The sequence below is a fragment of the Hyla sarda genome, chromosome 2, assembly GCF_029499605.1.
Source record: "Hyla sarda isolate aHylSar1 chromosome 2, aHylSar1.hap1, whole genome shotgun sequence".
NCBI classification, from domain to species: domain Eukaryota; kingdom Metazoa; phylum Chordata; class Amphibia; order Anura; family Hylidae; genus Hyla; species Hyla sarda.
The window spans coordinates 337,669,412-337,805,034 of record NC_079190.1 but is presented as its reverse complement, the minus strand read 5'-3'; the positions used below and the strand labels follow the sequence as shown (position 1 = coordinate 337,805,034).

General features: G+C 43.2%; 1 protein-coding gene and 1 non-coding gene across 6 annotated transcripts; both read right to left on the bottom strand.

Moving 5' to 3' along the window:
- Nucleotides 1-25,066: 25,066 nt before the first annotated feature.
- LEMD1 (LEM domain containing 1) lies at nucleotides 25,067-133,466 on the bottom strand. Of its 5 annotated transcripts, none has more exons than XM_056558063.1 (9): nucleotides 133,423-133,466; nucleotides 105,988-106,108; nucleotides 105,095-105,205; nucleotides 75,699-75,793; nucleotides 72,023-72,112; nucleotides 71,513-71,596; nucleotides 49,799-49,879; nucleotides 38,728-38,786; nucleotides 25,067-26,155 (listed from the first exon to the last, which is right to left on the bottom strand). In XM_056558063.1, exons 1-9 carry the CDS (start codon nucleotides 133,447-133,449, stop codon nucleotides 25,897-25,899), a joined length of 927 nt encoding a protein of 308 aa, XP_056414038.1. In that variant the 5' UTR covers nucleotides 133,450-133,466; the 3' UTR covers nucleotides 25,067-25,896. The 5 variants fall into 5 exon arrangements, with proteins under 5 accessions (XP_056414038.1, XP_056414039.1, XP_056414040.1 ...); XM_056558064.1 differs by lacking the exon at nucleotides 133,423-133,466 and adding an exon at nucleotides 133,117-133,274; XM_056558065.1 differs by lacking the exon at nucleotides 133,423-133,466 and adding an exon at nucleotides 132,727-133,095.
- TRNAW-CCA (transfer RNA tryptophan (anticodon CCA)) lies at nucleotides 132,723-132,794 on the bottom strand. Its single transcript has one exon. It is a non-coding gene; the product is annotated as a tRNA-Trp (tRNA).
- Nucleotides 133,467-135,623: the final 2,157 nt, after the last annotated feature.

The following is a 135,623-nucleotide window of genomic DNA, read 5'->3' as shown; positions in this document are numbered from 1 at the left end:
GTGGCTGGTTTATTGCATAGGTTGGTATGAGATGGTTTTCATACCACAATAGGCAGTGCCTATTTAACATAAATGCCAGGATAGGTCCCATGTGCTTCATTAAAAGGACTTCTCAATACCCCATTGCCCTACAGAGGCCAAAAGTGTGCCACTGCACGGCTGTGTGTGTCAATCGCAGGATGCGTAATTTGCGACATGTCATCAAAATTCCTTCTAAGTACCTGGAAATGGTCTGAGGAGAGACAGGGTGTGTAATAAAGGTACTATCTGTGTCTGGATGATAGACAAGGAAACTGTAGGGAAGGCTCATACTTGTTCACGGATCTAATGATCCTCTCTACTGCTGGTTTGTCTGCACATCTGCAGCCTGTACACTATGTGTGCGTGCCATCAATTAGCTACTGCTCCCAACACCTCAAACAGCTTGGTCTGAATGGTCTAAATCGGAAAGCAATTTCTCTAAATGACCAACCTTCCTCTCAATGTCTGCCAACTGACCCAAATATCTTTGATGCATGTCTGGCAGTCAAAAATCGCTCGCCAAGTGGTACATTACCCAAAAGTAGCCTCTGAGAACCCTTTCATAGGGCAGCAGGCAAAACATTTTTATGCCCTCTTGTGGCAGAACATAATTTACATGCAGTGTTTTGCAGTAATAAGACATTTCTGGTGTTTTGTTTTTGTTGTCATTGAGTGTACATACAACTTATAATAATGTTTTAAGGTGTTATATATTACAGAAATTATGCAAATATACTTATTGAATGGGAATAAACTGTATAGCTTCAAATCAGCATGCACTTAAAAAACAAACAAGAAAACAGAAATGTGTTTGGTCATAAAGGGTGGTAGTGGGCCTGGTGTAGAAGTGGTTTTCTACGTGAACCTGACTGGTATTTTTTGGTTATAGAGGTGACAACCAAAGTTTGTACAGGGAGAGACCTTAAAGGGGTAGTCCGGCACTTAGACATCTTATCCCCTATCCAAAGAATAGAGTATAAGATGCCTGATCGCGGGGGTCCCTGTCGCTGTCACGACCCCTCCCAAACAGCCCATAAGGAGAGAACAAGAATAGGCTTAAAGGTGTTATCCAGGAATCGAAAAACAGCCAGTTTCTTTCAAAACCGCTCCCCGTCTGCCTCCAGGTTGGGTGTGGTTATGCAGCTCAGTTCCATTGAAGTGATTGGTGCCAAGTTGTAATACCACACACATCCTGGGGACAGGGTGCAGTTTAAAAAAAAAGAAAAAAAAATCTGTTTTTTGATTCCTAGATAACCCCTTTAATCCATAGCTGTCTATGAAATATAATACTAAAGCCTATGAATAGTGTATAAAGAATAAATTAAGGGTGCAACATGAATTCTGCACAAATTGATTCTCCTCTGTAATTAAAGTTGCCTACTAAATTACTTCTAAAAATTGTCTCTTACATTCAATTTAAATCCTTTCTTAGGAGGACTTTAATAGAAAATTAAATGGTATTTGCTAGTGGAACAGCTGCATCTACGAGTGCTTTACTGATTTCTATAGCCCCTATAGTGTATGTCGCATACACAGACTTCACATGTATAAAAAGAATATTCCTGATGACAAGAACAAGAATCAGAATATGTTTCTAAGAGAGCAAATGTGAACCATACAAAAGAAAAGTCTAAGGAAATGGCTATGCAATATAAATTATATCTTAAAGGAGACAGTACATTTTGAGACGTACACCTAAAATATGTAATGGAGCTTCAATAAGAGGGCCCTAAGTGCACGTGTTGAACTGCACTATGGGGTTATATAGTAAGCTGTGCTATGGTAGCTCTTCTATGGGATCGGCCAAGCAGTGGTGACTTCAGCTTTCATATTTTTAGGGGGGGGGGGGGCACACTGTGGGCCAATACGGAAATAGGCTGGCAATTATAAAACACTAGATATACATAGGGGCAAGTGCTGCAGTGTCTTTATTGTACCTATACCATTGTAAAATATACCAAATATACCAAAGAACAAATATAACCTCCATACAGTGATGGAATATTACCTCCGTACAGTGATGAGATATTACTTTCATACTGTTACTGAACTAATCTCCCTATACACAGAAAGATATAACAAAATATAACACTACATAATGCCTGAATAATACATACCATGCCCACTAGGACTACCACTATATACCATATAAGTGATTACAGTGGAGTTATATTCAATGACGAGAGAAATAATTAAAAAATTACAGTTTTGAATGTCGAGGGGATAAGACCTCTTAGGGCTGGAGTACCCCTTTAAGGAGTGCCGACTGCTGTATCTTTTGGACTTGTTAAAACTGAACTTCATGATGAACCTTTAAATCTTTAAAGGTTTTTTTTTTTCACAATTGGCATTTAACACCTATTCATAGGACGTCGGATCACTGGAGGCCACACTGTTCGGACAACCACTAGAATGGCGTCCTAAGTCCCCCATTCCTTCTTTCTGTAGGAGTTTAAATGGAGCTGTGTTTAACCCCTTAATGACCACGGACATAAATGTACGTCCTGGCTTGGCAGGACTTTGCACACCAGGACGTAAATTTGCCTCCTGTGTATGACCGCGTGCATCGGAGCAGTGCTCGTGTCATACACGGCATGTCCGCCATTAACCCCTTAGATGCCGTGATCAGTACAGATCATGGCAACTGTGGCAATGCGCATGTTAAAATAGATGATCGGCTGCAGCGCTGCCGTGGTGATCCGATCCCCTCAACTGCCTCTGCCCGTCTCCCGCTCTTGTCTGAGATCGAGCAGACCAGAGCAGAAGATCGCCGATAATACTGATTAGTGCTATGTCTAATGCATAACACTGAACAGTATTAGCAATCAAATTATTGCTATAGATAGTCCCCTATTTTTCCCCCAAAAAGCTAAAAAAAAATTTATAAACATATTTGGTATTGGTGCGTGCATAAATGTCCAAACTATCAAAATATGAACAGAATAAACGTAAAAAAAAATAAATAAATAAAAGTCCACAAATGCTGCTTTTTTGTCTCATTTTATTACAGTTTTATACATGCAAATGTGGTATCAATAAAAAGTACAGATGACGGTACAAAAAATGAGCCCTCATACCGCCCGATATATGGAAAAATGAAAAAGTTATAGGTGGTCAAAATAGGGCGATTTTAGATTACTGATTTTGTACAAAAAGTTTTAGATTTTTTTAAAAGCGGTACATAGATATAAAAGTATCTAGCCACGGGTATCATTTTCATCGTATTGACCCACAGAATAAAGAATACTTGTCATTTTTATCGTTAAGTGTATAGTGTGAAAAGAAACCCTCCAAAATGTGCAAAATTTGGGTTTTCATTTAAATTTCCTCCCTAAAAAAAATTATTTTTGGGATTCGCCGTACATTTTATGGTAAAATGAGAGGATTCATTACAAAGAACAATTGGTCAAGAAAAAAACAAGCCCTTATATGGGTCTGTAGATGGAAACATAAGAGAGTTATGGATTTTAGGAGGTGAGGAGGAAAAAATGAAAACGCAAAAATAAAATTGGCCTGGTCCTTACGGTTAAAATGCACTTGGTCCTTAAGGGGTTAAGTATATGCTCTGCCTCCTTATTCTGTGTCTATAAGGCTGATGAGAACAGGTAAGTGCTGTCCTCCTGTTCTGTCTCCATCAGTCCCATAAACTCTGAATGGGTAGCCTAACACATGCTCGACCACTACCCCACTGAAAGTTCTCCTGTGGTTGTGCAGTGAGAAGGATTAGTGGGGGTTCAATCAGTAGGGCAACCAGTGATCAGACATTACCTATCCTATGCAGGGGAATATATTCATATAGAATTCATCTACATTATCTCCCAGAAGCGAGTACACCCCTCACATGATTGTAAATATTTTATTATATCTTTCCAAGTGACAACACTAAAGAAATGACACCCTGCTACAATTTAGTAGTGAGTGCACAACCAGTATAACAGCGTTGTTGTTGTTGCTGGAACCTTTAGGTGCTTCACAGGAATAGCAGCAAAGTGAAGGAGAAAATTCTAAATCTTCATTTTTTACACTCGCATGTTCTTGTAGACCCAGTTTTTGAATTTTACAAGGGGTAAAAGGAGAGAAATCCCCCTAAAATGTGTAACCCAATTTCTCTCGAGTAAGGAAACAACTCATATGTGTATGTAAAGTGCTCTGAGTGTGCACTACAAGGCTCAGAAGTGAAGGGACGACAATGGGATTTTGGAGAATTCGTTTTTCTGAAATGGTTTTTGGGGGTCATGTCACATTTAGGAAGCCCCTATGGTGCCAGAACAGCATAAAATACCATGGCATCCTATTTTGAAAACTATACACCTCAAGGAACATAAAAAGGGTACAGTGAGCCTTAACACCCCACAGGTGTATGGCCACTTTTCGTTAAAGTCGGATGTGTAAATCAGTTTTTTACTAAAATGCTGTCTTTTCCCCCCAAATTTTACATTTTTACAATGGGTAATAGAAGAGATTGGATTACAAATTTTGGGGGCATTTTCTCCTGAGTATGGAAATACCCCAAATGTGGATGTCAAGTGCACTGCAAGTGCACTACCAATTCTCAGAAGAGAAAGAGTCACATATGACTTTTGGAAAGTGTTTGACAAATTTCCACAAAATTTGGATGTGAAAATTAAAATTTTTAATTTTTTTCACTAAAATGCTGGTGTTACCCCAAATGTTTACATTTTCACAAGAGATAATAGAGGAAATGGGGTTAAAAATTTGGGGAGGCTTTTTCTCCTGAGTATGGAAACACCCCATCAGTGGATGTAAAGTGCTCTGCAGTCTAACTACAATGCTCAGAAGAGAAGGAGTGCCATTGGGCTTTTGGAGAGAGAATTTGTTTGGAATGGAAGTCGGAGGCCATGTGCGTTTACAAAGCCCCCCCCCACGTGGTGCCAGAACAGTGGACCCCCCAAATTTAATAAGGGATGCAGTGAGCATTTACACCCCACTGGCGTTTGACAGATCTTTGGAACAGTGGGCTGTGCAAATGAAAAATGAAATTTTTATTTTTCATGGACCACTGTTCAAAAAATCTGTCAGACACCAGTGGGGTGTAAATGCCCACTGCACCCCTTGTTACATTCCTTGAGGGGTGTAGTTTACAAAATGGGGTCACATGTTGGGGGGTCCACTGTTCTGGCACCATGGGGGTTTTGTAAACACACATGGCCTTCAATTCCAGACACATTCTCTCTCCAAAAGCCCAGTCATCACCCTTTTTTCCCCTGGGTCACCTGGGACCCGATTGACCCGGAATCGCTGCAAATTGCCAAGCTGAACTGATCGCCGACATGGGGGTGGGGGGGTCTCAGGATCCCCCAGGGGTTTTCACAGGGTGCCTGCTGAATTATTTCAGCAGGCATCCCGGTCCGGTCCCCACCTGGCCGGGACTGGAATTCCCACGGGCGTACAGGTCCTTAAGGCCCAGGACATCGGAGCATACCTGTACGCCGTGGGTCCTTAAAGGGCTAATGTCTAAACCTTGGCAACAAAAGTAAGTGCACCCCTGAGGGGAAATATCCAAATTGGGCCTAATTAGCCATTTTTCCTCTCTGGTGTCATGTGGCTTAGTAATGTTACACAGTCTCAGGAGTGAATGAGGAGCAGGTATCTTGAATTTGGTGTTATCGCTCTCACACTCTCTAATACTGGTCACTGGAAGTTTAACATGGCACCTCATGGCAAAGAACTCTCCTAGATCTGAATAAAAGAATTGTTGCTCTAGATAAAGATGACCTAGGCTATAAAAAGATTGCCAAGACCCTGAAAAAGAGCTGCAGCATGGTGCAAAGCCTATACAGCTGTTTCACAGGACAGTTTCCACTCCGAACAGCCCTTGCCATGGTCGATAAAAGAAGTCAAGTGCATAGCATCATATCCAAAGGTTGTCTTTGGGATATAGATGGATAAGTGCTGCCAGCATTGTTGCAGAGGTTGAAAGGGGGGGGGGACGGGGACAGCCAGACAGTACTTAGACCATATGCCACACACTACATCAAATTGGTCTGCATTCTTGTCGTCCCAGAAGGAAGCCTATTCTAAAGATGAAGCACAAGAAAGCCTGCAGTTTGCTAAAGACAAGCAGATTATGAACATGGATTACTGGAACCACGTCCTGTGGTCCGATGAAACCAAAATAAACTTATTTGATTCAGATGGTGTCAAGCGCATGTACGGCAACCAGGTGAGGAGTACAAAGACAAGTGTGTCTTTCCTACAGTCAAGCATGGTGGTTGGAGTGTCACGGTCTAGAGCTGCATGAGTGCTGCTGGCACTGGGGAGCTACAATTCATTGAGGGAACCATGAATGCCAACATGTACTGTAACATTCTAAAGCAGAGCATGATCCTCTGCATATAGAGGCTGCACCGCAGGGCAGTATTCCAACATAATGACCCCAAACACACCTCCAAGATGACGAATGCCTTGTTAAAGAAGCGGAGGGTAAAGGTAATGGATTGGCCAAGCATGTCCCAAGACCTAAACCCTATTGAGAATGTCTGGCATCCTCAAACAGAAGGTGGGGGAGCGCAAGGTCTCTAACATCCACCAGCTCTGTGATGTTGTCACAGAAGGGTGGAAGAGGACTCCAGTGGCAACCTGTGAAGCTCTGGTGAACCACATAGGCTTAAGGCAAAGCTGGAAAATAATGGCACTATGGGCCCAATTTGGAAGTTTACACTCACTTTTGTTGTCATGGTTTAAACATTAATGGCTGTGTGTTGAGTTATTGTGAGGGCATACAACATTAAACACTGTTATACAGACTGTGTACTCACTACTTTACATTGTAGCACAGTGCCATTTCTTCAGTGTGGTCACATATAAAGCTATAATAAAATATTTACAAAATAGTGGCGGGTGGACTCACTTATTTGAGAACATTGAATAACTTTATAAATGCTGGAGGTTACTTACCCAGTACAAATTCTGTATTACTGCCCAAAGCATAACAGACGTTGGCTAAGTTGGGCTACAATACAGGCTGTATAAAGTCAGACAACAAATATGTTAAGATCTGTTTGTAAAGGGTAAAATGAAAGACAGACATTTAAAATCTAGAACTTATAATTGTACAAATAACTACTACTAATATACTGTTTATTACTATTGAAATGTCAAACATGCCCAGAAGTTGTTACTACAGTGGATGCCTTCCCCTATTAGCTCCATAAATAATGCACACAACTTAAAAAAAAATTAAAGAAAAAAAAATTACAAATGGGAAAAAAGTACCAGTATGAAAGTAAAAGAAATAACTTTAAAACAATAGACCATAAATTGGTTAATATAATTGACGGTTCTAGAAATCCAGACATCTTATCTGTGTCCTTGAATAGAACAGATTTCCTCTCTGTATGTTCCAGTTTTAAACAGTGATGTAGAAGGCAAGCGATATTTTTATGTGTTGAATCTGGTACATGTTCTAAAACTGCTAAAAGCTTAGTGATAAATGTCATTGAAAGTGGGAATGTTTATATAGAAAAAAAACATCCAGAGACGTGAAGGAGCCAGGAGGAAAGTAATTTCAGTCTAATAATTTCACTTTATCACATTAACTCGTTCAAATGAAGCAAAAAGTTACAATAAATTATATTAGTAAATTACAGTATTAGGTGAAAATACCAACAAAGATGTGCAAAAAGATACAATTTATTGTACTGTTGTATGCTACTTCAGCTGGTATACATCCGTGGATAACCCTTTACACTCTGGTCATGCAACTCTCATGACCAAGAAAAACATCTGATGTCCTGCCCACCGCAAGTGTCCAATAGGTGGGCTCTTCTGGTTAAGTGTCCTGAACTCTCTGTATTGAGAACTTTCTTGACCCTTCCTCTCAGCTGTCTCCTGATTGGATGCTAGAGCTTTCAATCACAGTTGACAGGAAGGGCTGGGCAAATGCTCTGTGCACCTGATCAGAAAAATCCCCCTCCTGGACCCCTGCCATGGTGGCAACCAGGAAATAAAGCAACATTTTTCTTTGTCATCCCCATTGCAGTACTAAGACAGCAGGCATTGTTACATTCCTCTCCCTGACCTTGGTTTAATGCAAATGAAACAGGCAGGAAAACACAAACACATCTAGCAATAATATTGCAGAATCCTGGAGCTGTCTAAGCTACAATTTAGTACAGTCTTTGAAGAAGAAAAAATGCACTGAGCTCAGCAACACCAAAAGGCCTGGAAGGACACATAAGACATTAAAAAATTCTCTCAGAAAAACAAAAAAACTCCTTAACAACATAGCCAATGTCAAGAACACTGATGGATTAAGACACATCATTCTTATAACCATAATGTCATCTGGTGATAGGTTTTAAGTTTAACCCCCTAAGGACCAAGCCCATTTTAACCTTAAGGACCAGGCCAATTTTATTTTTGCATTTTCGTTTTTTCCTCCTCGCCTTCTAAAATCCATAACTCTTTTATATTTCCATATACAGACCCATATAAGGGCTTGTTTTTTGTGTGACCAATTGTACTTTGTAATGAAACCTCTCATTTGACACAAATGTACGGCAAACCCCAAAATATTTTTTTTAGGAAGGAAATTTTAATGAAAACTACAATTTTGCAAATTTTGGAGGGTTTCGTTTTCATACTGTACACTTTACGGTAAAAATGACATGTGTTTATTCTGTGGGTCAATACGATTCAAATGATACCCATGGCTAGATACTTTTATATTATGGTACCGCTTAGAAAAAAATCTAAAACTTTTTGTACAAAATCAGTAATCTAAAATCGCCATATTTTGACCACCTATAACTTTTTCATTTTTCCATATATAGGGCGGTATGAGGGCTAATTTTTTGCGCCGTCATCTGTACTTTTTATCGATACGACATTTGCATATATAAAACTTTTTAAATCATTTATTAATTTTTTTTTATAAAATGTGACAAAAAAGCATTTTTGGACTTTATTTTTTTACATTTACGCCATTTACCATACGGGATCATTAACATTATATTTTGATAGTTCGGACATTTACGAACGCGGCGATACCAAATATGTTTATAATAAAAAGTGTTTACGCATTTTGGGGGTAAAATGGGAAAAACAGACAATTTTCATTTTTATTGGGGGAGGGGATTTTTCACTTTTTTTACTTATTTTTAAATTTTTCAACTTTTATTTTACACTTTTTATGTCCCCATAGGGGACTATCTATAGCAATCATTTGATTGCTAATACTGTTCAGTGCTATGCATAGGACATAGCACTGATCAGTATTATCGGTGATCTTCTGCTCTGCTCGATCTCAGACCAGATCAGAAGACCCCGGGAGACGGCCGGAGCCAGGTGAGGGGACCTCCGGCCACCATGCTGGATGAACGGATCACCGTGGCAGCGCTGGGGGCGATCCGATCATCCATTTAAAGTAACGCACTGCCGCAGATCTGAGGGGTTAATGGTGGACATCAGCGCGATCGCGCATGTCGGCCATTACAGGCAGGTCCCCGACTGCTGCTAGCAGCCGGAACCTGCCGGGTATGACGTGAGCACCGTTCCGATGCTTGCGGTCATACACAGGACATAAGGTACGTATTGGTGCGCGAAGTAACACCAAACCAGGACGTACATTTACGTCCGTGGTCGTTAAGGGGTTAAGAATGTAACCTAAGATACTAACCACTGGTTGTAAGGTATGCATGCATTTTCGGAAAGACATGAAAAGCAAACAGAAGCAATTGCAAACATGTTCAACATATAACTATACCATAGTCTATATAATACTATAGACTATGGTATAGATCCTTTAAACTGTAATGGTCTGGCACTGACCAGGCTGGGCTGTGGAGTCTAAGGGACAATATCGTCAGGTTGCAGTCCACAGACTAGCCACCAGTAGGCAGTCAGGCAAAGCAGGGATGACAGGACAGTCTGGAGAACCGACACCAGAAACAATGAAAATGGAGGAGTAACCAAGAACATGGATAATGGAGCATGGAGTGGAGAATAGGGTCATAGTGGCAGGCCTAGAATGCGTCACAGGCTTGGACTATGCACAATAGCATAATTAACATCACAGGATATAGATATATACAGTGGAGCAAAAAAGTAGTCAGCCACCAAATGTGCAAGTTCTCCCACTTAAAAAGATGTGCAATTTTTATCATAGGTATACCTCAACTATGAGAGACATTTAAAAGAATTTATTTGCAAATTATGGTGGAAAATAAGTATTTGGTAAATAACAAAAGTTCATCTCAATACTTTGTTATATACCCTTTGTTGGCAATGACAGAGGTCAAACATTTTCTGTAAGTCTTCTCAAGGTTTTCACACACTGTTGCTGGTATTTTGGCCCATTCCTCCATGCAGATCTCCTCTAGAGCAGTGATGTTTTCGGGCTGTCCCTGGCCAACACGGACTTTCAACTCCTCCAAAGGTTTTCTATGGGGTTGAGATCTAGAAACTGGCTTGGAAACTCCAGGACCTTGAAATGCTTCTTACAAAGCCACTCCGGGCGGTGTGTTTGGGATCATTGTAATGCTGAAAGACCCAGACACGTTTAGTCTTCAATGCCCTTGCTGATGGAAGGAAGTTTTCACTCAAAATCTCACAATACATGGCCCCATTCATTCTTTCCACGGATCAGTCATCCAGGTCCCTTTGCTGAAAATCAGCCCCAAAGCATGATGTTTCCACCCCCATGCTTCGCAGTAGGTATGGTGTTCTTTGGATGCAACTCTGCATTCTTTCTCCTCCAAACATGACGAGTTGAGTTTTAACAACAAGTTCTACTTTGGTTTCATCTGACCATATGACATTCTCCCAATCGCCTTCTGGATCATCCAAATGCTCTCTAGCAAACTTTAGCAGGGCCTGTACTTGCTTAAGCAGAGGGACAAGTCTGGTACTGAATGGTTTGAGTCCCTGGCAGCGTAGTGTGTTACTGACGGTAGCCTGTTACTTTGGTCCCAGCTCTCTGCAGATCATTCACTAGGTCCCACTGTGTGGTTCTGGGATTTTTGCTCACCATTCTTGTGATCATTTTGACACCACAGGGTGAGATCTTGCGTGGAACCCCAGAGCGAGGGAGATTATCAGTGGTCTTGTATGTCTTCCATTTTCTAATAATTGCTCCCACATTTGATTTCTTCACACCAAGCTGCTTGCTTATTACAGAATCGGTCTTCCCAGCCTGGTGCAGGTCTACAATTTTGTTTCTGATGTCCTTCGATAGCTCTTTCTTCTTGGCCATAGTGGAGTTTGGAGTGTGACTGTTTGAACTGGTTATCAGTATAAAAGACACCTGACCACAACCTCAAACAGGTACCATAAATACAGGTAACAAGTGGAGGACAGAGGAGACCCTTAAAGAAGAAGTTAAAGGTCTGTGAGAGCCAGAAATCTTGCTTGTTTGTAGGTGACCAAATACTTATTTTACCAAGGAATTTACCAATTAATTCATTAGAAATTCTACAATGTGATTTCCTGTATTCTTCCCCCCCCCCCCCCCCCATTCTGTCTCTCATAGTTGAAGTGTACCTAGGAAGAAAATTACAGGCCTCTCTCATCTTTTAAAGTGGGAGAACTTGTGCCTCAACGTTCCTGTCCCAATTTTCATGTGAGGAGTTCCGAGCAAATTCATTTTCTGCAATTCTAACTTCTTTTATACATTCTTTTTCTCTATCTACATTTCTTAAATATTAAACAAATATTTCTTATCAATAAGCCAAGCAAAAATGCGTTTAACGAATCCCACACCATGTGTATACCCGTAGATCCTTTATTCATTGCCCAGAAATTTATAATTTCTTCACTAACACCCTTAGTGATTTCACTAATCTTTAACCAGTATGTGTCAAAAGACATGTTACGAAGACCTGCCCGTGGTACTTTTTTCTTTATAAAACAAATCATAAAAGCGTGATCTGAAATGCATCCTGGTTCATAACTCATCTTGTTTATATTAATCAAAGCAGACTCATTGCAGAGCATCAAGTCAATCCTGAATGCCGTCCCATGGGTCCTGTTAAAACAAGAAAACACCTCCTTACTTGAATATAAACTAAGCCATATATCCCTCCACCTCATTTATTGGCACCATTTATACAGTTTGGTTATCCCTCCACCTAAATTCTTACCCCGCCGATCTTTCTCTTTATCAAGAACAGAGTTGAAATCACCTGGGAAAAAAAAATTTCTTATAGCTTTTCCCCTCTGTGAATTGAACAAATTTTTGTAGAACCTCCACTAAAAAGGGAGGAGGAATGTATACAAACAGTATCTACTCCATCCCACCTTGTGAAAAGAAATACAAATCTACTTCTGGGGTCAGTCATGTGTTCATAGATTTGGATATCTTCTGTTTGGTGTATCAAAACTGAAACCCAAGAGGATAATTCCGAAAATGTTGAGTGAAAGGCTACTTTCACCCATCTCGTCTTAAAGGGGTACTCCGCCCCTAGACATCTTATCCCTTATCCAAAGGATAGGGGATAAGATGTCAGATCGCCGCGGTGCCTCTGCTGGGGATCCCCGGGATCCCCGCTGCGGCACTGCGCTATCATTACAGCACAGAGAGTTTGCTCTGCACGTAATGACGGGCAATACAGGGGCCGGAGCATCGTTACGTCACGGCCCGCACCTTTCAATACAAGTCTATGGGAGGGGGTGCGGCGGTCGTCACGCCCCCTGCCATAGACTTGCATTAAGGGGACGGGCCATGATGTCACGAGGGGCGGAGCCATGACGTCACGCAGCTCCGTCCCCTGTATCGCCCGTCATTACGCACAGAGCGAACTCGCAGGCTCCCCAGCAGTGGCACCGCGGCGATCTGACATCTTTTCCCCTATCCTTTGGATAGGGCATAAGATGTCTAGGGGCGGAGTACCCTTTTAACTAATGACAGGGTGTTTTGTTAAATGGGTTTCAATTAAACACACAATTGCAGGAAAACACTTTGTTAACTTATCAAGAACTGCTACTCTTTTTCTTCAATCCTTTAATCCCCTAATGCTCCAAGTGATAATCTTCTTATCCATATTCAACTAAGTCAGACACTTACCTATAACAGCCCATCTACCTCTTATCTCATACCAGACTGGTGCCCCCCCCCCCTTCCTACCTCCACCCTGCCCCTATGATCCGTGAATTACCTCACGAATCACTCTACTTCATTAACCCCTCCCTCTGTGACCCTTCCCACCTGAAAATTGGGACAGGGTCGTTGGGGCACAAGCGAGGTATAATAATCTGAAAAAAAAAGTGTTGAGCTTTCTCTATTAACAAAGGTCAGCAGAAACATGTGGAAGGGGTAAGCCGGATACATTTTCCTCTGGTATCATTAAAAATCGAAGGGAAAATAACTATATATATGCACTCAGGAATGCCTCCAGAAATTTGGTTACTAATAAAGGGGAGATAGAACAGGTGATCCTGGAATTTTACCAAGGGTGAAAACTGAGGCAGAAATTAAGGAATATCTGAATAACTTAAATCTTCCTTAAATCCCAAAAGAATACCTAGCAGATATTAATAGGAAGATCCATTTAGGGGAATTAACCCCTTAAGGACTCAGGGCATACCTGTACGTCCTGAGTCCACTCCCGTTCTATAACGCAGGGCCACAGCGTGCCTCTAAAAAGGGCCGGGCGTGGCTAATAGTGCACGGCATTGATCACGGAGCCGCCCACTATTAACTTTTAGACGCGGCGTTCACAGTTTATTGCCGCGTCTAAAGTGAAACTAAACTAATGCCGGTTAGCTCAGGGGGCTGTTCGGGACCCCCCCCGGTGAAATTGTCGTGTCCCGGACAGCTGTAGGTCACGAGGAGGGTCCGCTTACCTGCCTCCTGGTGTCCAATCGCCGAATGACTGCTCAGTGCCTGAGATCCAGGCATAAGCAGTCAAACGGCAGAATCATAGATCAATGGTTTCCTATGAGAAACCATTGACCAATGTAAAAGATCAGCCCCCTATAGGAGTCACAACATTGCAAAAAAAGTGGAAAAAGTTAATAAAGATCATTTAACCCCTTCCCTAATAAAAGTTTGAATCACCCCCTATTCCCGTTTAAAAAAAATAAAAGTGTAAATAAAAACATATGTGGTATCGCCACGTGCAAAAATGTCCGAATTATAAAAATATATCATTAATTAAACTGCACGGTCAATGGCGTACGCGCCAAAGAATTCCAAAGTCCAAAATAGCGTATTTTTGGTCATATTTTATATCATGAAAAAATTAATAAAAAGCGATCAATAAGTCCGATCAATACAAAAATGGTACCGCTAAAAACTTCAGATTACATTGCAAAAAAATAAGCCCTCATACCACCCCATACATGGAAAAATAAAAAAAGTTATAGGGGTCAGAAAATGACAATTTTAAACGTATACATTTTTCTGCATGTGGGTATGATTTTTTCTAGAAGTATGACAAAATCAAACCTATATAAATAGGGTATCATTTTAATCGTATGGACCTACAGAATAAAGAGAGGGTGTCATTTTTACTGAAAAATGTACTGCGTAGAAACGAAAGCCCCCAAAAGTTACACAATGATTTTTTTTTCCCCGTTTTGCCGTAGATTTTTGGGTAAAATTACTTATGTCACTACAAAGTAGAATTGATGGCGCAAAAAATAAGCCATCATATGGATTTTGTTTTAGGTGCAAAATTGAAAGAATTATGATTTTTTAAAGGTAAGGAGGAAAAAACAAAAAAGAACAAAAACCCAGGATACTCAGCTCCAGGGTTGGATGGCTTAGTATTTGAAATTTACCGAATTTTTGGAGAAGCAATTCTTCCTTGTCTTTTGGAAGTCATAAATGAATCCTTAGTTAGGGACATTGTCCCCATCAATGGCAGAAGCCAACATTATTTTGATTTAAAAAAAAGGGGAAGGACAGGACTAAGATGGACGCTTATCGCCAGACACTTAGCTTGTAGCTTCTGGGCCCTGATGCAAAATCTGAAACAGGGCCCCAAAATGCCAATAATAATACTGGTCTGTTATGTGGCAGATGTGCTTTAGGGCCCCCTTAGATTCCTGGGCCCTGGTGTGACTGCTACCTCTATAGATACACCCCTGCTTATCGCCCTATTTCATTCTTGAATATGGACTAAGATTTTTTCAAAGATGTTTGCAAAACGTATTCAAAAAGTAATTGCCCTAGTAATAGGAGAACAGAAGGGATTTATCCCCGAAATAAATCTATATGGAAATTTACAAAGAACATTTCAGAATATTCAGCTAAAAGAAGAGAACCCCACTCCATCCTGTTGCTAGACACAAATGAAGCGTTTGACAGGGTGGAGTGGGGTTTCCTTATTGAGGTGACTGGGGCCATGAACTTTGGGGAATTTATAATGAGAGGTATTAAAACTTTGTATAGATCGCCTCGGGAAAGAATTAGTGTAAATGGGTTAACTTCCTTAAATAGAGGGACACATCAGGGTGCCCATTGTCCCCAGTTCTGTTTTCATTAGCAATAGAACCGCTGGCACATATTAGGAATTCCAATAGTTTGAGGGACTTGGGGTGAACAGGAAGAAGGAAAAAATACTGCTTTACGCAGATGGTGTTATTTGTTAAGAACCCGGTAGAAAAGATTCCTGGCATAATGTAAGTTCTCAGGCTACAAAATTAATTGGTCGAAATCTGCCCATTTGTCGTTGGATGGAGGCATTTCTGAGATGATCCTAAATTCTAATCAAAATTTGGAGTATTTGGGGATAAAAATATCTATGAATATAGGAGGGTTTACTAAACTAAATTTTACGCCACTAACAAATAAAATTAAAAGTAAGGTAGAAGTGTGGAATAAATTGCCACTGAATATGACAGATAGGATTCTACTTCGTAAAATGGCAATTCTCCCTATGGTTTTGCTGGATTAAAGATACATTTTTTAAAGGAATAGAAAGAATTATTAATGATCTGATATGGGGAAGGAAGTGGGTGAGGATAAAGCAACTCTTTTTGATCCCCCCAGTTAGTGAAGGGGGGCTAGGTATTCCTAATTTTCAACTTTACTATATTGCTGCACAATTAAGTTTAATTTTAGAAGAAGAAACAATGATTAAAAAAACTTTTTTGGGCATATGGGGGTAAAAAAAGAATATTCGGTGATAGAAGAAATTGAGATTGGATGAATGGATCAAATGGATTGCCGTTCATCATGTTTATATGTTTATGTAAAAAATTTAAAAATTTTTGGGGGTTTATTAGGAGACTCACAGGGGTGATGGGTAGCCTAAATTCCACTATGGTTTGGAACAATGAAGCTTTCCCTGAATTTTTGAAAATTGGGGAATATGTGAATTGGGAAGATTTTGGGATACAAAAAGTGGGACAGTTAGTGGTGGGTAGGCAATTGTTGCCTTGGGAAGTTTTGAAATTGAACTATGGGTTAAAAGAAGAAAGTAAATTTACATATGTACAAATTTGTAGTGCATTTAAGGGAAATGTGAGATGGGAGGTGTCATATCACATTCGGTTTGAATTTTTACTAAATTCAGGTGGTTTAAAAAAAGTATTTGGGAAGATATACAAGTTGTTGGTAGGGTAGTCATAGTAGAGTGAAATGGGAAGATGATATAGGCGAAATAGAGGAGGGCAAATTTTCAGGAATATTGCAGCCTCATCCATAAATGCAAACCATAAAGTTTCTCAGGTTAAACTAATTCACAGAGCCTATTATACCCCTATATCCTTATTTAAAATGGGGACTCAAAATGCCCTAGATGCCAGTTGGAGGACACAAATCTGTGCCATATGATTTGAGAATGTAGGGAGATTCAATTTCTCTGGAAAGGTATAATATAATTGAGAACAGATCTGATGCCAGAATCCCCTTTGATATTCAAACTGCTGTCTTTGGAATTGGCATCAGGGTTAAGGAATATAGGGAATGATATTAAAAACTCTTGGTTTGGCCCATATTTTAATTCTTAAGAAGTGGTTTTCCCCTTTTACACCCCATGTTAAGGAATGTAACATGGGGTGTTAAAAGGGGTAAAGGTTGGTTAATAAAGTCAGATGTTATGGTTGGTTAATAAAGTCAGATGTTATGAACTAATTTACTATAGAGACAAGAAGCTCTTTGATTAATGGGATAGGTGGAAGTAAAATAAAGCAAACCCGTACCAGACTGGTGTGGGAGGGGGTGGAAGGAGGGGGTGGGAATGGGAATATTGGTTGTTGTGTGTACCTTTGCATGTGCAATTTTATTGTTGTATGTGATATATATTGGCAAAATAAAAAATTATAAAAAAAAAAAAGTGGGAGAACTTGGTCACTGCAGTAGTAATATGTAGTAGCAAGCAATAGCCAGTTCCATGACTGAATTTAGCTGCATTCCAAATGGCGTGAAAAATGTTTCACACTGGAGTGCTGCTGGATTTGGTCTTGGAGCTATCTAACATGTGGCAATTGGCATCAGTCTCACAGGAGATCAACACATTTTTTAGGTTTTAGGTTGAACTCGACGGATTATTTATTTTTTCTTTAACTTTGAAAACTATGTTACTATGTAAGCTGTCCTGGTGTGAATTTATCATATAAAACTCATCCCTTGAGAATGTTCTGAGTTTGAGCCCTGTCAGCAATGATTCTTACACTGTATGCATCATGTTTGGGGGGGGGGGGGCAGCAGCTGTGTAAAAGTGCAAAACCTTACCTAGTCTTGCCTAGGATGTAGGCTGCCCACACTACATAGCTTCCTCCATTGATCACAAGAGCAGAGGTCATCAGTGAATGGAGCAGTAGTGCATATGCCTGTCCACCGTTTCATTTATTCTCTATGGCACTGCTGAACATTACAAAGTTCTGAACTTGTTATTGTGGCTAAACAGTGACTGATGCAGTGGCCAAGCATACCCACTGCTGCTTTAGTCACTAGGGGGACAGTTGACCTTTCATCTTGTGATCTGTAGGGGTCCAAAATCTAACACTCTCTATCAAAAGTAGATTGCTTTAAAAGTGTAATATATATTTTTTATTATTACTACAGTGCAGCACTGTGCTCTAGTTATTTTTCTAAATTACTCATATTTAAATCGATAGAGAAAGGAAGTACAGAAAAAAAAAACGGGGGTTCTATCTTCCGAGCACTACTGTGTTAGTGAAATAATGTGAGGGTGCCAAGGATGACACAGGAACTTGTTTTATTGATAAAGGTAACAACTGGACAACGCGTTCCAGCGTGTTCTCACACCTTCCTCAGGTCCCCAAAGATAATTTTATTGTGTCCCGTTCATGTTTCTCCTGTGTGTTGGCAACCTTTATCAATAAAAAAGTTCCTGTGTCACCCTTGGCACCCTCACATTATTTCACTAATACAGTAGCGCTCGTTAGATAGAACCTCCATTTTTTTCTGTACTTCCTTTATCATCTCTTCCGTAACCCATTTGGGGCGACGGACAAGAGGGAACCAAGCAGCAAGCTGGTACATCCCACCAAAGACAGACACTCTCTCCCCCCCCCCCGTAGTGGTGCTACACTCTATGCATATCCCGCAGAGGTCAGTACCACTACTCAGGTGTGGTGGCGGGCATCTTCTACTTCTTTCTTCTTCTTACCAAAGTATCCACCTACTACGCTAGAGCACACCCCACATTTTCCCTTCTTTCTCCTCCATTTCATATATAAATCGGCACCTAAATCAGAAGACCATTTTCCCCCTCTCCTGACACAAGTAACTCTGCATTAGGAGCCAAGCCTCCTTCAAAGTCTCCTAAGCAACCGTTCCAAGTGCAATAGAACCATCTCCAGAGTTATAAGTGGAGAAAAAGGTCATTCTGTATAGGTGTTTAGGTGCCAACTTGAATTCTAATTAATTCTATGAAATCATCAGAAAAATGCAGAGGGTGCTTTTTTTGTTACAGTGTCTCCAAAAAAGGGCTATGAGTTTTCATCCATTGGACCCTACTGGAATAGCATTCTTACTGTTAGAAAATAATATTTCCCTCCATGCAGACCCCGAAATGGCAGCCTTCATTAAAAGATTGACTTTTTATTGGCCCTGTAGCCTAGACAATTTCATTTTTTCCACTTGAAAACCATTCCCCCTATTGTACATGAATGTATAGCTAAAATAATTGGGCTAGTCAAGTGACAAAAGAGGTTACTGTGACATCAGTCCAAATAAGAGAATATATGGGGGCCATAGATATATACACCTTAGTTTCAAACCAGTGTTTTTTGTTCAAATAAATGCTTATTGAAAAAATAGATTTGTTTAAAAACTTTTACAAATAAATAATACGGTTGTACCATTAAACAACTAATAGAGCAATACTGTATGGCTAATAAGAAAAATATTTGGATTACTGCAGACAGCTATATTGTACTCCTCCAGGCAAAGCTTCAAGTCATGACATAAACAAGTAGTTATGTGTACCAATATACAACCCAGAGGGTTGCAGACAAAATATAGTACATCAGCTTTTGTTTTGGGTACATTTCTAAACAGTGCGATTAACATGAGAACAGTGAACTGGCAACATATAACAAGGACTGCCTAGCCAAGGCAGAGGGGATCATGAATGAAAATGTGGGACTATTGATCCAGACTCCCCAGGACCTTTAAAATGTCAACAAGCTCTGAGAATGTTGGGCTAGCATGTTCTTCACAGAACAGAAATTAACATGCTTAATGATCTGTTCATTGCGAGGAACTGTAGACTGTTTCCAATACCTTCTGCCACTGCAGGAACCAACAATATGGAGACATGTTTGGGATTGTGAGTAGCCGCTCTGCGACAGGATCAGCTATGCCAGCTTTGTTACTCATTGACAACACAAGTCATATGTATGGCAAGTTGGCTCTATGTGACCATTGTTACTGGACTTGTGGCACACTGTACATATTATTGATGTGATGTACTGCTGTATGAGATCATTGTTATGTATATTAGGCAAAATTGACATATACCAATTACACACAGTGTGGGATTGTGTCTGTAATTGCAAAAGCCTATCCACTTGCTTCCGAACAGGTGCACTTTGCTTTGGCCATCCCTGGTTGTACAACAATTGAGTTCCACAAGGCAACCTTTTATGGCTCAGGGGAAAAAATATTTCATGGGGCACCCATACCGAACTTGACAAGCAAATAAAAAAAATAAATAAAAAAAAAGCAATGAACAATACCTATTTATCTGTTGGCTATGTAGATTACTTTATACAGCAACTCGCATATGACGTCTTCTCTGATCAGCGTCATTCCCTTTTCTTCTCCATCTGGTCCGGGCCATCATGATGATTTTTTCCAGCCACAACTCTTCACCGTAAAACCTGCAAAACAAACATATTAGGCCCTGCCCTTTTCTAGCATCAGCTTCCCCTTTTACAAGTGAAGAGGAATACAGGAGCATATAGGTGTAAAGGGGTAACAGAGGTGTGTAGAAAGGTGTACATGGGTGACAGGAGGGTACATGGGTGGCAGAGGGGTGTAGAGGAATGTACATGGGTGGCAGAGGACCTTTTTATTTTGTTAGTGGTAGACTAAAGCTGTGTTAAAAATTTGATTATTGCTGAATTTTCTTATCAAATACAGTGATCCCTCAACATACGATGGTAACTCGTTCCAAATGAACCATCGTATGTTGAGGGGTCCGTGAAATAGTAAGATAGAAAGTTATACTCACGTGTTCCCCGGCGCTCCGAACCATCACCGCTGCCCTGGATCATTGCTCTCCATCGCAGTCATCACGTTGCTGCACACACCACTCCTATTGGATGACGGGACGGCGTGGTCAGCGACGTGATGACGACGATCACACTCCCTACACCAGTGATTCCCAACCGGGGTGCCCCGACACTCCGGTGGGAAAGTTGGCGCTGGAAATAAAATTTGTAAATAAAATTTCCCACCCCGGCCTGTGTGCCTGTGACTCATCACGACACCGCATGGGGGAAGGGAAGCCTGCGTGCGCACACAACGTCTACACAGGCGTGCATACTGGTGTAGTGAAGGAGATGAACTCACCGGGGATGCTGCGCCGGATTCCCGGTCCCCCCGCAGACTGCATTGAGCCGGCTTGCTTATGGTACAGTATCACCCCCCCCCCCGGTCTACCCCCCTGTCCACCCTCCTGTCATCCATGTCCACCTTTGCCACCACCCCTCTGATATCTTTGTCACTCATATCCACCCCCTATTCATCCCACTGTCCCTTTGTCACTCCAGTCCACCCCTCTGTCACCCTGGTCCATGCACCTGTCACCCATGTTCAGCCCCCCACCCCCCATGTCTACCCACTGTCACCCCCCTATCCACCCATGCCTACCACCTGTCCTCCCCTTTGTTACCTATTTACACTATGCTACACCCCCTCTGTCACTCAGGTACACTCTTCTGAACCCCTTTGTCACCCTCTAAACCACTCTGTCACCCGTACACAACCTTGTCACCCATGTACACCCTTCAGGGTGACAGAGGGGTTGACCGGAGTGACAGCGGGACAAACGGACAGAGGTGTGAATAGGGGGTGGATATAAGTGACAGATGTGGTCAGAGGGGTGGACAATGGGGCGTGAACATGGGTGACAGGGAGATGGACAAAGGTGACAGAGGTGAACAGGGGGGGGAGGCCAAGGTGGACGGGGGTGACAAGCAGGTAAAAGAAGAGTGGACAGGAGTAACAGAGGGTTGGACAGGGATGGCAAGAGGGGTGGACAGGGGTGAACATGAGTGACAGAGGGGTCGACTGGGGGGTGGTGAACATGGATGACAGGGAGATGGACAGGGGTGGCCACGAAGGATATGGATGACAGGAGGGTGGACAAGGGAGATGGGGGGTGGACATGGGGGTAATAGAGGGGTGACAAATGGCCAGAGGGGTGAATGGAGGTGAACAATGGTGTCAAAGGGTAGACAGTGGGGGGGGGGGGGGGTTAACATGGGTGTGGACATGGATGACAGGAGGGTGGACATGGATGACAGGAGGGTGGACATGGGTGAGAAGGGGGAACAGAGGGGAAGAGAGTACAGTACCCTTAAAGGGGTATTCCAGGAAAAAACTTTTATATATCAACTGGCTCCAGAACGTTAAACAGATTTGTAAATGACTTCTATTAAAAAATCTTAATCCTTTCAGTATTTATTAGCTTCTGAAGTTAAGGTTGTTCTTTTCTGTCTAAGTGCTCTCTGATGACACGTGTCTCGGGAACTGCCCAGTTTAGAAGCAAATCCCCATAGTAAACCTCTTCTAAACTGGGTGGTTCCCGAGACATGTGTCATCAGAGGCCACTTAGACAGAAAAGAACAACCTTAACTTCAGAAGCTCATAAGTACTGAAAGGATTAAGATTTTTTTAATAGACGTTATTTACAAATCTGTTTATCTTTCTGGAGCTAGTTGATATATAAAACATTTTTTTTTCTGGATAACCCCTTTAAGCAAGCTTGATCCGGCTCAATGCCTTCTGCGGGGGAACGGGAATCCGGCACAGCATCCCCTTCACTACACCGGTCTGCACGCCTGTGTAGACGTGTGCACGCAATGCGCACACAGGCTTGTCTATATTATATCTATATGGGGTATTTCCATATGTCAGGCCCAAGACCTGATTATGGAATCCTACATGTGTATTATAATTATTTCAAATAAAAGTATATACACCGTGGCGCTATAGATCCTGGGTATGATGCCCCACAGCAGCTGTATGTGCCAAAAACTATGGGACCCTGTGCACAATAAAATGGATCACCTAACTGAAAATATATAGCTTGCAGCAGCGCTAATAGGGACTTGCTAATTATGCCTTATATCAGAATTAAAAACGTGAATATATGTTGACCGGATTTGCCTTGATTATATGCACAACCTGTACATCAGCGTACTATGAGAACGTATATATAGCAGTTGTGGAACTAACAAAAGGTTAAGACACTGTGCACATAGCAGTTGTACAACTAACGGAGGTTAGGAAGTGTGCGCACGTTACCTTCTGTGTATACATGCTGTGGATATGGTCCCGATTCTCCTGTGTGCAGTACGATCCTCCGATATCCTAGGAGGTGAGCGAAGATTCGGGGACTATGTGATCTTGGTTCAGGGGTAAGCCGAATTGCATACCAGAATAAATATGTGTGGAGATCTTTGTGCAGCCACAGGGAGATCTGCCCCGGCAGGTGGAGTCTCCACCTTCGTAATGCAAAAGGAAAGGAGTCAAAAGTCCCGTACCTGTAAGTGATGTCACTATGGTAAGACTGTTGGGCCAAAAAAGGAAAAAATTCCAACGGCATTTCGGAGAATGACATTCTTCCTCAGGGAGACCACCTCACTCCTGGTAGGTAAAGGTGATCAGTGCCGTATGAAACCTGCACCCCTCCCCCTCTCTTCCCCCCCCCCCCCCCCCCCCCCCCCCCCCCCCCCGTATTCAAAATTACATTCAGAAAGTTTGATAACCCTTTAGGTGTTGTGACGGACTGACTCCGCCAAGAGTGACTTCTCCTTCCTGATGACAAGCCCCAGCATATCCCAGGCAATATCTTCAGGCAGAACCAGAGATTATTGCATCCTTGTACCCAAAGAACCAGGCAACACCAGTCTTCAGGTATAAAATCAGAACTCTTTATTGAGGAACAAGTGTCTTCTTTTATAGGAAGGACATCACAGGGGGAAGGGTCAGTAAAGACAATAAAAGGCGACGGTGGGTCTGGGAGATAATCCAATAAAGTTGATTAGCTCTCCCTATACAGTGCCTTGAGTGCAAAAGGTGGAGGTGTGCAGAAGTCGGACTGTGTGCAAAAAGGAGAAGCATGTGTAGAATTAGTGTATTGTACAAAAGGTGGATTGTGTAAAGGAGGTGGACAGTGTTGCGAAAGGTAGACCATGTGCAAAAGGTTGTATTGTGCACAGAAAGTGTATGAAAACAGTAAATACAAGTATTTTAACTCTGAGCTTTATGTCACTGGACACATCAACTGAGGGGTACAAATAGTGATGTCCTAAAGTCCATTCAAGTAGGTAGGGTGACTCTAGGATCCGTCACAGGTGTTTCACAGGAATAGCAGCAAAATGGAGGAGAAAATTCTAAATCTATTTTTTGCACTAAGGCCTCCCAAAATTTGTAACCCCATTTATCTTGAGTAAGGAAATTCCTCATATGTGGATGTAAGGTGCTCTGTGGGTACACTAGTGGGCTCAGAAGGGAAGGAAAGACATTGGACTTTTGGAGAGCGAATTTTGCTGAAGTGGTTTTTGGAGGGCATGTCGCATTTGGGGGGGGCAACACCACATGGCACACTATTTGGGAAACTACACCCCCCCCCCCCCCAAGGAACATAACAAGGAGTACAATGAGTCTTAACACCCCACAAGTGAATGACCATTCAATTCTTTTTTCCCATAACCCACAGGGTGTACAGATACACCCTGAGTCCTTGAGGAACGGGGGACATACCTATACACCCTGCATCCTCAAGTGGTTAAAATTTGCTTTCTTTTATGAATGGAGGAAAAAAATTATATTTTCTGCATTAGTCTTTGTGTACATTTTGTCAAGATAGATATTTAATGTTCTGCTGTACAATTTAGAAAGTCTATCTTCTGAAAGGGAAACTTTGCCCTTGGTGCTATTCTGACATGCAATATCTTAGAACTGCAGCATCATCAGCTTCCTAAAAATACAGTGCAGCTATTCCTTAAATTATTCTCCTTATCAGCAGGTGCAATGCAGGTAACAGGAAAAGTAGCCACAGGGGTAATCAGTTTTCCGTAGAGGACGCATTAGCCCATTAAGACACCCCTTCCCTTCAGAATACAAAATATAAAGAATATGTAATAAAAGAAATGTATTTAAATAAATATGTACACAGTGCAGCTGGTACTCTATTACCCAAATGTTGCAATGTAAGGAATGTTTTTGTAAGACGACAACATCTCCTCCTTGACATTTAAGCTCTGAACGTGACCTAGAGCTGACAGATATGTACAGGATCTGCTGCATATTTGATGCAGTGTTCAATCATTTAGTTTACATTGAAATCTGCAGCATCAAATATGCATCAGATCCTGTACGTATGAATACACCCTTAATAGTCACATTCATTATTTGTTACAAAATAAAAACATAGCAGGCAAAATAAACAGACTTTATTTAAACAAGGACAAATAACTTAACATTGATATGAAAAGTCAAAACGTGTGGAGGAAATACACAAACCAGTGCCTAAAAACAGTGAACGATCATTCACATTAGCAGCAATAAACAGATCCCCAAAAATAACTTGAAAATCTCTATCCGTCTTTATCTCTGTGGCTTTGTTGTGTTGCATAACATTGCCATAAGTGCTAAATGGGTCAAGGATTCAAGCAATGTTCACTTTAGATTGAAACTCAATTGAGTCAAATTATGATTTATCACACGTGCCTTGATTCTGCAGTGAAGAGAATGTGGAGGACAGTATTAAAAGAAACAGAATCAGATCTCATGCTTTTTAAAATACATCCTTTTTCTTATACCTACAAATATTACTGGGTATAAGTGTTTTCAATTTGATTTTGTTTTGTTTTTTTAACATTGACTGTAGATTGCAAATGTTACAATCTTGAGAACGATATTGCACTTGTGAGCAACCATTTTGCAGGAGAAAACAAAAGCAAAACTAAACACTATGCATAACCTGACTGTAGTTCTTTTCTGTATCGAGAATTGGGAGGGCTCTTAAACTGCCTCGGCACTAGAATAATTCTATCTAGTGATCTACATATTAGAACAGTCTCAGTATAGAGGGTTGGTATTAATCAGGCTATTCAACACTATTAAAAATATGCCAACAACTGACATGAAAACAGACAAACTGAACAGAAACTGCACAATTACTGCACAATTAAGTACCACTCCAAAATCCTCACCAAAATCCTCCTCTGGAAGAACATATCCCATTAAGACAACATTTTACATTATGGTTGCTGCCCCTCTTCTGGGACAGGAGTAAAAGGATTTTCTGGGCTGCTTTCCATTGTGATATAGACGAGAGCAATAAAGGCTACTATAATAAAGATAACAATCTGAAGACGCACAGATACCAGCCGTTGTGGTTTTCCTTCAGTGGTTGTCTCTTTAGTCTGCTCCTGCATTCTGGCTCTGGTTGCAATATCATCATATCGAAACTGAATGGGGCGACCAGCCGCCCCCTTTATAGGCTTCCTTCGTGTAGCACTGCAGATAGAGTTGTAAGAAAATGTTAATTCATGTTAACCACAGTTTACAAAAGTTGCGTGCATTTTAACCCCTTCATGACCCAGCAACTTTTTTGGCTTACTTTTTTTGCTCCTCACATCCTAAGACCCATAACTTTCATTTTTCCACTGACATAGTTGTATTAGGGCTTTTTTGTGTGGGACAAGTTGTACTTTTCATTGGTGCACTTTATTATTAGTGCCCCTCCGGAGACTAGACACTGGATTTGCGGCTGGCTGATGACAGCAGCGGAGATCTGCCAGCCCATGTCATATTCCCCTCACTCGACCCATGATGTTCCGGCATGTCATAGGTTGGGAAGGGGTTAATCTTGTTTTCAGTAACATAAGAAAAACATTGACTGATCGTTATATAAACTCTCAAATCATGAAAACATGGCTTACAAATGCAAGAAAGTGGCCTGCCTCATTTATTTTATCTTCACATTTCTCTTCTGTTGGACTATAGTTGGCCACATCTTGGGCAGAAAGTTGAATCTGTACATCTCATTAAGGTGCTCAAGTACAGGACTGGCTCTTGACGCTGCACTCGCTTGCACAGAAGCAGGGAGAGTGAAAAAGGTCTCACGGGAAGAAGCTGCTCTGGTGGCATGGGTTAGTGAGCCACTTCCTGAGGACCCATTCCCACCTAAGCAGTGAGCAGGAGAAGGATGCCATCAGTGAAAGTAAAGTGATCTTTACTGTGGCAACCACTAGGAAGGCAAAACTGCAACTCCCAGCATGCCCAGACAGCCAAAGCCTGTCTGGGCATGCTGGGAGTTGCAGTTTTGCCTTCCTAGTGGTTGCCACAGTAAAGATCACTTTACTTTCACTGCTCTTCTAAATGCTGGGAGTTTTAGTTTTGCCACATCTGGAGGGTCACAGTTTGGAGACCACTGTTACAGTGGTGCCCAAACGGTAGCCCTCCAGATGTTGCCAAACTACAACTCTCAGCATGCCTAGACTGCCCAGGCATGCTGAGAGTTGTAGTTCTGTAACATCTGTCCCTTCAGATTTTGCAATATTCATGAAATATTTGAAAATTGCTGCTCTACATTGAAGCCCTCTAATTTTTTTTAAAAAGCAAAAAAGGTGTCCATTTTATGATGCCAACATAAAGTGGACATATTGAATTTGTTAAAAAAAAATTAAATTTATTGGGAATATCCATTTTCCTTACAAGTAGAGATGAGCGAACTTACAGTAAATTTGATTTGTCACGAACTTCTCAGCTCGGCAGTTGATGACTGAGCATAAAGGAGTTCAGCTTTCAGGTGCTCCCGTGGGCTGGAAAAGGTGGATACAGTCCTAGGAGACTCTTTCCTAGGACTGTATCCACCTTTTCCAGCCCACCGGAGCACCGGAAAGATGAACTAATTTATGCAGGAAAAGTCAGCAACTGCCGAGCTGAGAAGTTCGTGACGAATCGAATTTACTGTAAGTTCGCTCATCTCTAGTAGAGAGCTTCAAAGTTAGAAAAACCCAAATTTCATGAAAATTTTTAAAATTTTGCAGATTTTTCACCAAAAAAAGGATGCAAGTAATGCCGAAAATTTACCACCAAAATAAAGTAGAATGTGTCACGAAAAAACAATCGGAATCAGAATATTCGGTAAAAGCGTTTGAGTTATTAGTAAAGAGACGGTGCTCAGAATTGCGAAAAACGGCTGCGTCCTTATGGGGTTAATGGAAAACGGTTACCCGTTTACCTGCACGATAACCCGATACACCGGGTTATAGTGTGGGTGAACAGGAGACTGATGTGGCGTCTAGGACTGCTATACGAAAGTCCCCATCTTCCAGCGCCGACTTGCGTTTTGAGGCGGGCCCGCCAGCTAGATTGAAATATTCATAAGCGCCGGTCACATGAGTGCTAAGTAGTCACGAGTGCTCACGTGACCAGCACTCATGAATAATTAAATCTACAGGGGGGGGGTCTGCCTCAAAGCACGAGTCAGCGCTGGAAGAGGGGGACCTTCGGGTGATTGGGGCTCCAGACTGCAGGTAGGTATAGCATTCAGAGACCCCGCATCGGTCTCCTGTTCACCTGCACTATAACCTGGTGTATTGGGTTATAGTGCGGGTAAATGGGTGACCGTTTTCCTTTAAGTGGTAGAGATCTGTTGAATTCCAGAACATTGCTGGGAGCACCATTTGGATGCGTGGCCGTATGATGTCCCAAAACCACCGCACAGAAGGGACTTCAGCTTGTTCAAGCAGCATGTATTTTATATATCTTTATATAAGTGGGTAACTATGGAGCCATTTATTTTTTTGCACAAAGAGTGTAGGTCAGCTCCCCCGGGACAGAACAACCGCGACACGAACAGGTGAGGACCTCACCACAGCAAGATGGAGAATAAATGGAAGTCCAGCACGGCATATTCAAAAGCCAATAACATGCACGCAATACACAAAAGCATGATGGTGATGCGTTTCGGCCGGTGGAACCCGGCCGAAACGCATCACTATCATGCTTCTTTTGTGTATTGCGGCATGTTATAATAAACAGCACTATTTGCTTTTGAATATACCGCGCTGGACTTCTATTTATTCTCTATTTTTTGTCTATGGGGCTGTATTCGTGCATACTTTCTGAACCAAGATCTTTAGTTTTTATTGTTGGTACTATTTAACAGGAATTTCTGAATTTTAATATTTTTTTTCTAATGTGTCCAATAATCAGCAATTTTTGTTTACACCATTCACCGTGTGGTATTACATTTTTTTTTCTGCACTTCGCATATTACCTTGTAGGGGGATTGCATATTAAAGTATAAATCTTTGCAGATTAAACTAAAATCTGTAAAGCAGTTAACACAATAAAGGACAGTGCACATGGGGAGGAAAAATGTAGGCTGGAATTATATATCCAAATTAACTGTAGTGACCAGTGTCTGGCAGCGGCTGCCAAGGTGAATAAGATCATGGGGTCCGTCAAAAGGGGCAAAAGATGCCCAAGAAAAAAAAAATTGTACCACTGTACAAAAAAATAGACCACACATGGGTATGCTGTGTACAGTATCGGGCACCAGTACAAGGAGGATTAATACATGGTAATACATTGAATGGGAGGACTACAGTCCCCAGAAAGATTATCAAAATTTGGGTTAGTTTAAAAAAAAAACTGCTTAGGGGAGACCTAATAACTAGGTATAGATACACTGCTCAAAAAACATAAAAGGGCACACCAAGATAACACATCCTAGATCTCAATGAAATAATCGTATGAAATACTTTCGTCTTTACATAGTTGAATGTGCTTACAACATAATTACACAAAAATTATCAATGGAAATCAAAAATGTATCAACCCATGGAGGTCTGGATATGGAGTCACACTCAAAATCAAAGTGGAAAACTACACTACAGGCTGATCAAACTTTGATGTAATGTCCTTAAAAAGTCAAAATGAGGCTCAGTAGTGTGTATGTGGCCTCCATGTGCCCGTATGACCTCCGTACAACACCTGGGCATGCTCCTGATGAGGTGGCGGATGGTCTCCTGAGGGATGTCCTCCCAGACTTGGACTAAAGCATTCGCCAATTCCTGGACAGTCTGTAGTGCAATGTGGTGATGGTGGATGGAGCGAGACACGATGTCCCAGATGTGCTCAATCGGATTCAGGTCTGGGGAACGGGAATGCCAGGCGATAGCATCAATGCCTTCCTCTAGCAGGAACTGCTGACACTCCAGCCAAATGAGGTCTAGCATTGTCTTGCATTAGGAGGAACCCAGGGCCAATCACACCAGCATATTGTCTCACAAGGGATCTGAGGATCTCATCTCGGTACCTAATGGCAGTCAGGCTACCTGACAAGCAAATTGGAGGGCTGAGTGGCCCCCCAAAGAAATGCCACCCCACACCATTACTGACCCACCACCAAACTGGTAATGCTGGAGGATGTTACAGGCAGCAGAACGTTCTCCACAGCATCTCCAGACTGTCACGTCTGTCACATGTGCTCAGTGTGAACCTGCATTCATCTGTGAAGAGCACAGGGCACCAGTGGCGAATTTGCCAATCTTGGTGATCTCTGGCAAATGCCAAACATCCTGCACGGTGTTGGGCTGTAAACACAACCCCCATCTGTGGGCATCGGGACCTCATACCACCCTCATGGAGTCTGTTCCTGACCTTTTGAGTGGACACATGCACATTTGTGGCCTCTTAGAGGTCATTGATGTGCCATCCTGGATGAGCTGTGCTACCTGAGCCACTTGTGTGGGTTGTAGACTGTCTCATGCTACCACTGGAGTGAAAGCACCGCTAGCATTCAAAAGTGACCAACCCATCAGCCAGGCAACATAGGAACTGAGAAGTGGTCTGTCGTCACTGCCTGCCAACCCACTCCTTTATTGGGGGATCACTTTTCAGCAGCTTCTGCTGCCTCAGCTTAGTTTATTTTCCATTACAGGTTATGTCCAAGCTGATCCATGCAAAATGTTATAGTCTCCATGTGCCCTTTGGAAAAGAAGCCCATAAAGGATCCTGGTTGATTCAGTAGACATATATTCATATCAAGTGTACACTACAGTTGTCCCTATTCCAGCAGGGTTTTGCAAGTTGAGTGGTCATTTGACTGTGTAAAAAAAAAAAAAAAAAAAAAAAAAAAGGGTTCTAAGAGGCATCCCACGTTATCTTCTGCTTCAGAACATCCCAATTAATGGGAGGTGCACAAATGGTGTAGACCAGGGACTACACTATTTACATACATAAAGGGGTACTCCAGTGAATTAACCCTTAACCCAACCAGTGGCTGAGGCGGAACATCTCTGCAGTTGCTGATTGAATGAGTGGCCATGTAATGTCAATCAAAACACAAAAGCGCCGGAAATCGGGAACAGAGTTTTTTGTGATTCCGGCAGCAGCGTGGGAGGTAAGAGGGTTGTTTTGTTTTTGTACTGTCAACCTCCTTTTTTTTTTTTTTTTTTTTTTACAAAGGGCTTAGTCACTGGAGTATCCCTTTATCCAACCCCACTCTGACCAAAAACATTCTACATTTTGCTAAGGGAGAAGGATACTGGTTGCAATTTATCATTATCAAAATGGCATGATGGAACGTTGTAGGCATATAGCCCACCACGTTCCACCATGTCTTCATGTTAAACATTCTACAGTTTACCCAATGTTTTAGGGGATGTGGGTCGAACAAAGTCATGTACCACATTTGGTGGTCCTGTTCAATCGTGGATTGCTTACCTGTATAATAAGAGATGAAGGGCTATACCTGCCCCCATTGCTCCAGCTGACTGCCTGCTCTAGCATGGAAGAGCCTTTCAGTAGAAGTGGTAGCTGCAATACAGTGCAGGCGTTTGAGCATGCATGGGATAGGAATAAGGCTATCCCTCATAAAAGATAAGGCCAAGGACTAGAATATGTGGCAGACTAGATGAGTCGAACAGTTCCAATCTGCCAATACATTCAATTGAGGGACAGAACCTCATGTTTGCCAAATGTGATTTTTACGTTGAGCCAATTTATTTTACTGGCAGCGTGTGTATATAAAGCTTCCAAGTGAAAATTGGATGATCTACATTTCCAGGCAGTGCATATTAGAGGAGATACAATTTTGCTAAATAAAAAGAGAACAGCAATAAAAGACAGTCCTTCATTTTGATAAGCTATGGCAACAGTGGCGCTCCCCCTCCTATGTTTATTTCATAGGAGTTCTTTGTGTATATTTTCTTTCTAACAAGCTCTGTTTACTCTATAGCTTGTAATATGCTATTTCAGTCACAGTCCTCTCACAAACGTGGTTGTTTTTATATTTAGGTTATTACACTAATCCATTTACAGATTTTGGTACCTGTATTGTGTTTCATTTTTCTGTTGGATTTCCTAAAATGTATGTTTAAAGCTAAAGTTCAAGAGGGGCCTGGATGCCTTCTTTAAAAACTACAATACAAGCAATGGTTACTAGATTTCTGGAGGTGGGACATAGATCCAGGGAGTTTTTTATGACTTGAAAAAGGACTAATTAAAAATAAACCCCACACATATAGCCTAGAGAACAACCGATGGGAGCCTGTAACCGCAGTTGGGTTATGTACCCTGCCAACACTACACTACAGTGAGCAAGGTCTCTGTATAAAAAAACTGAATTGTGAACTAACCAAATGGTGAATCAAACGAGTCACCCAACTCTAGGTGTTCTAGTAGATTTATAAAGAGAATACAACACCCACTGTTCTGGATTTTCCATAACAAGTTATGTCCAAGTTGATCCATGCAAAGTGTTATATAATCTCCATGTGCCCTTTGGAAAAGGAGCCTATTAAGGATCCTGGTTGGTGCAGCAGTAGTAGAAGACTGATCTGTTCATATTAAGTATACAGTAGAGTTATCCCTATTCTAGTAGGGCTCTGTAGGTGGAGTGGCATTTGGATGTGTAAAAAACATATGGTTCACAGAAGGTCTTGCACTAGGAGGCCCCCACATCATGTTCTGTTTCAGAACATTTAAATTAATGGGAGGTGTGCAAATAGTGTAGAACAAGGAGCTACTCTGTTCACGTAACTCTGGAAGCTATTGTTTGTACAAATCCCATTAAGCCCTTAAGGACTCTGCCCATTCTGACCTTAAGGACACTTCATTTTTTGCGTGTCACTTTATGCATTAAAAAATACTGGGATGATTTTACTTATGGATTTCATTCGGAGACTTTTTTCGTCACACATTCTACTTTAGGATATTCGTAAATTTTTGTTGATATTTGCATAATTTCTAATGTCATGAACATTTTTTAAATTTAGCATTTTTCTAACTTTGAAACTCTCTGCTTGTAAAGAAAATGGACATGCCAAATTATATATATATTGATTCACATTTACAAATAGGTTTGCATCATAAAGTTGACATGTTTTTACTTTTTGAAGCCCCCCATTTGTGTGTGTGTGTGTGTGTGTGTGTGTGTGTGTGTGTGTGTGTGGGGGGGGGGGGGGGGGGCTTTGGGCTTTTGGAGAGACACATTGGACTTTTGGAGAGAGAATTTTGCTGAAATAGTTTTAAGGGGCCTTGTTACATTTAGGAAGCCCCCATGATACCAGAACAGTAAAAACCCACATTGCACACTATTTGGAAAACTACATCCCTCAAGGGACATAAGGGGTACAGCGAGCCTTAACACCCCACAGGTGTTTGACAAATTTTTGTTAAAGTTTGGCGTAAAAATGAAAAATTTGATGACAAAAATTTGAGTGTTATCCCAACTTTTTTATTTTCACAAGGGGTAATAGGACAAAAAGCCCCCAAAATGTGTAACCCCATTGCTTATGAGTATGAAAATGCCTCATATGTGGATGTAAAGGGCTCTGAAAACGCACTACAGGGCTCAGAAGAGAAGGAGCAAAATTTGGCTTTTGGGGAGAGAATTTTACTAGAATTGAAGTCGGGGGCCATGTGCGTTTACAATGCCCTCATGGTGTGAGAACAGTGGACCCCCCCACGTGTGACCCCATTTTAGAAACTACACCCTTCAAGAAATGTAAAAAGGGGTGCAGTGAGCTTTTAAACCCCACTGTTTTACTGATGTTTGGAACAGTGTGCTGTGCAAATGAAAAATTAAAGTTTGCATTTTCACGGACCCCTTTTCTAAAAATCTGTCAGACACCAGTGGGGTGTAAATGCTCACTGCGCCTTGTTACATTCCTTGAGGGGTGCAGTTTCCAAAATGGGGGTCACATATGGGCATTTTTTTTCCCCCGCATTTAGGTCAGAAACACTACAGCCTCTGCACAGCCACCCCCTGTGCAAGTCACCAGTTTAAGCTTTAAATGTACACAGTGCGCTCTCACTCCTAAGCCCTGTTGTGCGCCCGCAGATAGTTTTGCCTCCACATATGGGGTATTTCCGTACTCAGGAGAAATTGTGTTACAAATTTTGGAGGGTCTTTATTTTAGCTCTTGTGAAAATGAAAAATATGGGACACTACCAGCATGTTAGTGCAAAATTTTTTTTTTTACACTAACATTTACACTAACATGCTGGTGTAGCCCCCAACTTTTCCTTTTCAGAAGGGATAAAAGGAGAAAAAGCCCCCCAAAATTTGTAATAACTTCCACCCCGAGTAAGGAAATATCCCGTATGGGGAAATAAACTTTTGCCTTGAAATACGACTGGGCTCTAAAGTGAGAAAGCACCATGCACATTTGAGGCCTAAATTAGGGATTTGCATAGGGACGGACTGATGCAAGTATGGCGCTTGCCTCCTAGACCAAAAATACCCTATGGCAGTGTTTCCAAAACAGGGTGCCTCCCACTGTTGTAAAACTGCTACTCCCAGCATGCCTGTACAGTCATTGGCTGTCCGGGCATGCTGGGAGTTGTTGTTTTGCAACAGCTGGAGTCTCAGGTTAGGAAACCGTGCCGTACAAGTACTTACATTTTTATGGGGCATGGGGTTACTGTGTAAGGGTGTGTGTATATGTATTTTACTCTATTTTTGTGTAAGTGAAGTGCGGTGTAGTGTGTTTTTACATTACGTACACACTGTCAGGTTTATGGGTTTTCCGCTGCAAGTTTGAGCAACAGCGGATTTTCCGCAACTCAAACTCAGAGCGGAAAACTGTCAACCCGGCCCATGTGTGCTAGCTGTTGCATAACTACAACTCCCAGCATGCCCTGACAGCTGAAAGGCATGCTGGGAATGTTATGCAACAGCTGGAGTCACACTTTCATAGAAAAAAAAAAAAAAAAAAAAAGTGCCACTAGCTTTTGCATAACTACAACTTCCAGAATCAGTTTTGTCCATGCCATTTTTATTATTTTGTTTATCAAAATGATTTTGTTGAAGCACAATTTAATAACAATGTCTGATTTTCATCAGGTAATTTTCAGTAATTTTTTTTATTATTACTTTTGTCAGTTTAAAGTTATTTCAGGGAAAATAGATTTTTTTTCTGTCTAACAAAAGGGTGACAACAATTTTGTCAACATCCTAGTGTTCCTTGTATGTCCTCCACTACCCATTTGTGCAACATCATTACCATGTAAGAGAGTTATAAAACAGTTTGAAAGCAGGAGTTTGAGATTGCTGTGAGCTACTTTCCTGACACTGTAGACACAGTCTACTTAGAATTAAATTCTAATAGTTACTGTCTGTTTTTGGCTGTTAATCTGTGAAATCCCCATAACTAGATGGCCTCCATGTTGGAAAACGCAGTCTGATGTACATCTTGCACAATGTATGCAATCCTTGAATAGCAGTTTGAGGGTGCATATTGTTGTGAGACATGTGTGCGAGTTGTTCATTGGGAAGCCCAGATCCTGGATCTAGAGGAGCAACTGGCAACACAGATGCATTGACAACTTTGAGGGGAGTCTCCTGCTCACTGAGCAAGTACTCTCTGGTGTAAGGGAGGATAGAAGGACGGAGGTGCAGGACCGGCAGTTAGCTGGGTTACAATCAGAAACCTGGGTAGAGGGAAAAGGGTCAGGGAGGCTAGTCCTGAACTGGCACACCCCAACAAGTTTGCCCAGTTGAGGGATGAGGGGGATGCCATTTCAGAGGTAGCATTACTGCAGCAGGAATCTGCCTCTGACCACCAGGGAGGGTGGGGTGGGGTTGTCTGCTCCAGTAAGGAACAGTGTGTTGTCTTCCTGGCGCTCGAGTTCGGCACATCGTGGATCGGGTTGACAGGTTGCTGGGTGGGGCTGGAGAGGACACAGCAGTCAAATGACAAAATAAGATGTAGGTAGAGTGTCCTTAAAAATGATTTCAGGGACTTAGGCTGCAAGCTTAAGGCAAGGACCTCCAAGGTAATATTTTCTGAAATATTACCTGTACCACGAGCCACAACAGAAAGGCAGCGGGAGATTAGGGAGGTAAACAAGTGGCTCAGAAGCTGGTGAAGGAAGGAAGGGTTTGGGTTCATGGAGAACTGGGTCGACTTCGCTGTCTGATACCGGGTCTACCGTAGGGACAGGCTGCACCTCAATGGGGAGGGTGCAGCTGTGCTTGGGGAGAGGATGGCTAGAAGGGTGGAGGAGTGTTTAAATTAGGGACTGGGGGGGAGGGTACTTACAACATAGAGGGGGAAGATAGTGTATATAGAGGGGGGGGGGGAACTTATTAATGTACCTGGGGGTGGAGCGGAGGGAGGGGTTAGAATAGTTAATAGGGATAGGCTTCATAGGGGGGGGGGGGGGGGGGACATACACCACTGAATTGCATGTTGACTAATGCCAGAAGTCTGTTCAAAAAAACTGACGAACTGGAGTGGTTGATGTCTGAGGAGGATTATTACATAGTGGGTATAACAGAGACTTGGTTGGACGATAGCTATGACTGGGCGGTCAACATACAGGATTATAGCCTATTCAGGAAGGATCGGACAAAACGGAAATTATCTGTCCCAAATGGTGCAGGGCCTGACCAGAGGGGGCACCCTACAAGACTTAATATTAACCAACAGACCTGACAGAGTAACTAATGTGCAAGTAGAAGGATACCTGGGAAATAGTGATCATAATACATTATTACTTGTTCTTCAATAAGGGAATTTCTCGAGGGGCCACAAAAACAATGAACTTTAGGAAGGCAAACTTTGATAAACTCAGAAGCCTTTAACAATATAAATTGGGATAATGGGGGAGATTTATCAAAACCTGTCCAGAGGAAAAGTTGCTGAGCTGCCCATAGCAACCAGATTGCTTCTTTCATTTTTAACAAGGCCTCTGCAAAATGAAAGAAGTGATCCGATTGGTTGCTATGGGCAACTCAGCAACTTTTCCTCTGGACAGGTTTTGATAAGTCTCCCCGAATGTCTTTAAAAACAAGAATACTGACACTAAATGGGAGACTTAAAAAATATCTTAAATTCTCACTGCAAGATGTATATACCTCATGGGTATGAGTGTCAGAAATAAAAAGAAAACCAATATGGAGGAATAAAAATGTTAAAGGGAGCAATAAATGACAAAAATAAAGCATTTAAACTACTAAAAACGTATGGCAGTGAAACAGCTTTAAAAAGCTATAGAGAAAAAAAGTGAAGTAAGTAACAAAACAGATAAAAGCCACAAAAATAGAGACAGAAAGACTCCTTGCCAAAGAGTAAATAAATAGCAAAAAGGTTAAAAATGAGAGTGTTGGCCCTTTAAAAAAACGATAAAGATGAAATTATAAACGGGGATCAGGAAAAAGCAAATATAATTAAACAAATTCTTCTCCACTGTATTAACTGAGGAAAATTAAATGCCAGGTGAAATACAGCGAGATAAGGTAAACTCCCCAGTACAGGTCACTGGTCTAACCAAGGAAGAAGTACAGTTCACCTGTCTAACCCAGGAAGAAATACAGTGGCGCATACAAAAAAAATAAATCACAATTGACAAATCACCAGGTCAAGATGGCATTCACCCCTGTGTTCTAAAAGAATTAAGTAATGTAAGACAGACCCCTATTTTTAATATTCAGGTACTCTATAGTAACATAGTATAGTAACAGGGACTGTTCCCCAGGACTGGCGCATGGCAAATGTGGTGCCAATATTTAAAAAGGGGTCAAAAGATGACTCCGGGAATTATAGGCCTGTTAGTTTAACCTCGGTTGTATGTAAATTGTTTGAGGGTTACCTAAAAGGATGCTATTTTGGAGTATCTTTATAAAATTAAATGTATGACCCCATATCAGCATGGCTTTATAAGGGATCGGTCCTGTCAAAATAACATGATCAGGTTTTATGAGGTGGTGAGCTCCTGACTGGACCAGGGGGAAATCGCTGGATGTCGTATATCTGGATTTTTCCAATGCATTTGATACAGTGCCACAAAAGGTTGGTGCATAAAATGAGAATGCTTGGACTGGGGGAAAATGTCTAAAAGTGGATTAGTAACTGGCTCAGTGATAGGAAACAGAGGGTAGTTATTAATAGTACTTATTCTGATTGGGTGACGGTTACTAGTGGGGTACCAAAGGTGTCAGTCTTGGTTCCTGTTCTATTTAATATATTCATTAATGACCTTGTAGAGGGGTTGAATAGTAAAGTAGAAATCTTTGCAGATGATCCTAAACTCTGTTAAGTGTTAAACACTATAGAGGACTATGCACTATTACAAATGGATCTGGATAGGTTGGAGGTTTGGACTGGGAAGTGGCAGATTAGGTTCAAAAAATCCGGGCTGGGATCATGTAATAAATGGGAGCACACTTGGGACAACTGACTTGGAAAAGGACTTGTGAGTCTTAGTTAATAGTAAATATAGCTGTAGTGACCAGTGTCTGGCAGCTGCTGCCAAAGCAAATAAAATCATGGGGTGCATCAATAGGGGTATAGATGCCCATGATATGGAAATAATTTTACCTCTGTACAAATCACTATTCAGACCACACATAGAATACTATGTATAGTACTGGGCACCAGTGTACATGAAAAATATAGTTGAGCTGGAGAGGGTTCAAAGATGGGCAACCAGGGTAATACCTCTAGTATAAGGTTTTTTTGCCTTCCTCTGGATCAACTCAGTAGGGACTCATTCGGGATATAGGTTGAATTTGGTCTTTTTTTTTTAACCTTATGAACTATGTTACTATTACTCTCCTGAGTTACCTCAATACTAGGGCAGACTGGGGCAGCAGATCCGAATAATCAGCAGAGGTCTCATCCTCCTGTTGATACAAACAAAAATAAGAATACATTTTATTGCTGAACAATACAACGACCATCCAATTTCAGATACAAAAGATAAAAGTAGTGAATAACTGTCCAAAACCATTAAGCATAAAAGATGTGTAACAGTGGTAAAAATAGGTCTCATAGGGTGGCAGAAAGAAACCCAAGTAGTTGGGAAACCAAAGTAGCTAAGTAAATCCGCACCAGATATATGTCACTTTGCATATGTTTTTGTAGAAATCAAACTGTGCATTATTTGCAATTCCACTGAGACGCACAAATCACCCACGTGACAAGATCTAAATCATACTATCACTGAGAATGAACTCCCAACATGATACTGTAGTCTATCGGTCATTACGGCCAGTTTAGAGGGGCCAATTATCGAGAAAACACTGATTTGTAGGCTGATCAGATGTTTTGTGCAGGCCTTAAAAGCTGCACATCACACTGTATGCATGACAACGAGGGGCATTTATCAAAACTGAACTTGCTTTTAGTTCAGTTTAGATTAAGAAAGTTGCAGGGAAAGTGGCAGCCATGCACCAAGTTTTTCAATTGGCGTACGGACTTGGACATTTAACCAGAGCAGTTTAGCAAGCAATCAAAGAGCAGTGGCTATGATTTCTTCTAAATTTGGTCAGTGCGACTTTTCGAAGAGTCACACATGATAAATTAGTGACCACTGCACAAAGATCTAAATCAGATCACTTCATCAGGGGTGTGGAAATAAAAAATAAAAAAAACTTGTCCAAGGAACTAAAGCGGAACACAATCTACTTGTCCCTCAAGAAAATCCCCTTGTCCTGGTAGATCCTCCTTGTCCTATAATAGCCATAACTCTTATTTTTCCATCTACAGACCCATATAAGGCTTGTTTTTTGCGGGGCCAAATATACTTTCATTTTTCTATAACTTATGCTCTGAAATTGAAAAAAGCTAATTTTGGGATTTCCTTTTTCTTGCTATTCCATACCTTGTGGTCAAACTTACTTTAGGTCAGCCTGATTACACCAATACCAAATTTGTTTAGTTTCGTCATGTTTTAATAATTTTTTTTTTTACTTTAATAAAAAATTTATAAATAATTGTATTTTTCTGTAAACTGGGCTGTATAAGGGCTAATTTTTGGGCCATAATATGCTGTTTGTATCGGTACCATTTTGGCATTGATCAGACTTTTTGAACACTTTTTTACTTAATTTTTTCTGGGATATGATGTAATAAACGAACGCAATTCTGAGATTTTTTTTTACGTAAACGCCATTTACCTACAGGATATAAAGTTTTATTTTTTAATAGTTCAGTCAATTATGCATGCGCCAATACCAAATATGTTTATTTTTATTATGTTTACATATTTTTATATGGAAAAGGGGGGGGGGGGGATATGAACTTTTAGGGTACGTTCACACGGGCGGATTTGCTGGTTTCCTGCTGCGTATTTGAAAGGGGGCGGGCTTTTCTCGGCTGTCCGCAGCAGATTTTTTGAGGTCGAATTTACGCTGCAGAAAATCTGCCGCAGACCCTTCTGACTTCAATGGGGCTTACGGCAGATTTTCCACCACGGACAGCCCAGAAGATCCCGCCCCCTTTCAAATACGCAGCAGGAAACCCGCAAATAAATCCACCTGTGTGACCGTACCTCTAATATGGAAGGGGTTTAATGGGTGTTTTTAAACTTTTTTTTTTTTTTTTTTTTTTTTTTTTTTTTTTTTTTTTTACACACTGAGGAATCATTTAGATTCCTCATACAGATAAATGCAGTTCTATTGAACTCAATTGATCTGTGTTCATTTGGTTGAGCCTGCTCAAGGCAGGCTCAATCAAATGCAGATCTATGGGGGCAGCAACGGACACAGGGGGTTGCCCTCCCCCCCCCCCCCCCGCTAGACCACCAGGGATGGTTAAAAGATCCCTTTAGACACCGCTGTCAACATTGACAGCCGTGATCTAAAGGGTTAATAGCCTGCCACGACGATCGCAGCATGCCGAGCTGTTAGCGGCAGCCCCCGGTTACTGAAATCAGCCGGGGACCACAGAGTATGGAGCGGGCACGAGTCAGGAGTCACTCCATGCACCCTTAGCTCTGGTGTGAGGTGCAGACTTGCGTCCCAGGCAAGTCTGCATCCGCTCCCGCACCTCACACTGGCATTATTGGGGAAAAAAAGGGGGGGGGGGGGGGGAGGGGGTTAGTCGGTCTGGCCCTGCTTGCCCGATAGAGCGCTAAATCTATTAAAAATTCACCTGCCCGGCACCCGAAACTACATGTCCCGGGCAATAGGATTTCCACATCCCTGCTTCATGGTCAGAAAAATTCAGTCTAAATGAAAAGGTCGCAGGACTTTTCCAGAAACAAACAAAACTAAAGCTGTCTAAACAGCTTGATAAAATCCCCTCAATGACATGATAAAATAAAACTGTCACGCAAACAATCCAGCGATTGTTCAGGAGGCCTGGCCTGCAAGATAAAGCCATGTGAAGGCTTATTAAAGGAAGGTGATCAATGAAATTGATCATATGCCTTTCGAAAAGGGTTCTTAGTAAGTTACACTTTAGACAGTACAGTCCCTGGGAAAATTAAGAAAGATTTAATATATTTCACCCTCGACCAGCCAAATACAATTTGCAGCATGTCCAGTCTCAGTGAGGAGTGCAGTGCAGTATTAAGGTGCCCACAGCCATTGTAATAATAAAGATTGTTGCCTGGAATCTGCTCTGCTTTGTATACACACAGGCCTTAGGTGTGTTCGCAGGAGATCTGTAGGTCATTGTGTTCTTGTCTGAAGTTATTTTTTCCTGACAAATACAAACCTCATTAGTTTTGTTTTTTTGCTTTAAGTAAAGAAATCATCTGATGCTTTACAAAGCTGGATGAGCTTTTGAACCTGTAATGCCTTTTGCTGAAAAAAAAGCAGCGCTCTTATTAACATTAGAAAGTGCTCCTGTTTCATTTCAATGAATATAGGACAATGTAAGAAGTGGAGATGTTCTGAACAGGGGAACTTTTTCACTGTTCAAAAAAATAAAGGGAACACTAAGATCTGAATGAACAAATCGTATGAAACACTTTATAGTCTTTACATAGTTGAATGTGCTGACAACAAAATCAAATGTAACTCATGGAGGTCTGGATATGGAGTCACACAAAATCAAAGTGGAAAACCACACTACAGGCTGATCCAACTTTGATGTAATGTCCTTAAAGCGTACCCGTCCGATCACAAAAAAAGAAAAAAAACTTATATGTTGCGCAGTCTCATCCTGGTCATGTACATGTACTTTATATGTGTCTGTGACCTACATTTCTCTCAGAATTAGCTTTATTTCTGAAATACCTTATTTTTATCTACCAGAAGCAGGGGGCGGGTACTCACTGTGATAACCACTCCCCCTTCTCAGTCCAGTGCTTCCCAACCAGGGTGCCTCCAGCTGTTGCAAAACTACAGCTCCCAGCATTCCCACACCATTTGGCTGTGCAGGCATGCTGGGAATTTTAGTTTTGAAACAGCATGAGGATATGATTGTAGTCCCCTTTATTACACACACACACACACACTGGCTTCATATATTCTTTCACATACACATTAGATCAGAGGTCCTCAAACTACGGCCCGCGGGCCACATGCGGCCCGCCGAGGACATTTATCCGGCCCGTCGCTGCCTGGGACATCCCTGTGTCCCAAAAGATGTTTTCGGGACACAGGGATGCGCTCTCGGAGACCACAGGGACGTCACTGATGCCATGTGTTTGCCCATAGCAACGGAGCGCGGAGGAGCGGGGCAGCGAGGAGGACGTGCGCTGGCCAGCTAGGCAAGTGTTACCAGCGGCACGTCAGCTTCGGTGCTCCGACCACTGCTCCTTCGGTCCCGGGACTTACTGCTGTGGTCGGAGCACTGAATTGTGGCAGAACACAGGCATACAGCCTCCAGCCATACACTGTATGGCTGGAGGCTGTATGTCTGTGGGGGGGGAACTGTACTGCCAACCCTAATGTGGGGGGGAACTGTACTGCCAACCCTAATGTGGGGGGGAACTGTACTGCCAACCCTAATGTGGGGGGGAACTGTACTGCCAACCCTAATGTGGGGGGGGGGGGAACTGTACTGCCAACCCTAATGTGGGGGGGGGGGGAACTGTACTGCCAACCCTAATGTGGGGGGGGGAACTGTACTGCCAACCCTAATGTGGGGGGGGGGAACTGTACTGCCAACCCTAATGTGGGGGGGGGGGGGGGGGGGGGACTGTGCTGCGTACTTAAAGTGGTAGTCCACTAATAAGATATATAAGTGTGCATAGGAATTTGTTCATGTTTTGATAACTATAGTCTGGCCCTCCAACGGTCTGAGGGACCGTGAACTGGCCCCCCGTTTAAAAAGTTTGAGGACCCCTGCATTAGATAGACACACTGATATACACCCCCCCCCCCCCCACACACACACACAGAGACAAACATCCTTGGACACTTTTTCGTCTGCAATGCATGTTTCTGCCTCTCTCATTGATGTCTGCTGTCTGAGAGCCGGCAGCAGGCTTCCTGCCCCTCCCCACATGAGTCTCTTCAGTGTGTACAGCCCCTCCCCCCTCCAAAACGTCCCGGAGTCCAGGACGAAGCAGTGTTCACAGAAGCAGTGAATGCATTCCACAGAGATGGCAGTTCTTTGACTGGCTTTTTCAGTATGAAATACTGAAAATTTTCTAATGAAAGCAATTGCAAAACCTATTGTTTTTGCATGCTTTACAACATATCAAAAGATTTTATATCTGACAGTGCCCATTTAAAACAAGTCAAAATGAGGCTCAGCAGTGTGTGTGGCCTCCACGTGCCCGTATGACCTCCCTACAATGCCTGGGCATGCTCCTGATGAGGTGGCAGATGGTCTCCCGAGGGAAGTCCTCCTAGACCTGTCAACTCCTGGACAGTCTGTGGTGCACCGTGGCGCAAGATATGATGTCCCAGATGTGCTCAACGGAATTCAGGTCTGGGGGAACAGGCGGACCAGTCCAAATCATCAATGCCTTCCTCTTGCAGGAACTGCTGACTATCCAGCCACATGAGGTCTAGCATTGTCTTGCATTAGGAGGAACCCAGGGCCAACCACACCAGCATATGGTCTCCCAAGGGGTCTGAGGATCTCATCTCGGTACCTAATGGCAGTCAGGATATACCTCTGGCAAGCACATGGAGGGCTTCGCGGCCCCCCCAAAGAAATGCTATCCCACACCATTACTGACCCACCGCCAAACCTGTCCTGCTGGAGGATGTTGCAGGCAGCAGAACGTTCTCCACGGCGTCTCCAGACCCCATCATGTTTGTCACATGTGCTCAGTGTGAACCTGCTTTCAACTACTTGAGCCATTGGTGTGGGTTGTAGACTCCATCTCATGCTACCACTAGAGTAAAAGCACCGCCAGCATTCAAGTGACTAAAACATCAGCCAGGAAGCATAGGAACTGAGAAGTGGTCTGTGGTCACCACCTGAAGAACCACTCCTTTATTGGGGGAGTCTTGCTAATTGCCTATAATTTCCACCTGTTGTCTGCTCCATTTGCACAACAGCATGTGAAATTGATTGTCAGTGTTGCTTCCTGAGTGGACAGTGTGATTTCACAGAATTGTGATTTAGAAGTGTTTTAGTGTTCCCTTTATTTTTTTTTGAGCAGTGTACCTACACAGGCTGCTGCAGCCATGTTTACTCTTGCTGTGCTGAGAAGGAGCACATAGGGGGCAAAAGTGGGCCAAAAATAAATAAAAAATAAAAACCGAACACATGTTTAGGAGATAAAAGGTAGAGATAATCTGTCATAAATGAGTCCACCCCTCACATTTTTGTAAATATTTTCATGTGACAACACTGAAGAAATGACACTGCTATAATGTAAAGTAGTGTGGGCACAGCCTATATAACCGTGTTTAATGTTGTGTCCACTCAATAACACAAACAGCCAACAATGTAAACCTTGGCAACAAAAGTGAGTACACCCCTAAGTGGAAATGTCTAAATTGGGCCCAAAGTGTCAATATTTTGTGTGGTAAACATTGTCCAGCCCTGCCTTAAAGAGGTACTCCGGCGAAAACTTTTTTTTTAATCAACTGATGCCAGAATGTTAAACAGATTTGTAAATTACTTCTATAAAAAAATCTTAATCCTTCCAGTACTTAGCTGCTGTATGCTCCACAGGAAGTTCTTTTCTTTTAAAATTTCTTTTCTGTCTGACACCTGTCTGTCACAGGAACTGTCAGAGTAGGAGCAAATCCCCATAGCAAACCTCTCCTGCTCTTGACAGTTCGTGAGACAGACAGAGGTGTCAGCAGAGAGCACTGTGGTCAGGCAGAAAAGTGAATGGAGCCAAGTTGCAATACCACACCCAAAGTGGAGACCGACATGGAGCGGACTTTGAAAGAAATTAGGCCTGCTTTTTAATCCTGGATAACCCCTTTAAGACACCTGTAACACAAACGAGTCACATGACACCGGGGAGGATAAATGGCTAATTTGACCCAATTTGGACATTTCCACTTAGGCAAAGTCTAAATTTTTTCTTTTGTGGAAAAAACGTCAAGAAAAATGCCAATTCTGCCGCATGGTGTTTTTTCGGCCAAAAAATGCTGCGGCCAGATGTTAGCTGTAAATCAATGAGAAATTGCTAAATTCTTATTCCACTTTGCGTTTTTCACTTTGGCGTTTTTTTTTTAAAATCCTTTTGGCGTTTTTCAGCTCCTTGGCGGTTTTCCAACATCGCAGCATGTTGAGCCACTGGCGATTTTTTTGTCAAAATCGTGGTGTTTTTCTCCCATAGAAGTCTATGGGAGTAAAAAAAAAAACGCCAAGAAAAACGATATGTGGGTTTTAACTTTGGTGTTATTTCAAGCGTTTTTTATTCTTTTTTGGACTTTAGCGATCCAAAAAAGTGATGGAGATACCTTTTTTTTTTTTTTTATTTCGTAGGGTACCGTTAAAAATTAAAAAAGATACAGAAGTGAAGGAAAATTTTTTATCTAACAAAATGTATCTTTTTTACAACAACATTTATATAAATTTTTAAAACAGGCATCAATTTATGTGGGCTGGCGGGGACCTAAAAATTTAGTGTATGTTTATGTTTTTCATTTTCTTCCTTTATTTTTTTAGGTAGTACTACTACTCCCAGCATGGAACACACTGTTCCATGATGGGAGTAGTAGTATCTGTACTAATTGACAGATCGCCCGTTGCGATCCTCCTGTATAATGTATAGATGCGGCCGGCTGCTCTTCTATGGTCCCCTGCACTGCTGTATATATACACCTATTCATATTTCCCACAGAGCTGTGATTGGCCAGATGGTTCCAGCCAATCACAGCGCTCTGTGGGAAATATGAATATGTGTATTTATACACGTGAGTGCAGGGGACCATAGAAGAGAGGCCGCCCACATCTATACATTATACAGGAGGATTGCAGCGGGTGTCAGGAGTGACATCCACTGTAATTTTTCCTTAACTGCAGGTACTATTACTCCCAACATGGAGCACACTCTGCTCCATGCTGGGAGCTGTAGTATCTGCATTAATAGACAGATCGCAACAGGTGTCAGAAATTACACTCACTGCGATCTGTCTATTAATGCAGGTACTACAGCTCCCAGAATAGAGCAGTGTGCTCCATGTTGGAAGTAGTAATACCTGCAAGTAAGAACAGATCACAGTGAGTATCACTACTGACACCCGCTGCAATCGTCCTGTCTATTGCAGAGATGTGGAGCGGCTTTCTCCTGCACTATACTCCGGCCAGCCAGCCACTCATTCATATTTCCCGCTGAGAGCTGCAATTGGCTGCAAACATCCAGCCAATCACCACTCTGGAAAATATGAATGAGTGATGTTCTATTCACATCACTGGCCGGAGTATAGTGCAGAGATGTGAGCGCTGTATAGAGCAGCTCCACATCTCTGCTATATTATGGACGATCACATCTCGGGGCGATATGTCCATTAGTACAGGTACTACTACTCCCATCATGGAACAGTCTGTTCCATGCTGGGAGTAGTAGTACTACTATTAAAAAATTCATAAAATTTTTTTTTATAAAATATATAAATTTTGTTACAAATTTTGGGTACCAAAAAAAAAAAAACTGTCAAGGTGCAATTTCCACACACATGAAAAAATGCCAGACAAAATGCCAGATGCAGGAAATTGCACTGCCTTTTTTTCAAACCAAAAAACGCAGGACAAAAAAACAAGTAGAAACTTAGCCTAAGGGATGTACTCACTTTTGTTGCCAAGGTTTAGACATTAAAGGGGTTACTCACCATAAGGTGATTTTAGTACATGCCTGCCAGACAGTAATGGACATGCTTAGGAAGGATCTGCGCTTGTCTTGGGGCTAAATGGCGATGTTGTGAGATTACCATAACACTGTGGCTAGCTTTTTGTGAACTGGTATTTCTTGTTTGACTTTTTTTTTACTACAAATCCCACAATTCCATTTTCCTCCCTCCCACACATAAGCCACCCCACCCATTGAAATATAAATGAGCTGCATCCACTCAAAAGACCTGTGGTTTTCAATCAGGGTGCCTACAGCTGTTGCATTAGTTGCAGATTGATCTCTCTCCCACCAAGTGATCCCTCCCCCCATTGAAGCAGACAGGCTCCCTGTCATCAGCTGACTAGTGAGTCAGGTCTCTGCCGCATTGCAACCTGGGAAAAATCTGAGACAACAGTCATTTTGTATGCTGTTAAAAATAAATAGGAGTTCTACATATAGGAGTGAAAACTATATACAGGGAAGTCCTACATACATGGGTGAACTAGCTAATTACAGATGTGGGTCCTATATGCAGGGGACAATATAGATATTGTAGCAGGGGGGACTGCTTCAAGGGGCATGCAACCCCCATATTGCCAGACACAAACCGTTAAAAGCAATATCAAAGAGAAGCAGTTCCAACAATCACATTAGGAGTTAAATATTTGGCCAAATAAAGCAGCTCATCTTTAAATTGCTAAGTTTTTACAGCCTGCAAATGATCGCATAAATATCCAAATGGCCCTTGGTTTACCCCTGGTTTATAGGAACTAGTTCAAAAGAGAATATACAATAAAAATGTAATATACAATAAGAGATGATTTCCCATAATAAAAGTAATACATTTTTACAGAACTTTTTAAAAGGAAAACTGTCATCAATGTTACCCACAGTACAGGTGTGTAGTGCAGGTGACATTGATAACTATACTTACCTGATCCCATTCTATGGTCCCGTTGTCTCACTCCATATCTTCTGTTCCCATAGCTGGTTTGGGGCACAGGCGGAGCTCCCTGATGTCACTGCTGCGAGTAGGTCAGGGGAAACAGCAGCGGTGACATCAGGAAGCTCCGCTTGTGCCCCAAGCTGGCTCCAGAAAGGAAGATACAACAGGACAGGAAGAGGCAGGACAACATGACCATGGAATGGGGACAGGTAAGTATAGTTATCCAAGTCACCTGTTCTACACACCTGTACCAAAAAGGTTAGTGCTGGTAACACTGATTACTGTATTCCTTTAAGGGGGTGTCCAGGATTTAGGAGTATATATTTAAAAAAAAACAAAAAAACAAGGAAAAATAAAAAACAAGCAACTGTTTTAGCCACAACATATAGAAAAGAATGGCTTGTTTGAGAGGAAAAAGAGCATCTTTTCACCTAAGCCTGAACATCGGGGTATTCTAGGGTTCCAATCATGCATTGCTGCCATCTACTCCAGACTCCCTGGCTGCTGCTTGACTAAGTACTTAATTTATAAGCTTTCTAAGAGATAAACTTTATCCCCCACAGGAACCAATCATAGCTCAGCTCATTTTGCCAAAGCAGATAAAGAAAGTCATGTCTCGCTCCGATTGGCTGCTATGAGCACAGAGGCCCAGATTTATCAAACTGTGTAAGGCTGGGTTCACATCACGTTTTAGGCAATACGGGACTGCATACGGCTGGGGGGAGCTAAAACCGGGCGCTCCCATAAACCTGCCGTATGCAGCCTGTATGTAATGTATTTCAATGAGCCGACCGGAGTCGGCTCATTTTTGCCCCGCATGCAGTTTTCCCACCGGACCTATAACCGTGGTAGTCCATGCCCGGTTTTAGCTCCCCCAGCCATATGCGGTCCCGTATTGCCTAAAATGTGATGTGAACCCAGCCTAAGAAAAAATGTTGTGATTTTCTCACAGCAACCAATCAAAGCTCAGCTAACAAGCTCTGGTAAAGTGAAAGCTGAGCAGTCATTGGTTGCTGTTGGACAAGCTCTCCAGTTTTTTCTCTCTGAGTTTGATAAATCTGGGCCTCCGAGTCTCCAGCCTCTTGTGCAGTTTATATCGTCCCCATTCATTCCTAGTTCTCATCCTCTGCTTCATATAATAAAACAGCTCACCCACCTATATCTCCTACTGCTGCAACTGAGCATGTGCAACAAGCTGAGCCAAAGGTGGTAACCCTAGGCAACCAGCTATGAACATCACATATTAGGCCAGTAATTGGTGAGCAGTTATGTGGAAAACTAGTGAAAAGATGAAATTAATATACATAGGAGGAGTTTTACATTGTACTTCAAACTTTCAAAGCAAGTCAACTTTTCATCAGTCATACGATAGATATGTAGGCCAGCTCACTACAGGTAAGTCCCATCCACAGCAAGGCAGGTGTATGGCAGCACCAAAGGCCCTATAAGGAAAGGAGGATTTGCCAGCGTGGAAAATGCAGAGTCTTTTATTGAATAAAAGTCAAACGACACAAGAGTGTGAACACGATGATGCATTTCACACATTACAGCCCTTAGTTACTGCTCTTAGCACCACCCTGATATGACTAAGGGCGGTAACGCCTGAAACGAGTCAGTGTTCCCACTCGTGTCGTTTGACTTTTATTCAATTAACTGGACTCTGCACTTTCCATGCTGGCGAATCCTTCTCTCATATCAACTTTTGCATACTGGAATACCCTTTTAATTTATTTCAAATAAAAGTTCGTCTGTAGACATCTCTGTACCTGGCTGTTATATATCAAATTCTTGCTTTCCTGTTCAGTTCCATAACCTGCTACTTGGTCCACATACGACCTTCTCTCCATCTGTTCAAATAAAATTTAATATCAGTCAAATGGTTGCAAAACACCACTATTACAAGGTATTACAAGGCACACCCCTACCCCTTAATTCCCTGGTTGAACTTGATGGACATATGTCTTTTTTCGACCGTACTAACTATGTAACTAACTATGTAACTATATAAAAATAAACTGATGTGGACTGCAGGAGGGCATCATGGAACCTATTTGGGGTGCAGACATAATGGGGGTGGTCAGGCCCCCCCCCCCCCCCCACGATCAGACATTTAACCCCTATCCTGCAGAGTAGTCTTCCACTGGACATCATCTTTAAATACCCCATCAATGTCTAAATGGATATTAAGATTGTTGGTTTACATTTCCTCCACACATTTTAGGACACAAATAAAATTTTAAAATGTTAAGATACTGTTACCCTTTACTTAACCTTATAATTAATTATGAGAAAAATTCCAGAGAAAAATATATATATTTGCAAGAAAAAAAAATTGTACAATTTTTGTGGGAGTTTACCGTATGCTAAAACGAACGGTCATGCAAAATTTATCCTACAAGTCAGTGCGATTCCAAGTTTGGATAATTCTTGTTTGGTTTAACTATATAAAACCTGTGCATATACCTGTGCAACTTATGATCCCTATTTTTACACCTATGGAGCTGTGTGAGGGCTAACACTTTTTAAATTGGCACTGTCAGATTTAAAAAAAAAAAAACTAAAAACTTTTTATATGTTACTTATGAAAATTAAAAACCTTTTTTAATATGGTGGTTTAAGGGCTCGTTCACACAGCCATCTGCCCCCGTAAATTCATGCCCGTTCTGCAGTTTGAGGTCAATGGGATTTTTTTTTTTTTTTACAATCCTTTATCACCTTTTGTTGACGGGGGAAAAGACGTTGCATGCAGTATTTTTTTCTCCCGTCAAAAATAATGGAATAGAAATGGATATTAAAAATGTAACATTGAAGTCTATGGCAAACTCCGTTGGCACCCAGTTTTTAATATCCATTTTTGAACTATTATTACTTCTGAGCCTGCTCAGAAGGAGTGAAATAAGCAAACTCTTGCTGTGCTGCGGGATTACTACTTCTCCCATCATGGAACAGACTTGTTTCCTTGATGGGAGTAGTTTCTGGGAGTCTGGGGAGGCTAGATTAATGCTTGTACTATTACCCCCATTATGGAACAGAGTCTGTTCCATGTTGGGGGTTGTAGTACAGGGGCTGAGGGATTGATTGCACTGGATCTCATGTCTGAGACCCGATGCAATCAGAAGTTGTTAAAAAGGGGAGCGGGCGGCATGCTCCGCAACACTGCAATGCAGATCGTGTGTGTTTTACTTTCATTTACAAATACCCCTGTGCCGGCCATTCAGGGCTCCCAGCAGGGTATTTAAAGATGAAAGTAGAACACCCACACAATCTACATCACAGGGTTGTGGAGCATGCCACCTACTCCCCTGGTTAATAACTTCTGATCGCCCAGAGTCTCACTTCTGAGACCCGATGCGATCAATCCCTCAGCCCCTGTACTACTACTACCACCAACATGTAACAGATTCTGTTCCATGATGGGGGGAGTAGTACAAGCATTAATCTAGCCTCCCCAGACTCCAAGAAACTACTACTCCCATCAAGGAAACAAGTCTGTTCCATGATGGGAGTAGTATTAGTCCCGGCTGCAGGAGTCTGTAGACAGCTGATAAGAACGGATGAAAAGCTGATGCAAACGGATGCCAGAAAAATAGCATCCCTTTGCATCAGTTTGCACCCGTTAATAGAATGGTCCATTTAGGAGGCAATAACGTACAACATTTAGACAGAGGGCAACGGCTGTGTGAACATAAAAATAAATTAAATATTTAATCTGTGGGGGGAACCTGAAAAGAAAAAGAAAAAAAAACAAACTATTTTGCTACTTTTGGTGGGCTTTGTTTTTACACAGTGCACTTCAATGGTAAAAAGGACATGTTCTCTTTAGTCAGTCAATTTGATTAAAATGATATTCAATGTATATATTATTTCTATTATTGTACTAGAAAACAGTTTTAAAAACTTTAATCAAAATCAGTATGTTTAAAAAATTGTCCTACTCTGACCCCCATTTTTTTTCATATAAGGGGCTGTAGGAGGTGCTCATTTTTTGTGACGTGATCGGTAGTTTATATCAATACCCTTTCTGTTTCGATCTTTCTAATCACTTTTTAAATTTTTTTTAATCTGATATGCAATGTCCCCCAACTCCGCTCCATGACGGATGATGCGCGACCACCGCTGTCACGCCTTATCTATTTATGTTTATGGGAGGGGGCATGACCACTCTGTTCTAGAGGAGGCATGGTGTGACACTGGACCTTACGTCACATCCAGTCTTTCAAACTTAAGTATGGGACCAACCTTCCAAGACACACCCCGTGTGTGGATTAACTCCTCAATCACTGAAAGGTGTGTAGGTCGCATACTAAAGCTTTTACAAATAGGTAGATGTTCACACATATAATCTACTATAGAAAAAAACGCAACATATAATAATGTGAATAAAAAATATGAGTTAGAGACTAAAACCAAAAAGACTAAAGAAGTCTAACCATTATGTGGTGTGCACAGAACATATACATTACAATAATGCAATACCAAAAGACATATGCAACAAGGAAACCAATATGCATATAAAATTTGACTATTTGTTCCATATATTAATGTAATTTCGTTCGTTCAGTCCCAAATTTCCTAGAGCTTCTGTTTTTAGGATGATTGATGTTTCATGTTTAAGTAATACATCATTTTTATTACCACCTCCTATTAAATTTTGAACGCGGACCAATCCCATGAAGGACATTGATTTAATGTCACCTCAATGGCATTCTTGTATATGTTTGATCAGTCTAGGAGAGCCTTTCCCAGTAATTATCGAACCTGCATGTTCAGAAAATCAGATATTAACGGATTGTTTTGCTATGTAAAAATGCCCAAATAGGCATTTTATAGCATAGCCCACTGATTTAGTCCGACAAGTGATATGTTGATTTACACTCCACCTTACCCCTCCTAACTGAAATTCTTGACCTGGTAGCATAAACTTACACCCATGACATGAACCACATCTGAAATTTACCTTAGGGGTATATTTAGATAACCAGTCATCTTGAGTAGTATTCACATGACCCTTTATTAGCCTGTCCCTCAAATTTGGGCTCCTGCAGAACATGATCAAGGGCTTTTTCTTGACCACATCCCGCAGGTGCTCTTCCTGTGCAAGAATGTGCCAGTTCATATATATAGCCCTCCTCAATGTGGTCTCTTTGGGGCTATATTCAAAAGAGAAAACAAAGTTTGTCTTGATTAGATCCCGTATGATCTCTCATTTTTTTTCCTAAGAAGAGGTACATTCTAAACTTCTTGCTCTGTTGTAAGCCTGTTGTAATAAAGGTTAAGGGTATTTTATTTCTCGTGACCGCCCCAATAACTCTTCTGCCTGCTGATCGAAAGAGGTCAAAGTGTCATTAATTCTGCACAATCTAACCAGCTGTCCATATGGAAGTGAATTTTTAACATAATCTGGATGATCTCCCTCATAAATGAGTAAGGATTTTGTTGCGGTTTCCTTACGGAAACCTCTAGTTGTTAATTGTCCTGATGATGTGTCTATACATAGATCCAGAAATGTCAAGACAAAGACACTAGTAAAGCTCATGTTAAATGTATTCTGATTTAAATAGGTGACAAATTCATTGAATTGATCTTCTCAGCCATCCCACAGCACTATGACATCATCTATGTAACGATAATATAATTCAACATTTTTGATATAGGGGTTGTTCACCGTGTAGACCTTATCCAGTTCGAACTCAGCGAGGTACAGATTAACAAATGTCGGGGTGACGGGAGTACCCATCGCCACTCCCGACGTCTGCCTGTACCACTGATGGCCGAATTGGAATGCATTACAATTAAGTACCAATTTTAGAAGGTCACAGATGAACAGTCCTATATGAACGCTAACTCCTGATGTATATGAGAGTCGTTTGCTGGTTGTCTGTACACCCGCATCCTGTGGGATGCGGGTGTACAGACTCACAATATCATTGCTAGCCAAATGGTAGGATTCGTCCCATACAAATTCTGCAAGTATTCTAAGTATATCACCTGAATCTTGAAGATGGGATGGTACACCATTGAGGAGAGGACGGAGGAACCAGTCCAAGTATTTAGATATAGATTCCGTGGCTGAGCCCCTGCCCCCTACGATCGGCCTCCCGGGGGGCGCTCAAGCGATTTGTGACACAGGTGTGTCTGCGAAATGATCATTTATCAGACAATAGTTTGTTCAACAGTTACGAGACCTTCTACCAAATGTATATTGACATTTTGAGTATGTGGACCCATAAAGGAATAACAGACTTCTGCTCTTTTTAAATCCATTCCTGGCTTTATACAAAAAAAAAGTGCAAATAAAAAAGGAAAAACGGTCAGCCTGTTCTCCCACACTAAACCCAATACACTGGGTTATAGTGTGGGTAAACAGGAGTCCAACGAGGGGTCACTTACTGTGAAGTCACAGACAATGAATATGTAAATTAAGTGCCCGGAGCCCAACCTCCTGTGTGCGATTCACTGAATTCAGCAGAGGATCTTCTGGGGGACATCTCATGACCTACTGGACATATTTAAGTAAGTGACCCCTCCTGAATTCTGTTCACTCCCAGTGTATTGGGATAAGCGTGGGTGAACAGGCTGACAGTTTTCCTTAAAAACCTTAACGTGTGAACACAGCCTTAGGGTTACAGGTGGTCAGATATGTAAAAAATGACCTCAAATCTTTGTGCGGATTTCGTGCGGATTCAGTGTGAAATGTAACTTTTCAATGCAGTGATCAATACAGATCACTGAATTTGCAGCAATGCGACACTTTGAATGGATGATCGGATCGCCCGTGGCATGTCCGCAGGCATCCAATCATCCAAGATGGCGGATGGAGGTCCCCTTACCTGCCTCTGCCGCTCTCTCGTGGTCGTCTTCTCTAGTCTGACAGCGCAAACCAGAGAAGATGATAGATAATGATCAGTGCTATGCCTATGCATAGCATTGAACAGTATTAACAATCTAATGATGGCTTTAAGTAGTCCCCTATGAGGTCATAAAGGTGTTTAAAAAAAAAAAAGCTCAAAATTGCTGTGTTTTGGTCACATCACAAAAAAAAAAATGCAATCAGATATACACAATAGTACCAAATAAAACTACAGGCCACGGTTCAAAAAATTATCCCTCATACAGCCCGTATACAGAAAAATGAGAAAGTTATAGGTGGTCAAAATAGGGCAATTTTAAACATACTGATTTAGTGAAAAAAAAAGTGAGTTTTTTTAAAGCAGCATAAAGTAGTAAAGTATGGAAAGATGGGTATAATTTTTACAGTATTGATCCACAGAATAAAAAAAAACTTCACTTTTACCGTAAAGTGCACTGCGTGAAAAAGAAAAACTCCCCAAAAATTTGCTAAATTACAGTTTTCTTTTCAATTTGTGAAAAATAAAAAAAATAAAGGTTTGTTCAATACAATGTTTTGACCTCTAACTTATTTTAGGGTTTATTTTTGTGCCATAAGCTGTACTTTTCAACAGTACCACTTGCACACACACACACAAAAGTGGTACTGTTGAAAAGCACAGCTTATGGCGCAAAAATAAACCCTAAAATAAAAGTTATAGGGGTCAGAACATTCCATTGAACAAACTTTTTTTAATAAAACTTTTTGATTTTTTTTCTGGGACATGATGTGACCAAAAAACTGCAGTTTTGGCATTTGGAACTCTTGCCTTTACGTTTTTTTAACTGTGCATCATCAAGAACATCATAATTTAATAGTTCGGACAATTAAGCACGCGGCGATACCAAATATGTTCATTATTTTTTTAATTCTTTTACAGTGTTTTATTTAAACCATGGGAAAAGGGGGTGGTTTCCCATTATTATTTATTACCAGTATCCGGGAGAGGCATACCGCACTGGGCGACACCGACTGGCCTGCCTGGCACTAAATAGCTGCACTCCAACTATCCCGCAACAACCCATCCACCCTCAGAAAATGCTGCACCATGAATATCCGTACTCTGGAGGCTTTGTTTAACCCCTTAAGGACCCAGCCAATTTTCACTGTAGGACCCAGACATTTTTTGAACATCTGACCACTTTCACTTTAAGCATTAATAACTCTGGGATGCTTTTAACCTTTCATTCTGATTCAGAGATTGTTTTTTCGTGACATTCTACTTTATGTTAGTCGTAAAATTTTATCGATACTTGCATCGTTTCTTGGTGAAAAATTCCAAAATTTGATGAAAAATTTGAAAATTTTGCATTTTTTTTTACTTTTAAGCTCTCTGGTTATAGGGAAAATGAATATTCCAAATAAATGATATATTGATTCACATATACAACATGTCTACTTTATGATTGCATCATAAAGTTGACATGTTTTTACTTTTGGAAGACATCAGAGGGCTTCAAAGTTCAGCAACCATTTTCCAATTTTTCACAAAATTTTCAAAATCAAAAATTTTCAGGGACCAGTTCTGTTTTGAAGTGGATTTGAGGGGCCTTCATATTAGAAATGCCCCACAAATGACCCCATTATAAAAACTGCACCCCTCAAAGTATTCAAAAGGTTTGTTAACCCTTTAGGTGTTTCACAGGAATAGCAGCAAATTAGAGAAAATTTACAAGGGGTAAAAGGAGAGAAATCTTCCTAAAATGTGTAACCCAATTTCTCTCGAGTAAGGAAATACCTCATGTGTATGTCAAGTGTTCAGCGGGCGCAGTAGAGGGCTCAGAAGGGAAGGCGAGACAATGGGATTTTGGAGAGAGAGAGTTTTTCTGAAATGGTTTTTGTGGGGCATATCGCATTTAGGAAGCCCCTATGATGCCAGAACAGCAAAACACATGGCATACTATTTTGGAAACTACACCCCTCAAGGCACGTAACAAGGGGTCCAGTGAGCCTTAACACCCCACAGGTGTTTCATGACTTTTTGTTAAAGTTGGATGTGTAAATTATTTATTTATTTATTTTTTTCCACTAAAATGCTAGTTTTCCCCAAAATGTTAATTTTTTTTTTACAAGGGATAAAATGACAAAATGCCCCCCAAAAGGACAATGCCCCCCAAAATTTGTAACCCCATCTCTTCTGAGTATGGAAAATACCCAATGTGTGGATGTCAAGTGCTCTGCTGGCGCACTACAATGCTCAGAAGAGAAGGAGCACCATTGAGCTTTTGAAGACAGAATTTGATTGTAAACGGACATGGCCCCCGACTTCGATTCCAAAGCCCCCCTGTGGTGCCAGAACAGTGGACCCCCCCCCCCCCACGTGACCCCATTTTGGAAACTACACCCCTCACAGAATTTAATAAGGGGTGCAGATCTTTGGAACAGTGGGCTGTGCAAATGAAAAATTACATTTTTCATCTTCACGGACCACTGTTCCAAAAATCTGCCAGACACCTGTGGGGCGCAAATGCTCACTGTACCCCTTATTACGTGAGGGGTGTAGTTTCCAAAATGGGGTCACATGTGGGGGTCCATTGTTCTGGCTCTATGGGGGCTTTGTAAACACACGTAGCCTTTAATTCCGGACAAATTTTATCTTCAAAATCCCAATGGCGCTCCTCTTCTGAGCATTGTAGTGCGCCAGCAGAGCACTTTACATCCACATATGGGGTATGTTCTTACTCCGAAGAAATGGGGTTACAAATTTTGGGGGGCTTTTTTCCTATTTTTCCTTGTGAAAATGAAAAATTTTGGGTAACACCAGCATTTTAGTGAAAATTTTTTTATTTTATTTTTCCATCCAACTTTAAAGGACATCTGCAGCGTTACAAACACTTATCCCCTATCCTCAAGATAGGGGATAAGTGTTTGATCGCGGGGGGTCCGGACGCTGGGGCCCCTGTACGGGGTCTCCTGTACGGGGCCGCGGCTCTAACTTGCAGGGGGTGTGCCAGCCGCAGCATGAAGTTGCTGCCGGCACGCCTCCGCCATACATCTCTATGGGAGAGGCAGCATTCGTGCCTCCCTGCATCCCCCATAGAACTGTATGGGGACGGGGAGGAAACGGGGCGTCACCGCCTTAGCGCTCACCATGAGCACTTATGGCGGCCCCCCGTTAGGGAGATCGGGGGGTCCCAGCGGTCGGACCCCCCGCGATCTAACACTTATCCCTTATCTAACACTTAGTCTAATGCCGCTGCAGCTGTCCTTTAATGAAAATTCGTCAAACAACTGTGGGGTGTTAGGCTCACTAAACTCCTTGTTACTTTCCGTGAGGGGTGTAGTTTCCAAAATTGGGTCAAGTATTTCTTTTTTTGCGCTTATGGCAGAACCGCTGTAAAATCAGCCACCCCTGTGCAAATCACCAATTTAGGCTTCAAATGTACATAGTGCGCTCTCACTCCTGAGCCTTGTTGTGTATCCGCAGAGAATTTTACGCCCACATATGGGGTATTTCCGTACTCAGGAGAAGTTGCGTTACAAATTTTGGGGGTCTTTTTTTCCTTTTAACACTAGTGAAAATAAAAAGTAAAGGACAACACCAGCATGTTAGTGTAAAAAAATAAAAAGCCCCCCAAAATTTGTAACGCAATTTCTCCCGAGTACAGAGATACCCCATATGTGGCCCTAAACTGTTTCTTGAAATACGACAGGGATCTGAAGTGAGAGAGCACCATGTGCATTTGAGGACTAAATTAGGGATTGCATAGGGGTGGACAGAGGGGTATTCTACGCCAGTGATTCCCAAACAGGGTGTCTCCAGCTGTTGCTAAACTCCCAGCATGCCTGGACAGTCAGTGGCTGTCAGCAAATGCTGGGAGTTTTTTTACAACAGCTGGAGGCTCCGTTTTGGAAACACTGCTGTACAATACGTTTTTAATTTTTATTGGGGGGGGGGGGGGGGGGATGGGCAGTGTAAGGGGGTGTTTATGTAGTGTTTTACCCTTTATTATGAGTTAGTGTCGTATTTTTAGGGTACATTCACATGGGCGCAGGTTTACAGTGAGCTTCCCGCTAGAAATTTGCGCTGCGGCGAAAAATTTGCCGCAGCTCCTACTTGAAGCAGGAAGCTTACTGTAAATCTGTCCGTGTGAATGTACCCTGTACGTTCACATGGGGGGGGGGGGGGGGGGACAAACCTCCAGCTGTTTCAAAACTACAACTCCCAGCATGTACTGACAGACCGTGCATGCTGGGAGTTGTAGTTTTGCAACAGCTGGAGGCACAGTGGTTGGAAAACCTTCTGTTAGGTTCTGTTACCTAATTCAGTATTTTCCAACCAGTGTGCCTATAGCTGTTGCAAAACTACAACTCCCAGCATGTACTGATCGCCGAAGGGCATGCTGGGAGATCTAGTTATGCAACAGCTAGAGGTACGCAACTACAACTCCCAGCATGCCGAGACAGCTGTCTGGGAATGCTGGGAGTTGTAGTTTTGCAACATCTGGAGCGCTACAGTCTCAGACTGTAGCCCTCTAGATGTTGATAGGCAACTTACCGACTTCCGTTGGATCCAGGGAGCCGTCCTCTTCTGCCGTACGACATCGCTGCCCGCGCCGATCACCGCCGCCGATCCCGTCCCGCAGCTTCCACAGACGGGTAAGTGGATCTTCGGCGTTCGGTCCCCTTTGGTTCCCCGTTCTGCCCCGCCTATTGTGGGTGGGCAGAACGGGGAAAACAAAAGCACACCCCCCCACCCCCGATCTGCTATTGGTGGTCACGTCTAGACCACTAATAGCAGGGATAGGAGGGGTGGCACCTCTGCCACCTCACTCCTATCGCTACAGGGGGATCGTGGGTGTCTTAGACAACCGCGATCCCCCTTATATTCCGGGTCACCATAGACCCGTATGACCCGGAACCGGCGCAAATCGAGAGTGTGAATTCACTTGTGATTTGCACCGATTGCCGACATGGGGGGGGGGGGTCTGTAGCATTTGCACGGGGTGCCTGCTGATAGATATCAGTAGTCACCCCAGTCCGGTCCCCGCCCGGCGCGCGGTGGGGACCGAAATTCCCACGGGCGTACAGGTACGCCCTGGTTCCTTAAGACCCAGGTACAGAAGGCGTATCCATATGCCCTAGGTCCTGTACGGGTTAATTTTGAGCCCGCATTTTGTGACAGTGGGCAGAGTCTTGCGTCGCTGCGCAGAGGCCTGAATTTACGAAGACTGCGCAGCACCAACAGGCACATAAACAATAGTGAAGCCACAAAAAAAAAAAAAAAAATAAATGGCTTGGTACGTTAACCACCTCAAAAGGTTCATGAAGCTTTATTACTAATGTACGTGTCCTAATATTAACAAGATGTGCAGTGTGTATTTTAAACCTTAACATAGTTATATAATTAATTTTTTCTATAATTAACATGAATGTAGTAGCTTTGTTTCATGATGCAGAACAAGAACAGTTGTTAAAGTGGGTGTTAATTTTTTTTCTGCAGACGTATGCACTTTCTGTAAGCCAGGTTGGACCTGGAATACATATGCGACTTAAACGGAGATGCAACTTTTTTCTTCATAAATAGCGACTATCGCATTTGATAAATACATGAGCACTGCAAATAAAATTACTACGTGAGAAGATTTAGATTTTTTGCTTATTTCAAAGCACATTTCTGAAAAGTCACAGCATGTATAGAAAAGTCACATGTGCTCAAATACGTGTGACTTTACGCAAAAGATAAAATAAAAATAAATCTACTATGGAGCTATTGACTACCAATCAAGAATACCAATTGCTAAATTATAAACCTTTTATTACAAAAAATTCTATTACAGAATAACGTACACAAATCCCCATAAAAACAGTAGATATCAATTACCGTATTTATCGGGGTATATCACGCACCGACCTATAACACGCACCCTCATTTTACCACGGATATTTGGGTAAAAAAAGTTTTTTACCCAAATATCCATGAAAAAATGAGGGTGCGTGTGTGCGCGTGTATACCCCGATATACCCCCAGGAAAGGCAGGGGGAGAGAGGCCGTCGCTGCCCGCTTCTCTCCCCCTGCCTTTCCTGGGGTCTAGAGCGCTGCTGTCGGCCCTTCTCACCCCCTGGTTATCGGCGCCGCTGCCCGTTCTGTCCCCCTGACTATCGGTGCCGGCGCCGATAGCCAGGGGGAGAGAAGCGGCGCCGACAGCCAGGGGGAGAGAAGGGGCAGCGGCACCCATTGCCGGCGCCGCTGCCCCGTTGCCTCCCCCCATCCCCGGTGGCATAATTACCTGAGTCCGGTCCGCGCTGCTCCAGGCCTCCGTCGTGCGTCCCCAGCGTCGTTGCTATGCACGGCGCGGCGCTCTGACGTCATGCGCCGCGCCGTTCAGCACATAGCAATGACGCCGGGGACGCACGACAGAGGCCTGGAGCAGCGGAGCAGCGCGGACCGGACTCAGGTAATTATGCCACCGGGGATGGGGGGAGGCAACGGGGCAGAGGCGCCGGCAATGGGTGCCGCTGCCTCTTCTCTCCCCCTGGCTGTCGGCGCCGCTTCTCTAACCAGGGGGTGAAAAGGGCCGACAGCAGCGCTCTAGACCCCAGGAAAGGCAGGGGGAGAGAAGCGGGCAGCGACGGCCTCTCTCCCCCTGCCTTTCCTGGGGGTGTATCGGCGTATAACACGCACACAGACTTTAGGCTAAAAATTTTAGCCTAAAAAGTGCGTGTTATACGCCGATAAATACGGTAATTCACAAAGTGCAATAATAATAGGGACAATCCCCCGTAATACATGCCTCACCCGACGCATTTCCCCGTAATTCAATAAAACATACGGTTCATCAGGGGTACAAAAGCAATTAAAGTGGTCGCTTTAGGACAAAGATGCACATAAACGTAATGAAAACATATAGAACATACATAATCATGCGATGAAAAAAAGCTCGGCTCTGCTAGTTAACGATGAGAACTGCCGTGACGTGTTTTCAGACCTTCATTATTGTTCCAACATATTCATGAAAAAGTATGTCCCTTTAGATAGCCGACCTCACAGATATATAGAGGATAAACTCAGGACAATATGTTCTCCAGAGATGTCACAATTGTAGTATAATTATACACAGATATGGGTAGAGCTATCCAGCTAAGAGCCAAAACTGGGGAACAGGACTATTAGTTGTACAAAAATACCAGAGAAGCAAAAGACAATTCAAGTACTCTATCACTCCTCCTTGGTTAAGAAATCCACCATCTAGGCCTTATATCCAAGAATCAGAGATAATCCTTTAGCATAGACAGATAGCCACAAACAGTCCCAACCAGCTGCACTCTAAGGGCACTCTCCTCCATAACAGGTCCCACTGTTGGTCATCACATTAACTTGTCCTAGCGACCACCACCACCACCGCTCCTGATGATGAGGGATGCGGCTATCTAAAGGGACATACTTTTTCATGAATATGTTGGAACAATAATGAAGGTCTGAAAACACGTCACGGCAGTTCTCATCGATAACTAGCAGAGCCGAGCTTTTTTTCATCGCATGATTATGTATATGTTTTCATTACGTGTATGTGCATCTTTGTCCTAAAGCGACCACTTTAATTGCTTTTGTACCCCTGATGAACCGTATGTTCTTTTATTGAATAACGGGGAAACGCGTCGGGTGAGGCATGTATTACGGGGGATTGTCCCTATTATTATTGCACTTTGTGAATTAATTGATCTCTATTGTTTTTATGGGGATTTGTGTACGTTATTCTGTAATAGAATTTTTTGTAATAAAAGGTTTATAATTTAGCTATTGGTATTCTTGATTGGTAGTTTAGAGCTAGCTAATATTGATCTATATATCAGTGATTGTTATGGAGCTATTGATCACGGTATTTAACCATATCAATTAATGAAATCGGAGCCAGCTCCAATGTCAATCATTACTGGCAAATCTCAGCTGATAGCAGCGAGGTTATGACGCTGACCCGACAGCACATGTCATATTACCCTCAGCCGACCCATGAAGAACCGGTACGTCATACATCGGGAAGGGGTTAACAGGTTAATCCGGATTGGAAATGTTTTGGAACGGATTGGAAACGTCTGAACATAGCCTTAGAGGCTGTTACACATAGGATCTTAAGAAGCCTGTTTGGCTAAACTGTTCTGTAATAAAACATACAGAGCATTGCCAATGTGTACTGCAAAAGTGGTTTGGTTCCACAGAGATATACAACTCTACAACTAGCATGGAGGATGGAGCCTGCCACAAACTTTTTTCTATTGGATTCATATGGGATCCCAAAAAGAAAAAAAAAAAAAAAAAAGACAAAAATAAAATAAAAAACGGTAACTGAACAAAAAGTATAAAAATAAAATTAAGTGTGTGTCTTAAAGTTGTTTGCCTAGATATTCTTTTAACCCCTTAAGGACCCAGCCCAAATTATACCTTAAGGACCCGGCCATTTTTTGAACATCTGACCACTGTCACTTCAAGCATTAATAACGCTGGGATGCTTTTACCTTTCATTCTGATTCCGAAATTGTTTTTTCGTGACATATTCTCCTTTATGTTAGTGGTAAAATTTTGTCGATACTTGCATCATTTCTTGGTGAAAAATTCCAAAATTTGATGAAAAAATTGAAAATTTTGCATTTTTTTTACTTTGAAGCTCACTGCTTGTAAGGAAAATGGATATTCCAAATAAATTATACATTGATTCACATATACAATATGTCTACTTTATGTTTGCATCATAAAATTGACGTGTTTTTACTTTTGGAAGACATCAGAGGGCTTCAAAGTTCAGCAGCAATTTTCCAATATTTCACAAAATTTTCAAAATCGGAATTTTTCAGGGACCAGTTCAGTTTTGAAGTGGATTTGAAGGGCCTTCATATTAGAAATACCCCACAAATGACCCCATTATAAAAACTGCACCCCCCAAAGTATTCAAAATGACATTCAGTAAGTGTGTTAACCCTTTAGGTGTTTCACAGGAATAGCAGCAAAGTGAAGGAGAAAATTCAAAATCTTCATTTTTTACACTCGCATGTTCTTGTAGACCCAGTTTTTGAATTTTTACAAGGGGTAATAGATGAAAAATCCCCCCAAAATTTGTAACCCAATTTCTCTCGAGTAACGAAATACCTCATATGTGTATGTCAAGTGTTCGGCGGGTGCACTAGAGGGCTCAGAAGGGAAGGAGCGACAATAGGATTTTGGAGAGGGAATTTTGCTGAAATGGTTTTTGGGGGGCATGTCACATTTAGGAAGCCCCTATGGTGCCAGAACAGCAGAAAACCCCAACATGGCATACCATTTTGGAAACTAGACCCCTCAAGGCACGTAACAAGGGGTCCAGTGAGCCTTAACACCCCACAGGTGTTTGACGACTTCTCGTTAAAGTCGGATGTGTAAATGAAAAAAAAAATTTTTCACTGAAGTGCAGTTTTTCCCCCAAATTTACCATTTTTACAAAGGGTAATGGGAGAAAATGCCCCCCCCCCCCCCCCAAATTTGTAACCCCATCTCTTCTGAGTAAGGAAATACCACATGTTGGGACATAAAATGCTTTGCGGGCGAACTACAATGCTCAGAAGAGAAGGAGTCACATTTGGCTTTTTGAAAGCAACTTTTGCTGAAATGGTTTTTTGGGGGCATGTCGCATTTAGGAAGCCCCTGTGGTGCCAGAACAGCAAAAAATACCCACATGGCATACTATTTTGGAATCTACACCCCTCAAGGAACGTAACAAGGGGTCCGCTGAGCCTTTACACCCCACAGGTGTTTGACGACTTTTCGTTAAAGTTGGATGTGTAAATGAATTTTTTTTTTTTTTTTTTTACTAAAATGCAGTTTTTCCCCTAAATTGTACATTTTTACAAGGGGTAATAGGAGAAAATGAACCCCAAAATGTGTAACCCCATTTCTTCTGAGTATGGAAATACCCCATGTTAGGACGTAAAATGCTCTGCTGGCGAACTACAATGCTCAGAAGAGGAGGAGCGCCATTGAGCTTTTGGAAAGAGAAATAGTTTGGAATGGTAGTCAGGGGCCATGTGCGTTTACAAAGCCCCCCGTGGTGCCAGAACAGTGGAACCCCCCCACATGTGACCCCATTTTGGAAACTACACCCCTCACAGAATTTAATAAGGGGTGCAGTGAGTATTTACACCCCACAGATCTTTGGAACAGTGGGCTGTGCAAATGAAAAATAAAATTTTTCATTTTCACGGACCACTGTTCCAAAAATCTGTCAGACACCTGTGGGGCGTAAATTCTCAATGTACCCCTTATTACATTACGTGAGGGGTGTAGTTTCCAAAATGGGGTCACATGTGTCGGGGGTCCATTGTTCTGGCACTATGGGGGCTTTGTAAACACATGTGGCCTTCAATTCCGGACAAATTTTCTCTACAAAATCCAAATGGCGCTCCTTCTCTTCTGAGCATTGTAGTTCGCCCCAGAGCACTTTAAATTCACATATGGGGTATGTTCTTACTCAGAAGAGATGGGTTTACAAATTTGGGGGGGCTTTTTTCCTATTTCCCGATGTGAAAATGAAAAATTTAGGGTAACACCAGCATTTTAGTGAAAAAATATAATTTTTTTCATTTTCCCATCCAACTTTAATGAAAATTCGTCAAACACCTGTGGGGTGTTCAGGCTCACTATACCCCTTGTCACGTTCGGTGAGGGGTGTAGTTTCCAAAATGGGGTCACATGTGGGTATTTTTTATTTTTTTTTTGCGTTTGTCAGAACCGCTGTAAAATCAGCCACCCCTGTGCAAATCACCAATTTAGGCCTCAAATGTACATGGTGCGCTCTCACTCCTGAGCCTTGTTGTGTGCCCGCAGAGCATTTTACGCCCACATCTGGGGTATTTCTGTACTCAGGAGAAATTGCATTACAAATTTTGGGGGTCTTTTTTTCCTTTTACCGCTTGTGGAAATAAAAAGTATGGGGCAACACCAGCATGTTAGTGTAAAAAAAAAAAAAAATTTTACACTAACAGGCTGGTGTAGCCCCCAACTTTTCCTTTTCACAAGCGGTAAAAGGAAAAAAAGCCCCCCAAAATTTGTAGTGTAATTTCTCCCGAGTACGGAGATACCCCATATGTGGCCCTAAACTGTTTCCTTGAAATACGACAGGGCTCCGAAGTAAGAGAGCACCATGCGCATCTGAGGACTAAATTAGGGATTGCATAGGTGTGGACATTGGGAATTACTGGCGTAGAATACCCCTAACAGGGTGACTCCAGCTGTTGCTAAACTCCCAGGATGCCTGGACAGTCAGTGGCTGTCTAGAAATGCTGGGAGTTGTTGTTTTGCAACAGCTGGAGCCTCCGTTTTGGAAACCCTGCCGTACAAGACGTTTTAAATTGTTTATTGGGGGGGGGGGGGGGGGGGGGACAGTGTAAGGGGGTGTATATGTTGTGTTTTACCTTTTATTAGGTGTTAGTGTAGTGTAGTGTATTTAGGGTACATTCACACTGGCGGGTTACGGTGAATTTCCCGCTAGGAGTTTGCACTGCGGCAAAAAATTTGCCGCAGCCCAAACTTGAAGCAGGAAATTTACTGTAAACCCGCCTATGTGAATGTACCCTGTACGTTCACATGGGGGGGGGGGCAAACCTCCAGCTGTTTCAAAACTACAACTCCCAGCAGCATGTACTGACAGACCGTGCATGCTGGGAGTTATAGTTTTGCAACAGCTGGTTGGAAAACCTTCAGTTAGGTTCTGTTACCTAACTCAATATTTTCCAACCAGTGTGCCTCCAGCTGTTGCAAAACTACAACTCCCAGCATGTACTAATCACCGAAGGGCATGCTGGGAGATGTAGTTATGCAACAGCTGGAAGTACCCAACTACAACTCCCAGCATGCCGAGACAGCTGTTTGCTTTCTGGGCATGCTGGGAATTGCAGTTTTGCAACATCTGGAGAGCTACAGTTTTTAGACCACTGCACAGTGATCTCCAAACTGTGGACCTCCAGATGTTGCAAAACCAACTCCCAGCATGTCCAGACAACAAACAGCTATGTGGGCATGCTAGGAGTTGTAGTTTTGCAACATCTGGAGGGATATAGTTTAGAGACCACTGTATAGTGGTCTCAAACTGCAGCCCTCCAGCTGTTGCAAAACTACATATTCCAGCATGCCCAAACAGCTGTCTGGGCATGCTGGGAGTTGTAGTTTTGCAACATCTGGAGAGCTACAGTTTTTAGACCACTGCACAGTGATCTCCAAACTGTGGACCTCCAGATGTTGCAAAACTACAACTCCCAGCATGTCCAGACAACAAACAGCTATGTGGGCATGCTAGGAGTTGTAGTTTTGCAACATCTGGAGGGATATAGTTTAGAGACCACTGTATAGTGGTCTCAAACTGCAGCCCTCCAGCTGTTGCAAAACTACATATTCCAGCATGCCCAAACAGCTGTCTGGGCATGCTGGGAGTTGTAGTTTTGCAACATCTGGAGGGCTACAGTTAGAGACCACGGTCTCAGACTGTAGCCCTCCAGATCTACTTACCGGCTTCCGTAGGATCCCGGCAGCCGTCCTCTTCAGACGCACGTGACGCCACCCGCCGATCACTGTCGCCGCAGCCTCCGGACGGGTAAGTGGACGTCGACGCCCGGTCCCCTTTGGTTCCCCGTTCTGCCCCGCCTATTGTGGGTGGGCAGGACAGGGAAAACGAAAGTTAACCCCCCCCGCCCCCGGTCTGCTATTGGTCGTCGCCTCTGACGATCAATAGCAGACCAATAGCAGGGATAGGAGGGGTGGCAACCCTGCCACCTCACTCCTATGCCTACAGGGGGATCGTGGGTGTCTTAGACAACCACGACCCCCCTTCTATTCCGGGTCACAATAGACCCGTATGACCCGGAATCGGCGCAAATCGCAAGTGTGAATTCACTTGCGATTTGCGCCGATCGCCGACGTGGGGGGGTCTGATGACCCCCCTGGGCATTTGCACGGGGTGCCTGCTGATTGATATCAGCAGTCACCCCGGCCCGGTCCCCGCCCGGCACGCGGCGGGGACCGAAATTCCCACGGGCGTATGGATACGCCCTGGGTCCTTAAGTACCAGGACGTCAAGGCGTATCCATACGCCCTAGGTCCTTAAGTGGTTAATCTAAAAGTTCTGTTCTAGTGAATGAGGTGAATAGGGAAATCTAGGCCAACCCCAAAAACAGGGGTGTGGAAATTTGAAAAAAAAACTACTTGTCCAAGGGACTAAAGCAGAACACAATCTACATGTCCCTCAAGAAAATCCACTTGTCCTGGTAGATGAAATAAATTTCAACCAAAATAGTACCATCCCCCCACTAGACCACCAGGGATGGTTACAAGATCCCTTTAGACTAGGGATCGACTGATTATCGGTATGGCCGATATTATCGGCCGATAATCACGATTTTGATGAACCGGATACCTTTTTTTTCTACCATGGTATGGATTTTTGCCCATACCGCTATACCGGTCGGGCCCCTCCCCCACCCTCTGAGTCAATAAAAAAAATGTAACTTACCCGTAATGGGGGTGGTCCGGGCCATGCTGTCCTTCTCCGGGGGTCATCTTCTCCACTCCGGGCAGGCTCCGGCCTAGTACGCTGCATAGACGCCGCTACGCCCTGACGTCAGGTGCTTCGCTTCGCATGGGCGTCACTGCGCAGTGGCGTCTATGCTGCGTTACTAGGCCGGAGCCTGCCCGGAGTGGAGAAGATGACCCCCGGAGAAGAAGGACAGCCCGGACAGGTTCACCCTCCACCCGGAATCCTGCCGGACACTACAGGAAGGATGGATGGCCCGGACCACCCTGACAGGTAGGGTGAGAGAAGCGGGTGGTGGCGGTGGCGGCGGCCTATGGCACCGCAAAAGCCACTGCAGTGCATTGATTTAAAGCGCCCGCTTTAAATCAATGATCTGCAGCGGTGTCGTGGGGGGATAAATAGCCGATAACTTATACCGGAATATCGTTATAAGTTATCGGCCCTAACCTCCACCGATTATCGGTATCGGCCCTAAAAAAAAACAAAAAAACGATATCGGTCGATCCCTACTTTAGACACTGCTGTCAAATTAGACAGCGGTGATCTAATGGTTTAATAGCGGTGATCGCAGCATGCCAGACTATTAGCGGCAGGAGAGCTGTAGCTAGCTCCTTTTACACCCGAGGCAAGCTTCTCTCTGAGCAGCGGCCCACGGCTACTGAAATCAGCTGGGGGCCGCTGCCCCCTCCATACACTAAGCGCCGGTGTGAGGTGAGATTTCTGAAGTCGGTCCGGCCCTGCTAGCCCGATACAGGGCTAAATCTATGAAAAACTCACCTGCCCGCCTCCCTAAACTACTTGTCCCGGGCGTCGGGCGATATGATTCCCACATCCCTGCATATAGCAAACACAGTAAGGGAGATTTATTAAAACACTGTACAGTGCTCACTAAGGAAAACTGTCAGCAAGTTCACCCACACTAAACCCAATACGTTGGGTTATAGTGGGGGTGAACAGGAGTTCGTAACGCGTTCACTTACTTAGTAAAGTTTTGTTTTGGAAGAGTTTGCGTCCTCTAAAGTGTCCGCCATCCATCCCGGTTTTGCGCACAGCAGGCGGGTCCCCCGCTGGCAATCTTACTTTGTGTTCCAGAGGCAGGTGCCCGAAGCCCGCCCCCTTGTTGCATATTCATTTTTGCTTCTCCACCTAATGTGGAATTGTTGGGTCTATAATCTGATATATTGATCGCTATATCTACACTTAAATGCCTTTGCTAAATGCTATAGCTAAAATATTGCAGAAGAACTTTGTTTTCCTGCAGCTCTTTACCTGTAAATAAGATGAGAACCTTGGGATGGAGCCTGAAGATACAAGAAGTTAGGAGTTTAAGTCTTAACATTGGGCTTTTGTGGAAGGATGGAAAAAAAATCTCAAGATAGAGGAGTTACAACATAAGTGACCTATGCTACGCCATGCTCAAATGACCAATCAGCATATAAAACAATGATTTGATACGATAGTTTTACCCTCCCTTTTTTTGTCAATTGTAAAAACTAATGTGATTTTCTAATAAAGGGCAGAACTCCTTGGGAGTTAGTGCTGAGAAGGGGATTTATAACAACATTGTCTGGTGTGAATTTGCTTATGTAGACAATCAGCAAAATAGAACAGCGGTAGTCACTCACAGTTTAAAGCATCCTTGACAGAGTTATCCGCCCCCCCTAAGCGCTGTGATCTGTATTCCGAGCACATGCTCTGTTTATTTTACCCAGCTCTCAGTCCTGATGACGTGAGAGCTGTGCGTCCTCAGAACCGCTCTGCGCCGAGAAACAGCGCATGCAAGACAGATTGCAGCGCTTAGGGGGGCGGATAACTCCACTTTATTAGGACGTGGAGAAGCAAATATGAATATGCAGCAAGGGGGGCGGGCTTCGGACGACTGCCTCCGGAACACAAAGTAAGATTGCCAGCGGGGGACCCGCCTGCTGCACGCAAAACCGGGATGGATGGCAGACACTTTAGAGGACACAAACTCGGCCAAAACAAAACTTTACTAAGTGAGCATGTTACAGACTCCTGTTCACACGCACTATAACCTAATGTATTGGATTTAGTGTGGATGAACTTGCTGACCGTTTTCCTTTAATGGATCAAGCTTGACAGTTTTTCACCTATAGCCAAGGTAATAATGCATAGTAGGAAATAAAACAAAAATAAAAAAGGTGCAAGTGCTCGAGTTTCTGATAATTCAGTATATTTAAAAAACTTTTTTTTAAATATTTATATCCCATACTGAACAAAAGAATTAGCAAAGATACAGTACAAGTGACAAACCAAAGGGCCCTTGTGGTTGTCTTGATAGTAGGTAAAAGTTATAAAAAAAAAAAAAAATCATAAAATACTGTAACAATATAAAATGCCACCACTAAAAAGGTGTTTATCATGAAGTAATACAATATACCACCACTAAAGGTGTAAGCATGAAGCACACTACATACTGTAGAAGAGACTATTGCAGTAGTCATGAAAAAAAAAAAATAGGGTCTTAGATCTACAAACCAACTACATTGACTGTATATAGTAATATTGTCTCTCTAAAGCCAAGATGCCAAATATATTTGCTAGAATTATAGATGGAAACTGCACCGAAACCGTCTCAAGTATGACACACCCAGAGAGACCCAAAAACATGTCCACTAGTTTTAATAAAATCAATAGTAAAACAGCCCTTTGTTCAAACATTAATTTAATGGAAGTAAAATGTATAGTGTCAGGCCCAATAGTTATCCATTTATGGCACTAAATACAGCTTTTATTCCCATATTTTGGGCAGTAGAGCTCAAAATAGGTCTCAAAATGAAGGAGAAAGAAGGAGAAACTACAATTGGGGTCAGGGGTGATTATTTTATTTTTTGCCTAAACCTTCTGCGATAAGACACTTATCCCACAGTTAGTCCACAGTTTTCTGCAAGTCCTGGAATACCCTATTAATGCAATTTTACTGTATACAGAATGTAGCTAATCAATTCTTTATCTGGACATTAGCAAACAGTACTAAAAAAGTGTTCTAATGTGGGGAATAATTTCTGAGATGCTAATATTTTAGTATCTACTGGAAATAAATGCAAGTTAAAAACTGAATAGTCTGTCATCCATGTTACCTTCTTTAACACTTTTGAAACGCTGAAACCATCTACTAGTGTTGCAACGGTCTGATTAAATTCAGCTGCAATACATGCAGGGACCTGAAAGAGCAAGAGACATAGTTTTCATTCTGTCTAAGGCTATGTTCACACAGCGGAAATTCTGCTATTCCCCTCCAAAAAAGCAGACAGCAGATTTTTTGCTTTCACACAGATTCCGCATGTTTTATTTTGCTGAATTCTGCGGCAGAATATCTGCTGCAAAAATTCCACTGTGCGAATGGGACAGAGGAATCCCCACTGAAGTGAATGTGCACTAAAATGTATGAAAACCAGTGAAAAGAAAAGTGGAAGAGCTACCCACAGAAGCCAATCTGAACCCAGCTCACCCTTCAAAGGCTCTTAAAATTTACTGAAAATCTACCCCTTGTATGGATTTAAGACAACCATTTATTACCAGGCCTATACTGAAGGCACTGAAAGAAACTTCACCCAGTAACCAAGTGCTCTGATAGGGACTGAAATTACATGTTTATATGGGCCTGCAGAAGGACGTGTCACTGGGCAACTTGGTAAAGAAGATCGTCGAGAAGCTGAGGCATTATTGTCTGTTAAAACCTAAAAAGATTTATACAAAGGATTACTAGTTTCAGATTACAGAAGTGAACCATGATGGATTTTGCAAAAAAAGCTTAAATGATTTTATGTATATAAAGACCATTCACATGATAGATAGGATCAATCCTATTAATTTTTTTAAGCCTAAAAATCTATAGATTACAATAAAATATAGTTATCTAGGAATGTGAAAAAGGTCTTTAAAAAGATCATTTCTGTTAAACGTTTTGTCCAGCAGTACACAATGTGGAATATAAAATCGCAAGCTAAACGTAAAGGAATACTGTAGTGGAATATAACAGCCCCTATCCGAACAATAGTGGATAAGTTATAGACCGGGGGGAGGGGGGAGGTGTCTTACCGCTGGTGCCCCCTGCAATCTCTTGCACGTGGCCACGGAAGTCCGCATGATGCGGCGACCGACACCCCCCCTCCGTGTATTCCAGAGATACATGAAGGGGGGGTGTCTGCCGTGGCTTCCTGCGGACTACCACTGCCTTCGGATAGGGGATAAGTTATATTCCACTACAGTACTCCTTTAAAGGAAAACTGTGGGGATGCTGATCAATACGCTTCCTACTATGCCTGGATTCGCCCCGCCGTTTGCCCATTATCTTCATTCTTCTGGATATGCAAATGAGCTGCTAACTGGCACGGGCGGGGTTAAAAGGCTCCTTCTGGCACTCTGACGTCAGAGCCGCTCGTCCGCAGCGCCGCCAGGCTTATGAATATTCTTTGCCTCTCTGTTCTGTACTGGACTCCACTGAGGAGGGAGGGGATGAATATCCATAAGCCGGGCGGCGCTGTGGACGAGCGGCGCTGACGTTAGAGTGCCTTGTAACCCCGCCCGTGCCAGTTAGCAGCTCATTTGCATATCCAGAAGAATGGAGATAACTGGTGAACGGCGGGGCGGATACGGGCACGGTAGGCAGCATATTGATCAGTCCCCCACTACCAGCTTGTACCTCTGGCTAGTGTGGGGGGGAGTTTGCTTAAAGGGAATGTGTCACCAAATTATAATTTTTTTCTTAAAGGTTAAATACATTTGTTTATATGTTTAAAATATTTGTGGAAATCTTTAATAATTTTTTTTTATATTTTCTGACAAGTGAATTTTTAAAAAAGTTTTCTTATATCCCACTGTTGACCAGTAGGGGGGAGAAAATGAGAATGTAAAGAAAGTAACTTGTAACTTGGCTGCTGCAAATTTGACCCGCCCCTCTCCCTGCTGATAAACTCACACCTCCCTTTCTCTTGTGTCTGTGCAAGAGAAGGGGGAGAAATTCCAATGTGCCGTGCCATCTTGTTGGTGACTGAACAGTGGTAAAGTACAGCTGCTACAGATTAATGGTATAATTAAATATATAGGAACAATCTGCTATGGATGCAGCATATTACAATACCAGTGGATGACATTTTAACAGATCTATTCCATGGTTCACAGTCTAGTGTAAACATCTCCCCCTGCAGTCAGTCTGCAGTGACCCAGTAAGGGACAGAGTCAGTGAGACATGTCCGCTCAGTACAGAGCCACATGCAGACTTTGTACTGAGCGTAGCTCACACACTGCTTTCCCAGGCTCCTGAAGGGCACATGATATGCTTTGTACTGAAGAGTTTATAATAATTAAGGAAACTGGTAAAGCTGTGTTACAGCTATGCCCTGTAATGAATCATGGCCCTGTAATGATAACCGAGCCTGACTGTCCCACACAGCTTTCCCAGGCTCCTGAATGGCATGTGATCTGCTTAGTACTGACACATTTCTGGCCATTCAGGAGCTTGGAAAAGCTGTGTGAGAGTCCGACACTTATCATAGGGCCATGTGTCATTATAGGGTCTGACTGCCACACACAGCTTTCCCAGGCTCCGTAATGGCCAGAAATTATTCAGTGCCAAGCAGATCAGGAGCCATGGAAAGCTGTGTGACAATCAGTGATTATGTCTACACATCCAGGAGGTCGGGGATGTGCAGGGAGCTGAGCGTCAGGACTGACGGGCAGGTCACAGAGGTGAGCGGGGGGGGGGGGGGGGGGCGCGGAGGAGGACGGAAGGGACTGCAGCTCTAAACTTTATATAAACCTTATAATCTCCTGTCCCACATGTCTGCAGAGTGAGCTGAGAGGAGACCAGGGCAGGACTGTGTAATGTGTGGGACTGGGTGGTACCCCTCCCCCATCCAGCTCTCTGATGATCTCTGCTCCATTGATAGGTCACTGCTCCTCCTTCAAGAAAATGGCTCTGGCTCCTCCTTTCATTTCACCTAGCCTGTACTTTGCACATGTGTAGTAAGCAGTCAATGCTTTTCTATGACACCCTCTCAATCTTAACTTCCCTATGCCCTTGTGCCTGCCATAAAGCAACTGTGTAAGTGTTGTGAAGTGACACCACAAAAAGGCTACAATATGGCAGCCCCCAGTACACACTATTAATAAACATTAAAATTACATTTTCCTAAAATTATATATATAAGTGAAATCCTTTATCTTGATAGAACAATTCTATTTATAAAAAATAAAAAAAATGGTGAAACATTCCCTTTAAGCTTGAAAAAAATAAATAAATAAAAAAAAAGCCAGCATGAAAAGTGGTGTACACAAAACTACTGCCTAATGTGAACCCACTCGAAAAGTAAACTGCTTTTGTAGTTTTATTACTTGTTCTGCAAATGCATTAGACAATAACTGACTAATGTTGAACAAATCTTTTACATTGTCTTAGCTATTGCCATAAGTGCGCTGTTTCTAGGTGTGAATAAGGATCCTCACAAGGTGTTATAAACAGCAGCATGCCTTCAGGTCTGTAATGCCTGTAGAGACAGATTGCCAATGCATTAACTTAGACCAGTGTTTCCCAATGAGGGTGCCTCGGCTGTCCAGGCATGCTGGGAGTTGTAGTTTTGCAACATCTGGAGGCACCCTGGTTGGGAAACACTGGCTTAGACTGTCTACACACATCAATAATTGAGCTGTGCATGGGGCTGTCACAGTAGTTCTGTTAGGGTAAGTTTACTCGGGCAGAATTCACAGGTTTCGCACTGAAGTGGATTTCCCGCAGTGGAATTTCCATGGCAGAAAATCCACAGCAGACTCCACTGAGGTCAATGTAATCTTCTGAAGATTTTATGCTCTGGGACACCTGTCACAGCTCAAACAGAGGGCTGATACTGATAATCTATGAACTTTGAGGCCGATAGCCGATAATTTATACTGGAATATCGGTATAAGTTACCAGCTATTTCTCCCACCTACAAACCCCCCCCCCACCCCCGCAGAAGCCGCTGCAGATCAATGATTTTAAGCGGGCGCTTTAAATCAATGAACTGCAGCGGCTATAGTGGTGCCAGAGACCGCCGCTGCCCACTTCTCTCCCCCTGCCTGTCCTGGGGTCCTCCTGAAGAAATTCCTCAACAAGAATAAAGGTTCCACAAAGGGGCAGTAGCAGTGCCTTATAATGCCGTTACCCTATTTAAAAAGTTACTGGAAATAGCTCTAAATTATTTAAACTAGACTTAAAATGAAAAAGCTTACGGTCAAAGTTTTTATTGTATTCCACAAATCGACCAGCCAGGCCAGTTGATAACTTACGGTTTTATGGCTGTAGCTGTCAAAACTATGGGTTCTATCCACTCTGTCTCCATTTAGCTCATATCCTGTGTCCACCAGATTCTTTACCTGAACACCTTCAAAAAGAATAAGATCATTACAGCAGACCATTAACAGTTTCAAGTGTAATTAACCCCTTGAGGATACAGCAATATTTTTCTCTCTTTTTACAAAGCCATAACATTCAATTTTCCCCCTTCAGAGCTATATGAGGGCTAGTTTTATGTGGGCAAATTGTACTTTGTAATGACACCAATTTTGCAGTGTATGTTACAGTAAAAGGACATTTTATTCTGTAGGTCAATACGATTACAACATCCAATTTATATAGGTTTATATTTGTAATAAAGGCAAACACTACTGAGGCAGAGTTTCAGTGATATTGTGTCAAAGTGTAACCCCCTTAGGCCGGGTTCACACTTTGGAATTTATTGCAGAGTGTTGGCAGACATTGCTGTCCCCACAGATGGCAATGTCTGGAGAGTTCAACATTCTGGTGGAATTATTCAAAAGGAAAGTCTGCCTTGAAAACTCAGCAATGTGCACCATGCAGCGGAATCCCATTTTCCAGCACTGGAGTTTCCGAATGGAATTTTAAATCCACAAAAAAAAAAAAAAAAAAAAAAAAAACACAGCGAGGACAGCGCCTCGTGTATTACCCAAGGTACCGTAGTCCCTACAAGGGGACAGGGCAAGGCTGGCTCTGTAAGATGTCTGCTCACCTGACTAGAGAGAAAATGCGCATATCACCCCCATGGGGTATAGGCGGTCCTCTGGAGCTGAACTGCTGGGCCCAAGGTGGAAATGGGACCAAAGTAAACTTCTCCCATATAAGACGTGCAGAGTAGTGGAAAAAAAAAAAAAGGAAACCTTTTCAGCGAGCACTGTTAGTGATTCCAGAAGCACCAGGATGGAAGCCAAGGTATGGTTAAAGTGCTATGAAGAACTATGGCTATTAAAGTACATAACCAATGACGTGTTTCGGAGGGTCAGTCCTCCTTCCTCAGACTGGCATACATCACAAGAGGGTGCTTTATATACAATAAAAATGGATGCCAAATACAATGGGCGGAGTTGCAATCAGAAATCAATTCACAGTAAAAGAGGTAAAAACAATATGAACAATCAAGGGCATCAGTATGCATAAATAATTAAAACCGGCAGGAGAATAAATTAAGATAAAACATAGAAAGTGATAAAGGCAAAAAAGGGGACTAAAGGTCAAATCTTGCCATGCTCCCGTGCATCGGCAGTAGTGCATGAGAGCGAGGCTCGCCACGAGAAAAATATAAACAGCGGTGTTATGCAGGGCCATGTGGAGCCCCGATCAGTTGTAAATGATAGTAAACAGTAGCGAGACAGCTAGTTGTTATGGACGCGTTGTCATGGTAGGCGGCGGCCACATGACCTAGGCGGGCCAATAGCAGCAGTGGAATGTAGGCACTCCGTGTCTGATCCCGAGGCTGAACAGTGAGTGGCTGCACGCAGATCAAGGTGGAGCCACGTGACCGCAACCAGCCTATGACGGCGGTCCTGCAAAAACAGATTAGACACAGTAAGTAAACAGTGCATTTGATACATCGCTATGTTTATAAAGAATTGATACAAGAAGTCAAGTAAAAAACAATGTACATGGATACATAGGGAGTATTAATACATCGCAATATGTAGGTACAGCGCATATAGTACAATAGGGAGTTTAGACAATGCATAATGTTGTATGCATGTTCTGGATAAGGCAGAATAGATAGCACTTGCCAATGGGCTATTAGGGAGGTGAATAAATTCAAGATATATGCCTGGGTGCTTAGTGTATAGCGAGACATGAATGTACATGGGCAGTGTGGCAATAATGTATATAGCCACAATAATATAAAGAGAAGCATCAATAGAAGGATCCTGAGGTTATTAATATAGGTTGTAATGGGAGAAAGGGTATAATAGAAGCCAAATTAAGATAGCAACATCACAATGAGTATTTAGATACATAGATATATAAATATGTGGGTAGTAAATAAATAAATTTATAGTATAATATTCTGGAGTGGGAGAAGAATAAAATTTTAGTGTAAATAATGGAGTATAAATTATGATATAAATAGAGTAAAAAAAATGGGACTATATAATTGTGATTCATAATAAATATATATTGTTAATAAGTAAAAAGTTATCAGAATATCATAAAATTCAGCACGTAGTATTATAGGGAAAATAAATAAGGTACATAGAAACAAAGTGAGATATAGAGTATGTATAAAAAGGGAATATAATATAATTTATATATATATATATATATATATATATATATATATATATATATATATATATATATATACACATACACACACACACAAAATATAAAGTGTATATACACAAGCATATGTCACCAAAGATTTATATAACCCTACATATATAGTAGGTGAAGGTATGTATTTGTAATTATAACACCAAAAAGAGAACCATACCACAAATTAAACAGAAAAGTAATAGAATGTACAAAATCAACTTTATTAATACAATTTAGTAATAAAAAATAGATATTAAAATTAAAACAAAAATGGATAGGCACTAGTGGACATACAAAGATATAGGACAATGGTAGGACTCAAATACATTAAAATATACAAGTATAAGGAGTAAATGCCACAGTAGCTGGTAGGATACAAGAATAATACCTGCCAAAAGTATACAATAAAGGGTGCCAAACCATACCTACACCTGAACCCCAACGATCGTTTCGCTATTATGCCGCTTCTTATGCACGCCCCCTGAAGAAGCGGCATAATAGCGAAACGATCGTTGGGGTTCAGGTGTAGGTATGGTTTGGCACCCTTTATTGTATACTTTTGGCAGGTATTATTCTTGTATCCTACCAGCTACTGTGGCATTTACTCCTTATACTTGTATATTTTAATGTATTTGGGTCCTACCATTGTCCTATATCTTTGTATGTCCACTAGTGCCTATCCATTTTTGTTTTAATTTTAATATCTATTTTTTGTTACTAAATTGTATTAATAAAGTTGATATACACAAGCATATGTAAGAATGCAGTTGATACTAGTAAACAATGTATCTATGGTTAGTCATAAAATGCTGATGGGGACACCAGGATACTGTAAATATCTAAGGATTTGTTCTAAGGAACTCTCAATTAATTATTTAAACCGAGGGGCATCAGAGTGCGGAGCTTAGAAATCCAGTAGTTCTCGCGTCATCTTAGTGTGGAGAACCGTTGAGAATTGTCTTTTGGAATACCTTCAATCGGAGTGATTGAAACGGCCCCAAAGTCTGAGTTGTGCCATTCCACCAGGTGTTTAGACACACTATGTAACAGGAATCCTAATTTGGTGTTGCTCCTGTGTTTACTCACTATCAACGCAGACAGTGGATGGTACGTCCAGCATACTGTAGACCGCAGGAGCATTGCAATAGGTATACAACATACTTCAAGTTGCAATTTAAAAGGGTCTTAATTGGAAACTACTCATGGATGACTTTATAAGTAAATTCTCTCTTTTTATTGGAAAGGATATCACAGCATTTGCATCTCGAGCTTCCATTTATAGCTCCTGTTATTGGCTTTATTCTCACTCTTTAGCCTACTGGGAACTATTATGTTTGAGGGTGCGATTCCTCCTAAAAGTCAGACCTGGTATAGGGGGAAGACAGGAGTTAAGATAGGGATCTTGTAACAGGATGTGCCAGGGTTTATTTAAGATTTTTTTGATGTCACTATTTTCCCTACAAAAGTTCATAATAAAATAGACCATTCTTTATTAGGATCCGTGGATGTTAGTGATTTATTCTTATTGTTGTGGTTTGTAATGGGTAATAGGCAGTCCTGTTGACTAAGCTCACAGGTCTTCAATACGTTTTTGGGGTACCTTTTAGCACGGAATGTAGCTTTTAAGATATTACTTTGTTCTTTAAAGTCGGATACAGAGGAACAATTGCGCCTGATTCTTTTGAATTGTCCATAAGATATATTACTGATCCACTTTTTGTAGTGCACACTCTGGAGGTCAAGATAGCTATTGCTATCAACAGTAGTTAAAACATTTTTTGGTTTGCAGGTTGCCAGAGTCGTTGTGGAATACAAATCACGTCTAAAAATTCTGCATAATTGTTAAAAACAGACTGTGTAAAATTTAGACCCCAGTTATTGGTATTAAGAGACACTAAAAATTAATTAAGATCAGAGGGACTCCCACTCCAGATATAATATATATTTTATATTTTATATATATATATATATATATATATATATATATATATATATATATATATATATATATATATATATATATATATATATATAATATATAGAAATATATAATATATAATATATGACAAAGAATAAGTCAGCCAGCACTTCTATTACATGGACCTGGCCTACAGGTGCACGCTACTAGGCTAGATATACAGCAACAGAAGAATGCAGCAGCACACTGCCAGCACAAGGATACAGGTGAAACATGAATATGCAGTTAAAACATGGAGAGCTATACAGCTATGGTGTAATAGATACAAATGTGAAACTATGAAATAGTGAGGCACTTAGCTCGCAAATTTGTCTCCGCCGCCGGTCAAATAGCTTGGACCGTCCCACCGCGATAAGGTGGCCTCATTGGGACTAACCCTACACTGTGAATATGCCTCTGTGTGAACAGTTCAGTAAGCATGGCAGGGTCTGGAACATCCAAGACACCTATATCTATATATCTTTTGTAAAAGCGGCAATGTTTAAGAAGGGGATTGGGGTAAATATTCTGAATCTCGAAGAGGCCTACAAATAAATTAGCAAAACTTGGTGCTACCTTCAACCCCATAGCGGTGCGAATAAATTTGGTGCTGAAATTCGAAATAATTGTGAGTCCATATATGTTGTATACCTATTGCAATGCTCCTGCTGTCTACAGTATGTTAATTGAGAGTTCCTTATGATATTTACAGTATCCTGGTGTCCCCAACATCATTTTATGACTAACCATAGATATATTGTTTACTAGTATCAACCGCATTCTTACATATGCTTGTATATACACACTTTATATTTTGTATATAATATATATTTCTATATACCTGATTTATTTTCCCCATAATACTACGTGCTGAATTTTATGATATTCTGATAACACTTTTTGCTTATTAACAATATACATTTATTATGAATCACAATTTTATAGTCCCATTTTTTACTCTACTATTTATATCATAATTTATACTCCATTATTTACACTAATTTTATTCTTCTCCCACTCCAGAATATTATACTATATATTTATTTACTACCCACATATTTATATATCTATGTATCTAAATACTCATTGCGATGTTGCTATCTTAATTTGGCTGCTATTATACCCTTTCTCCCATTACAACCTATATTAATAACCTCAGGATCCTTCTATTGATGCTTCTCTTTATATTATTGTGGCTATATACATTATTGCCACACTTGCAACAAAAAGAAAAGAACAGAGTCGAGTGGCACCAGTAATTGTCCTGGACAGGTGTATCTAATAAACAGAACCGATACTGAAAAGGATACAATAGGCGGGTATTCAGACTTGAACAATCAGTCCTGCGGTGGTGCTAGGACTTAACACAAAACAGTGTAAGAGTCAACATATTAAACTTCTGGAAGAAGCGCTTTCTTGAGCGAAATTGCCGGCAGTCGTCTCTGAGCGCCCCATGCCAAGTAACCTGCCAGCCGGATGTCTTCTTGAGAGGAGCTGAACATACAGTACCTGGGCGGTGAGTGCAGGATTGTCTTTATTCTCAGTTTAATATTATTGCCACACTGCCCATGTACAGTATATTCATGTCTCACTATACACTAAGCACCCAGGCATATATCTTTATTTTATTCACCTCCTTAATAGTGCTACCTATTCTGCATTATCCATAACTTGCATACAACAATATGCATTGTCTAAACTCCCTATTGTACTATATGCTCTGTACCTACATATTGCGATGTATTAATACTCCCTATGTATCCATGTACATTGTTTTTTACTTGACTTCTTGTATCAATTCTTTATATACATAGCGCTGTATCAAATGCACTGTTTACTTACTGTGCCTAATCTGTTTTTGCAGGACCGCCGTCATAGGCTGGTTGCAGTCACGTGGCTCCACCTTGATCAGCGTGCAGCCACTCACTGTTCGGCCTCGGGATCACAGACGTGGAGTGTGTACATTCTGCCGCTGCTATTGGCCCGCCTAGGTCACGTGGCCGCCGCCTACCATAACAAACAGCCGTCGCGCTACTGTTTACTATCATTTACAACTGATCAGGGCTCCACATGGCCCTGCATAACACTGCTGTTTATATTTTTCTCGCAGCGAGCCTCGCTCTCATGCACTACTGCCGATGCACGGGAGCGTGGCTTGCTTTGACCTTTAGTCCCTTTTTTTGCACTGTTATCACTTTCTATGTTTTGTTTTAATTTATTCTCCCGCCGGTTTTAATTATTTATGCATACTGATGCCCTTGACTGTTCATATTGTTTTTACCTCTGACTGAATTGATTTCTAATTGTAACTCCGCCCATTGTATTTGGCATCCATTTTTAATGGTATATAAAGCACTCTCTTGTGATGTATGCCAGTCTGAGGAAGGAGAACTGACCCTCTGAAACGAGTCATTGGTTATGCACTTTAATAAACATAGTGCTTCATAGCACTTTAACCATACCTTGGCTTCCATCTTGATGCTTCTGAAATCACGAACAGCGCCCGCTGAAAACGTTTCTTTTTTCCCCACTACTCTTATGGACACTTTGGCCTTGAGGACTGACTTTATTTTTGCGTTTTTTATTTATTCATCTGTCACTTAAAGATGTGTGGTCCCAGCCACAAAGGCTGTGCTGTTCCCTCGGCATCCCTGCTGTCTATATGTCGGGCCCATTGCGCCATTGTCTAACCTGTGAATGTGATTTATTGCAGTGTTATGTTTTGTATTTAATTATGCGCTGTACCCTTAAGAGATCGCAGAGGAAATGCAGTTCAGAATGAGCTAAAAAGCAAGGCACAGTTACTAAATGGGGGAATATGGTTTAGTGTGCTTTAAAATGATTGTTTTCTGGCTCAAATACAAAAAAGGAAGACTTGAGTGGAATCCACAGCATGTATGTGCGTGCATATGCGTATGTGAGCATATGCGTACAGCACAGACCAAAAGTTTGGACACCCCTTCTCATTCAGGCATTAAAACTATGCATTAACACATGTGGAATTATATACATAAAAAAGTGTGATACAACTGAAAATATGTCATATTCTAGGTTCTTCAAAGTAGCCACCTTTTGCTTTGATTACTGCTTTGCACACTCTTGGCATTCGCTTGTTGCGCTTCAAGGGGTAGTCACCTGAAATGGTTTTCACTTTACATGTGTGCTGGTGTGGAGGAGGAGGTGTGATGGTGTGGGGGTGCTTTGCTGGTGACACTGTTTGGGATTTATTCAAAATTGAAGGCATACTGAACCAGCATGGCTACCACAGCATCTTGCAGCGGCATGCTATTCCATCCGGTTTGCGTTTAGTTGGACCATCATTTATTTTTCAACAGGACAGTGACCCCAAACACACCTCCAGGCTGTGTAATGGCTATTTGACCAAGAAGGAGAGTGATGGGGTGCTGCACCAGATGACCTGGTCTCCACAGTCACCGGTCCTGAACCAAATCGAGATGGTTTGGGGTGAGCTGGACTGCAGAGAGAAGGCAAAAAGGGCCAACAAGTGATAAGCATCTCTGGGAACTCCTTCAAGACTGTTGGAAGACCATTTCAGGTGACTACTTCTTGAAGCTCATCAAGAGAATGCCAAAAGTGTGCAATGCAGTAATCAAAGTAAAAGGTTGCTATAACCTAGAATATTACATATTTTTACACTTTTTTGTTATTTATGTATGTCATTCCACATGTGTTAATTCATAGTTTTGATGCCTTCAGTGTGAATGTACAATTTTCATAGTCATGAAAATAAAGAAAACTCTGAATGAGAAGGTGTGTCCAAACTTTTGGTCTGTACCGTATGTGTGCATGCGTGCATATGCGTATGTGTGCATGCATGCGTGGGAGTTCAGTTTAGGGAGGAGAAGTCTTGAGGAGCTGCAGCTCAGTGCACTTCAGTGTTTGAGTGAAGGAGAGAGTGTGTTCCAGCTACCTAGCTGAGGTAAATGATATTGGCTTACTTTTACTATGTACATGAAGGCCAACTTGTGACAACATTTTTTTTTAGAATTATCATGATTTGCAAAACGATACCAGAGTTACCGTATTTATCAGGGTATACCACGCACCGGCCTATAACACGCAACCTCATTTTACCAAGGATATTTGGGTAAAAAAAGTTTTTTACCCAAATATTCTTGGTAAAATGAGGGTGCGTGTGTGTGCGCGCGCGCGCATGTGTATACCCCAATACACTGTTTCTGACCCCGCAGAAGCCCCCAGGAAAGGCAGGGGGAGAGAGGCCGTCGCTGCCCACTTCTCTCCCCCGCCTTTCCTGGGGTCTAGAGCCCTGCTGCCGCCGCTTCTCTCCCCCTGCTATCGGCACCGCTGCCCCTTCTCTCCCCCTGACTATCGAGTGTCGTCATTGCGTCTCGCAGCGCATAGCAACGACGCAGTGGATGCCACACCGGAGGCCAGAAGCAGTGCGGACCCGACCCCGGAAACCGGTAATTATACAACCGGGGATGGGGGAGGCAACGGGGCAGCGGCGCCAGCAATGGGTGCCGCTGCCCCTTCTCTCCCCTTGCTATCGGCGCTGCTGCCCCATTGCCGGCGCAGCTTCTCTCCCGTGGCTATCGGCGCCGGCAACCCTCTGGCTATCGGCGCCGGCAACCGATAGTACGACGGAGAGAAGGGGAAGCGGCGCAGATAGGGAGAGAGAAGCGGTGGCAGCAGGGCTTTAGACCCCAGGACAGGCAGGGGCAGAGAAGCCGGCAGGTCTCTGCACCTGTAAAAGCCGCTGCAGTTCATTGATTTAAAGCGCCCGCTTTAAATCATTGAACTGCAGCAGCTTATCGGCATATAACACGCATATAGACTTTAGGTTAAAAATTTTAGCCAAAAAAACCCGCGTGTTATACGCCCATAAATACAGTATTCTCTAACAAAGACAGACATCCCCGATTTGAAAAAACAGGCCTGGCCTTTCAGGGGCATACAGGTTTACTTGTATTGATCCTTAAGGGGTTAACCCCTTGAGGACAACACATTTTTTTGCACTCTTTTTACACCTCAGTAAAAAGGACACCAAGTTTTTTAGGTTCATATGAGTGAAAGGATACCCAATTTATAGCTTTTTTTTATTCCTACCTTGAAAAAGATTATAACTTTTGGTATGAAAATAAGTATGCCAAAAATTGCCCTCTACTGACCTGTATAACAATTTTTTTTTCGTATATGAGGATGTATGAGGGCTCATTTTTGTTTTGTATTTTTAAGTGGTTTAATGTTCTATTTTAATAGTTCAGACATTTACGCATGCGGACAACATATTTTTGTTTACATGGTTTATATTTAAAGAAAAAAAATAGGGAAGAAGGGGCAATTCAAACTTTTAAAAATTTATTTTTTATATGCAACCATTAGATTGCATACACTGTTCAAAGCCATGCCTTTGCACAGCTCAGGCCTGCCATGGTTGATTAGAGCACTGGAGCTCCGTTTGCGGAACCAGGTAAGGGACCCCCTGCTGTCCTATTAGCTAATCGAGATGCCGCAATTTTGACAGTGTTCCTTTCCTGCCTATTAAGCTAGTCGGGATTAGGTTTCTCCTGATTTAGACATGGCAATCAACTTTGATTGCCGCGTCTAAAGGCTTAATAGTGGACATTGGCCCGATCGGCGATGTCTGCATTAGCCGCAGGTCCTGGTTACTGATAGCAACTGGGACCCTCCAGGTATAAAGCTCACTAAACGCTTCATGCAGCGGGATTTGGCAATGGACGTAAATGTACGTCCATTGTCGTTAAGAGGTTAATTATTTAGGTCAATACAATTCTGTAGGTCAAAAATAAGGCGAATTATACTCACCGATAATTTGTTTTCTGGGAAGTCTCCACGACAGCACCCTGAGTGCCTCCGCCTGATTGGACAGGGAAAAACAGAGGTTAAAAGACCCTCCCCTTCCTCTCCCCTCCAGTGTATTTATAAGAGAACACTGAGTAGAAAAGGAAAAAGTGGTAACTAAAAGCCAGCACCAAAACTATCACCAAGGGTGGGATGTATGGGTGCTGTCATGGAGACTTCCCAGAAAAATTATCGGTGAGTATAATTTACCTTTTCTCTAGTCGTCTCCATGACAGCACCCTGAGAAATGCCAAAGAATTATTAGGGAGGGACCACAGCACCTAGGACCTTACATCCAAATGCCATGTCTTGACCTGACATTACGTCAAGTCTATAGTGTTTGGAAAAGGTATACAGCCTTTTCCAAGTAGCAGCTTTGCAGATTTGTTCCACCGAGGCTGAAGCTTTTTCTGCCCAAGAGGAGGATACTGCATGAGTTGAATGAGCCCTAATCTCTGAGGTGGGGGTGGATCCTTCCCACTAGCTGAATAGGATTCTGATATGGCTAAACAAATCTACCTAGGATATAGAGCTTTTAGAGGCTTTCTTGCCTCTATTAGGGCCTGCAAATTGTACGATACAGGTTCTTGTCCTTCCTCCAGGTACTGGTAACTTCTATGTAGTTAAGGACAGCTCTCCTGACATTCAAGTAACTGAAGGATCGCTCCTGCTCATTGTTAGGATGAGCACAAAGACGGGATAACAATATCCTGGAATCTGTGGAAGGAAGAAGCAACTTTTGGAATAAAATTTGGGTCTAGTTGAAAAATAATCTTATTTTCTAGTACTCTAAAATAAGGTTGTTGAATGGAAATAGCCTGAATCTCACTAACCCTACGGGCTGACGTGATGGCTACAAGAAATACGGTTTTGATGGTAAGAAATTTTACAGAAAGAGTCTAAAGGATCCTTTGTTAGAGCTAAGAGGACCGTATTTAGATTCCATGGAGGAAAATAGTTTTTTATTCTAGGTTTCAGTCTATCCATAGCCTTAATGAACCTGGATATATAGATATCCTCTCCCAGATTGGTCTGTTAGAGGGCACCTAGGGCTGAGACCTGTACTCTAAGAGTATTAGGAGAGAGACCCAGATCAAACCCATCTTGGAGAAAGTCAAGAATTTCAGTGATATTAGGGGAATCGAAAGAAAAAGATGACCCACACCAAGAGGCATATTTTTTCCACTATCTGAGAATCCCTTTTTCTCTAGCAGGAATTTTTCAGAATCCATGCTGATAGACTGAGGTTCTGAACTTGTCTGTGTAGGACTGGTCCCTGAGAGAGCAGGTCCTGGTGAGCAGGGAACATAATTGGCTTGTGTAGGCTCATGGACTGTAGAAGAGCAAACCATCACCTCCTGGGCCAGAATGGAGCAACTAAGATCAGGGTACACCTTTTCCGACTTAACTTTTGAAGGACCCTGGGAATTACCGGAATAGGAGGGAAGGCATATGCCAGACTGAAGTCCCAAGGTTGGGCCAAAGCATCTATTGCTGCCGGATGGTATATTGGATTGAGGGAAAAGAATGCTCCTGTTTTTTCTGGTGGCTGACAAGTCGATTTGGGGAAAACCCCATCTTTCTGTTATCAGGCTGAAAGCCCAGTCCGCAAGCCATCATTCTCCCGGGTCTAGGGTCTGTCTGCTGAGAAAGTCTGCCTGTAGATTCCAGACTCCTCTGAGATGTACAGCTGTTATGGATAGGATTGTCTCTTTTGCCCAAGAAAAAATGTTGCCTGCTATTGACTGGAGATGGCTGTGTTTGTGACCCCCTTGATGACGGATAAAGGATACTGCCGTGATATTGTCTGAGTGAAGAAGAATGTGTCTGCCAGCGTCCTGTCTTTCCTTTCCCTCCTCTAAGCCTGGCTAGGTGTTTAAGGGACATCCATATGGCTAGAAGCTCCCTTAAGTTCGAGGATTTCTGAGCTAGAACAGGTCCCCATCTACCCTGAACTGTTTGATCCTCCGTGTGGGCCCCCCAACCCCACGTGCTGGCATCTGTGGTGATGACTCGGATTTTCCTGGAACCAATAAACCCCCTGAATTAGGTTTTTTAGGAGCGCCACCAACTTAAATCTTTTACAGGAATCAGTATACTCTTCTCCAAGGAAAATAGGGATTTGTCCCACACTGCAAGGAGCCAACTTTGTAGTAGTCTCGAGTGAAATTGGGCCCATCTGACTGAATGCAGGACATTAGGTGACCCAATACTGACATTACATAACGGATTGAGCAAGACCTCCTTGCACAAAATTCCGCTATTAGCTGCTGAGTCAACCACCTCTTTGCTGGTGGAAGGAAAGATTGTTGAAGATTCTAATTTAGGAGAACTCCTAAAAATTGTTTTACTGGGCTGGGAGAAAGGTCGAAGTTTTCTAAGTTGAGAATCCAGCCTAGATCCTGAAGGACCTGTGAATGTGGACTTGTAAGCGAGGAACAGAATCCGCCACTACCAGAATGTCGTCCAGATAGGGAATAATAATAATAATAATAAACTCCTTCCTCAGAAGGGACACCACCTCCGACATGAGTTTTGTAAATATGCGGGGGGCAGAAGAGAGCCCGAAGGGCAGGCAGGCAAACTGGTAGTGAAGGATTCTGCCCTCCCAGGAAACGGCAAGCCTCAGAAATTGCTGAGATTCTTTGTGGATTGGCAGATGGTAATAGGTATCTTTCAAATCTATAGTTGCCATTACTGAATTTTCTTTTATAAGAGCTACTGCTGATTTTACCGTTTCCATTTTGAATTTTCTGTACTTTACAAATTTGTTCAGGGGTTAAGTTTATTATGGTTCTGAACTTCCCACTCGGTTTTTCACCACAAACAGGCGAAAGTAATGTCCCTGTCTGAGATGGTGAGAGGGAACTTGGACGACTGCACCCAACTTTAATAAATCCTGAACCCCCTGAAGAATCTGTGAGGACTGATTTGAGATTAGAGTCACTACAAATTGTTGAGGAGGGGAGGTAAATTCCCCTATGTAGCCTTCCTGAATGATATTTATAATCCATGGATTGGGAATTAAAGTTTCCCAGTGGGGGGCAAAAAAGGTCAACCGAGCCCCCACAGGGATGGAGTCATTGCTTCTTGGTATCTTATTCATTCTGGGAGGGATTGAGAATGAATCCTCTACCGCTGCCACCTTTGCTATAGGACCAGCGTCCTGTCTTTCCTTTCCCTCCTCTATAAGCCTGGCTTGGTTGGCATAGGAGATGAAAAGGAGTCTTTTTTGGTTCTGTCTTTTCTCGAAGAAACCCTTTTTGATTATGAGATGCTTTGGCTAAGATGGAGTCTAACTCAGGACGAAATACAAACTGACCGTGCAAGGGAAGCGAGCATAACTTAGTTTTTGATGCCAGATCCCCAGACCAGGATTTTAACCATAACACACGTCTTGAGGAGTTCGATAATACTGCTGTACATGCCGATAATCTAACAGACTCAGCGGAAGCATCTGACAAAAAGTTAGAGGCCATTTTAAGGAGAGACTCAAGAATTTATTCACGGGGTGTATCCCCCTGAAGATGCAGGGTTAACTGATCAAGCCATACACCCAGGGTCCTAGTAACACAGGTGGAAGCAACACTAGGGCGCAGAAGGATCGCAGCAGCTTACCAAGTTTTTTTTAAGAAGACTTTCAGCCTTCCTATCCATGGGTTCTTTGAGCTGGGTAGTGTCCTCAAAGGGTAAGGAAGTGCACTTTGCTACTTTTGCAATAGGGATATCTACCTTAGGGATAGTGTCCCAATCTTCAGAATCCTTCTCCTCAAAAGGATACAGTCTTTTAATCCCTTTTGGAATGAAGGAACCTTTTTCGGGTTTGGAGCATTCATCCTTAATGGTTTTGTGAATGTTGCTATGGACTGGGAAAGAAAGCATCCTTTTATCTCCTAGCCCTCCAAGAAGTTTGTCCTGAATTGTTCTAGGCTCCTGAACTTCCTCTATAACAAAGGTGGATCCTCTGGACTAAACAGGAACAGGATCTGAAACCAAGCTCCTCCTCTACCTCAGGACATTCAACCACTTCTTCAATGTCCTGAGCAGCGGTACTTTCCTCTGAATCAGACAAGGTAACTATCTTAGGCTTTTTTGGTGCTTTAACCACCGCAGAGGTAGAGTCAGTAGGTTGAGAGGATTTAAAAGCGGATATCTGAGCGGATAAGCTGTTTAATTTCTGTCATAAGGTCAGGAGTTTCCTCCCTCACTAAATTTGCCAAACATTTCTTACAAATTGGCCTCTTTGAAGAAATAATACAGTCCTTATTACATAATAAACATTTTCTCTTAGTATGTTTAGATTTAGTGAAAATAATATCCTTTTCTCCTTGAAATGAAAATAAGGGAGGAAAGGATCAGAAAAGAACAACCGTAGATAGGCTCTGGGAAACCCACATAGCCCTCTGTACTCACGGATCTGGGATTGTGCAGCGTCTCACCCTCAGGGATTTTCGCTGGAGTATCCATCCTGGATTCTGGAAGCTCCATGCAGCAGCCTGAATGAAGCAGAAGACGCTAGACTAACGTTCCTTTAATAGAGGATCCTGTCTGCGCTCCGGTAGCGATCCCAGTCTTGAACTTGCCCGCCTTCAAATCCTATAGGGCAGGCTGGTCATGTGACACTGCCCCCGCCGGAAGGGACGTCAGACGTACGCAGAGAACTGGGAATCCGGCCGGATCTGACCCCACAACACTGGAAGTGAGGTCAGATGCCGGCCAGCACTGAAATCGCTTCCACGGGACTAGAATGAATGCCCTGCGAGACGCTGAAAAAAGCAGCACGGGAGCGGAAGAGAAACCGGAGCGCTGATCCGCTCCCTATCGCTCCTAACTCCGCATCAGCCCGACTTGGACGCCGCAGGAGTAGGTAAGGAGTATAGTAAGGAAAAAAAAAAAAAACTAACGCAGGATCCGTCTCCCGCACCTCTCAGGTTGCCTGCCCGGATTGGGACAGGGAAAAACAGTGGAGGGGAGAGGAAGGGGAGGGTCTTTTAACCTCAGTGTTTTTCCCTGTCCAATCAGGCAGAGGCAATCTCAGGGTGCTGTCGTGGAGACGACTAGAGAAATATATATCTGTATATATCTAATGTTGGTACCCCTAAAAATTTTCAAGAAAATTTTGTATTTCTAACAGAAAAGGATTGCAGTAACACATGTTTTGCTATACTATGTTTATTCCTTTGTGTGTATTGGAACTAAACCAAAAAAGGGAGGAAAAAAAAGCAAATTGGACATAATGTCACTCCAAACTCCAAAAATGGGCTGGACAAAATTATTGGTACCCCTTCAAAATTGGGGAAAAATAAGATTGTTTCAAGAATGTGATGCTCCTTTAAACTCACCTGAGGCAAGTAACAGGTGTGGGCAATATAAAAATCACACCTGAAAGCAGATAAAAAGGAGAGAGAGAAGTTCACTTAGTCTTTGCATTGTGTGTGTGTGTGTGCCACATTAAGCATGGACAACAGGAAAGAGGAGAAGAGAACTGTCTGAGGGCTTGAGAACCAAAATTGTGGAAAAATATCATTAATCTCAAGGCTACAAGTTCATCTCCAGAGATCTAGATTTGCCTTTGTCCACAGTGCACAACATCATCAAGAAGTTTGCAACCCATGGCACTGTAGCTAATCTCCCTGGGCGTGGATGTAAGAGAAAAATGATTAAAAGGTGTCAACGCAAGATAGTCCGGATGGTGGATAAGCAGCCCCAAACAAGTTCCAAAGATATTCAAGCTGTCCTGCAGGCTCAGGGAGCATCAGTGTCAGAACAATCCGTCGACATTTAAATGAACAAGACTACATTTTGCCAAATTAACTTTAGTAAGCCAAAATCCTTCTGGGAAAACTTCTTGTGGACAGATGAGACCAAGATAGAGCTTTTTGGTAAAGCACATCATTCTACTGTTTACCGAAAACTGAATGAGGCCTACAAAAGAAAAGAACACAATACCTACAGTGAAATATGGTGGAGGTTCAATGATGTTTTACAACCTCTGGCACTGGGTGCCCTGAATGTGTGCAAGACATCATGAAATCTGAGGATTACCAACGGATTTTGGGTTTGTATCGCCCGTCATTACGCACAAAGCGAACTCGCTCTGTGCAGTAATGATAGCGCAGTGCCGCAGCGGGGATCCCAGGGCTCCCCAGCAGCGGGACCGCAGCGATCTGACATCATAAGGATTTCCTCCTACCATTTTCCCAGCCCTCTGGCAGTGAGCACATGTTAGGTTTCATACTGGTGTGGTTTTCTGTGGCAGCCATTGCTTCTGTGATGCTGTGTGTGTGTGTGTAATTATACATTATTATATTATATTACATATATATATATACACATATATATACATACACATATATATATACACATATATATACATACACATATATATATACACATATATATACATACACATATATATATACACATATATATACATACACATATATATACACATATATATACATATATACATATATATATATATATATATATATATATATATATATACACATATATATACATATATATACACACATATATACATATATATACACACATACATATACACACACACACACACACATTAGAATTAATAAATATATATATATTTGTATTTGTTCTTTAAAGAAAACACCTCTTCAGGACCCCTAAATGACAAGGGCCCATTTTTCAAATATGCCCTGTTACAAAAAAAAAAGTAGTTTGGCCATTGTTTATGTTTTACCATCACATGTCTTTATTCAACGGTTGAACATAATGGCGATACCCAATTCATATACCTTTTTAAAAGGTTTATGACATTTACAGTAAAAAAATATATATTTTTGTGTGACCATATTCTGAGAGCAGTAACTTTCATTTTTTGACCAATGGAGCTATGCGAGGCCTTGTTTTTTTTGCGGGATAAGTTACAGTTTTCAATGGTACTTTCGGGTACTGATACTTATCGTGTTCTTTGTGCAGTATAAATAACATGGTAATTTCATTATAAAAGGCAATACCTCATTTATTTTATGTTTTATTATTTTACAACAACAAGTCTGATTAGATAAATGTTTTTATATACCTACTGTTGAGCGAGTGTACTTTTTTTTCCCAGGATAAATTGATGTCTTCAGAGGTACCTTTTTGGGGTACCTGTGACATTTTGATCGCCATTTAATTTTTGTTGTTTTACAGAGGCGGCATTAAAGGGGTACTTCGGTGGGCGGAAGAAAAAAAACAAACTTCTATTCAAAGAAAAAAACTGTTATCCTGTTCGCCCACACTAAACCCAATACGCTGGGTTACAGTGTGGTGAACAGGAGACAGATGAGGGGTCAATGAGTTAAATACATAACAGTATTCTGGAGCTTTGTCCCTCCAAAGATCCTCTTCTATCCCGGCTGAACTGCACACAGGAGGCGGACCAGCTGGGTGAATTTGAATATTCATTGGCACTGGTCACGTGAGCACTTGCGCCTACTGAGCGCTAATGTAACTAGCGCCAATAAATATTCAAATTCACCTGGCAGGGTGAATTCAGCAGAGATAGAAGAGGATCTTCGGAGGGACACAGCTCCGGAATACATGTACATATTTAACTCAATGACCCCTCATCGCTCTATTCATCCACACTGTAACGCAGTGTATAGGGTTTAGTGTGGGTGAACAGAATTACAGTTTTCCTTTAAAAATCCAAAAAAACAAAACAAAACAAAAAAAAAACCACTATAATTCTAGTAATGTCTGAGTTTTTAGGTTTTCTGTGCGCATAAATAGCACGTTGGCACTAGTTTTAGTGTGAAAAGGATTAGTGGAGACCAAATTAAACAGTAGGAAATAGAGATGAGCGAACTTACAGTGATTCGATTAGTCATGAACTTCTCGGCTCGGCAGTCGCCGACTTTAGCCTGCATAAATTGGGAATCACTGGCATAGAATTCCCCTATGTCCTCCCCTATGCAATCCCTAATTTAGGCCTCAAATGCGCATGGCGCCCTCACTTTGGAGCCCTGTCGTATTTCAAGGCAACAGTTTAGGGCCACATATGGGGTATCGCCGTACTCGGGAGAAATTGTGTTACAAATTTTGGGGGTTATTTTCTGCTTTTACCCTTTTTAAAAATGTAAAATTTTTGGGAAAAGAAGCATTTTAGGTAAAAAGAAATATTTTGTTTTACATATGCAATAGTCGTGAAACGCCTGTGGGGTATTAAGGTTCACTTAACCCCTTGTTACATTCCCCGAGGGCTCTAGTTTCCAAAATGGTATGCCATGTGTTTTTTTTTGCTGTCCTGGCACCATAGGGGCTTCCTAAATGCGGCATGCCCCGAGAGCAAAATTTGCTTTCAAAAAGCCAAATGTGACTCCTTCTCTTCTGAGACCTGTAGTGCACCAGCAGAGCACTTTTCACCCCCATATGGCGTGTTTTCTGAATCGGGAGAAATTGGGCTTCAAATTTTGGGGGGTATTTTCTGCTATTACCCTTTTTAAAAATGTAAAACTTTTGGGAAACCAAGCATTTTAGGTAAAAATTATTATTATTTTTTTTACATATGCAAAAGTCGTTTATCACCTGTGGGGTATTAAGGTTCACTTTACCCCTTGTTATGTTCCCCGAGGGGTCTAGTTTCCAAAATGGTATGCCATGTGTTTTTTTTTGCTGTTCTGGCACCATAGGGGCTTCCTAAAGGTGACATGCCCCCCAAAAACCATTTGACGCTCCTTCCCTTCTGAGCCCTCTACTGCGCCCGCCGAACAATTAACATAGACATATGAGGTATGTGCTTACTCGAGAGAAATTGGGTTTCAAATAAAAGTAAAAATTTTCTCCTTTTTACCCCTTGCAAAAATTCAAAAATTGGGTCTACAAGAACATGCGAGTGAAGGAGAAAATTCACAATCTTCATTTTTTACACTTTACTGCTATCCCTGTGAAACCCCTAAAGGGTTAAAACGCTTACTGAATGTCATTTTGAATACTTTGGGGGGTGCAGTTTTTATAATGGGGTCATTTATGGGGTATTTCTAATATGAAGACCCTTCAAATCCACTTCAAACCTGAACTGGTCCCTGAAAAAAAAAAGAGTTTAAAAATTGAGAAAAATTGGAAAATTGCTGCTGAACTTTGAAGCCCTCTGGTGTCTTCCAAAAGTAAAAACACGTTCATTTTATGATGCAAACATAAAGTAGACATATTGTATATGTGAATTAAAAAAAAAATATTTGGAATATCCATTTTCCTTACAAGCAGAGAGCTTCAAAGTTAGAAAAATTTTACCACTATGTTAAAGTAGAATATGTCACGAAAAAACAATCTCGGAATCAGAATGATAACTAAAAGCATTCCAGAGTTATTAATGTTTAAAGTGACAGTGGTCAGATTTGCAAAAAATGGCCGAGTCCTTAAGGTGAAAAAGGGCTCAGTCCTTAAGGGGTTAAGGTTGCACCTGTGAGGCCATGCACCTATATCAGCCAACTTGGGTGGGGCTTGTAGCCTGTCTCTCCCTCCTCCCATTGTATGTGTGCTCAGTCACACTGGAGGGAACTGGGAGCAGGCTGCATGTCGGCCTAATGCTGCTGTAATTGCCCACTGGCCCCTGGTTTTGCTTATCATGCACAGGTATATTTAGTGTTAGGTCCCGTGCCACTTGAGAAACCTTGGCGTTTGTGTGCGGGCTCTGGTGTGTCCTTCATATAAGGATATACTGGCGAATGTCTCAATTTTAACATCAGTGTTGAGGGATTAGCCAATGTCATTGTATACATCTACCACAGTAGTGCACCTAAATTTCTGTATTGTATTATTCTAATTGTTACACATCCACACCGTTTATCGGGTGTAGGATTCTATTGTGGCACTTGTAGTCCGCTGCAGGCATCCTCCATTGTATGCATTTTTATGCTGGGGATCGCCCCTAGCAACGGACTACAAGGGCAGGATCTGCTCCCCCAGTATAAATGCACAACTGCATTTGGGGTTGAGCACCTCCAGCCAATTGAGACAGTTTTGTTGTTGTTTATCCTATCTACCACCTGGCCTAAAAATCTGAGGAGTGACCCCTCAGTCCACGAGAACAATACAGCCCTAGCAGAATGAGCATTCATTTCCAGGACAAGAGTTTCCTTGGCTTTGATAGCATTCAATTATGGCAGACAATCCAGTGACTCTTAGGGTGCGTTCACACACTCTGTTTTTGCGGGTTTTCCGCTGCGTATTTGAAAGGGTGCGGGCTCTTCTCGGCTATCCACAGCAAATTTTCGATGGAGGAATTTATGGTGCGGAAAATCTGCTATGGACAGCCGAGAAGAGCCCGTCCCTTTCAAATACGCAGCGGAAAACCTGCAAAAAACAGAGCGTGTGAACGCACCCTTAGGGGGAGATTTATCAGAACTGTCCAGAGGAAAAGTTGCTGAGTTGCCCATAACAACCAATCAGATCACTTCTTTCATTTGTAACAAGGCCACTGCAAAATGAAAGAAGCGATCTGATTGGTTGCTATGGGCAACTCAGCAACTTTTCCTCTGGGCAGGTTTTGATAAATCTCCCCCTTAGTCTTTTGAGGATTTCTTGCCTCTATTTTTGTCCTAGAACTGTTAAAATAAATTTTCACATCTTTCTCTTTTTAAGGGTTTTGGCAGGGAAAAAAAAATGAAAAAAAATGTTACTTTGTCCATGTAGATCTCTGATGAGACTTTGGACTGAATTTTGAGCTGCGTCTTAGAATAATCTGTGAAATCTTGAATCGGGGAGAGTGGTGCATTCCAAGAAAAGCAAACTTAGGAAAAAAAAAAAGAGCATAAAACACAAAAGTCCCAGCAAATTACCATACAAACATGCCTTACCACCGTCTGCATGGGGGCTTATGCAGTCTGTGGTAAGGCATGTTTGAATGGTATTTTGCTGGGACTATTCTGTGTTATGCTCTGTCTCCTTTCTAAGTTTGCCTTACTTTGACTGCAGTATGCACTTAATTGATGTAATTGTACAATTGAGACAAAGCTATTGAATATTACGTGATTTACTCACCCTCCCTCCGCTGTTTTCCTGTATGAACTGATTTTTGGTACCTATTTAGGTCTATTAAATGTTTTTAATGCATGGTTATTTTCAATAAAAGATATGATTAATTTACCGGTATATCTGGTGATAGTGTTATAATTTGTGGTGGTTTGGTTACTTCACACAACACAGATTTGTATTTTTTTTTCAGATTTATTGCCTGTTTTAGTTGAAGGTTTATTTAACCATCTAAACATGAACTTAGCGACAGAAGTGGCTACACACTTATTTTGATGCAGACATGAAGGATACTGTGGAGAAAAGCTTTGGGGAGGGAGACTTTCCAAAGTTTATAGACTGAATTGGCAATGGAAACTCTTCCCTTTAAGCTTGATAGGAAATCTTCACTACCTCTGGTACCAAGAGTGTATAAGTAGTAAAAGGCATCTTTAGGTCTATTGTGCATTCCAGAGAAATTTGGGGAATCAGGGGAAAAAATTATATGTATTGATTCTGTCCCGACCCTACTGTATATAAACCAACCGATACTTTAAGTACCGTATTTATCGGGGTATACCACGCACCGGCCTATAACCCGCACGCTCATTTTACCAAGGATATTTCGGTAAAAAATGTTTTTTACCCAAATATCCATGGTAAGATGAGGGTGCGTGTGTGCGCGTGTATACCCCGATATAGCCCCAGGAAAGGCAGGGGGAGAGAGGCCGTCTTTGCCCGCTTCTCTCCCCCTGCCTTTCCTGGGGTCTAGAGCCCTGCTGCCGTCCCTTCTCTCCCCCTGGCTATCGGCGCTGCTGCCCGTTCTGTCCCCCTGACTATCGGTGCCGGCGCCCCATTGCTGACTATCGGTACCGGCGCCGATAGCCAGGGGGAGAGAAGGGGCAGCGGCACCCATTGCCGGCGCCGCAGCCCCGGTGACTCCCCCCATCCCCGGTGGCATAATTACCTGAGTCGGGTCCGCGCTGCTGCAGGCCTCCGGCGTGCGTCCCCTGCGTCGTTGCTATGCACGGCGCAGCGACGTCATGCGCCGCGCTGTTCAGCGCATAGCAATGACGCCGGGGACGCACGCCGGAGGCCTGCAGCAGCTCGGACCCGACTCAGGTAATTATGCCACCGGGGATGGGGGGAGTCACCGGGGCAGCGGCGCCGGCAATGGGTGCCGCTGCCCCTTCTCTCCCCCTGGCTATCGGCGCCGGTACCGATAGTCAGGGGGACAGAACGGGCAGCGGCGCCGATAGCCAGGGGGTGAGAAGGGCCGGCAGTAGGGCTCTAGACCCCAGGGAAGGCAGGGGGAGAGAAGCGGGCAGCGACGGCCTCTCTCCCCCTGCCTTTCCTGGGGCGGTATCGGCGTATAACACGCACATACACACTTTTTAGGCTAAATTTTTTAGCCTAAAGTCTGTTATACGCCGATAAATACGGTATGTAATGGACCTAAAAGATTTTTTTGATGAACACAATAGAGCTACAGAGATGTTTTGGAAGCAGCAGTGTTTGGATACTGCTCTACTGCTGAGCCTGAAAGCAGTTTTACCAGGAGGAAACATTCTAAAGAAATTAAGAAAAAAAAATAATATAATCTACAAATCTACAGCTGGTGGAGAACAAAACCTGGCTCTAAATTGAATGTGCTCTTCCTCTGGACTTTCATTTGTGCTGTCTAAAAAGCTGATTTCTGTTGTCTGTAAGCTGAAGAAAAAAACTATACTTTATTTTGGGAGCCTGTTAGAAAAAAAAAAAAAAAAAAAAAAAAGCTGCAAAGACCAGTTTTTGAAAGGGAACCTGAGCTAAGGGTGCGTTTTTCAAGTATGAAAAATCAGCCACCTACAGACTCCCGCAGCAAGGACTACTACTACTCCCATCAAGGAACAGACTTGTTTCCATGGTGGGAGTAGTAGTTCCTGGCTGCAGGAGTCTTCCGGCACTGGGGAGGCTACATTAGTGCTTGTACTACTACCCCCATCATAGAACAGACTCTGTTCCATGATGGGGGTAGTAGTACAGGGGCTGAGGGATTGATCACACCGGGTCTCACTTCTGACACTCGATCCGATCAGAAGTTATTAAGCAGGGGAGCGGGCGGCATGGTCCGCAACCCTGTCATCACCAATGTATTTTACTTTCATTTTTAAATTCCCTGCAGGGAGCTCTGAATGACCAGTACTGAGGAGCCATTCAGGGCTCCCTGCGGGGTTTTTAAAATGGACATTGTATATTAAAAGCGCTGTGGGGGGGGCAAGATATATAGTGCTATATATCTAGCCCCCCCAGCGCATTTATAAAGATATAACCCCCGCCAGCGCAAAAATATATACCCCCGCAGTATATATGTGACCCCTTGCAGGCACATTTATAATTATATACCCCCCGCCGGGGTCACATAAATGCGCTGGCGGGGGGTATATAATAAACGCGCCTGCGGGGGTTACATTATAAATGCACCGGCAGGGGGGGGATCACATTTATATACTGCGGGATATATATATTTGCGCTGGCGGGGGTTATATCTTTTTAAATGCGCTGTGGGGCTAGATATATATCGCTATATATTAGGGATCGACCGATATCTGTTTTTTAGGGCAGATACCGATAATCGGTGCAGGTTAGGGCCGATAGCCGATAACTTATACCGATATTCCGGTATAAGTTAACGGCTATTTAACCCCCTGCGACACCGCTGCAGATCATTGATTTAAAGCGGGCGCTTTAAATCAATGATCTGCAGTGGCTTTTGCGGTGCCATAGGCCTCCGCCCCCCGCTTCTCTCCCCCTACCTGTCAGGGTGGTCCGGGCCATCCATTAATCGTTCCTGTAGTGTCCGGGGGCGTTACGGGTGGAGGGTGAATCGGTCCGGGCTTTCCTTCTTCTCCGGCGGTCATCTTCTCCACTCCGGGCAGGCTCCGGCCTAGTACGCTGCATAGACGCCACTGCGCAGTGACGCACCCGACGTAGCGACTTCTATGCAGTGTACTAGGCCGGAGCCTGCCAGGAGTGGAGAAGATGACCGCCGGAGAAGAAGGACAGCCCGGACCGGTTCACTCTTCACCTGGAACGCCCCCGGACACTACAGGAAGGAAGGATGGATGGATGGATGGCCCGGACCACCCCCATTACGGGTAAGTTTAATTTTTTTATTGACTCGGAGGGTGAGGGAGGGGCCCGACCGGTATAGCGGTAAGTGCAAAAATCCATACCGGTATACCGCCCAGCATCCTGGTGGGGGATGCGACACGGTGCGGTGAGTCGGGGGTGCGGTGCGGCGGGTCGCGGTCCCGGTGGGGGCGGTGCATTATCGGCAAGATAATTGCCGATACCGATAATGCACAAAATCGTGATTATCGGCCGATAATATCGGCCATACCGATAATCGGTCGATCCCTACTATATATCTTGCCCCCCCACAGTCAATACTTTGCATTTTTTCTAACTTTGAAGCTCTGTGCTTGTAAATAGACATTCCAAATAAATTATATATTGATTCACATATACAGTATGTCTACCTTATGTTTGCATCATAAAGTTGACATGCCTTCATATTAGAAATACCCCATAAATGGCCCCATTATAAAAACTGCACCCCTCAAAGCATTCAAAATGACATTCAGTAAGTGTGTGTTAACCCGTTAGGTGTTTCACAGGAATAGCAGCAAAGTGAAGGAGAAAATTCAAAATCTTCATTTTTTTTTTAACCATTTTTACAAAGGTTAATGGGAGAAAATTTCTAACCCCATCTCTTCTGAGTATGGAAATACCCCATGTTAGGACGTAAAATTCTCTGCAGGCGAACTGCAATGCTCAGAAGAGAAGGAGTCACATTTGGCTTTTGGAAAGCAAATTTTGCTGAAATGGTTTTAGGGGGGCATGTCGAATTTAGGAAGCCCCTATGGTGCCAGAAAAGCAAAAAAATAAAAAAATAAAAAAAAATAAACACATTGCCTTACATACTATTTTGGAAACTATACCCCTCAAGAAACGTAACAAGGGGTACGGTGAGCCTTAACACCCCACAGGTGATTGACGAACTTTCGTTAAAGTGGGACATGAAAATGAGAAAATTTATTTTTAACACTAAAATGCTGGTGTTACCCCAAACTTTTCATTTTCAGTAATAGGAGAAAATGCCCCATAAAATTTGTAACCCCATTTCTCTCGAGTAAGGAAATACCTCATATGTGGATGTAGAGTGATCTGCGGGTGCACTAGAGGGCTCAGAAGGGAAGGAGTGACATTTGGCTTTTGGAGAGCGAATTTTGCTGAAATGGTTTTTGTGGGCATGTCCCATTTAGGAAGCCCCCATAATGCCAGAACAGTGAAAAAGCATTTCAGGAAAAAAAAAAAAAAAGTAATTTTCATGTCCAACTTTAACGAAAATTTGTCAAACACCTGTGGGTTGTTAAGGCTCACTATACCCCTTGTTACGTTCCATGAGGGGTGCAGTTTCCAAAATGGGGTCACATGTGGGTGTTTTTTTTGCGTTCATGTCATAACCGCTGTAACGATCAGCCACCCCTGTGCAAATCACCATTTTAGGCCTCAAATGTACATGGCGCTCTCACTCCTAAGCCATGTAGTTCATCCGCAGAGCATTTTACGTACACATATGGGGTATTTCCCTACTCAAGAAATTGCAGGGGTCTTTTTCTCCTTTTACCTCTTGTGAAAATGAAAAATATGGGGCAACACCAGCATGTTGGTGTAAAAATGTAAAATTTTTTACACTAACATGCTAGTGTAGCCCCTAACTTTACTTTTTCATAAGGGGTAAAAGGAGAAAAATTCCCCCAAAAGTTCGCCTTGAAATACGACAGGGCTCTGAAGTGAGAGAGCACCATGCGCATTTGAGGCCTGAATAAGACATTTGCAATAGGGACGGACCCGGTTACAAGGATGGGGCTTGTCTCCACCAAAACCCCACAGCAGTGTTTCCCAAACAGGGTGCCTCCAGCTGTTGCAAGACTCCCAGCCTGCCAGGACAGTCTATGGCTGTCCGGCAATACCGGGAGTTGTGGTTTCGGAACAGCTGGAGGCTCCGTTTAGGAAACACTGCCGTATGAGACGTTTTTCATTTTTATTTGGGGGGGGGGGGGTATAAGGGGGTGTATATGTAGTGTTTTACTTTTTATTATTTGTTAGTGCAGTGTAGTGTTTTTAGAGTACATTCACACAGGTGGGGGTTCACAGTAAGTTTTCCATTGGGAGTTTGAGTTTTAGAAGGAAACCCACTGTAAACCCGCCGTGTGAATGTACACTGCAGATTCACATGGGGGGGGGGGGGGGATGCGCCCAAAACCTTCAGCTGTGGCAAAACTACAACTCCCAGAATGCACTGACAGACCGTACATGCTGGGAGTTGTAATTTTCCAACAGCTTGAGGCACACTGGTTGGAATCACTGAGTTAGTAAACAGACTCTAGCTCAGTGTTTCCCAACCAGTGTGCCTACAGCTGTTGCAAATGTACAATTCCCAGCATGGCCAGACAGTCAGGGATGCTGAGCGTGTAGTTCTGCAATATCTGGCCCTTCAGATGATGCAGAACTACAACTCCCAGCTTGCCTGGACAGTCTGGGCATGCTAGGAGTTGTAGTTATGCAACAACTGGGAAAGAACAGATTGGAGACCGCTAAGTAGTGGTCTCCAAACTGTAGCCCTCCAGATGTTGCAAAACTACAACTCCAAGCAAGCTGGGAGTTTTAGTTCTGCAACATCTGAAGGGCCAGATATTGCAGAACTACACGCCCAGCATCCCTTACTGTCTGGCCATGCTGGGAATTGTACTTTTGCAACATTTGGAGGGCTACAGGTTGGAGACCACCGTATAGTGGTCTCCAAACGGTGCCACTTCAGATACTGCAAATCTACAACTCCCAGCATGCCCAGACAGTCAGAGTATGCTGAAAGTTGTAGTTTTGCAACATCTGGAGGACTACAGTTTAGAGACCACTACACAGTGGTCTCCAAACTGTGGCCCTCCAGATGTTCCAAAACTACAATTCCCAGCATGCCCAGACAGCCTTTGGCTGTTTGGGCATTCTGGGAGTTGTAGTTTTGCAGCTTTTAGAAGGCCACAGTGAAGATCACTTACCGTGATCTTCACTGCAGCCTTCTCCACGCCGCACTTTCCGGACGCACTCCTTCTGCTGCCATCGATGCCGCCGCTGCTCCAGGATGCCGCCTCCGCCGCTCCTGTAAGCCGGCCATGCTCCCCACCTCGCTACTATCCTTTAGGATCGTCTTAGCTGACAGCTCCGATCATTCTTATTTTCCAGGTGATCGTGTCACCAGTGACCCGATTGGCCCAGATAACAGCAAATCGCCCCCTAGGAATTGCCACGGGATGCCTGCTGATAGATATTAGCAGTCATGCCGGTCCGATCACTGCCCAGCGAGCGGCGATACGGAGGGTGTACAGGTATGCCCTCATTTCTTAAGTACCGGGAAGCAAGGGCGTATCCATATGCCCTCCGTCCCCAACAGGTTAAAGTAGTACTGCAGTGATAGACAACTATGTGTCTGATCGCTAAGGGTCCGACCGCTTGGACCCTCGCGATCTCCCGTACAGGGACCTGGCTCTGCGCTGCTAATGCTCGTGACGTTGACCTCACTGAGGTCGACAGACACGCCCCCTCCATTCAGCTCTATGGAAGAGGCGGTGATGCACAAACACTGCATCTCCGCCTCTCCCATAGAGATACATGGAGGGGGCTTGCCGGCCGCGCAGTCATGCTGTGGCCAACAGGCCTCCTGCAAGGAAAAGCTGCAACAGAGCTTGTGCCCCTTACAGGAGATCACAGGAAGTTCCAGCATTCGAACCCCTGCATTTAGACACTTATGCCCTATCCTGCAGAGAGGGGATAAGTTGTCTATCGCTGCAGTCTTTTCTATCATTAACCAAATCATAATTTTCTCCATTTACAACAGAGCATACATAAAAGGAAGTCGGTTCACCTTTATAACTGTTAAAATTCAAGAACAGAAGTTGTTTCTTGTATGAATCCCTAAGGCGATTGTTACACAATATGTTTTTCTTCCTTTACATCCTCCTTTTGCATAGTCTCCTCCTCCCTCTAATAATGGAGACAAAATGGGAAAAGTCACACAAGCCACAGACAAGTATAATAGTGTAGAGAAATAGTGGGTCAAAGACCCTTCTCCCTCAGTTGGATGCAACTGAAAGCTCTGCAGGGGTAGAGCAAGGGTTCTGCACAGGTTGCATAATGTCTGGGTAGTAGTCCATTGTAGCGCACATATGTCCAGCATTCTGCAGATACTGAGTCAGTCTCCATAACGCCAGTATCCCACATCAGGAAAAGCATAGTGTACATAACTGTCCTGACAACACCAGCGATCTTTGCTGAACAATACTCCAATGCACGTCACTATGGGATCCTTGGCTGAAATCACAAGCGGAGACCTGTAAGTCCCCACCTTTAAGCTTCTTGCCAGACTCTTGGAAGAGGGGGGGAAAAAAAAAACTATTCCAATCACGTATACATGGCAGGGAGACTACCCTCCCTGCCTTCCTCCCGAATAAAAGCAGAGTGGAAAAGTAAAGAAATGCTCAAGGCCCAGCGTGGAAAGACGCCAGGGGTGACCTCTGCTACCAGGTTATCTAGGAAGGGAACACCTGCCCATAGAATTCGTAGCAAGGGCATGAAGAAATCCAAACAATTCCCAGCCCTAGTAAGTGCTGCAAACCACTCCAGTGAGCATCTTGCATACTCCTGAGAGACAAGAGGCACTAAGGAGAGTCAGGGGGCGGAGCTTTTTCATTTATTTTGTCCTCTCTGTAGGGACATGAGTGACCAAACTCTAATCATGATGCTGTGATAAAGGGAAAAAAGAATCCCCCCGCCCCCCCCCACACACACACACACACACAATTTTCCTGTTACAAAAAAATATAAATATTTGGTAGTACTGTCACATCTGTAACAACTTTATGAACTATATAATTATCTCATTTATCCCACATGGTGAACGCGGTAAAAATATGCCAGGATTAAATCTAGCAGAAAAAAAAAAAAATAGATTAAAAAAGTAATATATACCCCAAAACGGTGCCATTATAAAAGTTCAAATGATGTTGTATTTTATAACTTAAGTATGGCAAAATTGCTTGCTGTTAGGGTATATTCCCACATACAGTATCCTGCGCAGATTTGATGGGCAGGATTTTATGCAGCAGATTTCAATGTAAACTAAATGACTGAATACAGATTCAATCTCTCATAAATACAGCTCAGAGCACACACCCATAACAGCCATGAGCTGTAACACTATGTACCAACCTTCATCTTCACTGTCTGAATACTGGTCCTCCTGTCCACCGCCATTTTCTTTCAACTGCTTTTCTTCAAGCAGTTGCCGTAACTTCTTTTCATAAATGGTCCTGGTAGTGGCTAGACAAAAAGGAAAATAAAACCTGAATTACAAGTGAAATAAAATAAAAAATAAACACACACACACACCATAATTAATATTGGCCCAGATTTATCAAACTGTGTGAGAGAAAAAGTGGAGTGATTTCCCCATAGCAACCAATCACAGCTCAGGTTTCACTTTACCTCAGATCGTTAGCTGAGCTGTGATTGGTTGCTGTGGGAAAATCACTCCACTTTTTCTCTCACACAGTTTGATAAATCTGGGCCATTGTCTTTAGATCACACAATTGTTTGTTCCAGGGAAGATCAAGCAGGCTTTGCTAAGCATTAGCTGAATGGATATAATGATTCAGCACAATCTACGAAAGATGATATCAAAAGCCAAAAACAAGCAATACTTCATGATAAGAACTTCAAAACGGAAATCTAATGCATTATGCAAATCACAAATTATTTCAGAACTTTTGTTCCCTGTATACAGATTTTACATGGTAATATCACAGTATACTTAGGAACCTGCAGCACTACATAACAAAGGCATGCAGTTTGTTTCTGAGAATATATTGCATATTTTATGCCTTTGTTTTTTTTGCACCTCCTTTACAAAATAATCAGAATAGATCTTCTACCGAATGCGATTACACCACAGCCATAATGAATATAATGGATCCACACTTTGTTAATGTCTTTGATCTACAAAGAAGGATTCTCCTATTGTGCTGAGTAAACATTGCTTACTGACTTGTCTTCCTGCTTAACGCTGTGAAACCTTACAATGCTGTAAAATATGATATGCATACGTAAGATGGGTCCTGGGTTGACCCCATGTTTCTTCAGCTGTTCCTTCAGCTCACTGTCACTCAGGCTTTTTAATTCCATCTCGTCACTTCTCTGTTCCTCGTGGTCTTCAATGGGCTGAAGCTGAGAAATTAAATAGGAACTGTGTTAGCAGGATATCAGCCTGCAATATACGCCAAGTAACATAATAAAGATTTTTTCTTTAATGAAGGGTGTGACTGAATTGTAACCCTTTTGTTGCCACACTGACTGTAAAACAGAAGACACCTAGGCGCAATGATCTGTAAGTGAAACATCCAGGTTGCACAATTAAACTTTACTTGAAACAACTTGCCTTTGAAATACATTCCCTTCCTGTGCTATGGGAGCATAAGACACTTACAGAATATACACAAGTGCCGAGACTAATGCCTTCTTACAGCTAAAGGGTTATACATTTCCAATGCAATAAAGCAAACATGCCCAAGATGCTCAAGAATAAAGCAAATAACTATTTAACTGATCCTTCTTTCAACCAGTCACTTTTAGACTCCAGTCAGCTCATTAAAGTGAATGGATTTCAGCGCCGGTTCGGCTGGGGTACGGGAGCACCTGGTTTTCCCCTCCACCAGCCGGATCCGGCAACCATATGCTGCAATCGTGGTGTGAATGCAGCCCTACTCAGTAACTCCTTACCATGTACATATATTTTTGTGTCTTGCGCCTATATTTCTCACATAAAAACCCTGTTTCTCTTGTGGAGGGGTTTTGTCTGTCACTCTGCTCAAAGTCTGGGGAGACAGCCTGGGCAGTCATCCAATCACTGCAGGCTACTCTTTAAAGGGTAGCTCCCACCATCACTTTTTTTCTGTCCCTGCCTATTACCCATCTATCCCTAACCTCCTCCCTGCCTTTAATTTTACATATTAAAAAAATGCCGTTTTGTCTGCCTGGTAGCAGGCAGACTTCCCCAGCAGGCACCACGTCACTGATGCCTGCTGGGGCCGACACTTCCGCCCGTAGTTCACCTATACAGGGTACCTCCAGCTGTTTGCCCACTGCAACTCCCAGCTTGCCCTGACATTACTGGATGTCAGGGCATGCTGGGAGTTGTAGTGGGGAAACAACTGGAGGCATACTGTATAGCTGAAAACAGTATCTGTGATCGCTGTGCACATCCCGCTCTCCGCCGCGCAGCCCACACCCCCCCCCCCTCCCCGTCACGCAGCTCGACTCGCTCCCCACCCCCCCTTAGTTCAGCTATTCAGTGTCCCTCAGGCTGTTTACCCACTACAACTCCCAGCTTGCCCTGACATCTATTGGCTGTCTGGACAATCTGGGAGTTGTAGTGGGGAAACAACTGGAGGCATACTGTATAGGTGAATGGCGGCACATCCCGCTCCCAACGCGCAGCCCGCAACCCCCCTGGCCCCGCTCAACCCACTACCCCCCCCTTCCATCGCAAAAGCACAAAAACACATTGAAAACAGACACAACATAGATATTTTACCTGTCGCCGGGAGCCGGGGCCTGCAAGGGAGCCTGCGCGCGTCCTCTTCTTTCAAAGCGCTCGCTCCCGCCTGTCTGATTGACAGGCGGGAGCGAGCACCGCAGTGAATGAATTCCGACTCGTTGCCAGGCTTCAACGAGTCGAACTTCATTAGTGACGTCACTGCCTAATGCAGTCGGCCACTAGGAGGGAGACCCCTAGTGGTCGAATTTAAAAGTGATTTTAAACGGTTTTAAAATCACTTTTTTTAATTAAAGTATATTCGAGATATGTTGTAGTACTTAAGTACTACAACATATCAATTTTTTGATTTCATGACAGTGCCCATTAAAAATGGTACTCCAAAAAAAAATATATTACTTTTTTTTTTTATCAACTGGTGCCAGAAAGTTAGATTTGTAAATTACTTCTATTTAAAAATCTTAATCCTTCCAGTACCTCAGGAGGATTGCTATAACACCGCTGTATTAATCATGTCTCCCATTTGTAGCCAATGTGGGCCCCCTTGGGCATCTGTCCCACGCTATACGCCACCATCAACTTGAGTCGAACTGAAACTGTAAGGCTAGGTTCACACTACGGAATTTCGGCCTGCAATTCTGCGCAGAAATTCCGCTTGCTAAAATGTATAGTGTAGTGAATGGTTTTCCGTTCACAAATTCACACTTCGGAATTTGTGAAGCGGAATTTGCGAACGGAAAATCTGCTTGGAAATTTCCGCCTGAAGAATGGCGTTGCTCATTCTTCAGGCGGAAATACTGGCAGAACACATTGCAGTCTATTGGAGACTGCAGTGTCTGCATGGTCCTAGCGCCGACTGATTCAGTCGGTGCTGGCCGCACTCCGAGTCTCCGGGCGGAAATTTTCTGCCCAGAGATTCTGCAGTGTAAACCTAGCCTAAGTGATTTACCGTACTTTTCTTTCCTCTCTGGACAATGGCTTCTTTCAAGGAAAGAAAACCACCAAATTTGCAAAATTACCTTTTTAATTTTTCCATAACATATGCTTTGAAACGAAAAAAAAAAAAATTGGTGAAGTGATTGTAAAAGGTATAAGAGAAATTGGACCCCAAAATTTGAAGCCCAATTCCTCCAGATTAAGAAAACACCCCATAGGTGGACATTAAGTGCTCCGCTGGCACACTACAGGTCTCAGAACAGAAGGAGCACCATTGGACTTTTTGGAGACAGAATTTTTATGAAATTGAAGTCTGGTGCCATGTGCATTTACAAGCCTCCCATAGTGCCAGAACAGCAGAAACCCCCCACATGTGACCCAATTTTGGAAACCACACCCCTCACAATTTAATAAGGGGTGCAGCGAGTATTTACACCCCACTAGTGTTTGACAGATCTTTGGAACAGTGGGCTGTGCAAATGAAAAATAAAATTTTTCATTTTCATGGACCACTGTTGAAAAAAAATCTATCAGACACCGGTGGGGTGTAAATGCTCACTGTACCCCTAATTACATTCTGTGAGGGGTGTAGTTTCCAAACTGGGGTAACGTGTGTGTGGGGGGGGGGGGGTCCACTGTTCTAGCACCACGGGGGGGGGGGCTTTGTAAACACACATGGCCTTCAATTCTAGACACATTCTCTCTCCAAAAGCCCAATGGCGCTCCTTCTCTTCTGAGCCTAGTAGTTCGCGCGCAAAGCACTTTACATCCACATATGGGGCATTTCCATACTCAAGAAATGGGGTTACAAATTTTGGGGGCTTTTTTTTCCTATTACCCCTTGTGAAATTTAAAATTTGGGATAACACCAGCATTTCAGTGAAAAAAAAAAAAAATTAATTTTCATCTCCAACTTTTATGAAAATTCGTCAAACATCTGTGGGTGTTGAGGCTCACTATACCCCCTTGTTACATTCTGTGAGGGGTGTAGTTTCCAAAATGCTTTTTTTGCGTTTATGTCAGAACCGCTGTAACAATCAGCCACCCCTGTACAAATCACCACAAATGTACATTGTGCTCTCACTCCTGAGCCTTGTTGTGTACCTGCAGAGCATTTATCTCCATTTCTGCTACAAATTTTGGGGGTCTTTCCTTTTACCCTTTATGAAAATGAAAAGTATGGGGCAACACCAGCATGTTGTTGTAAACAAATGTAATTTTTTTTTTTTTTACACTAACATGCTGGTGTAGACCCCAACTTTACCTTTTCATAAAGGGTAAAAGGAGAAAGCCCCACAAAATTTGTTAGGCAATTTCTCCCTAGTACGGAGATACCCCATATGGGGCACTAAACTGTAGCCTTGAAATACAACAGGGCTCTGAAGTGAGATGCGCATGCACATGCGCATTTGAGGCCTAAATTAGGGATTTGCATAGGGACTGACCCGGATGCAAGAATTACACTTTCCTCAGATACCAAAATTACCCTACGGCAGTGTTTCCCAAACAGGGTGCCTCCAGCTGTTGCAAAACTCCCAGCATGCCTGGACAGTCAATGGCTGTCCAGCAAAACTGGGAGTTGTTGATTTGCAACAGCTGGAGGCTCCGTTTTAGAAACTGTGCCGTACCAGATGTTTCTAATTGTTATTTCGGGTGTGGGGGTATTTAACTGTGTAGGGGTGTGTGTACATGTAGTTTTTTACCCTTTATTTTGTGTAGGTGTAGTGTTTTTAGGGTACAATCAAACGGGCGGGTGTTCACAGCGAGTTTCCCGCTGGGAGTTTGAGCTGCAGCGGAAAATTTGCTGCATCTTGAACTTGAGAGAAACTCACTGTAAACCCGACCCGACTGCTGGGGGTTGAAGTTATGCAACAGCTGGAGGCACACTGGTTGCAAAACACTAAGTTTGTTACTTAACTCAGCGTTTCCAAACCTGTGTGCCTCCAGCTGTTGCAAAACTACCAGCAAGCATGGTCTGTCAGTGCATGCTGGGAGTTCTGGTTTTGCAACAGCTGGAGGCACATCGGTTGGAAAAACAGACAATGTTTCCCAACCAGTGTGCCTCCAGTTGTTGGAAAACTACAGCTCCCAGCATGAACGGACCAGCCTTTGGCTGTCTGGACTTGCTGGGAGTTGTAGTTTGGCAACTCCTAGAAGGCAGCAGTGAAGGTCACTTACCACTGATCTTCACCGCGCTGCCTCCTCACCGCAGATCCCTCCGCTGACTGTACCGATCCCGCCGCAATCGCCGGTCCCGCCGCCATCCCCCACTGTTCTGGTACCCGCCGCCACCTTCCCCCCCCCCCGATCTGCCCGACATCCAGGGGCGGGCAGAGCGAGGATTTCAACTGCAACCCCCCCCAACTGAGATTGGTCAGTTAGTCCTAACCGACCAATGGCAGGGGATAGGAGGAGGTGGCATCACTGCCACTTCGCTCCTATCAGTCAGGATGATCGGGTCTCTGACATCTATCATTCCTATTTTCCGGTCTATCTGTTCATCAGAGACCCAATCAGCCCGGAATCGCCGATCTGAATTGACCTCGCATCCCGGTCTGGTCCCCGCCCGGCGAGAAGGCAGGGGCCGGAAGAACGCAGGGCGTACTTGTACGCAGAGTCCTTAAGGACTCGGAAACGGGCATATGGGTACGCCCTGCGTCCTTAAGGGGGTTAAGTTAAGGGTGTCAATTTTGTCCAGCCCATTTTTGGAGTTTGGTGTGACATTATGTCCAATTTGCTTTCCACCCCCCTTTCTCTTTTTTGTTTAGTTCCAATACACACAAAGGGAACAAATGTGTGTATAGAAAAACATGTGTTACTGGAATCCTTTTCTGTGAGAAATACTTCATTTTCTAGAAAAATTTCAGGGGTGCCAACATTTACGGCCATGACTGTATAGGTTTAAGTTTGTCATACTTCTGGAGGAAAAAAAAAATATATAACTACATGCACAAAAAATGTATACGTTTAAAAAAAAAAAATAGTCCTCTGACCCCTATTACTTTATTTTTTTCCACGAACGGGGCGGTATGAGGGCCGTGATCTGTAGTTCTTATCGGTACAATTTTGTTTTGATTGGACTTTTTGATCACTTTTTATTCATTTTTTTGGTATAAAAAAAGTGACCAAAAATACGCTATTTTGTACTTTGAACATTTTTTGGACGCGTAACCCAATGACCGTGCGGTTTAATTAACGTTATATTTTTATGGTTCTATGGTTCGGACATTTACGCACGTGGCAATACCACATGTTTTTATTTACACATTTTTTTGAATGGGAAAAGGGGGGTGATTCGGATTTTTATTAGGGAAGGGGATAAATCACATTCTACGCAGTGCACTTTTCTGTAAAAATGACACCTTATCTTTATTCTGTAGGTCCATACGGTCGCAAATATACCTAATTTATGTAGAGGTTTTATTTTATTTTACTCCATTACTACATGCACCAAAATTTGTATGTTTAAAATGGTCATCTTCTGACCCCTATAACTTTTATTTTTCTACATACAGGGATGTATGGGGCTCATTTTGCACCGTGTTCTAAAGTTTTAATCGGTATCATTTCTGTTTTGATGGGACTTTTTGATCACTATTTTAATAGTTTTTTTTAGGCTATGCAAAATGACAAAACAAAACACCATTTTAGACTTGAATCTTTTTTTATGTATACGTCATTGACCGTGCGGTTAATTACAAACACCATTACATTTTCATAGTTCGCACATTTACGCACATGGCGATACCATGTTTATTTTAGTTTACATTTTTTCTCTTTAATGGGAAAATGGGGGAGATTCAAACTTAATAGGGAAGGGGTTAAATCACATGAACTTTCCCCACCACCATTTTTTAGTCTTCTGATTGCAAACAATGTTTATCAGTGTTATCAGCGCTCTGCTGATCCAGCCTGCTGAGCATGCATGGAACAGCAGATTGCCAATAGGACAGAGGAAGCAGGTAGGGACCCTTCCCCCGTCCACTCTGTGGCTTCCTGAACAGCCTGACTGAGCTGCCGGGAACCATGTACTTTAGTTTTAGACACGGCAATCAAATTGATCGCTGTGTTTAAGGGGTTAATGTCAGGCATCACTGCGATTGGTAATGTCCGGCATTAGACACGGGTCCTGGCGGCTTATAGCCGCCGGGACCACCTGGCTATGACGTGGTGTCAGCCTGTGACCCCGCGTCATAGCAGGGGAGTGGGACCAGGGCTTACAGGCATGCCCTTGGTCCCCAAGGTGTTAAAGGAGTACTGCAGCGATACACAACTTACAAGTGTCTGATCCCTGCGATCTCCTGTATGGGGCCCTGGCTCTCCCGTGGCCGACAGTCCCCTCTGTGTAACTCTACGGGAGATTTGGAGATGCAGCGTTCGTGCATCCCCGCTTCTCCCATAGAGCTGAATGGAAGGGGTGTGTCTGCAGACCTCGACGAGGTCGACGACATGAGCATTAGCCGTGCAGAGGCGTGGCAGTTATGAACATTTATGATCAGAACGCTAGCTTCGGGCGGTTGTGTTCATGAGGTCACGCCACTTCCACTCCTCTCATGTCTACGGGGCGTGATTGCTGTGGTGGAGCGAAAAATGTTCAGAACGCCGGGGTGCTTGCCCAGAGATTGCAGGGGTCCCAGGGGCCAGACATCCTATCCCCTATCTTTTGGATACAGGATAAGATGTCTAGGAACGGAGTACCCCTTTAACAGAAGGGAAAAAACAATTTTGCCTACATCTATAGCTGTAAACTCTAGTGGCCCAAATCTCTGGCCCTAAAGGGTTACTCCATCCCTAAGACATCTTATCCTCTATCCAAAGGATAGGGGATAAGATGTCTGACCGCGGGGATCCCGCCGCTGGAGACCACCACAATCTCTAATTCAGCACCCACCTGTCTCAGCTGCACAAAGCGATGATCGCTCTGTCTTAAGCCTCACGACCACAAGGCCGGAGTATTGTGACTTCCCGACTCTGCCCCCTTGTGACGTTACACCGCGCCCACTCAATGCAAGTCTATAAGGGGGGGGGGGGTGACAGCCATCACACCCATCCCATAGGCTTGCATTGAGAGGGCGGGGCATGACTTCACAAGGGGAGGAGTTATGATGTCACGATACTCCGGCCCCATGGTCGTGAGGCTTAAGACAGAGCGATCATCTCTTTGTGCAGCTGAGTGCTGCATGAGAGATTGTGGGGGTCTCAATAAATCAAAAGACAAAAAGTAGTCACAGATACTGCTGTTGTGCAGCATGTACGTTCTATGAACACAAAACTCATGTACAAGGGGTTCTAGGTGGGTTGTTTCTCCTTGTTGGGGGCCATTTGTTTGTATTAATCAAAAATCTGACAAAAAAAACAAAACAAAACAAAACACGGTACTAGGTTATCTGGGTTATTATAATATACAGCACCTGTATCCATTTTAGTTGATTTATAGTAACAAAAACGAAAAACACTGGTGAAATAAGATTTTATATAAAGAGACAAAGATTCCCTGGAGTGCTATGCACGAGGATCACTGGCTAAATGGTAAACAGGTAATTTGTATGAACCGCTCAATGGATCTTGACACCTGTCTTCTTGTAGTTTTGAAAATCTGTCAACATTTTCCCACAAAGGGTTTTGTTGCTTAGCAACAGCCCTATGCACTGTGACCTCCTGCCCAGCTTGTCAGCCCTAGAAATTGCTCGCAAGTGTAACGCCAAATTTAATGAGTCAGTGAAAGGCTCGTCTTCCCTCGCAGGAATTCTGACATTTGTATTAATATTTGTCAGAAAATAGGAAGATAGATGTTATATTTTACTCAAGAGGAAATGAAAGCCAAGGATTCAAAAAGTTGAATGATGGCCCAAGCATGTGAAAATAGAATAAAAAATAAATCAAACAGCTGGAGCTGGCCACTAATGTTAAGATTTTCCTCATTTGTATCTTAAGGCGGCATATACGAACAGACATTACTAACAATCTTCCCATATATTTTTAGGGATATTTATTATGCGACAGTCAGGTGACAGAACAACAATATCAAACCTGTCTTTATAAGTTAGCATTTATGGGTTTGCCACAACTTATGGAAACAAAAAATATTTGTCCTAGGCTCAAATGTCCAAGAGGCTGACACAACCTGCATAAAGGGGTATTCCGTCACTGAACATCTTATTCCCTATGCAAAGGACCCCCGCAATTTCTCAGCGACACCCCTGGTGTTCTGAATATTTTTGTTCAGAATGCTGGGTTAGGGCAGCCACGATGTGATTTCTCGTCACGCCCCCTTCCATATACATGAATGGAGAGAACGTGGCTTTACGTCATAACCTCGGTCGGCCGAACCGGATGCCCCCGGAGATCCCTGGGTGTCCCAAACTGCAAAGTAAATGGCTCAACCTGCAAAGTAAATATGTGGTGCTATCAAGTTCCAACATGACAATATACACAAAGAGCACTAAAACGATGCACGCCCAAATATGGCTACATTCACACTAAGTTCTGGGCATACGGCTGCCGTATCAGGCGGGAAATTTAAAAACCAGCGGATGACGTATCCCCGCCGCACCCCTTTCCTATAAATAAGCCAGAGTATGTCTCTGGTAGGCTAATTTTTGCACTGTATGAGGTTTTGCTTCCGGACTAAAAACTGCTCTGCCGCGGTTTTCAGTCAAGCAATAAACTAATACAGTGAAAAAACGAGCCGGCAGGAGTCACAATCTGACTCTGGCCGGCTCATTAGAGTGAATGGGATGTGGTACAGGTCCGACAGCGGCCAACTTAAAATTTCCCAGCCGTATGCCCAAAACAGAGTCAATGCACCTTAAATAGTATATAAAACATCTTTAAAATGATAAGAGGGAAAAAGACACAAAGATAAAACACTAAAAAGGCTCAAACTAGCCACACTACAACAGTAGACCAAAGAAAAGTTGGTCACCCTTAGGACATGTGAATACTGTAACAAAATACATTTAACTCCCAATCTGTGACCATCATCTCAAATACACTTGATCACCGTGGAACTGAAAGTATCCAGCAATGTGTAAGCAAATGCAAAAAAATAAAAAACACAAGCATCTTACAAATAACCCCCCTGAACCAGAATGCAGAGATCTGCTCTTGTGTTGGCAAGCCATTTGTGTAAGTGGCTGCCATGTTCATCACCATTGGCATCTATGTTAGGGGACTTACTCTGCTTTGTTTTAGCAGCAAAACTATGGGGCTAAATCCCTTGCATGGAAGAAGTCAATGAGAGTTCTGGCACCTTTCCAGGTCCAGCGTCTCCCCAGGTCGTAAGCTGCAATTTTTTGTTCATCCAAACCAGATGTTAACACAACACATCGCAATGGCTGCTGCAAGAGAATCATTTGGCTGGCTACAGCTTTCCTTTTGTGCCACATTGACATATTTGTAGGGTAACTGCAGCAACCAGTATAACTGGCAATTAGAGATGAGCGAATTTACAGTAAATTCGATTCATCACAAACTTCTCGGCTCGGCAGTTGATGACTTTTCCTGCATAAATGAGTTCAGCTTTCAGGTGCTCCCGTTGGCTGGAAAAGGTGGATACAGTCCTAGGAGACTCTTTCCTAGGAATGTATCCACCTTTTTCAGCCCACCGGAGCACCGGAAAGCTGAACTAATTTATGCAGGATAAGTCATCAACTGCCGAGCCGAGAAGTTCGAGACGAAATCGAATTTACTGTAAATTCGCTCGTCTGTACTGGCAATGCATGGTTAAACAGAGGAGGTCACGGACAGCCTATAGAGCAGACTCCCTTGTTACAAACAGCTGTTCTACACAAAATCGAGCTGGGCCACAGAGTAAGGTGTCATATTGGCAGTACCCACTTTGGGAGAGGGGTGTCAATCAAGCTATGCTGGGCAGTCAATAGGGTTGCCACCTGGCCTGTATTTTACCGGCACAGCCAGTATTTTGCCCACCCCGACTGTAATTTTATATTAAAAATACCAGCAATGCAATGGGCGTTATTTATCCAACCAATCCTTCAACTCCTGGATTGTTGCACCATATACTATACCAGTGTTTCCCAACCAGAGCTCCTCCAGCAACGACAGTCCGGCCATGGTAATGTTAAAAATTGTACTGTTAGGGTGCATTCACACCACGTTTTTGCAATACAGTTACCATATACGTTTTCAATGTGAAAACCGTACAGAACCATATACCAAACAATGCATCCAGTTGCATCCGTTTTTGGTCTTGTATGTTTTTTTTCCCATTTTTTTCACGTGCCCAATACCGTAGCCTACCACGGGTTTTTGGTCCGGGTCAAAAACGATGAAACCATATATATTTTTTTTTTAACATGGGATTCAATGGGAACTGTACAGAACTGTATGTGCGTACAGTTCCATCTGGTTTGCACCATACGTTTTTTTGACTTTGCACAGTCTTTTCTTGGAATTTCAATCCAAACTTCATTCATAATGGAGTGAAAATGTATACGTTTTCTTAAAAACGGATACAACCGGAAATAATTTTCCAAACCGTATACGGGTTAAAATTTGTACACCCGTTTTGATATAGTCTAGTCAGGTTTTGAGGAATCCGTTTTTAATCAAAAACCTGATACGGGAACTGGATTGCAAAAACGTGGTGTGCATGCAGCCTTAAAAACTATGGATCAGGGCACAAAAAATTAGCTCATAGAAGGAGAAAAAAAAGTTATAGGGGTCAGAATAGGACAAAATTTCCCCTGCATATGTGTATCCTGTGATGTTACGCATATATAATTCATTATGCAAATTAGCAAGGCTGTTTTTTTTTTTTTTTTTTTTTTTTGCAAGCAAGCTGGCAACCCTAGCAGTCAGAAAAAAGTCGGAAAAAAGTTGTGGTATGGCTCCATATGTACTGTATAAAGATATTGTAGGCTAGAAGCAATATATATGTCAAAAGGACAAAAGTCACAATATACTGGATATTCCACTGGCCCGTCATGCTGCTAAATCCCACACACGTCAACCCTGGCACAACACTTACATCATTGTCTGACCACACGTCCTCATCGCTTGAGAAGTCAGCAGCTTCTTTATCTTTAGGGAGAATATGCTTGAAGTAGAGCTGCAGATAGACTGCTTTTCTCTGCTCACCTTGAGGCACAGGTATATTATGTGAAATTAAGAGATTTTTCAATTGGTCTTTGGAGTACTGAGATGGATTGTCTGTATGGGATGGCATGGCTGTCAGAATGAATGTACAGTGAAATGTCAGACAGCTGCTACATGTGTAATCTACACTGGCCACTTGCAACCCTACTTTTATTTAAGGAAACAGTGCGGGAAGGGGTGGGGGCCTCATTCTGCATCTACACACAAGTACGTCAAATATGGGTTTCACAAAGCAGATACTGAAGGGTGGGTGGGGGAGCTTTGCCAAGACTAGCATCTCACATACAGGTCTTTAGTAAAACACCAGCGCCGTAGGATTGAGCCCATTACGAGGCGCCACCCTCTTAAAGGGGTACTCCACTGCCCCAGTGTTGACTTGCATTGAGGGGGCGTGGTGCGACGTCGCGACCCCCGCAGCCCATACCCAGCATTCGGAACTAAATGTTCCAGACACTGGGGCAGTGGAGTACCCCTTTAACGAATTAGGAACTGCAGTAGCTCCAAGCTTGCATAGATTTCAGCTACAATATACACTACCTCTCATGCAGATATTCTAGTAAATTTGTTGTGTGATTAGGCCATGCCTAACTGGTGCAGCTGGTGTAAAAGAACAAAAAAAGTTACACCTTTTTGTGCACAAACCAAGAGCTTGCAAAAAAAAAAAAAAAAAGGGTGACTTTCATATGAAATCTCAGGCATGCATGAAATATAGTAGAAAGAAGTCATGATTTTCCAAACATTGACAGTTTAAAGGAGTACTCCAGTGTAAATTTTTTTTTTTTACATCAACTAGTGCCAGAAATTTAAACAGATTTGTATATTACTTTTATTTACATGGGCACTGATTAAAACTAATTTTTGCTATTGCACTCCTTATGGTAAATAAAAAATAAAAAAAACTTTCTAATGTACTTTGTTTAACCTCTTCAGGATGCCGGGCATATGCATACGCCCTGCATCCAGAGTCCTTAAGGACTTGGGGCGTATGCATACGCCCGTGGGAATTCCGGTCCCCGCCGCTAGTCATTCAGCAGGCATCCCGGCACATCGCCCAGGGGGGTCCCGAGACCCCCCCCGCCCCCATGTCGGCGATCGCAGAAAATCACATGTCAATTCAGACATGCGATTTTCTGCTATTCCGGGCTGATCGGGTCTCCGGTGACATGATCACCCAGAAAATTGGGATGATTTGAGCTGTCAGCGACAGTCCCGATCATCCTGAGGGCTAGGAGCGAGGTCGCAGTGCTGCGATCTCCTCCTATCCCCTGCCATTGGTCAGAACTGATTCTGACCAATGGCAGCGCAGTACAGTGGGTTGCCAATGAAAGTGAAAGTAAAGTGATCTTTACTGTGGCAACCACTAGGAAGGCCAAACTGCAACTCCCAGCATGCCCAGACAGCCAAAGGCTGTCTGGGCATGCTGGGAGTTGTAGTTTTGCAACATCTGGAGGGTCACAGTTTGGAGACCACTGTTACAGTAGCCCTGTAACGGTAGCCCTCCAGATGTTGCCAAACTACAACTCTCAGCGTGCCTAGACTGCCCAGGCATGCTGGGAGGTGTAGTTCTGTAACATCTGTTAGAAAAATGTAAAATTTTCATGAAATTTGGGGATTTTTCACCAAAAAATGATGCAAGTAACGCCAAGAATTAACCACCAAAATAAAGTAGAATATCTCACGAAAAAACAATCTCAGAATCAGAATATTCGGTAAAAGCGTTTAAGTTATTAAAGGAGTTCTCCAACTGAAATCTTTTATCCCCCAGGCTGTAAAACTATACATAATGAACTTCCACTTACCTGCCTATGATCCCCAGTTGTTCCGATATCACCGCCTGTGCTCCGGTCCCTGTCAGCTTCCTCTTCCTGCCGGTCAGTGACTTCACTCAGCGCTCAGCCTATCAGCGGCCGCGACGGGACATTGCTGTGGCCGCTGATAGGCTGAGCGCAGAGTGAAGTCACCGAACCGCAGGAAGTGGAAGAGACCGGGACGGCGATATCGGAACAACGGGGGATCGTAGGCTGGTAAGTGAAAGTTTATTATGTATAGTTTTACATCCCGGGCACACCGGGGGTTAGAAGTTTTACCTTCGAGAACTCCTTTAATTCGTAAAGCAACGGTGGTCAGAATTGCGAAAAAGGGCTCTGTCCTTAAAGGGGTACTCCAGTACTTAAACATCTTATCCCCTATCCAAAGAATAGGGGATAAGATGCCTGACCGCAGGAGTCCCGCCGCTGGGGACCCCTGTGATCTTGCACACGGCACCCCGTTTGTAATCAGTCCCCGGAGCGTGTTCGCTCTGGGTCTGATTAGCGGCGACCACAGGGCCGACTTCATGCGACGTCACGCCTCCGCCCCCGTGTGAGGTCACACTCTGCCCCTCAATGCAAGCCTATGGGAGGGGGTGTGATAGCTGTCACGCTCCCTCCCATAGATTTGCATTGAGGGGCGGAGCATGAGGTCACATGGGGGCGGAGGCGTGACGTCACACGTCACCGTGATAGACAGTAATCAGACCCGGAGCGAACACGCTCCCGGGACTGATTACAAACAGAGTGCCGCATGCAAGATCACGGGGGTCCCCAGCGGCAGGACCCCTGCAATCAGGCATCTTATCCCCTATCCTTTGGATAGGGGATAAGATGTTTAAGCACCGGAGTACCCCTTTAAGATGAAAAAGGGTTGCGTCCTTAAGGGGTTAAAACACATTTTCCTCATCCATATTGGTTTGAAGGCAAGTCTAGATCTGGAATAATCTCAGTTGTCAAAGCTTTAGGTCATACCTCAGGACCGCTTGATTTTAAGGATGTCATCTTGAATCAACTGTCCGTCACAGACCTGTTTAGAGGTTCTGAATTTAACAATAATGCCCTGAGCGCCTCTCTGTAAGGTCATGTTCACACGTCCAGAATTTCTGTGCAGAATTCTGCCGGAGATTCCGGATCAGCAGAGTTCCACTGTATTCAACAGGATTCTGCTGTGCACACTGCGGAATTTCCGTGTCCGCAACAAGAATGAACCTGTTCATTCTTTCTGTGGACTCCACATGGAATGCATATCCATCTATGAGAAGGCACATTCCCGTGCGGTCTCCTGAATGTCCGCAAAGAGATTTTCTGTGCAGACATTCCGGATGTGTGAACATGGCCTAAGAGGGATTGGTGTAATAGTTTGTATCCATAGACCTTTCAGTAAATTGTGCCTTTTGTTGAATAGGGGACTGAAAGTTTAAGACATTTTACAGAAAGGTAAAAAAAAATTCTCTTTTGTACCATGTTCAATCCAAGAATGTGATTTTTTTTCCCATTCTTTCTGTTCACCTTGGCATCATTTTTTATTTTTATGGCTGGCGAAACAAAAAAAATATTTATGCTTATAATATTTATGCTTATTGCGAAACTAGGAAGATTAAAACAAACTTTTCCTCCTTGGCTGCTTGGGTTCAGGAAACACTCTGTTCATGTTATAAACAGGGGTAGTACAGAGCTCAGATTTTGAATCTGTACCACCAAACCACATCTTAAGCCGTAGCACTCTCCTCTCAGTCTTAGGCTGGTTCCACACCACATTTTGTTAATACGGGGACCGGACGCGGCCCGCATCTCATTTATTTGAATGAGCCGACCGGAGTCAGATAGTGACTCCAGATATGGGGCAAAAATGAGCCGACCGGAGTAAGAACTGATTCGGTTGGCTCATTTAAATGAATGAGATGCGGGCCGGGTCTGGCTGGGGTACGGGAGCCTGACTCAGTGCCCATATTAACAAAACGTGGTGTGAACCCGGCCTAAGAAAAAAAAAAAAAACATGGTATGAGCTAGGGATCGCCCGATATCGATTTTTTTTTTAGGGCAGATACCAATACCCTGTGGAGGTTAGAGCCGATAACTTAGGGATAAGTTTTCGGCTACTTATCTACAACCCCCCCCCCCCCCCCCAGCTTCTCTCCCCCTGCCTGTCCTTGGGTCCTCCTGAGTCCTATCACCGACACCGCCGACCGACCCCCCACCACCACCACCACACCGGCCAGAGACCGCCGATGCCCCATTGCCTCCCCCATCCCCGGTTTTATAATTACCTGTTCCCGGGGTCCGTGCTACTTCTGGCTCCGGCGGAGTCCTCCTGAGCTGTCACTTTGCGCACTGATGGTGACGTCACGTTGAGGACGTCACTCGACATTGCGCAGCGTACAGCGTAACACAGGACGCCGCAGGAGCCAGAAGTAGCGTGGACCGCGGGAACAGGTAATTATAAGACCAGGGATGGGGGAGGCAGCGGCGGTCTTTGGCCGGGGCGGTGCATTATCGGATTATCAGCAAGGTAATTGCCGATACAGATAATGTCCAAAATGGTGAATATAGTCCAAACCGATAATCGGTCGTGCAGTCTGCTGTAGGAGGAAACAAGGATAGAATTTTTCTTTTGAGGTATTTGTTTTATATTTTCTATTTGTTCTATCCATAAACACATAGGGGGGAGATTTATCAAAACCTGTGTTGAGGAAAAGTGGTTCAGTTGGATATAACAACCTATTAGATTCTCTCAAAAAAAAAAAAATAAATAAATAAAAAAAGCAGCAATCTGATTGGTTGTTATGGGCAACTGCACCAGCCTTTCTCTATACAAGTTTTGATAAATCTCTCCCATAGATCTGCCACACAGATAAAAAAAATTATTTTCTGATAAAATCTAGGACCTAGGAGTAAACTTTCAACGTTACTATCCATTGAATCCTTAGCCCCTTACCGACACTAATACTGACAAATGTATAATATGGTAACTTGCTCACACAATTGAATTTCCATGCCGAATTCTGTAGCAGAGTCCCATTGAATTCAATGGAATTCTGCTGCGCTGTTCACATAGCAGAATTTCTGTGCCGGAAACATCTGGCACGGAAATTCAAATTCTGGTGTCTGCTTCTTACATGACAGTGGGCTCAGCCTATCATCGGCAGAGGCGGGACATCGCTACGGCCGGTGATAGGCTGAAGGCTCTGAGAGGTCCCAACACCAGGAAGCAGCGGAGAACAGTGATGCCGGTTCCTTAGCAACGGGGGAACGGAGGACGAAGGCAAGTTAAAGTTTTTTAATATTTGCAGCCCGGGCACAGGAATACAGAGTACAGTGCAGCGTAGAAGTAGCGCTCGCGGGTGACATACGGTACGATTAGTCCACCGATGTGGGGTGCAACGCTGGGCTGATAAACCGGCGGGGGGGGGGGGGGGGGGGGACAATGTATGTTGTTCAATGTACATACTATAAATAAATAAGCCCTAGTGTGTTTTTTGTGACTAAAATTAATATAAGACCCGGTCTTATTTTCGGAGAAACACGGTAACTTTACTGCAAAGATATGACATTGATGTTGAAGAAAGGAATACTCCTTAAAAGGTAATTGACATTCCACATTTTTATTGTGACACCTTAAAGGGGTTGTGCCATCTATCTGATCACAGTGGGTATGACCTCTGGGCATGCCTTTCAGGCAAGTTAGGAAAATAAGAAATCATTTTTACCTCCTCCATGTCTAGTACATATAGCTGCAGTTACAGCCAAGGAAATTAGAAAGAGCAGTAATCCTGGGAAGGATTTATGTAAGGTGCAATTAAAGGGGTACTCCAGTGGAAAACTTTAATCAACTGGTGCCAGAAAGTTAAACAGATTTGTAAATTACTTCTATTAAAAAATTGTAAACCTTCTTGCACTTATTAGATGCTGAATACTACAGAGGAAATGGTTTTCTTTTTGGAACACAGTGCTCTCTGCTGACATCTCTGTCCATTTTAGGAAATGTCCAGAACATCATATGTCTGCTATGGGGATTTTCTTCTACTTGGACAGTTCTTAAAATGGACAGAGATGTCAGCAGAGAGCTCTGTGTTCCGAAAAGAAAATAATTCCCTCTGTATTATTCAGCAGCTAATAAGTACTAGAAGGATTAAGATTTTTTTAATAGAAGTAATTTACAAATCTGTAACTTTCTTGCACCAGTTGATTTAAAAAAAAAAAAAAAGTTTTCCACTTAAGTACCCCTTTAAGGATGTCATGTGATCCTTAGCTGGCATTACAGATATGGGGCTCCAAGATGGCAGTGACTGCATGGTTGCCACACCATGTGGGAGAGAGAGGTTGCAGAAAAGGTGAGGTATGGAGTGCACCACACCTTGAGGAGAGCTGGCAGGTAGGGGGAAAAAAAAAAAGTACATAGGGATTACCCAAAACAAAACGTAGGTAGGGCACAGGACAAGAGAGACTATCAAATTATCAGGTTAAAAGGAAAAGACATGAGGAAATGTGATCCAAATTTACCGTATTTTTCGTCCTATAGGACGCACCGGCGTATAAGACGCACCCAATTTATAGGTGCAAAATCTAAAAAAAAAGATTTTGAACCCAATAGTGGTCTTCAACCTGCAGACCTCCAGATGTTGCAAAACTACAACTCCCAGCATGCCCGGACAGCCGTTGGCTGTCCGGGCATGCTGGGAGTTGTAGTTTTGCAACATCTGGAGGTCCGCAGATTGAAGACCACTGCATAGGAGGTAATACTCACGTGTCCCCGCCGCTCCGGACCCGTCACCGCTGCCCTGGATGTCGCTCCATCGCTGTCGCCGTGTCCCCGTCGCTCCGGAACGTCTCTGCTGCCGGCCGGGTATCCTCGCTCTCCGTCGCCGCCATCACGCCGTTACGCACGCGACGTCATGACGAGGAAGGAGAGCGCTGGCCATACAGGGGATGCCTGAATGGAGAAGACACCGAGGAGGCAGGTAAGGTCCCTCCCGATGTCCTGTAAGCACTAACCCGGCTATTCAGTCGGGCTGTTCGGGACCGCCGTGGTGAAATCGCCGTGGTCCCGAACAGCCGGGTTAGTGTCACTTTCCCTTCAGATGCGGCGGTCAGCTTTGATCGCCGCATCTGAAGGGTTAATACAGGGCATCACCGCGATCGGTGATGTCCTGTATTAGCCGCGGGTCCCGGCCGTTAATGGCCGCAGGGACCGCGATAGGGGTGTATTCGCCGTATAAGACGCACCGACTTTTTCCCCCCAGTTTTGGGGAAGAAAAAGTGCGTCTTATACGGCGAAAAATACAGTACAGAGATTGAAAGCGATATGTATACAACAATCCGCTACAAAAGAGGAGAGATTGGCTTGGTAGGCCACAGAGAGCGGCCCATGAACTGTATGGCAGAGCACTTTGTGGGGGAGCATGACCTGAACAGCAGGCTTTCAAGGAAATTCTTTTATTTTTACATTTATGGTGTTCACATTTTGGGATCAATAACTTTATTTTATTAACTGGAATATTTCCTCCTGTGGTGATAAATTTTATTTATTTTTAACTTCGGGGATGTCCAGCATCAGAGTGATCTCTAATGCCAGTCAATGACTGAGCGTCAGCTGCTGATGGCGGCTGGCACCTGTCATGTATGGGGCGGTTAAGCTCCACAGTCAGCATCATGTACAAGAACCTTATGTTTGCTTCCGCGCCACTGCTGCTCTGTACTGCACAGTGAAAGTACCCTCGTAACCCTGTACACAGGGCGCTGCAGCCAATCACTGGCCTGAGTGCTCACGATAGTGAGTGTGCCTGCTCGGGCCCCTGATTGGCGCCAGGGTCATGTGTACTGATATTCCACTGAGGCACATCCACTGTGCAATCCAGGTTGAGTGGTTGAGTTATAGGCAGTTTTTCTTTTTCAGAGCGTATTCACACTAAGGAATGTCCGCACGGAGAAATTCCAGAAAGACATTCTGTGCACAGCAAGAGATGACGGATTCAGTCGGCACCAAGACTGCTCAGACATGCACGGTCACCCCTAACTGCAATGCATATACCAGCAGATTTTATCAAACGAACATGTTCATTCTTTTGTCACAGTCCAGAATTTGAAAAATTCGGTGGAGTTAGTGGGGCAGCAGAGTCCTGTTGAAGAAAGTGGGAATTGTTCAACAGAATTTGAGCTGAATTTCTCCTCTCAAAAGTTCTGTAGTGTGAATGTGCCCTTATCCACCTATTACCTGCCCCATGATCATACCTAAAAGCCTGGGAAAACGCTTTTTAGCGTTCTTTGTGAACATGCCCAAAGAATGATAAAAGGCGCAGATATACTTAGAGGGGGACTCCGGTGGAACACTTTTTTAATGAACTGGTGCCAGAAAGTTAACAGATGTGTAAAGGACTTCTATTAAAAAATCTTTACCCTTCCAGTACTTTTTAGCAGCTGTATGCAACAGGAAATTCTGTTCTTTTTGATTTTTTTATTTTTTTTTGTCTTGTCCACAGTGCTCTCTGCTGACAACTGATGCCCGTATCCGGAACTGTCCGGAGGAGGAGAAAATCCCCATAGCAAACCAATGCTGCTCTGGACAGTTCCTGACACGGACAGAGGTGTCAGCAGAGAGCACTGTGGACAAGACAAAAAAGAAATTCAAAAGAACAAAATTTCCTCAGTAGCATACAGTTGCTAAAAAGTACAGGAAGGGTAAAACATTTTTAATAGAAGTAATTTACTAATCTGTTTATCTTTCTGGCACCAGTTTAGTTATAAAGACAAAAAAAAAAAAAAAAATAAAAGGTTTTCCACCAGAGTACTCTTTAATATCTTCCCCCTACAGGACGTATGCATACATCGAAGCATCCGACACGTTTGCACAATTGGAAGTATGCATACGTCCTAGCAATCTCCGGCACTGGCAGCGCAGGAGATCAGCGGCGGGACCAGGCTGTCAATCACAGCCGGAGTCCCGCTGCAGCTGCGATCATGCCAGCAGCATTAACCAACTAGATGCCGTGATCAATCCTGATCATGGCATCTATGGTGTTGACAGGGGAAGCGCTCTCCCCTGTACGCCAACGGCCGCGCCGTGATACGATCGTGGGTCGCCGTTGGTTGCTATGGCAGCAGGAGGTCAGATCATGACCTCGTGTATGCCTGCTACGGAAGCCTGTGAGATCCAGCCAGAGGCTGGATCGAACAGGCTGTAGTGTGTGCAGCTCATCAGGTTATACTGTGCTGCAGTACAAATGTTTTGCAGCATAGAATAACCTGTAAAAACTGGAAAAAACTAAAATATAAACTTCTTCAATAAAAGTATGAAGTGTAAAAAAAATAAAATAAAAAAGTACCCCTTTCCCAATAAAAGCCCTGTATTATCACCAAAAATAAATAAATCAAAAAACACAAATCATATACATAATAGGTATTGCCACGTCCGTAATGGTGTATTATAAAACTATAATGTAAATTATCCCGCACGGTGAACGCCGTAAAAAAGTAAAATAAATAAAAATAAATAAAAAGAAGCGCAAAATTTGCCAATTTTGGTACAAATCGCAGAATAAAAAAAAAAGATCAAAAAGGTAGCACATAGCACAAGAATGATACCAATAAAAAGTACAGCTCATTCCGCAAAAAAATAAGCCCTTACTCAATGGTGTCGGACAAAATATAAAAAAGTTACGGCTGTTGGAAAAATAATTTTGGTCAGAAAAGGAAAAAGAACATAGAAAGCTATATAAAATGGGTATCACCATAATCGTACCGACCCACAGAATAAATATAACATCACTTTTACCACACACTGTACACTATAAAAAAATGAAAATATACATTTTCCAGTTTTTCACAACAAATGCTGCATGTGTCATCAAAAATGCACCACTTATATAAAGTACAATATGTCACGAAAAAAACAAATCTCAGAATCGCTCTGCTCATTTTCACCTTAAGGACGCAGGCCTTTTTTGCAAATCTGACCACTGTCACTTTAACCCCTTAACGACGCAGGATGTTTATTTACGTCCTGCGCCGGCTCCCACGATATGAAGCGGGGTCGCGCTGCGACCCAGCATCACATCGCGTCAGTCCCGGCGCTCATCAACAGCCGGGACCCGCTTCTAATACCACACATCGCCGATCGCGGCAATGTGCAGTATTAACCCTTTAGAAGCGGCGGTCAAAGCTGACCGCCGCGTCTAAAGTGAAAGTGAAACTATCCCGGCTAGTCAGTCTGGCTGTTCGGGACCGCCTCGGTGAAATCGCGGCGTCCTGAACAGCTTACAGGACACCGGGAGGGCCCTTACCTGCCTCCTCGGTGTCCGATCGACAAATCACTGCTCCGTGCCTGAGATCCAGGCAGGAGCAGTCAAGCGCCGATAACACTGATCACAGGCGGGTTAATACACGCCAGTGATCAGCATGAGAGATCAGTGTGTGCAGTGTTATAGGTCCCTATGGGACCTATAACACTGCAAAAAGAAAAGTAAGAAAAGTGTTAATAAAGGTCATTTAACCTTTAATAAAAGTTTAAATCATCCCCCTTTTCTGATAAAAAAAATAAAACCGTAAATAAAAATAAACATATGTGGTATCGCCGCGTGCGTAAATGTCCGAACTATAAAAATATATCATTAACTAAACCGCACGGTCAATGGCGTACGCGCAAAAAAATTCCAAAGTCCAAAAAAGCTTCACTTTTTATTCATTTTTTAATGGTATAAAAAGTGACCAAAAAGATCAAAAAGTCCGATTAAAACAAAAATCATACCGATAAAAACTTCAGATCACAGCGCAAAAAATTTGCCCTCATACCGCCCTGTACGTGGAAAAATAAAAGTTATAGGGTTCAGAAGATGACATTTTTAAACGTATACATTTTCCTGCATGTAGTTATGATTTTTCCAGAAGTACGACAAAATCAAACCTATATAAGTAGGGTATCATTTTAACCGTATGGACCTACAGAATAATGATAAGGTGTCATTTTTACCGAAATATGCACTGCGTAGAAACGGAAGCCCCCAAAATGACAAAATTGCGTTTTTTCTTCGATTTTGTCACACAATGATTTTTTTTCCCGTTTCACCGTGAATTCTTTGGTAAAATGACTAATGTCACTGCAAAGTAGAATTGGCGACGCAAAAAATAAGCCATCATATGGATTTTTAGGTGGAAAATTGAAAGGGTTATGATTTTTAAAAGGTAAGGAGGAAAAAACGAAAGTGCAAAAACGGAAAAACCCTGAGTCCTTAAGGGGTTAGGCATTAATAACTCAGATGCTTTTACCTTTCATTCTGATTCCAAGACCGTTTTTTCGTGACATATTCTACTTTATGTTAGTGGTAAAATTTTGTCGATACTTGCATAATTTCTTGGTGAAAAATTCCAAAATGTCATGAAAAATTTGAAAATTTTGCATTTTTTTTAACTTTGAAACTCTCTGCTTATAAGGAAAATGGACATCCCAAATAAATTATATATTGATTCACATATACAATATGTCTACTTTATGTTGGCATCATAAAGTTGACATGTTTTTACTTTTGGAAGACATCAGAGGGCTTCAAAGATCAGCAGCAATTTTCCAATTTTTCACAAAATCTGAATTTTTCAGGGACCAGTTCAGTTTTGAAGTGGATTTGAAGGGCCTTCATATTAAAAATACCCCATAAATGACCCCATTATAAAAACTGCACCCCTCAAAGTATTCAAAATGACATTCAGTAAGTGTGTTAACCCTTTAGGTGTTTCACAGGAATAGCAGCAAAGTGAAGGAGAAAATTAAAAATCTTCATTTTTCCACTCGCATGTTCTTGTAGACCCAGTTTTTGAATTTTTACAAGGGGTAAAAGAAAAATCTTCCTAAAATTTGTAACCCAATTTCTCTTGAGTAAGGAAATACCTCATATGTGTATGTGAAGTGTTCTGTGGGTGCACTAGAGGGCTCAGAAGGGAAGGAGCGACAATAGGATTTTGGAGAGTGAATTTTTCTGAAATGGTTTTTGGGGGGCATGTCACATTTAGGAAGCCCCTATGGTGCCAGGACAGCGAGAAACCCCTCACATGGCATACTATTTTGGAAACTACACCCCTCAGGGAACATAACAAGGGGTCCAATGAGCCTTAACACCCCACAGGTGTTTGACGACTTTTAGTTAAATTTGGATGTGTAAATACATTTTTATTTTTTTCTCACTAAAATGCAGTTTTTTCCCCCCAAATTTTACATTTCTACAAGGGGTAATAGGAGAAAATGCCCCCCAAAATTTGTAACCCCATTTCTTCTGAGTATGGAAATACCCCATGTGTGGACTAAAAGTGCTCTGCTGGCGTATTACAATGCTCAGAAGAGAAGGAGCGCCATTGAGCTTATGGAGAGAGAATTTGGTTGGAATAGAAGTCGGGGGCCATGTGCATTTACACAGCCCCCCCCCGTGTAATGATAGAACAGTGGACCACCCCACATGTGACCCCATTTTGGAAACTACACCCCCACAGAATTTAATAAGGGGTGCAGTGAGCATTTACACCCCACTGGCGTTCTACAGATCCTTGGAACAGTGGGCTGTGCAAACGAAAAATAAAATTGTTCATTTTCACGTACCACTGTTCCAAATAACTGTCAGACACCTGTGGGGTGTAAATGCTCACTGCACCCCTTATTACATTCCGTGAGGGGTGTAGTTTCCAAAATGGGGTCACATGTGTCCATTGTTCTGGCACTATGGGGACTTTGTAAACACACGTGGCCTTGAATTCCGGACAAATTTTCTCTCCAAAATCCCAATGGCGCTCTCCTTCTCTTCTGAGCATTGTAGTTCTCCAGCAGGTCACTTTACATCCACATATGGGGTATGTTCTTACTCAGAAGAAATGGGGTTACAAATTTTGGGGGGCTTTTTCCTATTTTCCCTTGTGAAAATGAAAAATTTAGGGCAACACCAGTATTTTTGTGAATAAGTGTTTTTCTTCACTTTCCCTTCAAACTTTAAACGTAACACCTGTGGGGTGTTAAGGCTCACTATACCCCTTGTCACGTTCTGTGAGGTGTAGTTTCCAAAATGGGGTCACATGTGAGTATTCTGTCAGAACCTCTGTAAAATCAGCCACCCCTGTGCAAATCACCAATTTAGGCTTCAAATGTACATAGTGTGCTCTCACTCCTGAGCCTTGTTGTGCACCCGCAGAGCATTTTACGCCCACATATGGGGTATTTCCGTACTCGGGAGAAATTGCGTTACAAATTTTGGGGGTCTTTTTTCCCTTTTAACACTTGTGAAAATAAAAAGTATGGGGCAACACCAGAATGTTAGTGTAAATTTTTTATTTTTTTTTTACACTATCATGCTGTTGTAGCCCCCAACTTTTCCTTTTCATAAGGGGTAAAAGGAGAAAAAGCCCCCCAAAATTTGTAGTGTAATTTCTCCCGAGTACGGAAATACCCCCATGTGTGGCCCTAAACTGTTTCCTTGAAATACGACAGGGCTCCGAAGTGAGAGAGCGCCATGCGCATTTGAGGACTAAATTAGGGATTGCATAGGGGTGGACATAAGGGTATTCTATGCCAGTGATTCCCAAACAGGGTGCTTCCAGCTGTTGCTAAACTCCCAGCATGCCTGGACAGTCAGTGGCTGTCCGGAAATGCTGGGAATTATTGTTTTGCAACAGCTGGAGGCTCTGTTTTGGAAACACTGCCGTATGATAGTTTTTTTAATTTTTATTGGGGGGGGGGGGGAACAGTGTAAGGGGGTGTATTTGTAGTGTTTTACTCTATATTATGTGTTAGTGTAGTGTTTTTAGGGTACATTCAAATCTACTTTTGCAACAGCTGGAGGCACACTGGTTGGAAAACCTTCAGTTAGGTTCTGTTACCTAATTCAGTATTTTCCAACCAGGGTGCCTCCAGCTGTTGCAAAACTACAACTCCCAGCATGTACTGATTGCCGAAGGGCATGCTGGGAGATGTAGTTATGCAACATCTGGAGCATCACTCACGGCCAGTCAGATCCCTCCGCAGCCTGCAGGATCCGCCACTGGGTAAGCAAGGACTTCTCACCCCGTTGTGCCCCACTGGAGGTACGCAACTACAACTCCCAGCATGCCGAGACGACTCTTTGGGCATGCTGGGATTTGCAGTTTTGCAACATCTGGATGGCTACAGTTTAGAGACTACTGCACACTCATCTCCAAACTGTGGCCCTCCAGATTTTGCAAAGCTACAAATCCCAGCATGCCTAGACAGCAATTGGCTGTCTGGGCATGCGGGGAGTTGTAGTTTTGCAACATTTAAAGGATCACAGTTTGGCGACCACTACACAGTGGTCTCCAAACAGTGGTCCTCCAGATGTTGCAAAACTACAACTCCCAGCATGCCCAGACAGCCAATGCCTGTCTGGGCATTGGGAGTTGTAGTTTTGCAACATTTGAAGCATCACTCACCGGCCAGTCAGATCCCTCCGCAGCCTGCAGTATCCTCCACCGCGTAAGCAAGGACTTCTCACCCCGCTGTGCCCCGCTCTCCCCGGACTTCCACACGTGGGCGGAGGTCCGGTAGCGGCGATGGCGGGTGCGTGGCGATCGCCACTGCCGGACCTCCGGATCGCCGTGCACCAGTCACACCCCCCCCCCCCGCCGCCCCTGCACACCTGATCAGGTTAATCAAATGGGATCCCGGGGTGTCGGGCGGGAGTGGTCTCCTGCCAGACACCCCGGGACTTTAGCTAAATTAACCCGATCAGCGCCGCGGGAGCGTGCCGTAATAAACGCCGCCTTTATACGGCGGAATGCGCAAAGGTATTGCGTTATCCGCCGTATAAATGCGGCGTTAAACGCGAAGGGGTTTAGCAGAACTTCTCACCTGCCGGAGACAACCGGAGGTGAAAAGTTCAGCCCCCTGATTGACAGGGAGCGAGCGTAAATGAATTAGGACCGATTGCCCGGACACAATCGTTCCGAATTCAGGTGTGACATCACGCCAGGCTGCAGCACCCTGAAAATGAAAAAATAAATGAAAATATATTACAGATATGTTGTAGTACAACATATCAAAAAATAAAGTTGGTGACAGTGCCCATTTAAGGGGTTAATGAAGACAACCCTTTTAGTGCAAAATGAAATAGCTATAATAAAACTACCAAAGCAAGAAAGTGCACCCAACCTTGTGGGGTCAGAAGCACTACCAGCACACTACATGGGCCGCAGTTGTCTGCAGGTTCTACCAGCTTATTGGTCCTGTCTATTAGGCCTCACTACAACCTGACAGGGTCATATGACAAACCCATGCACAGCAAGGTCATCTAGTTTATGAATGGGAGACAGCACAAAGAACATTAGGATAAACACTGCTTCAATAACAACCACGAGCCTCTGACAAATGATAGAGACAAGTATCAGCTCCTTTACTAACAAGGTACAGAATGTAGAAAAAAATAAAGTAATAATAAAACACTGACCCCGACGTGATTCGAACACGCAGCCTTCTGATCTGGAGTCAGACGCGCTACCGTTGCGCCACGAGGTCTGCAGAAGGGTCCAATGCCTCATATGCTAGTAGGCAGTGCGGATCAGCTGTTAAGCCCTCACCAGCATCAGTCACGTGATACGCAGCCGTTCATAAACTGTGGGGAGCGTGCGGTGGTTAGAAGGAATACAGCGCTGCGCGGACACTTCAATAGGAGCCTCGAACGCATGACGTACTAAAGCGATAGAAACAGACTTCCCTGTGAGTCGCCGTGTGTACACCCCTCTCTAACCCCTTCCTCCTACGCCATGTGCCCGCTTACAGTCCCTAAGCATCGCTCGCTAGCGGTATCCCGCTCGTGTGCCCCGCGCACTCTGCTCACCTGGAGATGAGGCGCAGCAAGATTCACTAATCTCTCACCCCGCCCCTCACGTAGTGCAGGGCTTTAAAACTTCCCGCTGGACAAACCATCCGCCTCCTGCTGGAGGGGGAAACTGGAACTGATAACTTCCGGGTGGCGGTGTTAGAAGAAGTGTTTAGTATAACACCGTCCCTGTCTTTAGATTGGGTACAGTAACTGTGGTCACAGGGATGCGTCTAATAATGTAGAAGCATAGAATTTACACCCCTCTCCCCTATTTAAACATAAAGTGGATTTGTCCACGTAGTTTGTTATAGTAGCCTATACCTGGGGCAGATGTGCAGTTTGTCTCATGGGTGCATGCTTGGAGTAGTTTCATGGTCTGCTATAGTATGTCTGTACTGTTGAATACTGGGAATGAGGGGAGAGCCACTGACTCCCTGGACCACATAGGGGCACTCTTTGGCACTATTTTATTGGGTGTAAAGAGGGCACTTTTAATAGGCAGTTGTTTAAAGGCGTACTCCACTGCCCTAGTGTCTGAACATTTAGTTCCGAATGCTGGGTAGGGGCTGCGGGGGTTGTTTTGTCACCCCCCCCCCCCTCAATGCAAGTCTATGGGAGGGGGCGTGACGGAAGTCACGCCCCCTCCCATAGACTTGCATTGAGGGGGGTGTGACATCACAAGGGGCGTGGCCATGACATCACGACCCCCCGCACCCAGCGTTCTAAACTAAACGTTTCGGACGCTGGGGAAGTGGAGTACCCCTTTAATAAGCCTTCACAAGACTGGGCTGCAATCATTCTGGATCGTTCATGCAGCCTTTTAATTTCATTATTTTTGGCCACATATCCCTCATTTACACAGGGTGGTGTACAGGTGACTCAAAAGAAAAAAGGTGAAATTCCAGCTCCCCTTAAAAATCTAAACTTTAAATGGGCACTGTCACCGACCTTTTTTTTTTTTTTTGATATGTTGTAGTACTTATGTACTACTACAACATATCTCTAATATATACCATATTTATCGGCGTATAACACGCACTTTTTAGGCTAAAATTTTTAGCCTAAAGTCTATGTGCGTGTTATACGCCGATACACCCCAAGGAAAGGCAGGTGGAGAGAGGCCGTCGCTGCCCGCTTCTCTCCCCCTGCCTTTCCTGGGGTCTAGAGCCCTGCTGCCGGCCCTTCTCTCCCCCTGGCTATCGGCGCCGCGGCCCGTTCTGTCCCCCTGACTATCGGTGCCGACAGCCAGGGGGAGAGAAGGGGCAGCGGCACCTATTGCCGGCGCCGCTGCCCCCGTTGCCTCCCCCCATCCCCGGTTGCATAATTACCTGTTGCCGGGGTCGGGTCCGCGCTGCTTCAGGCCTCCGGAGTGCGTCCCCTGCTTCGTTGCTATGCTCTGCATGGTGCGACGCATGACATCAGTGCGCCGCGCCGTGCAGTGCATAGCAACAACGCAGGGGATGCACTCCGGAGGCCTGAAGCAGTGCGGACCTGACCCCGGCAACAGGTAATTATGCAACCGGGGCTGGGGGGAGGCAACGGGGCAGCGGCACCGGCAATAGGTGCCGCTGCCCCTTCTCTCCCCCTGGCTGTCTGCGCCGCTTCTCTCCCCCTGGCTATCGGCGCCGGCAATGGGGCGCCGGCACCGATAGTCAGGGGGACAGAACGGGCAGCGGCGCCGATAGCCAGGGGGAGAGAAAGGCCGGCAGCAGGGCTCTAGACCCCAGGAAAGGCAGGGGGAGAGAAGCGGGCAGTGACGGCCTCTCTCCCCCTGCCTTTCCTGGGGGTATATGGGGGTATACACGCGCACACACGCACCCTCATTTTACCATGGATATTTGGGTAAAAAACTTTTTTTACCCAAATATCCTTGGTAAAATGAGGGTGCGTGTTATAGGCCGGTGCATGGTATACCCCAATAAATATGGTATATAAATTATTTATTTTTTGTTTAAAATATTTTATTTTACATTTGAAAACCGGCCACTAGGGGTCTCCCTCCTAGTGGCCGGCTGCAGCTTGGCGTGACGTCACGACTGAATTAGGACCGATGTCGGCCGGGCAGTCGGTCCTAATTCAGTCAGCCTGCGCTCGCTCCCTGCCTGTCAATCAGACAGGCGGGAGCGAGCCCTGTGAACACCGGGGCTGCATGCGGCAGTGAAATCTTCCACGGCAGGCAACAATGCTCTTATACTCCCCCTCCCTGGGTAGCACATGATCTGCTAAACAGGGAGGAGGAGACCCCGTAGCAGCCTGCCTTGCTATTGGCCACTCACTTATGCGCGTTCCCGACAGGAGCGCAGTATAGATGAGGTGAGGGCGTCAGTGACGTCGCGCCTGCTGGGGAAGTCGGCTTCCGGCAGAGCTACAGCCGGCAGCAGAAGAAAAGACATTTCTAAGGTAGAAAACATTTTTTAAAAGGCAGAGAAGGGGTTAGGGATAGATTAGTAATAGGTAGGGACAGAAAAAAAAATTAAGATGGTGGGAGCTACTCTTTAATTCATTCCATTAAAATCCATGTG

Coding starts and splice junctions, on each gene's coding strand:
- LEMD1 (XM_056558063.1), bottom strand. CDS start 133,449: ATGAGACAAACTGCACATCTGCCCCAG. Junction 105,206..105,987: donor CAACCCAGGACCCATCTTAC/GTATGCATATCA, acceptor CTTTTTGTCTAG/CCACTACCAGGACCATTTAT. Junction 75,794..105,094: donor TTCAGACAGTGAAGATGAAG/GTTGGTACATAG, acceptor TTCTTTTTGAAG/GTGTTCAGGTAAAGAATCTG.